Source organism: Leptodactylus fuscus, chromosome 1, assembly GCF_031893055.1.
Source record: "Leptodactylus fuscus isolate aLepFus1 chromosome 1, aLepFus1.hap2, whole genome shotgun sequence".
NCBI classification, from domain to species: domain Eukaryota; kingdom Metazoa; phylum Chordata; class Amphibia; order Anura; family Leptodactylidae; genus Leptodactylus; species Leptodactylus fuscus.
This window is the reverse complement of record NC_134265.1, coordinates 314,519,770-314,650,326: the sequence shown is the minus strand read 5'-3', so window position 1 is coordinate 314,650,326 and position 130,557 is coordinate 314,519,770. Positions and strand designations below refer to the sequence as shown.

General features: G+C 43.5%; 1 protein-coding gene and 24 non-coding genes across 29 annotated transcripts; all 25 read left to right on the top strand.

The window, feature by feature from the left end:
* The first annotated feature begins 9,455 nt into the window (after positions 1-9,455).
* Positions 9,456-67,877, top strand: FAM184B (family with sequence similarity 184 member B). 5 transcript variants are annotated; one of them, XM_075259920.1, is made up of 14 exons: positions 9,456-9,739; positions 39,201-39,653; positions 43,990-44,128; positions 44,215-44,363; positions 46,369-46,560; positions 47,226-47,336; positions 49,796-49,893; positions 51,665-51,743; positions 57,697-57,872; positions 60,576-60,719; positions 61,650-61,764; positions 63,904-64,011; positions 66,111-66,310; positions 67,719-67,877. In XM_075259920.1, exons 1-14 carry the CDS (start codon positions 9,617-9,619, stop codon positions 67,807-67,809), a joined length of 2,178 nt encoding a protein of 725 aa, XP_075116021.1. In that variant the 5' UTR covers positions 9,456-9,616; the 3' UTR covers positions 67,810-67,877. The 5 variants fall into 5 exon arrangements, with proteins under 5 accessions (XP_075116021.1, XP_075115998.1, XP_075116006.1 ...); XM_075259897.1 differs by having other exon boundaries at positions 39,201-39,965; positions 43,990-44,125; XM_075259905.1 differs by having other exon boundaries at positions 39,201-39,965; positions 49,799-49,893.
* Positions 67,878-102,930: 35,053 nt separating this feature from the next.
* TRNAV-CAC (transfer RNA valine (anticodon CAC)) lies at positions 102,931-103,003 on the top strand. Its single transcript has one exon. It is a non-coding gene; the product is annotated as a tRNA-Val (tRNA).
* A 111-nt stretch (positions 103,004-103,114) lies between these two features.
* TRNAV-UAC (transfer RNA valine (anticodon UAC)) lies at positions 103,115-103,187 on the top strand. Its single transcript has one exon. It is a non-coding gene; the product is annotated as a tRNA-Val (tRNA).
* Positions 103,188-103,682: 495 nt separating this feature from the next.
* Positions 103,683-103,755, top strand: TRNAA-UGC (transfer RNA alanine (anticodon UGC)). The gene has a single exon. It is a non-coding gene; the product is annotated as a tRNA-Ala (tRNA).
* Positions 103,756-113,731: 9,976 nt separating this feature from the next.
* TRNAV-GAC (transfer RNA valine (anticodon GAC)) lies at positions 113,732-113,804 on the top strand. The gene has a single exon. It is a non-coding gene; the product is annotated as a tRNA-Val (tRNA).
* A 7,534-nt stretch (positions 113,805-121,338) lies between these two features.
* On the top strand, positions 121,339-121,411 carry TRNAV-CAC (transfer RNA valine (anticodon CAC)). Its single transcript has one exon. It is a non-coding gene; the product is annotated as a tRNA-Val (tRNA).
* A 111-nt stretch (positions 121,412-121,522) lies between these two features.
* TRNAV-UAC (transfer RNA valine (anticodon UAC)) lies at positions 121,523-121,595 on the top strand. Its single transcript has one exon. It is a non-coding gene; the product is annotated as a tRNA-Val (tRNA).
* A 494-nt stretch (positions 121,596-122,089) lies between these two features.
* TRNAV-CAC (transfer RNA valine (anticodon CAC)) lies at positions 122,090-122,162 on the top strand. Its single transcript has one exon. It is a non-coding gene; the product is annotated as a tRNA-Val (tRNA).
* A 494-nt stretch (positions 122,163-122,656) lies between these two features.
* TRNAV-CAC (transfer RNA valine (anticodon CAC)) lies at positions 122,657-122,729 on the top strand. Its single transcript has one exon. It is a non-coding gene; the product is annotated as a tRNA-Val (tRNA).
* Positions 122,730-122,840: 111 nt separating this feature from the next.
* Positions 122,841-122,913, top strand: TRNAV-UAC (transfer RNA valine (anticodon UAC)). The gene has a single exon. It is a non-coding gene; the product is annotated as a tRNA-Val (tRNA).
* An 863-nt stretch (positions 122,914-123,776) lies between these two features.
* Positions 123,777-123,849, top strand: TRNAV-CAC (transfer RNA valine (anticodon CAC)). The gene has a single exon. It is a non-coding gene; the product is annotated as a tRNA-Val (tRNA).
* Positions 123,850-124,144: 295 nt separating this feature from the next.
* On the top strand, positions 124,145-124,217 carry TRNAV-AAC (transfer RNA valine (anticodon AAC)). Its single transcript has one exon. It is a non-coding gene; the product is annotated as a tRNA-Val (tRNA).
* A 125-nt stretch (positions 124,218-124,342) lies between these two features.
* TRNAV-CAC (transfer RNA valine (anticodon CAC)) lies at positions 124,343-124,415 on the top strand. The gene has a single exon. It is a non-coding gene; the product is annotated as a tRNA-Val (tRNA).
* Positions 124,416-124,711: 296 nt separating this feature from the next.
* On the top strand, positions 124,712-124,784 carry TRNAV-AAC (transfer RNA valine (anticodon AAC)). The gene has a single exon. It is a non-coding gene; the product is annotated as a tRNA-Val (tRNA).
* A 125-nt stretch (positions 124,785-124,909) lies between these two features.
* On the top strand, positions 124,910-124,982 carry TRNAV-CAC (transfer RNA valine (anticodon CAC)). Its single transcript has one exon. It is a non-coding gene; the product is annotated as a tRNA-Val (tRNA).
* Positions 124,983-125,094: 112 nt separating this feature from the next.
* Positions 125,095-125,167, top strand: TRNAV-UAC (transfer RNA valine (anticodon UAC)). Its single transcript has one exon. It is a non-coding gene; the product is annotated as a tRNA-Val (tRNA).
* Positions 125,168-125,674: 507 nt separating this feature from the next.
* On the top strand, positions 125,675-125,747 carry TRNAV-CAC (transfer RNA valine (anticodon CAC)). Its single transcript has one exon. It is a non-coding gene; the product is annotated as a tRNA-Val (tRNA).
* A 493-nt stretch (positions 125,748-126,240) lies between these two features.
* Positions 126,241-126,313, top strand: TRNAV-CAC (transfer RNA valine (anticodon CAC)). The gene has a single exon. It is a non-coding gene; the product is annotated as a tRNA-Val (tRNA).
* Positions 126,314-126,807: 494 nt separating this feature from the next.
* Positions 126,808-126,880, top strand: TRNAV-UAC (transfer RNA valine (anticodon UAC)). Its single transcript has one exon. It is a non-coding gene; the product is annotated as a tRNA-Val (tRNA).
* Positions 126,881-128,126: 1,246 nt separating this feature from the next.
* On the top strand, positions 128,127-128,199 carry TRNAV-UAC (transfer RNA valine (anticodon UAC)). The gene has a single exon. It is a non-coding gene; the product is annotated as a tRNA-Val (tRNA).
* A 112-nt stretch (positions 128,200-128,311) lies between these two features.
* TRNAV-AAC (transfer RNA valine (anticodon AAC)) lies at positions 128,312-128,384 on the top strand. The gene has a single exon. It is a non-coding gene; the product is annotated as a tRNA-Val (tRNA).
* Positions 128,385-128,509: 125 nt separating this feature from the next.
* Positions 128,510-128,582, top strand: TRNAV-CAC (transfer RNA valine (anticodon CAC)). The gene has a single exon. It is a non-coding gene; the product is annotated as a tRNA-Val (tRNA).
* A 111-nt stretch (positions 128,583-128,693) lies between these two features.
* On the top strand, positions 128,694-128,766 carry TRNAV-UAC (transfer RNA valine (anticodon UAC)). The gene has a single exon. It is a non-coding gene; the product is annotated as a tRNA-Val (tRNA).
* A 1,044-nt stretch (positions 128,767-129,810) lies between these two features.
* On the top strand, positions 129,811-129,883 carry TRNAE-UUC (transfer RNA glutamic acid (anticodon UUC)). Its single transcript has one exon. It is a non-coding gene; the product is annotated as a tRNA-Glu (tRNA).
* Positions 129,884-130,192: 309 nt separating this feature from the next.
* Positions 130,193-130,265, top strand: TRNAV-CAC (transfer RNA valine (anticodon CAC)). The gene has a single exon. It is a non-coding gene; the product is annotated as a tRNA-Val (tRNA).
* The last annotated feature ends 292 nt before the right edge of the window (positions 130,266-130,557 follow it).

Sequence of the window (130,557 nt, the reverse complement as noted above, 5' to 3'; positions counted from 1 at the left end):
GCGTCTATCACTTGCCGGCTTCCGCCTCTCTATTACAGCGGATGCCAGGCGCCACATTCAGACTATAAGACGCACCCTTCTTTTCCCCCCAAATTTTGGGGAAAAAAAGTGCGTCTTATAGTCCGAAAAATACGGTATACTGTTTGCTAATGTGAATGTAAGACTTTTCCTAAATACATTGCTTCAGCAAAACTGCTTTGTTTGTCCACTATCTTACTTTATTCATTTTTTTGGGACACATCTCTTGACTTATCTGGTCATAAGTCAAGTGATGTATCTGCTGCTCTGAGGGGGGAGGGAGGAGGGGCTAAGTGCACGGAAGCAAGCCTGGAGGGGGGGGGTAGTTTACCCTTTGGGGGGAAGGGGCCGCCAATACAAACCTGGCATCCGCTGTAATAGAGAGGCGGATGCCGGGGAGGGTTAGATGCCAGCACAGATGCCAGCAACATCGCTATGCTTCTGCCCTGCATGAAGCCAGCAGCGGCAGGAGCGATGCTGCTATTCCGGGAGGGGGGGGGGGGCGGGGCGGAGGAGCGGAATAACAGCATCGCTTCTGCCGCTGCTGGCTTCATGCGGGGCAGAAGCATAGCAATGTTGCTGGCATCTGTGCCGGCGTCTGTGCATCTGTGCCGGCGTATACACTCCCCGGCATCCGCCTCTCTATTATAGCGGATGCCGGGTTTGTATTCACATATGCAAAGCCAAGCGGCGAGATGACGCTGTCCCTGCGTGCACGCTCATAGACCAGTCTAGCCTTCACAATGCGAATACAGACCCAACATCCTCTGTAATAGAGAGAGGCGGATGTCGGGTCTGTATTCGCATTGTGAAGGCTAGACTGGTCTATGAGCGTGCACTCAGGGCCAGCGACATCTCGCCACTTGGCTTTGCATATGTGACCCCGCCCACCAATGACGCAACAAAGCCGGAAGACAGAAGATTTTATAGCAACGAAGACTGGTGAGTATGTGACGTGGGACAACCCCTTTAACTTACCAAAGTGATTTTGAGATTGTTTTCTCGTAACACATTGTACTTCATGTTAGTAGTAAATTTTGGTTGATATGTTTTGTGTTTAATTATGAAAAAATAGGAAATTTGGTGGAAATTTTGAAAAATATGCATTTTATAAAGTTTGAAATGATGTGCATTGCATACAGATAGTCAGACCACCAAATGATATCATAAATCTCATGTCCCAGATCTCTGCTTTATGTCACCATCAAACTTTAGTCACCCTTTTATTTTTTACGGACATTATAAGGTTTACAAGTGAAACAGCAATATTTAAAATTTTCAAGAAATTTCCAAAACCCATTTTTTAAGGGACTAATCCAGCTATGAAGGGGTTTTGAAAGACCCTTGTATTAAAAACCCCCATAAATCACCCCATTTTCAAAACTTCACCCCGTAAATAAGCCAAAACAACATTTATCAAGTATTTCGGCCCTAAAAGTGCTTAACAGGAATTAAGACAAAATGGAGGTGAAATTTACACATTTGATTTTATTTTACTAAAATATTACTTAAATATTTTCGTTTAGCCCTGGAATTTGAACATTCACAAGGGGTTAAAGGAGAAAACGCATCCCACAATTTGTTATGCAAGTTCTCCCGACTACCATAGTACCCCACTTGTGGGTGTAAACTAATATATGGATGCACAGTGAGACGAAGAAGGGAAGGCGCGCCAAAGAGCTTTTAGAGGGAAGATCTGGCTGTGATCAGTTTCAGGCACCATGTTGCATTTTCAAAGCCCTTGAGGAGTCAAAACAGTTGAAACCTCTAGAAAGTGACCCCGTTTTGAAAACTGCACGCCATCAAGTGATGTAATGAGCATTAGTAACTCCGAAGTGAATATGTAAGCTGTGCAGAATAAATTGGGCACACCAAATCCCATTCTATTTTCCTACTAGCTCCTATGACACGGATGGGGGAGAGGGGCATTCTGGGGGATCATGTTTGACCACCGGCATCTCAGGGGTTAACACCCGCAATCGGACCCGGTTCTGACCGCGGGTGTTACAGGACAGTGCCAGCCGTATGTTACGGCTAACACCCGCAGGGCATGGTGCGCACACAGTTTGGTGCGCACACAGCGCCGTACTATTACGGCGGATGTTGGGAAGGGGTTAAACGAGGGGGACCAACAATTTTGTCTAAGTGTGTATTTCCCCTGGCAGCAGTTTCCTGGCACTAGTTACTAAAATTAAGTTTACTGTTCATCAAAATCTCCATTTTTTCTGCAGTAATCTTACTACTTCTTACTACCATGTGTGATCAAGGGACTTAGTCCAATTTTCCACATTTAGAACAGGGAAGACATTTTTTTTCCTCATTGGGTGTATTGGCTTCCTCTGGATCAACTTGGTATGGACATGTGCCTTTACCCAACCTTATCTACTATATGTATATAAGGCTAGGTAGACACTAGCACTCAGTCTCCGCTCTGGATTCCGTCCCCAAGCAGACCACCCCTCCCCCCTCCTCTCCTGATTGGAAACCCGAACGCAGATATGAACATCGCATAAATTCTACCTTTTAATGCCTAGTGAGGCTCAAAAATACATGAAAATTGAAACACATGCAGAGAAACAAATTTGGAGAACAGCGGCCTCCAGAGTCAAATCTGCCATAAAAATAAATGTAAACCATCTATAAATGGTATCGATCTTAAATGGAATCTATTAGCCTGATCTTGCTGCCATGCACTGACGCTAAAGTACATTCATTCTGTCACTTATGTGTGAATACAGCTGATGTCTTCTTTCTCAGTATGCACAGTAATAGGGAGAAAGCTGTCAATGAGCCACCATCTCCTGAATCCATCACACTTCTGCCTCACAGTGCTGGTATTGCACTGCAAAATATAAGTTGACAAAACAAAAAAATATTCACATGTAAGTGAGATCAGCGTGTTTGCCACTACTTTATGCTGCCCTCAGAGAGAACAGCATACATAGACTGACAGATTCCCTTTAAGTGCTTTCTCAAAGAATGTAAATGACTTCGTTGGCAGAGTTCTTCCAAGCATTGACAGATTTCCTTTGTTTTGGTACACTGCCAATATCTACTGCATTACTGTCACGGGGGATTTTGCAGAATGAATGGTTGGCATTGCTGACTGACAGTCCACAGAGTTAGACTAATGGGTCATCCTTGGGTTTGTTTTACCCATCAACAACTATTGATCAATGCTATTTTGGTGCAAACACGTTGCAGTCGAAAACTTATTTATGACCACAAAAAGCACAACAAAACTCAGGTTAAGGTTGCTGGAATTAGAGAGATTGTCTTATCTCTCTTATCTCATATGCCCTGTTATGTAGAAACATAGAGGACTGATGGCAGAGTCGAACTGGCCCACCAGGGTACCTGTGAATCCCCTGGTGGCCCCCTTGCCTTTAGGGGACCCTACTGGACCCTCACTGCTTTTTTTTTGATTGGCAGTAGAGTTGCAGTAAGACCCCATTCGCTTACCTCTCCCCGCTCCAGGCCAGGGCCCCCATACGCCGCACATTAAAACATCACAACGTGATATGGGATGCACAGGGCCCAGGCTGCTAAGGGAAGAAGAGAGGCCGCGAGCAGAAGCGGAGAGCAGTAAGTGATGCAGCCAGATTCTCCCTGGTTTTGCAGTATGGTTTTATAATATGCTGAGATTGTCTTATCTCATATGCCCTGTTACGTAGAAACGTAGAGGACTGATGGCATTAAAAAATGCATTGATCCATCAAAGCTGCACATGAAACACCCGTAAGAGCAGTGCTATAAATAGCTGACACAGCAGGCGCAAGAGTCAGAGTGGCGACCACTCCGCAAATCGTCAATAATCCGAGAAGGAAAATGCACTCCACAGATTAAAATCCAAAATAAAGTTGATTTATTCATCCTTTGTTCAATGCAAATGTTTCGCTGTATCAATGAAGGCAATTTCAAGCTTTGCTGGAAACCATGCTGGCAACTAGGAAAAAGTGTAAAGCCATTCTGGCAACTAGGAGTAAGGTTAAAGTCGTGCTGGACCAGCATTTGCAAAGATTCTATGCTGGGGCCAGGGTCGGACTGGCCCACCACGGTACCTGTGAATCCCCTGGTGGGCCCCATGCCTTTAGGGGGCCCTACTGGACCCCAACTGCTTTTTTTTTGATTGGCAGTGGAGGTGCAGTAAAACCCCATTCACTTACCTCTCTCCGCTCCAGGCCAGGGCCCCCGTACACTACACATTACATCATCACAACGTGATATGGGATGCACAGGGCCCAGGCTGCTAAGGGAAGAGAGGAGGCAGAGAGCAGTAAGTGATGCAGCCAGGTTCTCCCCGGTTTTGCAGTATGGTTTTAATAATGTGCTGAAGCATAAAATGCATGATTTGTGGCTCCTTTATGATTATATGGAATTATGGGGGCACTTTACATCCATTAGACACTGCTTTCCGTATACTTTTTCTGTAGAGGAGCACCCCTATAAAATGCCGTTTTTCTGTGCACATTTGTACGGTCAACTCAAAGAAATTTCAATGAAAAAAAATATATATTTGGTGTCAAAAAAGTCACATGTGGTTGAATATGTCCTGGGGCTTGGCACCTGTTGTTTTGCAAAAATAGTTGTGGTAATAAGAAGTGATACCAAGTCCCTATGCCCCATGTGACCATATGGGTATCCTTTACCTTTATTTACATAAACAGCATTATTTCATTTTGATGTTTATCAAATAATAATGATATACGTTAATTATTTAAAATGATTTATCAAATTTATTTATAAAATTTATAATAAATTTATAATTTATAAAAAATTTTGGGGAAATTCACAATGCCCCATATAAATAATACAAGAACTACTTCCCACCCATCTGCCATAAAAAAAGAAGCTTTAAAAAATATAATAAAAAAAATAAAATAAATAAAAGTTCTAAATCACTCCTTTCCATAGAATACATATAAAAGTTGAAAATGAATGTGAAACACCTACACATTAGGTATCCCTGTGTCTGACAGTGCCCGGTCTACTGAATATAGGATCTGCAGTGCTCCTCTTAAGGCGTTAATAGGAGCACTGCAGATACCCTATATTCAGCCAGGCTGAATTCCAAGTGGGGGGAAAAAAAACAGTCCTCAAGCTCAGGGAAGGGGCAGACAGACAACCAAAACACCCCCTCCCCTTCCCCAGTACCCAGCAACTACTGCATCCAAAAACCATTTTAATTTTTGAAAATTTCCAGTAGCTACTACATTCTCCCCCCCCCCCCCAGGATTATAGTCGAGTTAATAAGTTTCCCAGTGTATTGTGGTGAAATTAGGGGTGTCAGCTTATACTCAAGTATATACGGTATATTAAAAAAAGAGTACTACAACAACAGAGAGGTAAAAAAAATTGAATATTAGCATAGAGGAGGACTCCTCCTGATCAGTAGGACCATGATTAGCCTGGGAGGGGCTTGTCCCTCTTCTATCGTAGGGGAAATGGTCAGAGGGATTGTAAGGGTATTGCAAAAAGAACAGTAAAATTCTGTACCAGCAGTGGGTAATGGGGCATCAGGAGAGGTGGATTAATAACTTTAACAGGGTAGACGGAGGAAGCAGATTGGAAGTCCACCAACATGGCAGGGACAAATGATATAAATACTACTGGGCAATCAGATGGCATCTGACAGCGGGAAGCTCATGTTGATGGCCAGATTTCTGCATGTTACCTGGAAGGCCTTCTAGTCTGCTTCCTCATGGTAGATGTTTGGGTAGGGAGGATCACGACAATGCCTTTTTTTCGGGTGGTCTTTGGGGGAGGTCTCAGGAGCAGGTTCAGCTTCTTCAGATGGATCAGTGCCATAGGAGACTGTTGATTCTTTCCCTGGTTATGTTGGAGTGACCACCCATGGTGGTCCCGGCAGCTTGTCAGTGTCCCCCACCAGTTCAAGGAAATTACAGATGGATGATTTTGGAAGGGTGGATTCACTCTCCCTCTTCTGTAGTTCACTCTTTGGGTGAATTCACAATGAGTTGTTGGCAAGAGAATTTTGAGAAAGAATCTGCCTAAAAAATGCTTCCCATTCATTTCAATGAGTGTAAGCAGCTGATTTTTTCAGGTAGAGGGGACAAAAAAGCCACATGACCTATCTTCAGGTGTATTCTCCCTTGAAAAACCTATTGAAATTAATATGGGGTGGAAAAAACACAATGCTTTTTTTAAGTGAATTTTACAGGTATGTGTCAACATACTCTTAGGATGATGGGTTGTTTGCTGGTTGTTCTCCTGCCAAAAGATCTTTAAAAAAATTAAAAATTATTAGCATACAGGAAAACCGTGTAAAAGCAAAACTGTCTTAATTGTACTTACCAATCACAGCGCAACTTACAAAATGTTGTTACGAGAATATACTAAAAAATAAAATAGAAAACATTTTTCTAAAGGATTTTTGTAAACATCAATTGAAATTAGAAATCTGTTTTTGTAACAGTCGTCAAGTAAGCGGCTCACATTATAATATAAACAGATGACTGCAGTTGTATATTTTTTACATGATTGTAACATAATGTGATTGATGCAGCCAAACACAGGGCTCAGTGGCAGCAGCATTCCAAGAAGGGCTAAATCCTTGCGTATTCTTATGTAATTTCTTGAAGAGAACCTTTCATGTCCTCATGCCTATGCAGTTTTATATACAGCAATACTGAATTCAGCGCACTCTCGGCTTTCCTGTTATGTGCCCTGGGGCTGGAGATATTGGTGTCGTTAATTTCAGCAGCGATCTCTCCCCACTATCAGAAGGGCTTTCCTGACAGTCTATCTGGGATGTGAGGAATGCCCCCCCCTCCGACAGTACTCATCCATAGACTTGTACTGGGGGGTTGTTTCTCAGAGCTCAGCATCATCACTGGGCAGTAAGGAACATCTCCTCTGACCATACAGGGCTATGCTAGGGTACTTTCAGGGGGGAGGAAGGCGTTTCTCACATCCCAGATAGCGATGGAACGCCCTTCTGATAGTGGGGAGAGATCGGTGCTGAAATTACCAGCACCGATATCTCCAGGCCTGGAGCACATAACAGGAAAGCCAAATTCAGCGCACTGTCGGCTTTCTAGCAGTATATAAAACTGCATGTAGCTGAGGACATGAAAGGTCCTCTTTAAGCATAGTAAATCATACCTCTTACCCCACCAATGCATCTTTTGGACCCCTCTAATTCAACAGTCCCTTTGTGCTGCAAAAAAAACCCATGTAATTTATGTCTCAGGCAGATATGTAAATGATTACAGGTGTGGTTTGATAAGATCCAGGATCTTGCCATAACAAAGAACAAGGCCAAAGCCCCACATAGAGGGCCGCATTTCAGTAGGTATAATTTGGCATGCGGCGATTTCCAAAAACACGATGGTATTTTTCTGCAATGCGTGGGTGGGACTGTAAAATGCAGCGGTTTTTACCACTACATTCCTAACACTTGGGGCTTCAGACTAAAAGTTCTTTCCCTGATGCCTTTACATAGCATTTCAAAGGCTAAGGTATGTCCTTGCAGAACAAGGAAGGCGCTATCCAGACGTATATAGTCTGTGGGCGGTCCGGAAGTGGTTAAAGGTACTGGCATGAGACCTTGTGCTGAATGGTGAAAAAATAAAAAAAAGTGTGGGCAATATCGATGATGGCAATTATTCTTTATTGAGGAATTATTATGCAGTGCACCCCTTCAATTATAAAACCAGTCTTTATAAATGTATAGTGCAGTTGAATATAATATTATAGTAAATCTTAAAAAAGTAATATTATAGCATATCTTATTAAAGAATAATGTTTCTTTCTCCACTTATCAGGTCTTTTATCCTCCTTCTATGCCTTCACTCTCTGATATCAAACCAATCTGTATCCAGCTTCACACATAGAAATCTATGGAGAGGCAAGGGGGAGAAGAAAGCTGCTGCGGGCTAGTAATTGGTTTATTGCCTCATTCTGTATTGTGGTAGAGCATTATCTTACCATATCTAGTAGAGTCAAAAGAACTCTTAGTTACTAAGTAACATTTTGAAAATGAGTAGTACAAAAGATGTGATATTGACTGAGTAAAGGTTTGTCTATAAGCTGCTGTTCTTTCCCTGACCAAGAAGATCTATAGTATGTTATAATTAGAGATGAGTGAATTTCTCAAAAATTTGATTTGGCAACTTCACTATCTTCATTCTATTCTTACACGAGCGGCTCTGCGCGTGCACAGCAGCCATGGTTTTTCTAACCCTACATAAGTGGCTCTGCACAAGCCCAGCGGCCAACTTTTTCTAGTCCTACATGAGCGTCTTTTCGCATGCCTGGCAGCCATCTTTATTCTTTTCTTACACAAGCTAGGAGGACCAGGACATCGCAGGAGGCATGATGCGACGGCAAAGGTAGGAGTAGTATAGCTGTTCTAAAGGCTATTCTGACGTGCTCTTAGTTTAAAAGGCAATTCGATACCGCGAAGGGTGAGGAAATCTGGATTCAATCCGAATCAAAGATTTCCTGATATTAGGATCAGATTCCACTGTGTCAGCTTCGATTCGCTCATCTCTAGTTACAATGGAGGCCAAAATGAGAACGAATGAGATAGCAGAGGGCGGCTAAAAGGGTTTTCATATACAGAGGTGATGTAGGAACAGATGATTTTATTAATAGATAGGGCAATGTGTTTCCATCTTAGTTACTAGGTGTAGAAGAGCTTAGAAGTTTGTCTTCTTCAGTAGCCTCCTACTCTCCCTCTCCTCTCCATAGACTTCTGTATTAGAAGTAAATTTTCCTGATAAATGGAGAACAAAGTGTTTCTCTAAAAACTATATTACAACGTTTCCTATATTCATGTGTTCTATTTGTTTTTTTAGAAATGTTTTTTATAATTGGAGGTACACTTTAAGGACGTTTTAGCCTTTGGTTGACCTAATAAATTGAGTGTTTCAGTGAATCTGGTGTTTTACAGTCTGCAGTTTTAAATGTGTTTCTGCAGAATGGCTAAAAAATGTTTACAATCACATACTGGAGAGCTGCAGATTTTCACAATATATTGCAACAATAAAATTCCTATGCAATAAAAATTTAAAGAGCTTTTCTGTATATTAAATCACAAATCTTATTGTCCTTCTGGGAAAAAAATAATGTATGTATACAGCCTAAAAACATCATCTTTGTATTGCAAATTATTTACAAAAAAAAAAGCTTAATAATTATGGAAAAAAAGGATACCAAAAATAACCCTAGTGTTGTGTTATTCAATCCATCAAGGGAAGGAGAAAGAGTCTCAGACGCTGATCCTGGTGTTAATATTACATGTGTTTTGGGTGAGGATATTCCTGTGCCTAGCTCAGTACTGGCTTCTGTCTGCTAGTCTCCTGTAATGCATGCTAAAAAGAATTCCCGGCATCTCCCTGTCAGCTTTTAGTCCAATAAGGAAGCCACAGATATACAGCACATGCTGCAGCTTCTCTAGCCTGGCTGCTTTCTGAAGGATCAGGACATCTGCAGTTACAGGAGAAGCTTGCGGGGGCCTTGACTGCCTCTTCTCTGCAGCCACTGTGACTGTATACAAAACCCTCTTCAATGTGTGCGTAGTCCGAAACCCACTTGCTGATCGGTGTTTTTAAAAAGAGGCAAGAACAGAAGAATGGCCTCGGGAAAAAATCAGCATGGCATGTATAATGGATCCAAACAGAGCCCGTTGCTATCACAGGAATACACTCATGAACTGCATGTTAAGATGTGTAAGAAAATCGCTCAACTAACTAAGGTAAGATTACAAGCATCCCATCCGTCATGTCACCTTATGTGACAGGGACCCATTAAATAGACATGAGACAATGATAGAGGGGTACGGTATGCCAGCATGCTCGTATTTCATACTCCTCTTTATCCACTTGTATGTGTGATAAGCGTTACTTGATATGCTTTTCTAATAGACTTGAATACTTCATTTAAGGTCCTTGCGTCTTGAAGAGGTCTAAGACTTCCATCTACGTTTCTTGTTTTTCATATGCTCCTTTATATCAGAGAGGTATGGACATGAGGTACACTGCAAATTAAACTTGTTTTTATCTACATCGGGATGTCATGTATCACATGCAGATTCACATCAACGTAGAAAGGTGTTAAGAGTCCGAATACCTAAATTTCAAATTTTTGGCGTAAAAAAATACTCGGTCCTAATGTATTTTCCATATTTAAAATGGTGCAGTGGCAGTGCAGTAGAATATACAGTAGGTGATAAAAGAATAGGATGCCAAAAGTCATTATATCTAATTTACATTATAGGTGAGTGGAGTATATGGATGTGTGTTAATATACAAATGTCACTATACAGAGATATGATTCATGCAATATTTTTAATACCTGTCAATATGTATCTACAAAGCACAAAATCTCTTACAAAATATTGTAGTTATATTTTATATGTATATTGATATCATTGAGTGTAGGTAAGGCTGACAGCTAGGTTGATAGATTGTCCACAGATGGATTGGTCATGCATCAACTGCTTCAATATCTACACAAGATTTATGTATTTTAGACTGTTCATTTTATATTGAATTGGGCAGTTCTCAATCATATAGGAAAGAAAAGAGATAAAAAGATTGTGTTGTTTTTTTTTTTTTGTTTTTTTTTATAACTATTACACATAGACTTGATGGTCATTGACCTGTTGTAGTTATACCAGGCTTGAGGATACACAATTTCCAAAAAATATGTGAGGTGTAAAACAGAAGTATGGTGACTTGTTCGGAGCTCTGCTAAACACAGGATGGGGCCACACAATAGGTTAGCTGCCATGAATTTGCCAATGGCTAACCTGTTGCAATCTTCAGTATCAGGATTGCGGATTAACTAAATCTCATCCACATGCTGCAAATAAAACCCACTTCCAGTACTGTGGTATGTCCATTATTGTTGCAGGCGATGCCCGTGGATTTCAGCCTTTGTAATAGACTGGTTGAAAGCTGTGAGACCCACGGAGATCCTGCAGGTGACCCACAGCAAAAAACATTGATTTTACATGGATTTGCCTTAGCGGCTTTTGTGGCAGTTCACGGGGCTAAAAACTCGACCGACTCCTCCAGCTCTCCTGGAATAGTCCTTAGGAGACCTGCAAGGCACATCCTAGTTGTTATCATCCTTCCTGAGCCTAATGGAGATTGGAGTGCCTATCATGAATGTGCAGGAACAAGACTCGGGAGACAAGGTTTGCAGAAACAGGGTAACTTGCAGTTTTTACTCAAGATAGAACCAGGTAACACACCATCTAATTTCTGGGGGGTAAATTCTTAGAACCCTACCACTGTAGATTGAGGCTGAGTTGGAAATTGGTGCACCCTTTGGTGCAGACAAGGTTATGGCTCTAAGGCACATATAACACATCCTCAGACTCGTATCTGGTACATTCTTCTTTGTAACATAAGCCAAGCAGGGATAATTCCCATCTCCTGACTACAGGAATCATGCAGGACTGAACTAGCTGGGCTACATCCAGGTTATCTTGGACTTTGGCTCAGTCTCCCCTCACATTTCTCTTGAGAGGACGGAAGATTCCTGATCTCCTCCTACCCAAAACTCTGTAGGTGGGTCATAGCAACTCTCAGCTCCCACTCCACAGTGGTACGACACAGTAAAGGAATAATATCACATTGTATACAGCCAGTAGTGCACACAGGTTATATAAGACACATATCAATGAGAAACTCTTTTGTAATGTAATGTGAGACTGCACTTACAGGAAAAAAGTGACAGAATATCCCTGCAGAAATTCTGTAGTATTTCTGCACTGTGTGGCCTTAGCCTTGGGTGTGTGCTCAGAGTGATCATCAGTAGAGCTTACTCTACATCATCCATTTTGGATATTATAGATGACTGTCACTAGTCACCCAACCCATAAACAGACTTCTCCCTTCTCCTACCTTTACTTCTCCTCTATGTGCATGTTACTGTGACCATAGACTTTGGATAGTGTGTGTTCTCAATAATATTTTTTATTTTCAGAGCACTATTAATTCAATGGTGCTTTACATACAAAACACTAAAATACACAAAAAAAAACCAAGTAAAATGACTAACTTAGTGACAGTGGGTTAGAGGTCTCTGCCCACAAAGGCTTACGATATATGAGGGAAGGAGGACTGTAGGTGAGAGTAGAAGTTGTGATGTGGTGTGTTGGCAGTGGGGTTATTGAATATGGTAGACTTTCCTGAAGAGATGAGTCTTCAGGGTCCTCGTGAAAGTTGTGATTGTGGGGAATTGTCTTATTTGTCATTGGAGTGCATTAAAGGGGTTGTGTGGGAGAAAACTTGGAGGCGGGTGTGTTAAAAGCAGTCAAGAACAGAAGAAAGAAGGAGGGCCTAAGGGGATCGGACATTATGTGTGTGGAGATATTGGAAGATTAGGTCACACATGTATGGAGGGGACAAGTTGTGCATGGTCTTGTATATTAGCATTAGCATTTTAAACTCTGTTTAGCAATATGTAGCCAGTGATATAAGGAGAAGGCAATAAGCTGAAAAAGGGCACCTCTGCCAAAATTGAGTTCGACCAGCCAACATTCATCTATTGAGGGCACTTTTACCACGCCACATATACTCTGATGCTAGAATTTTAATAGCCTTCTGAATGGTGTCCCTTTTTATACTGAAGCTGGTACGGACTTTTACCTGTTCAATGTGTATCTGGTTACTACCGCCCAATGATCAGATATTATCACAAGAGAAGCTTCATTTGGCCAAATGTAGTATTACAGGGCACCTATAGAAGAGCCAAGTCTGCCAGATTGGTATAGAGAGACTGTAAAATGCTGCTTGAGTAATTCTCCCTAGAAATAGACAAATTATTGCTTACATTTCCACTCTAAATTACAGACAGTCTTATTGAAAAAAGATTTCCGCCTACACTCCTGTATTTTCAGGAGCAATATAGCATTTTTTGAGGAGGTGTAGTTTTCCCTTTGAAGGGAAAGAAGTGCTTCTAGTTTACACGGTTTTCCAGGGCAAGTATACAGATGAGCTATCCTTACGATATCACAAATATGAAGATACCATAGACAGACACCCACTGATCAGCTGTTTTCAGCAGCCGATACACAGAGAATAGAGCCTGCGTCTATAGAAAACTGGACTGTAAAACTGCATTGTAAAAACTGAGCTCACAGTTTTTGTATGCCATATTCCTGGCTTGCATTTTTCCAGCTGCTAATCTTAAGCAATAGTTGCCAAAAAATGTAGTGAGAAAAAACACGACAAGAGCTGAGAAAAATGCAGCAAAGAAGCAAAAAAACTGTGTCCAGACTGCAATATGCCAACAAGGTTATGCAAAATGTGAATAAGAAAAAAATATCACTTTTATACTGTAGCAGGACAATGTGTTTCACATAGGAAAAACAGCTAAAACACAGAATGGGAACACATGAGGAGGAATCACAGCAGATTAACCATTACAAACTCCCTGATGGCCATCCTTCTGATCTACAGTCGCAGCATCAGGGGTGAGATTCATACAAATACCATCCGCATGCTGCAATAAAATCCCACAGCGCAAAGTGACCTACCCTGTGGCTCTTACACTCACATCTTGTGAACTATTGCTGTGGGTTTCACCTGCAGCTTTCAAGCTGTGGGAGAACTGCAACGAATTCTGTATGTGACTGCAGCACAAGTCAACCGACCCTTGGCAGTCTTTACTGAGCAGCACAACACACAGCTGAATCTCTCGGATGGAAATTCAACATGAACCTTGGAGAGCCCTTCACAGGGTGAATTGAGAATCGCTTTTCATGGCAATATTAGTAGTGGTCTTTTCCTGAGATGTAGCCTTTTTAAAATAAGTATTCAGACCCCATATAAGGGCTCGTTCACATGGGGCAAGAGGGGGCAGATTTTGGTGCTGAATCCGTCATAATCCGCTCCCTCACAATAGAGGTCTATGTAGACCACTAGCTTAGAAGCGAGCTGCCCTTTCTTCAGGTGGATTCCGCAGCTGATTCATCCCTGGAGAACGCCTCATGGCAGCACCCTCCGCACTAAACCCATTCATTTGTGCCTACTCCAGAGGGGAAGCCGTGACTGTCGGAATCCGCAACAGTCGTGGCAGGCGCATTTTGGCCCTATTGTGACGCAGCTTCCCGCATCACAATTAGGACCAAAATGCGCCGTACTGTGAACTAGCCCTAATAATATTGCACCCCAAATTGTTACTTGTTAAATAAAATAAACAATTTTGCCATTTTTATTTACGCTACTTAGCAAGCGCTATATTGTGTTCATTTTATTGTGTGTTTGTAGCAGTACCAGTGATACCAAATATCTGTTACTTCCTAAGTTTTGTGGCGGTTGTTTAAATTTTTTTTATTAACTTTATTATTAAAATGGGTTTAATGGGATTTAATTTGTTGCCATAATCCAACTTGTTAAGTAACATGTATCAGATAACGTGGGATTACTGACTGAGAGAAATCAAAGAAAGGAACATAATTCCACTCAGATAAAAAGTATAATTTATTGAATGATTAAAAAAAATAATGTATACAGCAATAGCAAAAAAATGCGTAATATGAAAAACATGAACATACATAGACAAGGCCATTTTCTCAAGAACCATGACTTGGAGGTTTTACTCCTGTGGTTGGCCAGTTTTCAGCATTCTTATTGCAGAAGTTGAAAGCCATGCTGAATGAGCAGCAAGACATTCCCTTCCAGTGCACTAGTACTGTATATCACAGTTAGTTTTCAGTGCTGGTTTTGCTTCTGCAGTTGAGGGGGTGTTCAGCCTCTGCAAAATGCACAGCAAGAAATGTACCTGCTGCAGGTCTTTTGGGAATTTGTTTAAGTCTCATTCACTGTACAAGTACTCTACACAGGGGCAACACGGTGGCTCAGTGGTTAGCACTGCAGTCTTGCAGCGCTGGAATCCTGGGTTCGAATACTGCCAGGAACAACATCTGCAAGGAGTTTGTGTGTTCTCCCTGTGTTTGTATGGCTTTCCTCTCATTCTATAAAGACATACTGATAGGAAAATAAATGTATGTTGTGATCCCTATATGGGGCTCACAATCTACATTAAAATAAAGTACTCCATATTGGCGATTCCACCAGCAACTAAACCCACCATGACTTTGTCAAGTGTGTCCCCTTCCTCAAACACGTTTATGTGTTATGTAAGACTTACCCAACGGTCACATGACAGAGTTTTGGTTGTGAATCTGTTGCCAGATTTACCAACCTGAACAGTAGGTCGGGAGAGGGACTTTCAGCAATACAGTTATTTATGCTGCTAGAAACCCCTACCTCACAGCAACATATAGTCTTATACTGATTACAGTACAGGATAGTATGTTGCTGGGAGGCAGGGGCTCCTAGCGGCATAGATAACTGTATTTCTAAAAGTCCCACCCCTGACATACTGTTCAGGCTGGTAAATCTGACCAACACGGACCAAGTTTCATCCATGAAATCCATATTACACCCATAGGTTTGGATTAATCTGCCTTCAATTTTATTGTCATTATGATCTAAAAGGCATATGATTCTTTATACTGTAATTCAGAAGCATAAAAATAGGTGTCCTAGACTTACAGTATGCCCAAAGAGCACACTCCTGGCGCCTGTCTTCATAGTAGAAGCCTAAGACATGTTAGAGTATACATCTGCATTGTCTTTTTTATGTTATGGGGGAATTTATTAAACCTTCTATGCCAGTTTTATAGGCATAGATCTAATCGGGGCACATTCTTGGCACATAGCCCTTTCTTACACCAAAGATGCACCACTTTCCTCTCATCACTTTTTGCAGGGTGCAGCTTGCAGGATGCCTTGGTCCGACAAATTTATTATAACTCATCCCAGAAAACTGAAGTGAGTGATTCATAATTGTAAACCCTACACCAGTTCCTTGCAGGTGTAGATATCAGTTCTGGTGCACAGGAGTGCACTGGATTTTTTAAGAGATTGAAGCCTCTTAATAATTCAGGTTTGCTTCCCACCATTCGGGACTTTGTTAAGACTGGCTTAGGAAATGCCAATCTTAACAAATTCCCCCAGTGTGACTAGAGCCTAGAGCTCAATGTAGGAGCAATGTCAAGACCTGAGCAATTGATATATGCTTTTCTTGAAATCCAATTGTTGCAAAGTGAATTTCAAGTTAGTGAATCTTGTATGAATGTGATGTTCTATTCTCTAGTGTTTCTACTAACATTTGTTCGTCTGTGCTATAATGGAAACCACCCGAGTCCAGAAGAAAATCCTTGCTGATAGGCTGCTTATTTATATTGCAGGACTGTTTCAATGTCACCGGTGCATTCTCTGGAAGCAATCTGTAAAATGCAGACAAATTCCCAAATTATCTACATGCGATATATATAGAATACTAATGTGAAAATTTTATATGTCATTGTATTGAAAATGAACTTGATTGCAAAACACTGTTTTGACAGAACTATAAATTTATCTGTGAAGATGGAACTGCACAGAATGACAAACAGCTGAGTCACAATGAGCAATTATCCCATTATTCCTGCTCAATGGACAGAGCCCCTTCATGTATTTTTTAGATTTTAGATTACTGCTGGATGAGGTATTATAGAAAACAGTTTACCATTATGTATTCTTGTTTTTACAGATCTATATTTACATAGCACCAGGACCCCCCATGGTTCCACTGACCAATAAGGCGTTATAATGGCTTACAGCGTCTTTCCGCTTTGAGCAAAGCTTTTTTGATAGCTGGACTTATCAAAGGAATTCCGTAATCCCCAGATAGGAGACGTAATTTGCACTGGAAATATATGTAAAAGGGGTTGTCCAAGGATGAAACGTTTAGTCAGTTCACAATTATAAATAAAAATTAAGCCTTATTCACATAACAGATACTTATCTTATTTATCCTGTACACAGTCCGAGTAAATCTGCACACTGGAGCTGTACATTGTAGTGGTGATGCCACTGAACTGCAGCTTTGCTCCATTTACATGAATAGGGCCACAGCTTCTTCCAGTCATATACCTTGTATATCAGGGGTAGGCAACCTTAGGTTCTCCAGATGTCGTAAAACTACAACTCCCAACATACATACTTGCTCTGCTATTCTTGGAACTCCTATGGAAGTGAATGGAGCATGTTGGGAGTTGTAGTTTCACAGCAACTGGATTTCTGAAGGTTGCTGACCCCTGTTGTATATGGCTTCCAGCAGCCGAAACAGCTGATAATTGGGACCTGAAAAAAAACGTAATCTTGGTAATGTTGAGCTGTTGTATTCTTAGGCTTCATGCATAAGAATGAGTGTGCCATCCAATGCTCCTTAAAGGGGTGTCCAATGGTTCATTCCATTCTGATGAACATGGAGCAGGTTGTATTCTGCTCTGCCTTATCCAAGCAGAATGGATCAGAAGCCCCATAGAGGTAAGTGTTAGGAGTATTTAGGTTCATTGCTTTCTATTTTTCTTACCTGGGGAGTTTTTGGCTGCGCAGTGTCTGGGGTGGCATCCTGGCGCTGCGGGGTTGTCCTGTCGTGGGTATTGGTGCACACCTTCTGACTTGCACGCGCGCACTGCTGGTAGGCAGCTTTATCTCCTGATTGATTAGTCTGTCCTCCCATTTGCACCTGGGAGGAGTGGTTTCTACTCTGTATTTAAACCCATGCCTCCCATGGTTCTGTGCTGAGTGTCGCTTTTACAGAGCTAGGCCTTAGCAGGAGGAGTAGGTGGTGTTCTGGGATAGAGGAAGTTCCGTGGTTGATTTTTGGGAGGTTTGGGTGAACGAGTTGGTTTGTGTGTTTTCCCTTCTGTGTTCACCAATCCTCCCTCTGTGTATAATTGACTGTGTGAGTGAATTGCCTTATCCTTTGATTTCTACTCAGTTTCCCTGTGTTTGTTTCCTAGTCAATGTGTAGAAAAAAGCGTTCACAGCCCTGTGGTTTTTCTCGTGGTCTTAGTGCGAAAGAATTTTTTTCTTGTGCTACTACAGGTGCACGGATAACCATGGAATCCTGCCGGTGCAGGTGCCAATACAAAATTCAAAGAAATCCAATAGTAATCCAGCAACCAGTTTTGCATTAGATTAAAACATTATGTTTTATTAGTCCATTTAAAAAAAGGGTAATTCCTTTGCTTTGACAGAAAACCAGTGACAATAAATATGAAAAATGACACAGCACTTACATGAAAAAACGTGTTCGGATTACATAGGACAATAGACACACGATGCTTAACCGCCTACGCGTTTCAGGGTCCAAGCCCCTTCCTCATGGCGAAGTGACTTCGCCATGAGGAAGGGGCTTGGACCCTGAAACGCGTAGGCGGTTAAGCATCGTGTGTCTATTGTCCTATGTAATCCGAACACGTTTTTTCATGTAAGTGCTGTGTCATTTTTCATATTTATTGTCACTGGTTTTCTGTCAAAGCAAAGGAATTACCCTTTTTTTAAATGGACTAATAAAACATAATGTTTTAATCTAATGCAAAACTGGTTGCTGGATTACTATTGGATTTTTTTGAATTTTGTTTCCTAGTGTTAGGTTCCTTCCCATACTGGTTTGGGGAAATCCTTTCCCACATTTTTCCTGTGTGCTGCTTGTGTTGTTAGTCAGCGCACACCCTTGTCAGTCCCTGTCAGTAGCAGCTTCACTTGTTCGTTAGGGGTGACCCCCTTTAGTCTCCAGTCCCTAGAGATCTTATAGGGCATTCCTTCTCCCAATTCCCTCTAGGCCTACGTTGTCAGTGAGAGAGGAGCCATCGGGGTCAGGCTTAGCCTGAGTACAGCCGACCCACACCCGTGAGGCAGGGACCGGGATAGCTAGTGGGAGTAGTGCAGGGCGAGATTTCCTACTGCTATTCCTTAGCCCCGTTGCAGCTACCTGGACTGACATAACAGTAAGTACATCATGAAATACATTTGGATGAAACTCACATTCTGATGCAAAATTGGCCCCACCTTGGCTGGCACATTCATTTGTGTCCTTAGGGCCTTGCATTGTCTAGTCTAACTTTACACCTCCTATTAGTTGACTTAGTTTTGGTGCATGTACAGGTCTTAAGTGCCTATAAAATGTCTAAAACCTTTGATAATTTTGATGCAAGGCATGTTAGACAGTCTTTTTTGGTGCAAATTATGCCAGAATTTCTCAATCTCTCCCAATGATCCTTTTTCATCATGCTTCATGACATTATCTACTAGAGGAGAGTCAAAATTCCCCCATACAGATATTCGGCCAGTGTCCCCCATGACTCATTATTTATTTTCAAGAATTTGATGTATGCAGGAGACATGCAGATTTGTGAGTTCTGTACTGCAGTCCTATCTTTACTCCCTACTGCCCCCGCTGTGTTCCCTTGTTTTTCTTCTAATGGAAGACTGTACCCTTATACTATATATAACTGTACTCTTACATTTAACTTTGTGTGTGCTGGAATTATGTTCACCCCACACTATTACACACAGATTTTAATGTGTCATCTGCTTTAATAGTACATTTCCCAAGGCACTGCATCTATAGCTACTCTATGTATTCTGCGTAGTAGAATTAGTGTCCCTGTGTTACCCAGATGTCCGTCCTTTTCGAAATGTGAGGCGTTATATAGAAAGACACAGGAAGGACACTGTCAGTAGAACATAATCTCTTCTCTCCACAAAGCATAATCATAAAACACGTCCCTAATATAACACAGAATTACCTCGTGAAAGCTTTCAGGCACAGGATCTCATATTGATTTTCATTCAGAGCACAAATAATCTACCTTTAAAGTAACAGCAGTATAATATACAGCGCCCTTGCGTTTGGACAGTTTTTGTGACATTGCAGATCCAAAGGGAAGGTCTTTTTTGAAGTTTAATACATTATACAGCAGAGCTCTAGGATGACTCATTCTACAGTGATTTCTATGCAGAAGAACCTAGCTCCAGCTCTTCACTGACTATTAGGAATTCCTTAATGTATTGACCACTACAATTAGCAGAGGTAGTTTGACCTTTCATGACCTTTGTATAATGGAAAATTTGCCTGAAATACTAATGTAACATTTTATCCTAATGGTTATCATGACTACGGTATCTACTGTAAATGGTTATACTAAAGTACTCCCCCCTGATTGGCCCCCCACACCACAATTTCTATGGCATCTGATGGTCTTATCTCTAACCCTGGGTCTGTCTTCTTTGTCTATGCCTTCAACAGAATCAATTTGTCAGGGCTTATGAATAGGCTGACAGCCATTAGACAGCCATTATTTACTGAAACTGCAATCAGATGATCACAAGTCCCCTAGTGGGATATAATAGAAATGTAAAAAAAAGTTTCAAAAAATGTTCAGAAATATTTAAATACATATTTGGTATTGCCATGCCCATTACAATAAAATAAAATAAAAAATTGTGCCCATAACCACCCTTACAATAAAATTTAAAAAATTCCTGAAATAATGATTTTTGGTCATCTCTTTTTCCAAAAAATGTAATAAAAAGTGATATATACCACAATATGGTAAAAAAAAGTACATCTTGTTCCGCCAAAAAGCATGCACTCATCCTGTTCAGTTGTCACAACTTATTTGAGACCAAAATGGGTTTCTATTCTACAAAATTAGTCAAAAATAAAAATAACATAATTTTACTGACTAATAGAATAAAGGTAACATGTTTCTTTTGCTGTACAGTGAAGAGTAAAAAAGTGAAAAAGCAAATAAGTTTTGGACACCCAACATGTCATTGAAAAATGCACTTCAGGCTGGTAAAAACAAGTCCTCATGTGGCTACATGAACTGAAAAAAAATATAGGTTGTAAAATATGACATAAAAAAATTAAAAAAATTGCTGCATCCTTTAGGACAAAACTGGCTTTGGCAATAAGGGGAATGTATAAGCTGGGTAACTATATATCTGGGTGTACCAAGAGTAGAGTTTACAAGGGAAAAGATACCAAATTAACCCTCAGAATGCCTGCCCTGATCCTAGACCCTAGTGGGAAAATAGTCTGGAATTTGCTGTATCCAATCTAGTGCTCTTGCATACTCACACTTTCACCATCTGCTGTACATTCACATCTGCAAAGCTATTGCTTACTACACCAATTTTGTTAAGTTTCATGGAGGTTTTGTTTGCAAAATGGGATCCCTTCCTGGAAAATCCACTTTACTGGCACCTCAGGGGTTCTGCAAAAGTGACACAGCATCCAAAAAAAGTCTATCTATATCTGTGCTCTAAAAGCCAAATAGCACTACTTCCATTCTGCAGTTTATAGCCTCATATATGATATTGTTGTACTCTGGATAATCCACTGAACAATGTCATATGTGAGTTTTTACTGCTTTTTGGCACATAGCAGTTCCTTATGCAGCCAGCACTTTTTTGTACCCAGCTGATCCTGTTTGGTCACTACAGCCTCTACATGCAGTGAGCTGGATCAGAGTGGAGACGCTCTATGTACTGCTTGCTTGCTTGCCTGCTTGCATTCATTTATATTCCAGAAGTGAATACACAACAGATGATGAAACGTGAGATTGAAATTCTTTAGAAATACACAATTTTAGTGCGTGATGTTGTGCCCAACATAGGCACACATGCCAAAAGCTGTTGTACCTGGGATAGTCCCCTTGACAATTTTAGGAGTGTTTGACTCTCTTGATCTTAGGCTGTGATTTTAGAGGGTTAAAGGGAGTCTACCACCAGTTTTTTCCTAAGAAAGTGAACTTCTGATCCATATGCAAATACACTGTTGGTGCACCAGGGGCAGGGAGTTCTGCCCCTCGTCCAGGGCACTCATTATTTTTGCCATCCAGCACTGCCTGCTGACATAAAGTTGCATAGAGAGGCTTCCCTCTGGAGTATTTTCTGATATATTACACACACAACACTGTGCAAAAAAGTTTTAGGCAGGTGTGGAAAACATGCTGTGAAGCAAGATGCTTCAAAAATAGAAGTGCTATTAGTTTGGTTTTTGTCAATTAACACAATTAAGTGAATGAAGAAAAGAGAAATCTAAATCAGCGTTTGGTGCGACCTTTGCCCAAAACCGCATCAATTCTTCTAGATACTTTTACACAATTTTTGAAGGAAATCAACAGGGGGATACCAGACATTTTGGAGAAATCCTTCTGTCTTTTCATGTAATCCCGGACAGACTGGATGACACTGAGATTAGGGTTTCGCCAGGGCTGTATCATCACTTCCAGGACTCCTTGTTGTTTACGTTGAAGATACATCTTAATGACATTGGCTATATGTTTGGGGTTGTTGTCCTGCTGCACAATACATTTGAGATGTCTCTCTGATAGTACTGCATGATGGGTAAGTGTCTATATTTCTCAGCATTGAGGACACAATTTAACCTGTCCAGATCCTTAACTCTATTTGCTGAAATGCAGCCCTATAATTGAACATAGATATATTGGCAACTTAGGCAATGATTAACAGTCAGGGATATACTGGGTTTTGGTGAAAGACTCCTTTAAAATGTGGTTCCTTCTACTAAGTCTTTGACCAAAGGGTGGCATGGTGACTCAGTGGTTAGAATTGCAGCACTGGGGTCCTGGGTTCAAATCCTGCCAAGGACAACATCTTCAATGAGTATGTATGTACTTCCCTCTCTTTGCGTGGGTTTCCTCCCACACTCCAGACATACTGATAGGAGAAAAAAAATAAGCCTTTGGCCAGTCACAAGAATGGAGTAGTGGTTGTGCATGCATTCCTCTTAATCTGTAGAGAACTAATAGAGGTTTCACAACTCAGATCTCAGTGCTATAGACTAAGGCCCCATGTACACAAACAAGAGCGCCATTGGATGTCCCCTGAAGGAGCAGGTCCTATCCTAATCCATTTCATCAGAGCAGAATGGACTGAAAGCTTCTATAGAGGTAAGTACCTAATAGAATGCACTCGGATGTCACTACGAGTGTCTTCATAGTGCATTTGCCTGAAAATTCGGCCCCACATTCTCATTTTGAGTTGGGATCATGTAGATGGATCTAGTAGTTCCTAAACTACTTAATCCCAATGCTTAGTAGCAGGAAGAATAGAATATTCTGCTGTGCCATTCTTTTCTCTAGAAGTCCACACTTAATATATTCATTGTAAGTCAATGTGGTCTGCTGGGATTCATCTATATTTGCTTGCAGTAGTATCAGTCATAGCTCTGTTATTAATGGAAACTATGACTCTATTGTGAACTGAGCCTTACTAGCACCCGTTGAGTGATAATGAATTCATATTCATACTAATTTATACAATTTTAATGTTATTTTCTAAAAATATTTGCAATCTAAATTCCACTTTTTTGGTGTAAATGGATCAGTTAACCATTAAAGGAGGACTATCCGGGGTTTTCTGTAATTAATACTCTGTTTGCTGTGATATCAGTGATTTATCTTACAACGCTCCTGACGCACATTGCCTTATCTGCGGTTATATTCAGCCCTGGAGTATTCATTAACAATAGCAATAAATATGTGACAGTGTATCTGCATGAAATCTTGCTTATAGAAATGAGCTGAGAATAAGAAGTGGCTTGGAGGCAGATTCACTTGTAAGCTTTGTATAATGATGTAAACATGTATTGTAGGCTGTGTAACACCTCTTATTTACTGCGATATGCTTATTATTTTAATGTGTTTGCAGCCATATCATATTCTTACTTGGACAACTGCATTGTAAAGCCAATGATGAACTATTGGGCTTTTCACATAGTCTTATAACATATGTGCATATATAATAAGACTGTGTGAAAAGTGCTATAGGTCATCATTGGCTTCACAATGCGGTTGTCCAAGTAAGGGTGCCTTCACACGATGTAACGTGCAACGTGATCTGGCAGGTATACGGCGTGTGAGAGTTTGCACGCCGTAAAAGCTCCCATTGATTTCAATGGGAGTTAGGATCGTATATGCTGCGTTATTTTGCGGCCGTGATTTTGCGCTGCACGTTACATCGTGTGAATGCACCCTAAGGATGTGATATGGCTGCAAACTGTACTTCTTTATTTATTTTATATAGTTAGTGCGCGCTACTGTCATTCAGCGTGCAGTCACAGTCTATGGAGAATATTTACAATGTGAATGGATTTATCATTCATCGGCAATACAAATTCCAAGTAGTGAGACTTAAAGGGAGTGTGTCACCAGAACAGATAGATAGGTTAGAGTCACTTGAAGAAAGCATGCAAATTATCTCTTTGGAGCAACAAGAGACAGTAATGCCCTCATTGCTCCAAAGAGCTAATCTGCATTTTGACAAAAGAGCTATATCTTGGCGGTGGAGGCAATGATTCATGAGTGAAAAACACTATGTGATTCAGATGACCCTAACGTAACCTATCTATCTGCATGGTTGGATTTTGGTAGCTCAATCCTTCTAACAGATATGTGTACTAATTCCCCCCAAAATTTTATTGCTCCAGTATATTTAAAAGAAAAATATGCCACTTTGTGTATACAACTCCTACACAAACCTGTGTGTTTTCATGGCACAGGTAACAAACACATGTAACAGAACTGTATCTAGAGTATTCATCACCTGCAGCAAAGATTCACTGTGGTGCTCACCCTTACTATTGTATACAATGCACACATACTTTCACACAGGCAATACACACACATACATACAGATTAACCACACATTACACAATCTTACATCAATATAGTTACACATGTTACACATATAGTTCCCTGTCATGCCCAGCAGTGGAGATGGATCAGTTGTGAGTGACGTAGAGTTAACTTTTGGTGACTGTGACTTCACAACCTGTACCAGAATTACTAAGAGGATAGAGCCTCTCAATAATTTAGGGGCTTCTCCTACCAGTGGGGGAATGAATTAACATTGTTTTAGCATTAGTAGTCTTAATAAATTCCTCCCATGAGTATTAAATAGGTACACAGGCCTCAGATAGTAAATGGAAACCACAACCAAGACTTGGCAAGAAGCATCTATGATGTTGGGTTTTTCCTAAGGATATAATGTTGTCCATGAATAGAACTTTTCACCACTTTCAGCAAGTCCAGCTTTTTACTTCATTTAATAGGTGCACCATTCCTGAGCAATTAAGGCTGTTAGTTTTGGTGCCTGATATTTAGTCTCTGTACTGTCAAGAGGGCAGTGTCAGGCAGGAGCAGATAAGGGGTGTGATTCTGAGCTCTGACTGCCTCTGATTGGTACTTTGAATCACACCCCCTGCCTGACACCGCCCTACTAACATTACAGAGCTTAAATTGCACATCAGGCACCAAAACTACCTGTGCTTGTTACTCAGGCACGGTGAAGGTTAGAGAAAAAAAATCCAAATGCGCTGGAATCAATGGAGCGGCACCTATTAACAAATACTAAGAACATAAGTTGGTGGAAATGTTGAAAGGTCCTCTTTAAAGCCATAATAGCTAAAATGTGCGCTCATGTTTGAGCTTGAAGCTGTAAATAATGGAATGGATGGAAGTTAATATGAATAGTACATACAAATTAATCTCTATAGTAAACATGTAGACCTTGCTGTTGAGTATGACATTAGATAAAAGTTGGAAGCAATTTCTTAAGTAGGAATGTTAAGCATGTAATAATAGATGTGGTTACAGAAAGGTGTCTTACATTGGTACGCACAGCATATTGTAAAGATGTATGTTTGTTGATTTATCTTCAGCTGCCACTGTAAAAATGTATTTCTCTGATCTTTTACCCTTTTCTAAGCTATTTCATATGTAAGCGCATATGTAATGGAACGCTGGTTATTACTAAAATATAACGTATAACCCTGAAATCCACTTCATGTGTTAGGAAGAATCTTTTCATAAAGCAATTACTGAAAAAACTGTCTATAACGCTGTCTGTATATTTTATTTATTTTATAGTTAGCTGTATATTTTATGGGGAAATCTAAAAGATCCAAATAAAAGATTTTTTTTTCTTATTTTATCTGTGAATTTCTCCATATTAAACCATTATTACCTACAGTAGGATGTCCATATAGAAGATTTTCCTTGCTGTATTTCTGTATATTAAACCATCAATCATTTAGGGCAGGATGTCCAACTGGTTGCATGTGGTCCATGCATGCCTGACCATAATACAGATGGATACCATGGCAGGTTTGTGGATATAGCTTGAACTACTCATGTTCTACCAAGGCTAAACCAAGGCCATTTTTGCAACCTTTGTATCCTACAGATACATTGTGATCAAAGCAAGAGTAGATCTTTTCAAAAATATGTAAAATAACACAGACCTAAAATTCCGTATGCATTGACTGAATGTGATGTGCTTCTCTTTGAGAGCGTTGAATACCCTCAGGCCTCGATAAGGGCACAGGTCACCATTAATTTAGTACCTAATATCAGTGGCAAAGCTATAGGGGGTTGCCACCGACCCATTCACTACTGTAGCTGAAGCATTGCTAGAAAGCTTCACTGTACAACTAAACTGCTTAAATTTTTCATTTTGTTAAAAGATTGGCTAGAAAGGTCAGGAATAATTCCAATCTGCTACAAATCTGTAATTTAGTTTTAGTTTTTCTTCAGGATCTATAATGTTTCAGCAACCTTTGCATAATTAAATAGTAGAAGCCACTATAAGAACGTTTGTAGTATATGTTATCTGAGAAAAATGCCTCTTTCTCCACTTTATTGGAATTTTTCCTGCTCGTCCCATCCCTGTTAAACTCACTTGAACTCTGAAATCTCTACTGAATAGCAACAGAGGAAGTCGCAGAAGTATTACAATGTCACAGTCTATGGAAATGGCAAAGTGAGGAGTGAGGAGGAGCTGAGTGATAGAGGAGGGAAGCACACAAGTAAATTATTATCCACATTAGTCAGTACTTTTCTGACAGGAAAATGCTATCCCTATTCCATAACTAAAAAAATCAAATAACAGAATGGACAGGTTAATGAAAACCTGAATGTCCCAAGGGGAAAACATAATAATAAAATATAATTTTATAAGTATCTCAAAGTTCTGTCCCTATTATAAAGGTATATTACTTTATCAACGCGTTTCCCCTCTAGGAGAGGATAACAAAGAAGGTAAGTAGCAGAGTGCTGGGTCTGCAGTAAGGTAAATGGATATAGCAGAAGATGAATCTGGAAGGTAGGTGACGATACTTAAGATAGATGCTATTGCTCTTGGACTGTCTAGACGTAACCATTTTATAAGAAACTAATAAAAGTTATATTTTATTATTCTTTTTCTCCTTGGGACACTCAGATTTTCATTAACCTTCTCCTTTCTGTGATTAGATTAGTCTGTACTTTTATATAAGGAGAGCACGTGTTACATGCTCCAAGCATCTAGAACAAATATTAACATCTAATAGTTTTGTAGCAATTTTTTTTTACATTTTTTATTACCTGCCATATCTTAAATATCCCAACAGTACTCTGTCCTTAATCCCTTCACCCAATTGCTTGACATCTACCATCCATCCAAAAAAAACACACCCTACTGTTCCCTTACCTCCCCATAAGATTACCTGGCAGCGGCCACCATGTAACAAATTACATTCTGCACATTCTGACCCCAGATTCTATACAGATTCTGCCTCCTGTTGTTTTCAGTGGGAGGCAGAGATCACAGCAGGATGCTGAAAAAATAAGTGTCTGGCTCGATCTTGCCACGGATGATTTAGCTGCGGTGTCCATTGCTTGAGACTCCCCTCTGATTCATCTAGGTCTAATCAAAGTGCCGCAATGAGATACCAATGCTCTACATCAGCATTCTGCAACGGGGAGCCAGCGGACAAAGAATAAATAGGAATTCCTCTTCATTTTCTGTATTGTACATGGCCCCTTATTGCACATGTTCACACAGGCTTGCAAAACTGCTATTCTATGCTATCAATTTAGATGTTGTTCAGTTTCGGGAAAAAGATGGCTCAGGGGGGTGACCTAAGTTCAATGAACAAATAAATTAATAGACAGTACAGAAATCTTTCCCTACTCCTGTAAATAGGTTTTACCATATCATAGGCAGGTTCTTTGCAGTAGAAGTGGTAAGACTATGGAGCTCACTGCCACAGGATTTGGTGATGGCTGATAACCTGTACAAGTGCAAGTGGGGCCTGGATAACTTTCTTGAAATTAAAAATATCAAAAGTTATGGGAACTAGAAATTTTGGGATGGAATGTTGATTCGGGCACTTAGTCCACTTGCCACGTTTGGATTTGGAAAAAAAATAATTCCACTAAGGGGGCAATTGGCATCAGCTTCATGGTGATTTTTTTTTGCCCTTCTCTGGATCAACTTGGTAATTTTGTAGGTTGGACTGGATGGACTTAGTGTAGTTACTATGTTACTATTTATGTCCAATTGCGGCCCATGTTCAAATTTCCACCGGCCTTTAGCCTCTGTCATAAAATCAATAATAAGCACTCTTGACCACTGCAGACTCTGACTGACCCACCAAAGTATCGGGGAATCCTCCATGCTCCCATGCCTTTAGAGGGCCTTACCGGAACCCCACTACTTTTTTACTTACCTTAAAACTGGTTTGGCAGAACTTGGGAGAAGTAACGCCGCCGACCTGGTTCTGAGACTAATAGATCAAGAAGCCATCGGGTTCCTGCTCTACCACTCCCCAACTTGTAGGCCACAGACTTAGTACCAATACTTACCTGTCTGCTGTGCTCAGCCTCCTGCTGGAACAGGTAGACAGACTGGGACCGGAGTCATGGAAGTAATGATCCAATAGTGTAGTCCATACATAGGACCCTTCACTATTCCCTCCAATACAGTGGCCCCTTCACCGGTCCCCCATACTGTATGGGGACCGGTGATGGAGTCATTATATTGTGTGGGGCAATGATGGGGGCTAATTTTTGAGCCAGACCTGGCTTATTTACTGCAGTAGAGATCTCAGTATCATCCTTCACATTACTACAGGCAAATTATTTGTTTAGTCTTCTAAGGTGAATAAATTCTAACATTTCAATGAATTAATTTTGGTCTTCAAATAAGAAAGACAGAGGAATTCTGGTAAAAACTTTTTAGATTTATTAGTGTTCTGTGTGAAGAAATGAAAAGTATGCCATTTGCAATAAAAATGTCATAAGATAGTCCATTAGCATTTAATGTTAATGGTTAAAAGAATGTCAGGCTGAATGGTCTCCCCTCCCACATTATCACCTCACCAGATCTGGCCCTTTGCAAAATGTTTGGACACTACTAATATGACTATTAAGCAAGTGACAAGGACTGAATCCAGAATTGGTTCTCGAACAAAAGTAAATCTGATAAATCTGATTTGATAGAAACTCGTAAATGTCAGTTCAAGCTACACACTGCGTGAAAAGTAATGGAATAGGGTTTTATATACTCAACAGGAGATCACAAGGGAGTCTATGTTATCTATGTAATAATGAACAGGTGACCTCTCTGAAATACCAAGGATAGAAGGTGCTAAGCATAAAAAAAATATATATTTAGAAAGAACAAGTCCAAAATCAAACTGCAAATAGATTCCTACCCCTCCATACTTAAAGGGGTTGTCCCATCACAAGGATCCTATCTATACTGCTTGTTAATGTGGATGTAAGACTTTTCCTAAATACACTGCTTCAGCAAAACTGCTTTGTTTGGCCACTATCTTACTTTATTCAATTTTTTGTGGCCACAGCCCTGACCTAGCTGCTCCTGAGTCAAATGATGTATCTGCTGCTCTCAGGGGGGAGGGAGGAGGGGCTAAGTGCAGGGAGCGAGCCTGTGTATCTAGCTAATCCTGTGTCTACACCATGTGACCTAGGTCCTGCACTCAGATAGAGGAGCTGCTTTCATTTCTTCTGTTCTCCCAGTTATCAGGTTAGCTAATTCAGTTGTGTTCATTATGGCAGAGACAGGCAGTCTCTGTATGTAACACAGAATGGAGTTGCTGCTGCCTGTACTTCATAGTCCAATATGGGTGGGCGGAGCTACACACAAATTTGGGGGCAGAGCTAAACGGCAGGTTGCCTGTGAAACCCCACCCACAAAATGATGCAAGAAACCAGGAAGAAAGAAGATTTTACAAGAGTGAAGACTGCTGAGTATGTGAGGTGGGAATACCCCTTTAATCTATTTTGCCACATTTTCTTATATGCAATCACATAAGAAACAACCACAGTGGCGATCAAATTGTTGCTGCAGGTTATGTTCGTGAAACAGCTGAATTTGCTAGAGGAAGCTAATGCTATAGATTTTTCCCTGCAGCGATCGCTATAGGAGAAAAGCAGTGTTACATACACCCTATAGTATACACACATAATGGATACATCAAAAATAAAGGGACTACATGTTAGTGACTCTCTACTTTGGATTAGCTGTCGGTTTCTAGGACACTAATTTGTAAGTGACAATTGATAGGACGCTTCCTGTTGTCATAAATGACTGTAGTCACTATCCAAAGTGCATGAGTAGTACATTTCATAGTAAAACATCCTCTACGTATGGAAAGTTCCTTCCTCAATGTCTAAACTTGCAAGGTTCAATATCAAGAGCCAAGTTCTATTTTAAGGCTATGTAGTGTATTAGGAGAGCAGCTGTTACCGGCATTCAGACAGCCCAAATACACAAGTCAGTAACTTCATGTAACAGTATCCCGCAAACAATAACTAGTTATTAAGTTATGACATGTCTGAGACAAACACTCTAGATTCTCCGTTGTGTAAAACATTCTCCTGTCTGCATGTCTGACACTGTATTTTAATAGAGGTACATGATGATGCCTGCATTCCCAAGCATTGGGACCAATTTGATAACCTTATTTCCTCCAAATCTGTGGGCATTTAGGAGTATTGGAGCCATGACACTGGCACCTCTACTTAGGAATGCTGGTAAACACATATACATGCAAGTTCTTTAATTAGTTTTTATGACATTGAGTATTATGCTGCATCAGCCTATATGTTTCATTTGTAGAATCTATATGTTGGGCCGACATAGAATTCATCTTACCATTCAGCAATCCCAAATTTTCTTTATAACTGCAGCCAGGGGCATATGCAGGAATGGGGATTCTGGAGGTGGGGTAACAAGGGCATATTGGGGGGCTTCATATAGTACCCCTACAGTATAACATCCCCTTTATTGTACCCTAAACGGCAAACAAAGTATACTGCCCCTTTTATTGGCCCCCACATAGCATATTTCCCTTTTTATTGGCTATACTGCCCCTTTTATTGGCCCCCACATAGCATATTTCCCTTTTTATTGGCCTCGACATACAATCTATTGGCACTTTCTTTGGCCCCACAGTATATTGCACACTGTATTGCCCCCCCAAGCAGTATATTGCCCCTTTATTGGCCCTAACACAGTATATTACTCCTTTTATTGGCATCAACACAGTGTATTGTCCCCTATACTGACCCCCACACAATTAGGCTGTTACCTGGATTGGATTTTTCAAACAAGTAACAGTCGGTATTTTACTCACCAATTCTCACTCTGTTCCAGGCCTTTCTCCCCTTTGAATCTATCCTGCCACTTTATACTATGTCCAGACACTGAACAATATCAGGACGTGACATCCCAATGTTGTTCAGCATCAGGATATAATGTGCGGCAGATCAAAGCAGAGTCAGCAGGGACAGAGATTTGTGAATAATAATTATTGGCTGTTACATGTTGGAATAGTCCAATAAGTAGTGACCAATTTCACAAGCCCTGCCTCTAAGGCAGTTGTTCGGCCACTGGAATGAGCACTTTCATCACCATTAACGGAAGTGCTCATTGGTTACCAGGCCGCCACTCTCCTAAATCATCACTCAGTTTTAACCATCAAATTACCCCCTTGTGTATACCCCTGACTACAGCCAATTATATCTCTGCACTTCTGCTCTCCATCCTTTTCTGCTTGGAAGAATGTACAGAAAAATAAGGGTAGAACTTGGTGGGAAAGGGGAGGTGTCTCAGAGCAACTAACTCAGGTTTGATAGATGCTAGTGTAATTCAGTAGTTCCCAGGAAGTCGGCCATACAGGGAAGACTCACCTGCTGTCTACACAAGGTGTAGACTGGTAGACAAAATGATGATCACATGACAGCACTGCCTGTAATGGAAGAGTTCTAAATATATAGATGTTGTGAGAAGGTGACAGGCAGAGTGCTGGAGTCCTGGTATATCTACCCTACGTTTCTAATATGTGTGTGGTCCAGGGTGGGTCTTGAAAAGCCCTCAATCCGAGGTGTGGGTCCTGGGCTTGTTACTGTGCCATAAAAGGCTGCAGAGCTTGCCCTTCAGGGCAGATCCTGGAAGCGAGATGAGGTGTCTGGGTCTGTTCTGAAATACAGAGAGTCTGGTGAGACCATACTTTGCTATTTTGTTTGTTCGTGTGGTTAGTAGTAAGCCACATGTATAGTTATTGTTATACTGTTTAGTTAGTGCTCGGACGAGCAGAGTTTTGTTTGACGTTTTGCCTGAAGTTAAGACTGTATTTTATTTTGCTTATCTTGGTGCCTGGAGTGAAGGTTTATTTATTTTGCTGTCTTTCCAAATAAACCTGTTTGCACGAGATATTTTGTCCCTGTCTCTGACTGGTTGGGTCCACAGCATTGCTTCTACTAAGCTACGTTCTCCACAATGTAAATAAGCTGAGATGAAACAAATGACCTGTTCATTCATATAGTGGAATCTATCATTAACTTTGATTAGCCTTCCCTTTTAATGGAATGGGAGGCGAATGCTACTATTGGAAGCGTTAACTTTTGATCTACTATGCTAAATGTTTTTTTTTTTTTTCATTTTTGGATTGAAAAATCTACAAGTATTAGTTATTTTTAAGTTGGGCACTGTTGCTCAGCAGGAATCATAACACACCCCTATTATTTCATGTGCAGGTTGTATATACTGCATGTGCATTATAAGCTGTTAGGGAGCCATTGGCTGGAATGTTTCACATGTTTAAACAGACCACAAATAAAAGACTAGACAAGGCCGCCACTCTCCTAAATCATCACTCAGTTTTAACCATCAAATTACCCCCTTGTGTATACCCCTGACTACAGCCAATTATATCTCTGCACTTCTGCTCTCCATCCTTTTCTGCTTGGAAGAATGTACAGAAAAATAAGGGTAGAACTTGGTGGGAAAGGGGAGGTGTCTCAGAGCAACTAACTCATGTTTGTTAGATGCTAGTGTAATTCAGTAGTTCCCAGGAAGTCGGCCATACAGGGAAGACTCACCTGCTGTCTACACAAGGTGTAGACTGGTAGACAAAATGATGATCACATGACAGCACTGCCTGTAATGGAAGAGTTCTAAATATATAGATGTTGTGAGAAGGTGACAGGCAGAGTGCTGGAGTCCTGGTATATCTACCCTACGTTTCTAATATGTGTGTGGTCCAGGGTGGGTCTTGAAAAGCCCTCAATCCGAGGTGTGGGTCCTGGGCTTGTTACTGTGCCATAAAAGGCTGCAGAGCTTGCCCTTCAGGGCAGATCCTGGAAGCGAGATGAGGTGTCTGGGTCTGTTCTGAAATACAGAGAGTCTGGTGAGACCATACTTTGCTATTTTGTTTGTTCGTGTGGTTAGTAGTAAGCCACATGTATAGTTATTGTTATACTGTTTAGTTAGTGCTCGGACGAGCAGAGTTTTGTTTGACGTTTTGCCTGAAGTTAAGACTGTATTTTATTTTGCTTATCTTGGTGCCTGGAGTGAAGGTTTATTTATTTTGCTGTCTTTCCAAATAAACCTGTTTGCACGAGATATTTTGTCCCTGTCTCTGACTGGTTGGGTCCACAGCATTGCTTCTACTAAGCTACGTTCTCCACAATGTAAATAAGCTGAGATGAAACAAATGACCTGTTCATTCATATAGTGGAATCTATCATTAACTTTGATTAGCCTTCCCTTTTAATGGAATGGGAGGCGAATGCTACTATTGGAAGCGTTAACTTTTGATCTACTATGCTAAATGTTTTTTTTTTTTTTTTCATTTTTGGATTGAAAAATCTACAAGTATTAGTTATTTTTAAGTTGGGCACTGTTGCTCAGCAGGAATCATAACACACCCCTATTATTTCATGTGCAGGTTGTATATACTGCATGTGCATTATAAGCTGTTAGGGAGCCATTGGCTGGAATGTTTCACATGTTTAAACAGACCACAAATAAAAGACTAGACAAGCTGTCTCTCGTGAAATAAATACATGTGCTAACTTTATGCTCAGAATGTACACACTTAAGTTATGTGCCAGTTATATCAGTAAATTTAGAAAGCAAATTGTAATGTTCAGTCCAGTGTACTGGATATGCTATGAGAATTACACCTACTTCATTAAGATATCACAAATTTGTGCAGCCTCAGAGTCCACACAAGCCTCAGTTTTAGTAGGATATAGTCTGTGCTTATAACTGTTTATAGTTTGATCTCTATCTGGAGATCTATTGATTTCTGAACAAAGTCATCTAGCAGCACTGGGGGCAGTCCCCAGCGCTCAAACAGCACTAGGGCCTTCCCCAATGCTGTGAGAGAAATCTCCAGCGCCGCCTCCATCTTCTTCAGGAACGGCCTCTCTGCATGTCTTCTTCTGGAGCTGGGTTCAAACTTCTAGGCTTTGGGCTTCGGGCCGTTCCTGAAGAAGATGGAGGCGGTGCTGGAGATTTCTCTCGCAGCATTGGGGACGCCCCCAGTGCTGTTTGAGTGCTGGGGACCATTTCCAGTTCTGCGAGAAAACTCATTTGAATACTGATGAAAACCGTGATGTCTACCGAACGGCAGCACAGAGAAGACATCTAAAGGTAGGAGAAGAATAGCTTTTCTTATGGCTATTCCTAAGTATGATTGACAAAAAATTTGATTTTAATGGTAGAATCCCTTTAACCACTCCATTCTAGCATGACCACTGTCCACCAAGTTTTCATGTTAAACATATTTTTTAAAAAAAATTTGATGATATTTTAAAGAGTTTTCCATGTCACTATTTATACAGTATTTAAAAAAATAAAAAAAATAAAAATAAAAAAAAGCTGTGCAATTTTGATTCTGGCCATTAAGCCTAATAGTAGATTGACACTTGCCAGTTTTATAGGGGTTCTTTTTGCAGCAGTTACCTAATTTACATTTCAGCCAAGGCAGACAGCATTACAATATAAGATAATACTTCTATAGAGGTTTGTTTTTTTATAATGTTCACTGTGCAGTTTAAATAACTTATTGATTGTATTGCTTGTGTTGTTACATATGAGGCAATATCACATATGTGTAAGGGCTAGTTCACACGTGAGTATAAGGGGAGGTTTTTGACAGCGGATTTCGCGTCCAAAACCTCCCCTTATAATGGTGGTCTATGGAGACCGCCGGGCTTCTGTTCTCCGCTAGCGGCGAGCTGCTGCTAGCGGAGAAAAGAAAGGACATGTCTTTTCTTCAGGCGGAAGCCGCGCAGGCTCAGCCGCGCGGCTTCCGCCCCCGGCAGCTCCCTCCTATGTCGGCTCATTCATTTGAGCCGACAGCAGAGGGCTCGCCGCGTCTCTCTCTGTGTCAAAACCCGCGTGGGCAGTTCACGTGTGAACTAGCCCTAATTCTATTTTTTAACCATTTTACAAGGTAAAACCACTATAAACATATATATTGATGTACATATATGTATATATCTCACAACATTAGTGCATATCCTATACAAATAATCTCTGGCCGCTCACTGAACATCTTGGACCACCGGCATCTGATTCCTCTTCATGCTATGTGTTTGCCAGAGGCCTGTCTTGGCTGTTACAGCAGGAGCGCAGTTGTCAATCACCACTGGGCTCCCTAAGCGATTGTGTGATTATATGGGCACAGCTACAGAGCTCATCTTATTGCCATGATGTAACTGTACATCTTGGTGCTTCACCTATCTTGGCAGATGGATGTACAGTATGTCAAAGTGCAGGGAGATGCTTTAATAAGACTGACAGCGTCTTAGAATAATAAATATCTAACAGCCTATAAACATTGCTTGTTCTAAATACACGGATAGACAGAAGCTAAAAAGAGATGTACATGAGTTTTGATGTAACTAAAGATGTACTGCCTGATAGAAAGCCAACATTAGACAGTCAGTCCAGGGGCACAGAGACAGACCCTACTTAGTCCGGCTGTATATTTCATGAATGTGTCCTTCCCAAAGCAAAGCGTTATGAGAGGCATTCACACAGTCACATAGTCTGACACCAAACCAGGCTAACGAACATCTTATATATAATTATATCACTGACGTAAAGAGTATTTATCGTTTATTGCCCCAAGGGATTAAAAATAAGAATTGAAGCTACTTTGCAAATAGTTTCATAAGATCAGACTACACACATATATTGTTTGTAGTCTGTAACCATGTAGACAAATACATCTGGATTGGAGTTGTATATAAAAAATTGTAGGATATTTTTAAGATTATTATTTGCTTCATTTATTACATGCATTGGAGGAATGAAAAAGCTTCTACTATAGATATTACAGTTAAAAAGATTGTCCAGTTTCAGAAAAAATAAAAAAATAAAAACAAAATTTTCTAGTATACTTCCTGTATGAATGCCTCACATTTTTGTAGTTCTCTGCTTGTTTTTATTCATTGTTTTCTTCCAGTGGATAAAAATCAGTCCATGGTCATGTGATATACAGTCCATGGTCATGTGATGTACAGTCCATGGTCATGTGATGGACACAGGTGCACAGCTCGTTACAGTCACAGCACAGTAATCAGATATCTATCTTGTAATGAGTCATACACTTGTGTGTCCATCACATGACCATGGACTGTATAACACATGACCATGGACTGTACATCACATGACCATGGACTGTATACCACATGAAAATGGACTGTACATCACATGACCATGGACTGTATACCACATGACCATGGACTGTACATCACATGACCATGGACTGTACATCACATGACCATGGACTGTATACCACATGAAAATGGACTGTACATCACATGACCATGGACCGTATATCACATGACCATGGACTGTACATCACATGACCATGGACTGTACATCACATGACCATGGATTGTATATCACATGAAAATGGACTGTACATCACATGACCATGGGCTGTATATCTCATGACCATGGACTAATTTTTATCCACTGGAAGTTAGAAAAGAATGAATGAAAGCAAGCAGATATCTAGAAAGATGCGATGAATTGATACAAGTATATTGGGAAATTATATAACTTTTTATTATACATACAATAACATTTATTTGCTGAAAGTGGACAATCCCACTGGTGTCCATTACGTGATGTCATGTTTTCAGTTTATAATAGAAATAGAACCTAATCACTAGAGCAATTTTTTAAACTATAATATGCACCTTTTAGCAAGAAAAAACTTTGCTAAAAACTTTCTGCATCTGAAATCAGTGGGGTCCATCAGTGCCAGAACCAATGATTGGTTGATACGGCACTTTTCCCTATCAAAAAGCTATGAATGCTCTTTACAGTTCTTTCCTTCCCTGCCCCACACTAATCTGTCAAATCTGTGCAGGGCAGTGGAGAGAATAGTTCTGGACCCTGCCACCATTATCACAGGGGCCAGGAGAAACTACCCATCTCATATACCTGCCCTTTATCCTTAATACAGTACTACAGCAGCAGGGATTATTACCAATCCTGGCAACTGCTGTCGTAATGTATTAATGATAAAGGACAGCGTTCAGGTGGTATTTCTACTGAATACTGTTAGAGTACGCCTCAAAACTGCTTGAGCAGCACGTCCACTCAGAACTCTCCTCCTATCTCTCGTCCAACCTGCTCTTTGGCAGACTACAGTCAGGCTTCAGACCCCGTCACTCCACTGAAACTACCCTAACAAAAGTCAATAATGACCTGCTAACCGCCAAAGCCAAGCGCCATTACTCTGTCCTCCTCCTCCTTGACCTCTCCTCTGCCTTTGACACAGTCAACCACTCTCTCCTGTTAGAAATTCTCTCATCCCTTGGAATCTCAGACCTGGCCCATTCCTGGATCTCCTCATACCTCACCAATCATACATTCAGCGTCTCCCACTTGCACACCACCTCCTCACCGCACCCTCACTCTGTAGGTGTCCCCCAAGGCTCCGTCCTAGGACCCCTCCTGTTCTCCATCTACACCCTTGGCCTGGACCAACTCATAGAATCTCATGAAAGGCTATTCTTCTCCTACCTTTATATGTCTTCTCTGCGCCACCATTCCATAGAAATCCCGGTTTTCGGCGGGATGCAAATGTGTTCTCTTGCAGCACTGGGGATGGGCCCCAGCACTCAAACAGCACTGGGGGTGTCCCCAATGCTGCGAGAGAACTCTCCAGCGCCACCTCCATCTTCTTCAGGAGTGGCCTCTTCACACATCTTCTTCCAGCACTGGGGGGTCCGGTCAGAGCCGACTGCGCATGCCCACAGGCCACAAGAAAATGGCCACATACTTACTGTGTAAGTGGCCATTTTTCTTATGGCCAAGGGCACGCTCATTCGGCTCTGCCCTAGGCCTAGATGTTTGACCCCAGCGCCGGAAGAAGACGCGTGAAGAGGCCATTCCTGAAGAAGATGGAGGCGGCGCTGGAGAGTTCTCTCGCAGCATTGCGAACACCCCCATTGCTGTATGAGCGCTGTGGCCCGCCCCCAGTGCTGTGAGAGAACTCATTTGCATACCGCCAAAAACTGGGATTTCTACGGAATGGCGGCGCAGAGAAGACATCTAAAGGTAGGAGAAGAATAGCCTTTCTTAAGGCTATTCCTACGTCTGACCAACAAAAAATTCGATTTTAATGGTAGAATCCCTTTAAAGAGCATTATATAGTGTAGGGGGACGGTCAGGACCATTATTCTTTGTGGGAGCACCAATGGGGAATTGTTCTGTTGGGGCTTCACTAGTGCCTCCTACACAATAAACTGTTCCTAAATTCCCTCCACACATAATATAATTCACAGTTAGTTCCCCAACACTGTATAGTGCTTATTAGTGCCCCTCCCCATACTGTGTAATGACAGTGGCTCCTATACAGTATAACTTTTCTTATTGCCCCATACACTATAATACTCCTTAGTGCCCCTACAGAGGATAATGACACATAATTGTCCACATACACTATCGTACGTCTTAATGTCCCTACATAGTGTAATGCCATATTAGTGTCAGACATATTAGATAGTCACAGGCCATCCTACCCTATAAGAGTAATGACTTGATAAGTAGAAGAGTAGGATAAAGAGCTGGGATGTCGTATTATGCTGACTGCACAATGATATAATCATGCCACGTTCTAGTTATTAATAAATGGTACAGTTTCTATTCTGTATTCTCTTTCTGTAGGTAATTTATTCTTTAAATCTCAAGATTGATGAATATGAAGTGAATATTCACTCTTTAAAAGAAGCCCATCAAAATGAAATTGACCTCATTTCTAATGAGACTAAAGAAAAGGTTCTCCAATACAAGAACATGCTAGAGGAGGAGAAGAACCTGAAACTTCAGATACAGAATCTTGAGGAGGCTCTGGAGAAAAATAATGTAATAAAAGAACAAAGCTTAGCCGATCTTGCCATGTACAAAATACAGTCAGAAGAGAGGGAATTGAAGACCCAGTGTGAGCAAGCTGAAAGGATTGCTGCCTTGTCCAAGGAAATGCTCTCTATGAAGACTGATTATGAAAACCGTCTGCAGCAACTCACAGAGGAGGCCAATGCTCTAAGAAAGGAACGTGCCTCGTGTGACCAAGAGAAGTCTGTGGAAAAACTAAATGAGAAACTGAAAAAAGAAATCCAGGTACTAGGCAAAGAAATAGAGAACCTAAAAACTCAGAATCGCAAATTAACCGAGGACTATACACATAAGACAAGCAAACTCCACAGCAGCTATGTCAAGGAGAAGGAAAACTTAAGAAAAGCTCTGCAGCAGTCCGTTACGGAGATGATAAAACAGCTGCAGCAGAAGGAGCAGGAGCAGAGGAAGGGTAGTCAGGCTAAGGAAGCTGCTATACAACAGGAACTCCAACAGCTGAAAGATGATCTGGACGCGAAGGAGCTCGAGATACTTGAAGTCAAACAATATTCTCATAAAATGAAAGACATGGTACAGGTAACCGGGAGAGTCTATATTGGTAGTATATAGCTATTGATACAGTTCAACCATCCCCTCTCTGCACTAAGGGGCCACTGTAAGGTAATCTTTTAAAGGGTTAAAAAAAAAAAGCCAGCAACATTGACCCAATAGTAAAATATTTCCATGGTGTACATGTCAGTTTGGAGTTGAGTTAGTTATTTAGTTTGGGAATGGATTTTACCCCAAATCCAGAGCAGATTCCTCTTGGAATCCGCCCTCCGTTGTTTTCAATGGGAGGTAGAGATCGTTGCAGGATGCGGAAAAAGGAAGCATAGACTCAATCTTGCCATGATCTGACACTTATGCCCTAATATAATTCTCTCCTAACACAAAGCAATTTTAAAGTGTTGAGCTACTGTTGCTGTCTACATGAATGCATTGAGTTGTATGTAATTCTGTGAAGTGCAGATATCACTCAGTAGCTAAAATGAATTACAAAATGTCACAATGTAGCCCTGACCTGAAGCAGAAGCAGCTTTTGTAGAAAATCTGTATTCGCTGGAGAGTATGCCGGGAAAGGAACTCTTAGCATTATAGTTATCTATGTCACTAGGAGTCCTTGCCACACAGTGACATACTGTCCAATAATGAGTATAGTACAGGACAGTATGTTGCAGGGACACAGGGACTCCTAGTACCATAGATAACAATACTGCTAGGAGACCCTCTCTTAGTATGATGTTCAGGCCATTAAATCCAATGAACAGACTTAATTTCATGGATGAAACTTGGTCGTGTAAATGCGGGATTACTCTTTTTGTAAAAAAGGTGTTCCTACACAGCCTGACACCATTACCACTAATGTTAATGTGTGCTTATTGATACACTCCGTTAATAAAGCCAATGGTAACATCAATCAATCGCACTACAAAAGTCAGTGTAGCGCTAGGCTAATAGGCCCTAAAACTGTGAGCTATAACACTGGATATAGGACTACCAAAATTATATTACAACCACAAATGGGTACCCTCCAAAATAAAACGTGACTGCTAGGGTAGACAATTAATTAGAGAACCCCATCCTAGGAAAAAAAACTGCTCTGCTGTACTAGTGTGAATAGTGGTGAAGAGAAAGGAATCATATCTCACCACGTTTAACATACTATATCTGAACTGTGCCTTCATTATTTTAGTAGAACCTATTAAAAATTATGTTTTATTTTTGAGGGTACCCATTTGTGCCCTAAAACCGTGAACTGCATAAAAAGTTTATGGATATGCTTTTTAATAAGTTGTGTTTTTGCTGAAGTCTATGGTAAATAAAAAAGTAAGCAGCTATTCTTATATTCACATGTACTATTCCGTTATAGAAAGTGGATTTATAATTGGAGGAACAATAGGAACAAAGCACTGTCAGGTAAAAAAAATGCCTCAAATAAAATCTAGAATTGAATAGGTTTCTATAGACAGCAAACATTCCCCCCCAACATCCATAAAAAGTCTACCAAAAAGATTGCTTATCCAGATTTAGATTGCTCACAAAATTCTAGCTTCATGTGGGTCACTTACACTGGCAAATTCTTATGCACAATATAAAGCACAATATACCTTTTTTTATGGTAGCCATCTGTATTGAAAAGCTTCGAATGCTTTCCTTTCCAGTATAGAATAGGTATAGTGTAACAATGTATACCTGCCTGGTGACTCTGCACCCATTGGTTTTTTAATATGCAGTAATAACACAAAGTAAACTTTCGTTTAAGAAACTCTGACTATGAGCTGTACTGGCTTAAAAAAGGTTCTCGGAAACTTTACTATTGATGGCCTGTCCTTAGGTCATAAGTATCAGATTGGTGGCAGTCCAATTCCCTGGACTCTACACCACACAGCCATTGGACGAGTAGTACGTTGTGTAACGGTGTTGCAGCCCTCAGTTTTCATTGTTCCCTGTGCTTATAAGAGAAAAACAGTCACGTTTTAACACACATAGGGGAACATTGTTAGAGCTTTGGCTCACACAGTGATTTATACCTGCTTGACAGTGTGCAAAGGAACAGTGGCTATAAGAAATAAACTAAGTAGCTGAATGTGCCTGAACAAAAAGCTCTCCTCTTCTTGTGTGTGGCTACAATATGCCAGTGGTCACAAAATAATCATGCATGTGTGGAGGACTAAATAATTCAGGAGACAATGTCTTACCACTTCTTAAAGGATCACCAGAAGCCAGCATATCAGCCGAGGCCCGCAGATTGATGGGTTATGGTTACCTGAATCAAATGGTGTTTTCCCTTGGGAATGGTTGCCTCTGTTGCTGAAATGTTACCCTTTTGCCAGTATCCAAATGAACTCTTTGGAGCGGAGAGGATGTTGATCTTTATCTCTTTGGAGCAATGGCAACGCTGTTATTGCTCCAAAGAGCTAATTTGCATATTGACAAAAACAGTGATATTTCAGCAACAGAGACACCAATTCACAAGTGGGAAACACTGTTTGGTGCAGGTGACCCTAACCTATCTATTTGCATGGATTGATATGTTGGGATTTGGTGACAGACTGCCTTTAAAGTCTATAATATGGAAGAGCAGCTATTACAATACCAGTGGCTGCCTTCTTCTATCTGCCATAAATACAAATGGCAATAAGTAAACTGAATATGTATTTTAGGCTAAGGCTACGTGTAGCGAGCTGCGGCCAAACAGTGCCCCTGAAAAGACTACTGCGGAAACACATCATGGTTTTATACGCAGCACTTTTCACAGATAGTCCACAGAGTCTTCCTTTGTGGACTTTCTTCCCCTTTCATAATTGTATGGAACTGCCAGCATTTCTGTAGGTATAATTGACATGCTGCGATTTACAAAATGCAACGGTTTTTGAATTTGCAGCATTTCCCTGCCAATACTTTTCTTCAATGTTTGGAAGGGATTAGCCATCCACTTTGCAGGTACTGTAATACGCTGAGTTTTTAGCACATGTGGCGTATTCACAATGTGGGGCTCTGACCATAGAGTAACTTTGTGGTGAGCTGCTTATATAATTGCTAGGACTCTATACATTTACCTTTCACAGTTATAAGTGCCGCTGTTCATACTGGATTTTCTCTCTGAGAAGCAGAATGAACGCCTGTGTCCAGCCTAAGGGCCCCTTCACACGGCTGAAACGCGCGCGTTTTTTGCACGTTTTTTTACGCGTGTAAAAATGAAAACGTCGCGTTTACGTGCCGTTTTTAATAGACGGCGCATAAACGCAGCGTTTACACGGTCAAAAGACCCACAGAAAACGCCGCGTTTACACGCCGTCTATTAAAATGTTGCGTAAACACAACGTTTTCATTTTTACACGCGTAAAAAAACGTGCAAAAAACGCGCGCGTTTCAGCTGTGTGAAGGGGCCCTTAGACTACATGCACAGGAACATGTGCAACAGGTCTGTAAGGAAACATCACAGACAGCACATGGATAATACACGGACTTCTGAATGGAAACATAAGAAAAAAAACGGGTCTATCTGCTTGCTATTAAAAGCATGGCTAGCATACTGACCAAGCACTTATTTGTATGTATGGTTCCTAAATGATATCTCTGCTTCTATTAACTAGAATACAGCAGAACCTGTACTGTATTCTACTGCAAGTAGGTGATCTAGGTTCCTACTCTTATACAGAAATTTCCAGTTAAATGTAGTAGGTTTATCATGTAATGGCAACTCCTATAAGGGCATGTGGATGCAATTAAGAAGGATCCCATCTCAGAATGCCCTTCTACGAGCCAAAATGGTGAGTTACTCCTTGAGGCTCACACATTGAGTACTTGATGATACTTTTACTGTAACACCGTATAATGGTATCTAACATTCTCTCCTCTGTGAAAATGGGTATCCGCCACTATGAGAACTGTAATGGATATCTTTATCAGGAAAAAAAATGTATCAAGGGTATAGATTGCTGCAGAGTGAAATTATATCTAATGGTATGTTAAAAAAATGACAACTCCACAGTACATTCGATTAAACTGAAATCATGAAAATGTAATTGTAATGGAATAAGACCTTCATTTTTGTTAGGATTTGGAAACGCAACTGAGACAGAAAGAAGAAGAGCTAGTTGAGTCCAGGAGCATTCAAAGAAATGCAACAGAGGAGCTTTCAGTGGCAAAACAGAGGTTATTACAGCAAGAAAATGAGTTCCAGAAGCAGACAGGTAGTACGTGTTAACCCTTCACACTGCAATCTGTATCTTATGCTGTCTGCAGTGTGATAAAACAATAATGCCTTGTTTTGTTCTGACAGAACAGATGAAGAGTGTCTCATGTGCGCATAAAGCAGCTCTCACTGAACTCGCTGAATTAAAAAGTCAAATAGATCAACAGCAGCAGAAACCAACCCGGAAAACCACTGCCAGCAAGCGAGACAGCGGAGACCTTGTGAATTCTAAGCAGGTATTGTACAAGCAGACAATTGGAAATCTAAGAACTTTCTGCTAAATCATAAAGAACACGATGATGAGGTATCTGCATTTATCAGAGACGGTAGAATATTCTGTAGTATTTAGATGTGAGATTTGCAATAAGTCAGACTCTGTGACATCTATGAGAATTCGGGGAGATTTCCTTTGCTCATCACTATAAGATAAGCTAAAAAATGTAGGTTTGTGATCCCCCTTTTTATAATAAAATTGGGCCAGTAATATATAAAATACATATTAGCTTTACAGGAAGTAATTACTTGGAGAGTAATAAGGCTTAACAGAGTATTACTTGTTTTGGTAAAGCTTTATCACTAATATATACCCCAGTGCCCCAAGGACTCGTTCATTACTTTTGTGAAGGACTGCGGGGGAGGCTACAACACTTGTTCCTCTCTCTCCCCTGCAGCAATTCCGGCTCTGTGACGTCACCAACTCTCCACAGGTTTGCACCACAGCTCCATTAAGTAGAATGGAATTGGTCAAGAGCAATAGCTCCCTCTGCAAAAGAAATAAGCGGGGCTCTGGGGGGCTCCCCTGTACTTCAGTAATAAAGCTTATCCAGCAAGCAATGAACTGGTAAGCATTATTACTCCCTGAATAACCCCTTTAACGTTGCATAATTGCAGATTTATGAATACTATACACTAAAGGTTTACTATATGGATACTGTGTATGTAGATAGACTGTTTCCATATCTTCAGCCAGAGTTCCTTTAGACCTACTTTGTGAAATCGGAAGAACACTTATAGGGGGTCTCTCTCTAAAAGAGTTTTTCAGTTTTTTAAAAAAATGTGGGGCAGGGGTTTGCATACGGCTACTAAATAGCTTATAGTTACTTGTAAAATATATAGAAGAAAAAAGAAAGCTTAAAGCTCACCACTTTCCTTTGGCTTGTCGATTTCAAGTAATCTGGGTGCACGATCCAAACCTCCGACTAAGGCTTGTGTATAGGTACAACTTGTAAAATGTATAGTAAAAACCTAAGCGACACTGAATGTTGGACTTGTTTAGGTAAGTAAAATCTAAATGATGCTCCAGTGTGTCTCCATTTAGGCCCGGTTCACATCTGCGTTTAGTATTCCGTTCGGGGTGTCCGCTTGGGGACCCCCCCAAACAGAAATCTATACGCAATAAAAAGCGGTTAGCTAAGAAACCACATGGACCCCATAGACTATAATGGCGTCCGTGTAGTTTCTGCACAGTGTCCGCACGAATCATGTGGAGAGAAAAGTCCTGCAAGCACCGCTTTTCTCTCTGCATGTTTTGTGCGGAAACCGCACGGACCCCATAATAGCCTATGGGGTCTGTGTGGTTTCTTATCTAACCGCTTTTTAATGCGAACGCAGATGTGAACCAGGCCTTGTACTTGTGTTGTAGAAATCATGAAGAGAACACAGGGGTTTCCATCTGATCCAATACATTTCATCTGATAGACAGCTGAGAAGGAGGAGAGTTAAAGTTTGGCAATTGATATTCTTTGTTTTCTATTACAGATCAGATAGTGGGGGATAGGTTTCCACAAGCAGTCGATTTCCTAGGACCCATATACAAGAAAACTTTCTGTATACAGTTTTACTTCCTTACCTTTCCTCTTGGCTCTCCACATGCTGAGATATATTGCAGGAGATGACAGTCACATGATTTTGTGATACTCATAAAATGTCTATCCTGTATGTGTCTATAGGCAGCCACCCAGTGGAAATGTTGTTCCTTGTTTCAGCATGTTGCAATATTATATTACATTAGTTTCATTCGATAGTGGAGTCCTTTGCCAAATCTGAGCAATGTAAAGTATTTCTCAGTTTTCATTGTAGACTGAGAGATAACAAGATCAAGTGAGTGGAAGAGATTGTAGCATTTTTGTATATTGCATATTTATTATTTTAATCCCCTAGCTGGTGTCCAGTAAGACGGCTTAGTAGAATGAATATCAGGTCCATCTAAACCCCTTACATGTTTCTCTTTTCATGTACTAGTACTCGAGAGAACACCCTGTCCTAAAACAGCACAAAGAGGACATCAGCAAAACAAAACGACAAAAAGAGACAGAGACAAAGCATCTGAAAGAGCAACTTGTGAAAAGTCGAGAAGACTTGGCAAAAATTCATGCCACTGAGATAAAATCCATCCAAACCTCCATGGAGGAAGAGAAGAAGCGACTGCAGAAAGTACTGTAGGATCTTCATTCATGATCTGCATCCAAAGAGAAAAAGAATTGAAGTTCTTTTTTTAAAAAATTATAGATTGACTACTCTTAAAGGGCTTGTCCCACAATTAGTTACTAATTTACTCTTTTACTAGACTCAAGATGTAACAAGTTTCTAATGGAATTGTTTAAAAGAAAATGCTCTGCCTTGATATTGCTGCTACATACTTGTTATGTCGCCCCCTCCTATATATGTTATGTCCCCACCAGACCTGGCAGTAAGAAACTGTTGGCAGCAGGCTACTTACAATTACTATCATTTTAAAACCTATATGACTTTAAATCAGGGGCGTAATTTGAAGGGCTACAGAGGGTGCAGTCCCACTGGGCCCCAGGAGCCTTAGGGGCCCATAAGCACTGGCATCAGTATTGAGATTGCAGCTGATATCTGGCCCATAAGCCAAGGAGACCCCCAGATTACCCGAACCACACTAAGGTGGATTAAACTCCTTAGCACCCATACGCATCACTATCAAGAATTGACTGTAGAGATGAGGTAGGGGGTCCAGACAAAAGATTGCATCGGGGCCCACAAGACTTCAGTTACGCCACCACTTTAAATGTAAAGTATCCTTATATCTTAATACACCTAGGTGCCAACTTTTTTGCATGTTTTATTCATTACAGGATCATGAAATGCACATTGAAGAACTAAAAAAGAAAAAGGAATATGAGATTAAACAGTTGGTAGAAGAAAGAGATGCACTTTATGTTAAACTGCAGGATTCCATATGTAAGGTAAGTCAGTGGCTGTTCATGTATCTGTTTCAGGAGTTGCCGTAGGGTCTGAGATTTGAAGGGCTTTCTAAAACCTTCTAAAAAGAGATCTGAGCACAACATTTGAGCGCACATCCAGAAAATGATAACAGTATAAACTGTATTGCACAAGTACACATTGCCATGGACGCACAAGGGTGATTAAAACCAATTAAGCTCATATAACAACCCCCCTCCTCCATTGCTACCCCATCCTATCACTAGGAAAAAAGAAAACCCAATATTTTAATTAATGAACCTCCAGAGTATATAATGCAACCTCCAAAATATCACCAAAGAGATATAAAATATATAATTCCTCTAGGATACTAGAGAAATACTCAGTGTGTAAAGGTGAACAATCGGAGGGTGTGTGCAAATATGTGGACAAATATTAAAAAAAACAAACATAAATAGGTGGAAAAAAGAGTATAGTTCGGTGTCAGATCAGTATATGAGGTCAAAAATATATAAGCATTATAACCCCTATGAGACAATGTGTAAAGACCTAGAAAAATATAGAATCAAAAAATTAAGAAAGTGACCTAAGAGGTGCAAAAATCGCCAAAGGGAGAAGCAGAGCAATATCAGCAAAGGAGGAATAAGAAGCAAAGGAGCAAGAGACCCCACGAGTTCCACAGGGAATTCATGAAGGGTGACACTATTTCTGGCCATTATATGACATATTTTGCATTCCTAGTGGTTTTTATCAGAGCAAAATGACCTGACACACACAGTAAGGAGAGGAGAATCTGCTCTGAAATTTTCTGCCTCTCACTTAGAAACAGCCCTAGGATTATGCAGGACAAATACAGTACTGTGCAATAGATTTAGGCTTATGTGGAAAACATGCAGCAAAAAAAAAAAAAAAAGAATGCTAACATAGAAGTGTTAATAGTTTTTTTTTGGTTTTTGTCAATGACCAAAATGAAGTGAATGAATAAAAGAGAAATCTAATTCATATTAACATTTGGTGTGACGTTTGCCCTTTGCCTTCCATCAATTCTTTGCGGTAGACTTGTAGACAGTTTTTGAAGGAGCTCTTGCTCCAATCCTTCTGTCTCTTCATGTAATCCTAGGAAGACTGGATGATGATGAGATCAGGGCTCTGTGGGGGCCATATCATCACTTTCAGGACTCCTCCTCCAAAGGTCTAAGGTCACACCAAACATTGTTATGATTTATATTTCTTTTTTGCTCATTTACGTCATCTTGCTAAACGGCAAAAATAAACTAGCAACACATATTTCTTTTAAAATATTCTTACTTTGCAGCATTTTTTCATGCCTGCCTAAACTTTTGCACAGTACTGTATAGAGAAGTACTGACCTGTACTATTATTTAGCTGCTTGCAGTTTGTGTATGTGTTTCTCTGCTTCATTTCTTAGATCTATTGCTCACTTCGCTCTCCATTGACTTCTGTGTAATGTCTGCAGATGGCTATAGATGGAGATAGCAGAGATTTCACAGTGAAAGTCAGCTAAGCATTTGGAAGGGGCAACAGGAAACCAGCCTAATGAACTGCAAATACATTTTGGAAACAAGATTTATTGGAATAAGAAAAATGTGCAAATACTTAAAATTTGTTCTAAAAACCTACTGTGTTTCCCCGAAAATAAGACAGTGTCTTATATTAAATTGTCGTCCTAAATATGTATTATTTTCAGGGGACGTCTTATGACAACCGGCAGTCATGCCACACTTCCTTAGCGGAGTGCCGGCATGACTGCTGGTTGTAGGTAGTGTAGGGGAGGGGGGAAGGTATCCTACTTACCTTTCCCATCTTCATAGCAGCGCTGCTGCTGCTGTTCGTCCCTGCAGCGGCAGTGGTGGGCGGGGATTAGTGAGGCTTTCGGCGGTTGCGCTGGAGAGCCTCACTTCACTGGCATTGCAGCCGGCTGAACACTGTGCGATGTGCTCCGTGTGCACAGTAAAGCCGGATACTGCCTCTTCTGTATGCTGGCTGCTGCCTCTGGGATGAGCTGGGAGAGCTCATCCTACAGCAGCAGGGACAGTGGATACCACAGTAGAGGCAGCAGCCGACTTTCCTGTGCACACGGAGCAAAGAGCACAGTGTTCAGTCGGCTGCAATGATTATTGGGCATGCCTTATTTTTGGGGGTGCCTTATATTAGGCAATTCAACAGAAACCCTCCGCATGTCTTACTTTCTGGGGGGGTGTCCTACTTTCGGGGAAACATGGTATACAGCAGTTCCTGGGCCCTAGTGCCAAATGTGTAAAAGGGGCTCCATGTGCCACATGTAATTTATAATACTGGAGTGATACCTTAGCCCTGGTGTCTTTGGGCACTCTATGTCAATAAGATGTTATTGCCGCCTCTGCACTGTTTAGCTATGTCTATGGTAGAGATTATACTCACTATCATACATTTAATAAGCATTGCCTAGCTTGTATATAATGTTTTCTGTATATGTTTTCAGCAGAATAAAGCAATTCTTCAGCAATGTGAATCTTCCAATAATGGAAGTACAGAAAATGGAAGCTTATCCTCTGATTCGAGAACTAAAGAATGGAAGAGGTAGACCACTTCATATATTTTCTGTCCTTCCAATGGATTCTCTCATCATATCTCTCATGAGTTGCATATTGAAATTAGGTTTGGTTCACATCTGTGTAAATAAATACTAAGCTCAAACATACGTATACCAAAAATATAAATAAATGTATTCATATTTCACAAAAAAACAAAAATGAATCAAGGCGACAATAGTGACTGTAACAACAGTACAACATGGAGGACAAGAGACAAATATAAAATATATAGTGTCCACTCCAATGAATGGAAACACATGAAATATGGATGTAATTGGTTTCCCTGTGGAACATACAGTCAAACCACATAAGGGAAAATCAATATGGGTAAGCATATAACATAGAGCAAGTATAAATTATACCATACAAGTAGGACAGCACATAATAAATAAGCAGCAATTTAATTGAAACACTGCTGTTACACACTATAGTATATGTAAAGTGGCAATTCTATAATAGCAGTAAAAAACAACTCAATGTATGAGCTTACCCATAGTCATGATGTAAATAATGTTGCTGACCCCCTCACATACCCGCAACAAATATCCCGACGCACGTTTCATCTTATCAAGACTTCTCCTGACATATATTTTTTAATATAAAGGTGGTTTTTTTTTTGTTTTTTTTTTAACTTTTTTATTATTTGTTTATTTTTGGGTGTTTTTACTTTGTGTTTTTTCACTTTTTCCCTGTCTCACATGGGAACTTGAAGCTGGGAATTCAGATCCCCTGTGCAATGTCCTGCAATACATAGTATTATATAACATTGCACATTAGTTCCTATGGGAATTATGCATAGCCATCTTGCCCCTGTACCCCGTGGATGCCGTGATCGCTATTGATCACGGCATCTGGGGGAGTAATCTGCCAGAGTAAGAGTTAAATTTTCTGAAAAAGCCATCATGTGTACTTAGATAATAACACTATATCTCAGTAGTCGCCATTTCAAATTGGCAGTTTTTTTCTGAGATTAGCTCCACTGACTTCTATAATGTGCTTGCATACTCAGGAACACAATTTCCCCTTCCCGAGCTCACTTTTCCCTTTCTGGTAATGAACTAACTGAAATACCATGTACGGTACAGTCATCTGTAACTTCATGTGACATGATAAATGGCTGTCTGTCTGCAGGTCATCCCCACATGCACACAGGTAGATATACACAGACACAGCGGTAGCAGGGGATTTAGAAGAAGATGTAGGTAAAGACTGAGCAGCACTGCTCCTAATCTCATGTGTGAGATTCTCTGACAACTTTCATGTCTCATAGTGGTCATGGTTTTTCAGTAAATGCAGAAATGTTGAATAGTTATAGACAGCAGTTTAGAAATCATCGGATTAGTAGGGAAAAGGCATTTTTCTTAAAAAAATATGTAATACAAGATTTATTTGCAAATATAACACTATATGAACATCTACCGGAGCTTCTATGACATCCCATTCTAAATCAATACATATTAAAGGAGTCTTGCTCATTTGATGTATTTAGGGGCAACAAAAGAGTTAACTGTAAAGGAGCTAGAAGTGAGACTCCTAGTGGCAGGAACTTTAGAGAGGTTTTTTCAGGCAAAAAGCAGCAACATTTTTATTTAAACAGCATTAGATGTTGGTCCACAATTAAATGCTCCACAAAACCAGACTAAGTTATCTGAAAAGTTAGGAACCATTTTTGCTATGTTATTTAGTGGTAATAGCATGTTATGTAGATTGTGATTGTGTAAAAACACTGGTTTATGACTTTTTTTTTTTCCTTCCAGATGTGAATGTAATTGTCATTCCTACCAAGCCACATCATCAGAAACATTGACAGTCTCAGAAAATGCATCTGGACAACAGGTAGATTTCTCTTTATGTTTGTCTTCAGGTAGTGACATTATGTAGCTACTGTACAATGTGTGGATGTCTAAGTGGTATTTGTGTTGTTATATTATTATTTCAATCACTATAAGGTAAGCAAATAAAGAAATCTATCAGTCTGAAGAAAGACATATATCTGTTTATGTTCTCTCCTCATAGAATTCTATCTTCTTAGTTTTCACTGATTCTGTGAATGTAAAACAAACCGGGCAAGGGCAAAGAAGTCTCCAATTTATTATCAGAATATATAGCTGAAAGCTATGCCAATCTCCGGCTGTCATAGATTTCAAATCTGGTACATCGGACCTCCTGAGATGTTCCAGAATAATTCTGCCTCATCTTATGCCAACAGAAGAACTGATTAAGAATGGCATAGAAAACGCTAGTTTGGATAAACTCTTACTATGTAAACTAAAACTGAACCCGTACTTCTATAACGATAAATATTCAAAATACAACAGAATTGTGATTTAATTGTTCCAAGCCAAACACTTACTGAAGGTAAAATATATAAAAATAAAATATATAAAATATAGTAATACCATCAAATTCTATATTCATATGCAAAAGTATTAGGCAGATGTTAAAAAATGCTGCAAAGCAAGAATATTTTTTTTTAAATAGAAGGGTTAATAGTTTTTTTTTCAGCATATGCAAAACAAAAAACCTTTAGTTTTAGAAATGTAGTTAGCTTTTAATGGGGATCATCAACATCTCCTTCATTTTGACAGCAAGAATAATGCTGCATGCTGTGCTATTCTGGCCGTCAAAAGTGACTGTAGATCGCGGCTCACAACAGTACTTCAAAAGACAGTATGAAGCACTTTTGAAGCTATATGGGTATTTTAGGCTCTTATTGTATTGTTTAACTTTTATGTATAGTTAGGTACCAAAGGCTAGAAATCAATGGTGGCTTTTCATCACCTGTGAATGAGTAAAATTTCAGTTTTTTTCTGATTGTTGCAGCATCTCTTATAATTTTTTTTTCTAAAGGAGAAAAGGAAAACCGGGACATGGTCAAGGTAATCCTGTGGTTAAGAGGTGACACTGTGTTGCCATGGAGTCCTAGCCCAAAAATGACTTGTTCAGCATGTGACTCAGAATAAGTGCAATGCAAATAATACAGCACAGATAGCTGAAGAACTAATTGACATCCATAAATGGAGTATTTGAAAAGGTTACGAATTCCTGCTGTCACCAGGCCTACTGTGCCTTTCTGTGAACATTATGACATTAAATCATAATTGCCAGTCATATTTCATTTGCAAAGGTATTTACAATATACCCCTGGAACATTTTGTGCTTAAAAGTAGAACAGGTTTCTATAATGATAAATAACAAATTGTATTACAATTCTGACAAATGTCATACCTTTTTTTGCCTTCATCAACCTGTGTACTCATTTCATGTATAACTTCAGAATAACACCATCAGTTAAAAAAATATACCATGCAGAAAACAGAGGTAGACAAAATGAAGTTAATATGAGGTGGAACAGGCCCTTAAAGGGATCCTATCATTAAAACTCAATTTTTTCTCACTAACACGTTGGAATAACCTTAAGAAAGGCTTCTCCTACCTTTAGATGTCTTCTCTGGGCCGCCGTTCGGTATAAATCCTGGTTTTTGTCGGTATTCAAATGAGTTCTCTCGCAGCACTGGGGGCAGGTCTCAGTACTCAAACAGCACTTGGGCCTCCCCAATGCTGCGAGAGAACTCTCCAGCGCCGCCTCCATCTTCTTCAGGAACGTCCTCTTCACTCGTCTTCCTCCAGTCCTGGCTTCAAACTTCTAGGCCTCGGGCCTAGGGCAAAGTCGACTGCTCATGCTCACCGGCCACAAAAAAATGGCCGCTAACAATACTGTGTAAGTGGCATTAACCCCTCTAGCACCTTGGTCAGCTTTGGGCTCCACCATTTTTTCGGGGATAGCCTGCAATAGAACTGCCGGATTTTTGCAATGCATTAGAATTGTAATGCATTTCATTAGTGATCAGAGCCCCTGGGATTCAAGACTCCTAGGGGGTCTAATAAATGCAAATAAATAAATAAATACAGAACACATATAAAAGTACTTATACTGTGAAACACCTACACCCATTCTATAAATTTATAAAAATATTTTTACTGTATGGTATACACCGTAGCAGGAAAAATAGTCAAAAGTGCCAAACTGCCATTTTTTCACTGTTTTGCCTCTGATAAAAATTTGAATAAATAGTGATCAAACCAATAGCAATTCCCTAAAATGGTAGAACTGAAAAGTACACTCAGCCCCACAAAAAAGATGCCCTATACATTCCTGTACACGGAAGTATAAAAAAGTTACAGATGTCAGAATATGGCAACTTTTAGAAAAAAAAAAAAAATTGGCACAGTTTTGGATTTTTGTTAAGGGGTTAAAATGTAAATAAAACTATATAAATTTGGTATCTCGTAATGAAACATAGAATATACATGACATGTCATTTTGACTGCACAGTGAATTCAGTAAAAACGAAGCCTGTAAGAAATCCCCCCCCCCCCCCATTCTGAATTTTTTTCCAGCTTCATTGTACATTGTAAAGAATAATTAATGGTAGCATCATGAAGAACAATTTGTCCTGCAAACATTAAGGGTGCATTCACACTACGGAACGCCAGCGTGTATCAGAGCCGTACACGCCGGCGTTACAGCAGGGCTGCTGGACACTTCCCATTCATTTCTGTGGGAGCCGGCATGCGAGCGCTCCCCATAGAAATGAATGGAAAAAAGCAGTCCATTCATTTCTATGGGGAGCGCTCGCATGCCGGCTCCCATAGAAATGAATAGGAAGTGTCCGGCAGCCCTGCTGTAACGCCGGCGTGTACGGCTCTGATACACGCTGGCGTTCCGTAGTGTGAATGCACCCTAAGACTAGAGATGAGCGAGTACTGTTCGGATCAGCCGATCCGAACAGCACACACGCATTGAAATGAATGGACGTAGCCGACACGCGGGGGGTTAAGCGGAAATACCAGGTGCATCCATTCATTTCAATGCGTGCTGATCCGAACAGTACTCGCTCATCTCTAATTAAGACCTCATATGGCTATGAGAACAGAAAAATAAAAAAAAGTTACGGGCTTTGGAAAGGCGGGAGTCAAAAACAAAAATCGAAAAAAGCACACAGCGGGAAGGGGTTAAGGTGCATTCACATATGCATTCTGCCTCTGTTGTAGTTTCCTACTAGTGTGGTACCTAAAACTAGTAAGGCTTGGTTCACACATCAGTATGCCATCCCTCCGTTTGAATTCAGTTTGAGACTTTAAAATGGACTGATACACATACTGAATGTATACTGACACCTTTTTATGCTGATAGAGGACAGATAAGGGGATTAAAAGAAGCAATTGTAAACCGAATAGAGATAAGGACATTTATTATATCTCCTTATCTCTACTCTGTTTACAATTGCTACTTTTAATCCCCTTATCTCTCCTCTAGGGGATGCACAGCACAGTGTTTGCTATCAGCATAAAAAGGTGTCAGTATACAATCAGTATGTGCATCAGTCCGTTTTTAGTCTCAAACTGAATTCAAACAGATGGACGGATGGCATACTGATGTGTGAACCAAGCATAAGGGAGCTGATTCCAGACTGGAGGCACTCGGCATCCATTTGGTTTCGGGCACTGGCCTAGTTGCTGCAAATAATGTTTTTCCGTCTAGTTCCTGCACAGGTGCTGACTGGCACAACTCATGCAGCAAATATAAGAATGGATTCCACAGACAGTATAGAATCCAATAGATCATCCGTTTCCTTGAATTTTCTGCACCACACTGGAGGGAAATGCAAATAGACTATAAGCAGTTGGTCTCCTACTGATCTGATATTTATCCTCAGCAATGACATTCACACAACCGTGCAGATTAAACTTTACCATTGTCTAACCTACACACAGTGCAGACAGTCACTTTATTTTATTCTATGAACATTAAATAGTTTACTAGCTTATTAGTTTACTAGTATCTGGCACCTGTCAGGGGCTATTGGAGCTTATAGCTGGGATCACATGTACTTGGGAGCCATTGCATTGGCTAGTGATCATGCCAGTCAATGATGGTTCTTGCCAATTGACCTGCAAGGTGATGGCCTATGGATTAACTCCTTGTTACACCATTATGTCATAGACATGGTAGTCAGTGTCAGTGGTTACTGCTTACAAGACCACAATATGAGACCTGCTTCCTGAAATAACAAAGGTCAGTAGTGATCACCACATCTAAAGGGTTTCCAACACATAAGCACTCCAATCGACTCTCGCTAAGGCATGATTGGGAGCTTCAATGCATTTCAGTGGCAGCCTGGAAACTGATTAAGGCTCTGGGATGCTCATTATTAGCCTTAAAGTTCGCCATACCCATTACACTGCCATAGCTCGTCTGAAATGATCTGTAGGTAGTTGGTTGTACAGCCAAGTGTTTTAAACGCGTAAACTACTATGAATTTTTCAACGAGAGTTTGACTACCCTGGGTGCTTGGGAAATTAATAGGTGAAAGTCCTTCAATACTAATGAAAAGCAGAAAACAGGAAATGACGGACACTTTGTGTGTGTTTTAGTAGTACAAGCACATGCCAAAAATATGAAAATCTCCCACAGGTTTTTCAGACTAGCCCATACACTCCTACTCTGCTCTACTCTCATCCACTCCTCACACAACCGTCTACAAGATTTCTCCCGTGCATCCCCCATACTCTGGAACTCCTTACCAAGACACATAAGACTGACCCCCACAATCGCAGGCTTCAAAAAGACCCTGAAGACTCACCTATTCAGGAAGGCCTACAACCTCCAATAACACTACTATCACCACACCACCATCTGTACAGTCTCCCCCTCACCTTCTGTCTCTATCCTTCTTCCCTCATAGATTGTAAGCCCTTGAGAGCAGGACCCTCTATCCCACTGTGCCAGTCGGTAATTGTTAGTATTATATTTGTTTGTATATTTTATATATTGTATGTAAACCCTCAAATGTAAAGCACCATGGAATGAATGGTGCTACCATATATAAATAAACAATAATAATAATAATACTACACAAGAGATGACGGCAGGCCAACGGCAGAAAAAATCCAATAGAACAGATTTCGACCAACTTTAGTTGATGGTTAGCTGTATGGAACCGACTGTAGGTTTATGTACTGCCACTTCTGCAGTCTAAAATCTGTGTATGGCCAGCTTAAAGGGATTCAATCATTAAAATGCATTTTTTTCTTCCTAACACGTAGGAATAGCCTTAAGAAATGCTATTCTTCTCCTACCTTTAGATGTCTCCTCCGCACTGCTGTTTGGTAGAAATCTCGGTTTTCTTGTGTATGCAAATGAGTTATCTCGCTTTAGGAACAAGTTGTTTCCAGTTCTATCAATTAATGATACAGGAAAAAGGAAAAACCCTTTAATAAATTAGATGTTTGTGAAGCGAGTATATTTTTCTAGACAGCAAGTGGAGTTAGATTTACTCACCTAGCTAAAATATAACCCTTTAATTTGGATAAATTAAAAAAAATCCTGATAGAGATATTCTCAGTAAATTCAGTATGTCACATTTACAACAATGCAGAAGTTGTCAATTACTGTATTATTTAGAGATTTTAATTCCAGTGACAACCAGCAAGTGGCGCTCATGAGCAGAAAAAATCCAATAGAACAGATTTTAGTTTATTTAGCCTGATTCAAGTTGGTATTTTTTCTCCTTTCTTCTGCATAACTAATGCAGAATGACAGAACTATATTTAGGTTTGCAATTTTCTTTTTTTTAATAATGTAAAATTTCTATTTTTACTTTTTTTTGTCTACTAAAGATGAGCTCAAAGCTTACAAATGTATTGAAGGCGATGGTATCTTACACTACAGGAGTAAACAAGTTAAATGTATTTAACAGTGTTTATTGATTTTTGTTATCTCTAGGAAGAAAATTCACAGAATCATGTAAAAAAATTAAGTAGTAAATTGGAAAAGTTTGAAAAGGAGATGTCCAGATTGGAACAAGAGAATGCAGTCTTAAGGGGTTCAGTAGAACTTCTTAGCAAGGAGGTCACCATAGCCCAACAAGAGGCTTTGGAACTGAATGAAGAACAAACCAGGTGCAGTGAAAAAAACTGTGAAACTATATACTGTATATATATTCTATCTATCTATCTATCTATCTATCTATCTATCTATCTATCTATCTATTCACTAAAAATCATTCCTAAAATCCCCCATGCCAACTCTAACTGGCATTGCTGAATATACAGACAGATAGTAATTGTATTAAATTATATTAATTTCAAGGGAGATGTAGTCAGATCAGATGCTATACACCATATGGATCCAAATCACCACACACATCAGTGTTTACATCCTCCATCTCTCTCACCAGTGATTGATGGCGACCATATATACACTCACCGGCCACTTTATTAGGTACACCTGTCCAACTGCTCGTTAACACTTAATTTCTAATCAGCCAATCACATGGCGGCAACTCAGTGCATTTAGGCATGTAGACATGGTCAAGACAATCTCCTGCAGTTCAAAAGGAGCATCAGTATGGGGAAGAAAGGTGATTTGAGTGCCTTTGAACGTGGCATGGTTGTTGGTGCCAGAAGGGCTGGTCTGAGTATTTCAGAAACTGCTGATCTACTGGGATTTTCACGCACAACCATCTCTAGGCTTTACAGAGAATGGTCCGAAAAAGAAAAAACATCCAGTGAGCGGCAGTTCTGTGGGCGGAAATGCGTTGTTGATGCCAGAGGTCAGAGGAGAATGGCCAGACTGGTTCGAGCTGATAGAAAGGCAACAGTGACTCAAATAGCCACCCGTTACAACCAAGGTAGCCAGAAGAGCATCTCTGAACGCACAGTACGTCGAACGTTGAGGCAGATGGGCTACAGCAGCAGAAGACCACACCGGGTGCCATTCCTTTCAGCTAAGAACAGGAAACTGAGGCTACAATTTGCACAAGCTCATCGAAATTGGACAATTGAAGATTGGAAAAACGTTGCCTGGTCTGATGAGTCTCGATTTCTGCTGCGACATTCGGATGGTAGGGTCAGAATTTGGCGTCAACAACATGAAAGCATGGATCCATCCTGCCTTGTATCAACGGTTCAGGCTGGTGGTGGTGGTGTCATGGTGTGGGGAATATTTTCTTGGCACTCTTTGGGCCCCTTGGTACCAATTGAGCATCGTTGCAACGCCAAAGCCTACCTGAGTATTGTTGCTGACCATGTCCATCCCTTTATGACCACAATGTACCCAACATCTGATGGCTACTTTCAGCAGGATAATGCGCCATGTCATAAAGCTGGAATCATCTCAGACTGGTTTCTTGAACATGACAATGAGTTCACTGTACTCCAATGGCCTCCACAGTCACCAGATCTCAATCCAATAGAGCATCTTTGGGATGTGGTGAAACAGGAGATTCGCATCATGGATGTGCAGCCGACAAATCTGCAGCAACTGTGTGATGCCATCATGTCAATATGGACCAAAATCTCTGAGGAATGCTTCCAGCACCTTGTTGAATCTATGCCACGAAGAATTGAGGCAGTTCTGAAGGCAAAAGGGGGTCCAACCCGTTACTAGCATGGTGTACCTAATAAAGTGGCCGGTGAGTGTACATGCAGATTATCACTGGTAAGAGGTGGCGGGATGTTCTCTTCTCTCTTTACAATTGATTGTACCAGTGGCTAGTGTTTGGCTAGTGAATTGGACTCTATACTGTGCAGCCACAACACAGTGGTTGTGTTGTGAATTGCAACTTGGCTTATTGTGATGTTATATTGAATTAGTTTCATGAAAAAGTTGATTCTTTACAGAGGTTTCTCAGAATTATTTGTACTTGCTTTGGTGCGGCTTGTCTAGGTGCTATATAGGCTTATTTATTACATGTGCATAGGAACTTTAATTGGTGTCGTGGTCGCCTAAAATTTAAAGGGATTATCTGGGCTGTTTGAAGAAACAGCAGCATTCAGGTAAGTGTCGGAGCATATTCACTGAAAACCAATCACATTGCCGTACATTATACAATGGCTGTGTTTGATATCACAGCTCAGCCTTGTTCACTGGAATAGCTGCGAGTGATGTACTATAAGGCCATGGGACTGATGAGTGTGCTATCATATGGCTTGTAAAGCAGAAGTGCCACTCATGGATCACCCTGAAACAGCTGCTCCATCGGGGTCCTGGGTGTCAGACCCTGTTGATCCTCAGGTAATGACATGTCCTAAGAATAGGTCATCAATTGATAAGCCCAGAAAACACCTTTAAATTTATAAGCGCAACACCAATTACCCATCTATATCCACATGCAATATAAAGTCCTATATAGCGCCTAAAAGCCAAGTAACACCTATCAAATGCAAATAGTGATAGACCAATTGGTATCCAAATTAACAAAATTTTATTGAAGTCTAAAGACACATGAAATGTATTTAAATAGAAACAACAAACTAGTGCAAAGCACCATAAAAGCAGGTGATATTCACAATAATGACACGGATGCAGTAGTAAATATATATATGCATGAGGACAGGAATAAAAAAGTACACCCAGAGAAAAAGGAAATTACAAACCATCCCCATAATGCTTATGCAAGTGCCAACAATACATGTGAGGATCCACAACACTTAATGCTTCATTTGGGATGGGCTGAGCTAAGCTACGAGTGAACATATCTTTAGTTTTTCCTTAGATTATGCCAGTTGGGGTTTGGGGAGTGGGTATGTGTATCAGTCATATATAGTGAATATTTTATCTTTTCTTATTACAATTGTTTCAACATGTTCTGATTTGTAAAGACATCAAGAAGAACTTAAACTGAAGCAGAAAATGGATCTGGAGATTCTAAGACAAAGTCACCAGAAGGAAATCCAAGCCATGGTGTCCAAGTTCAGCAATGCCCAATCTTTTCTTCAGGCGAAGGTTGTTGCATTAGAAGCTGAGTGAGTTTCATAATATCTACATGGCTGTTTTTTTTTTGCCATTTCTGTCTTGTGTGCCCATATTACTTATCTCACCTCCTGGACTTTAACATGTTATGTATGTCCTTCCACCACCATGTGAAACCTGTTCTGTACATTTGCAGAACCTGTCCTGATGGTGCAAGGGATAAGAGACTATTCTGTGCAAAATTTGTAGGTGTGAAAAAATGCATCGAATGAACAAATGAGAAATCTAAACTCCATCAGTATTTGGTGTGACCTTTGCCCTTTGCCTTCCACCAATTCTTCTCAGTACTTGCAGACAGTTTTTGAAGGAACTCGGCAGAGAAGTTGTTCCCGCCATCTTGGAGAATAAGCACAGATCTTCTGTGGATGTAGGCTTGCTCCAATCCTTCTGTCTCCTTATAATCACAGACATATCATCACTTCCAGGACTCCTCCTACAAAGGGCAAAGGTCACACCAAATATTGATGGCACTTAGATTTCACTTTTGTTCATTCACTTCATTTTGTTAGTTGACAAAAATAAATTATTAACACTTCTATTTCTGAAAGAATTCATATTTTGCAATATTTTTTCCCCATACCTGCCTAAAACTTTTGCAAATTACTGTATATGGTATCAAAATCTGCATAACAGTTTGGGGCCGTGAACATCTGAATATTTTTGTAGACCCCATCTCCACAACCAATGAAGCTTCCATTTAAACTGTGCAAGGCCAGTGATGTCCATTTTATTAAATTATATGTGATTGTACAGTATAATTGGGATATATACTAAAATAATATTTTTTAAATTATTTTTTTCCTAAGATGTGCCCTATTTGTTTATTGCGTATATCTATGGACTTTAATAGGTTTGTAGTATACAGTAGTTGGATTAAAACTGAGACCCTGATGACAAGCTGATTCCATTTTTCTTAAATCCAGGCTGAAAGATGTAGAAGATAAGGGAAAGAAACTGCCCCGGCCAGAGGATTTGCATGTCATAAACTGCTTGCAGGATAAACTGACTGATAAAGATCAGATTATTAAACATTTACTGGTAAGTCGACTTTTATTCCAAGATTCCAAGTATGTATTAGACTCTAACATTGCAGATTATCACACTAACTAAAACTCATCTTAGCTTTATTTCTGATGGATTCATTGGGATTTGTACACTAATATAGAAAAGATTTCCATGTGTTTTATATTCACGAGACTTTGGAACATTATCTGAGCTTGTCATTACTTATTTGTTTATTCATGGTTATATGGCGCTAACATATTCCATAGCGCTATACATGGTGATAATGCACATCATTCCTTGTCCATAATTGGACTTAGTCTAATTTCCTTATCACAAACTCACACAAGGGTGAAAAACCTTATTGACCTTATTATTTTATTTTTTTTTTATTGGTATCCTGACGCTGAAGCAAGCCAGGAATAAAAACTTTGCAAGCTATTTCAACCTTAGCAGAGTCTTTGTAACTGGTATTTGGCGATAAAATTTTATTCTGGATAAAATCGAGATTTGTAACTTAAGGCTTCTGTGTCCCAGTGCAAAATCTGTAATGGAGCCCCTACTTACATTGTGCCATTCAGAATAATGGTCTAGTTGTGGCAGAGGGACCACTTAGGGTGCAGGACCCAGTAGCGATTGTTACTGATGTGCCCGTGATCAAATCTATCCTCTTGCATATTGATGCACATCTTATAAAATAGTAACATGTATAAATCTTTTAAAAATCTGTTGTGAAAAATATACCTGCGGATACATTGCAACTGGAAAAGAAATGTGTGATTGACTAAGGGTTTGTTCACACAGAGTTTTTTTTATGTGAATTTTAGACATTATTCTCATTCCCTGTTCTGTAGATCCTACTAATATTATAAGTGTGAAAGTTTGTGTGTTTGGATGTTTGTGAGTTTGGATGTTTGTTCCTCAATCACGCTAAAACGCCTGGACGGATTTGCGTGCAATTTTCCACAAACATAGTTTTCCCTTAGGATTGAGTCACAGGCTACTTTTGGTGCCACTAAACAACATGGCTTCCTAGCAGGAGACTCACAAAAGCAGGACTCCTAGCCCCAGCTATAGACTCACACACACTGCCTGGCATTTCCTGCCTCAACCTGCCTGCACACTCCTTACTGTCACCTCAGGAGTAGCCCTCACTCTACTCACTCACATTTTACATATAGCTTTCCACTATATAACACATTACATTGTCTGTATCACGACATACACAATACAACACATCACATTGTCTGACACAATACAACACATCACATTGTCTGTATCACGACATACACAATACAACACATCACATTATCTGACACAATACAACACATCACATTGTCTGACACAATACAACACATCACATTGTCTGTATCACGACATACACAATACAACACATCACATTGTCTGACACAATACAACACATCACATTGTCTGACACAATACAACACATCACATTGTCTGTATCACGACATACACAATACAACACATCACATTGTCTGTATCACAACATACACAATACAACACATCACATTGTCTGTATCACGACATACACAGTACAACACATCACATTGTCTGTATCACGACATACACAATACAACACATCACATTGTCTGTATCACGACATACACAATACAACACATCACATTGTCTGTATCATGACATACACAATACGACACATCACATTGTCTGTATCACGACATACACAATACAACACATCACATTGTCTGTATCACGACATACACAATACAACACATCACATTGTCTGTATCACTACATACACAATATAACACATCACATCACATTTGCTAGCCCACCAAACTTTTTAAAGCACTTTTACAGTTTCACACGTCTGTGTCCGCCCAATTCTCGAATCACCGCAGACGAAGTCGCGGGTAAAAGCTAGTAGGGAATAAATGTTTTCTATGCGACAACCCACTTTTTTCCTAAAAATTCAACATCTTAATATTTTATTATTTAATATAGAAATTCCATATAAAAATTAAAGCAGTGATTACCATATTCATGTTATTAAAATTTTTATTCTTAAAACCTATGGGAAAGATATAAAGATTGGTGCAAAGAACTGCTTCAGTTTTCTTTCACATGGGTTTTAATGGATCTTCCCCATTTTATATAAATTAATTTCTAAAAATCATGATATCTTTTATTTCATAGGAAATTCAAAACTTTAGTGATGATATGATGCCGATTACTCAAGAAACACATAGAAGTCAGTCATTCTCCTGCAACCCAAATGCTGGAAGCCTAACGCCCACGCTAAAGGTAAGACTCCACTAAGATGACGGCTACAATATACAAGTCGCTTTTCAAAAATGACAAACGTATCAGATGTTAGGCCCCTAGATAGAAGTAAGATAATGTGACATCATTCTAAAAGATAAGGTTAAAAACAAATCTCCGTCTATTGATGTGTCCACCCTTAAGGGGGCTCTTCGAAAAATGTCTAAATCCAGGGGTGGCCTGTGTGATTTTTTGTAAAAGGATAATGGTATAATGGATACTGACAATCTACATTTGCTTTTTTTTAAATTATATATTAGAGATGAGCGAACAGTGAAATGTTCAAAGTTCGATATTCGATTCGAGTAGTCCCTCAAAACTCGACTGTTCGAATGAATAGCGAACCCCATTATAGTCTATGGGGAACAAGTACTCATTTAGGGGGAAACCAATATTCGACTCTGGAGGGTCACCAAGTCCACTATGACTCCTCAGGAAATGATGCCAACACCTCTGGAATGCAACTGGGACAACAGGGGAAGCATGCCTGGTGGTATCTAACACGCCAAAGTCCCTGTATTACCCCAACATCACAGCCTAATAACTACACACTTTCCACACTCAATATAACCTCTATGGAAAGTTCAAAAATACCTGGAAACCTTCTTTCCTCCCCAATAGTATGGACAGAAACACAAATTTTAAGCTAAAGAAACATTAGCATGTGCTCATCACAATCCCTGACTTGATAGCTGCATTAAGCAGGTACCACACTAACCAGGCCCGAGCACCAGGAACAGGTGTTACAATGGCTAGGGGATAATGCTTACAGCTCCTTATCCACCAGCCACTACCTCAAATCCTCTTTCTTGCTAAGAGTCTGGTCCACCTTCCTCCCAACATGCCCAATCTTCCCAGGACAGTCATCCCACATTTCCCCCCTCCCAGGAGATGTTTTCAGGTCCTTTAACTGATCCTCACCCTGTCCAACCACTTCACCAATCCCTCGAGATTCCACACCACTTTGTGTGTCCTGATGCACAAGCTCTGGAGCCTCTGCAATTTCCTAGCAGTTTTGTGGTTGTGGACCAGCAACCTGTCCTCAGTGACACCAGTGCTGGCGTTGCAGTCCAGATCACCAGACAAGTCACCTCCGCCTCTGACACCTTGGGGAGTTCATCCTCATCCTCCCCTTTTCCTGCCACTGCTCCTTTTGCCTGCACCATCATGCGCTTCTTCCCAGCAACTCCCCATCTCCCAGGCCTTTCATCGCAGGCAGAAGTACAGTGCAACCCACCCACATGCCCAAGGCTTCAACGGCCTCATCATAAAACTGCTGGCTGAGGAGGTGTTGCCATCCCGGCTTGTGGAGACCTGCTGGCAACTGCGGCACCTCGCTATGCCGTCCCTTTTTCTCCTGGTGTGCCATCCACGCCTTGCACCAGCACGTGTCCCGTAACATCAGGCGGACCCTAAGTTCCGCACTTTGCACAAAGTTCCACTTGACCACCAAGGCATGGACAAGTACATGCGGACAGGGATGCTACATTTCAATCATGGCACACTGGGTGAATGTAGTTGAGGCTGGGACCGCTTCGCAAACTGTGGCGGCCTGCCTTGTCTACCCGCCCAACATTCCTGGCAGAGCTGTTGTTCTTCTTCTTCTTTTGATTTCATGCCTAGCAGAATCTAAAACCTATCTAGCCCTCAGCAGATGTCTGTCTCTAACTAAGTGCAAGCCACAAATGAATCGGAGATGACGTCGCCTGTTCTTATGAATCAGAGGTACATGTCCTCGGCAGCCAATGGCTTCTTCCTAGTTTTTTTTCAACGCCTCCGTTGTCTTAGTTCCTGTCCCACTTCCCCTGCGCTGTTATTGGTGCAGAAAAAGTGCCAGAGAAGGTGGTAGGGGAATTTTAAGTGCATTTGCCATGCAGTGTTCGTATTGAATGGAACATGGCGAACGGCATGATGTCCGCTCGTACATCTACTCGATAGAATGCTGTTCGCTCATCTCTATATATTATATCTGATACATTTATATTTTTTTATACATCTTCTGGTATCTTTACTTTTCTTTGTAATGCCGCATGAACTGTATAATTTATTTTTGTATTTTATCAAATTGTTCTGTTTTACAGAAGAAGAAAATTGGTGAAACACCAACTCGTGTTATCAGTGTTCCTAATTTAGCAGCTTATGAAAAAAGTCTCAGTAATAATGCTACCACCAAAATCGCAATGAATCCAATGCGAAATTCTCCTAGTTTAGACCACAGTGTCAAGCCTGGATACCCTTTCAGACAACCAGCGCAGCTTCTAGATATCATACGTCCTAACAGGTAATGTCATGCTTCTAGTATCTAGTTGTATGATTTCTTGAAAATCTTGTTTCATTATGCACATTAAAGATAAGGCTCGAATCACACTTGTATTGGAGTCTCCATTCAAGATTCCGCCGCAGAATCTACTTATAGTATAAAACTGTTGGAAACCCGGTGGACTCCATTATAGTTTCCAGGTGTAACAGGTCTCCGTCTTTTGAGTCCCCATGCAGCTCCAAAGGACCGAAACCCAAATGTTAGTGTGAACCTAGTTTAAGTTTCTGATACACATGGCTGTGATATTACTGTATTGACATCAGGCAAAAAAGATACTGTAAAAATAGGCAGGAGCTTGTATTGTGAATCCTTGGGCTGCAACCTGTTTGACACAGACACAGCAGTGATAACAAAAAAAGGACATGGAATATAGCAACAGACACTGGATAGCCTCACAGTCCAGGAGAAGGATATGTGAATTGGCACCCAGAGATTGTAGTAGTATAACTGAGCTGGGTTAGCAACTGTGGAATAACAGAGTTAAGTTCATAACTATTAAGCAGGGACCAGATAAGAAGAGCACTAGGAAGATCAGGAACAGGAAAGGAATAGCAAAGTCAATGTTAGCAAAAACAGGAGTAGTAGAACAGACCTTGACAACTTTCAACTTTTGTAGTAGAAGCCATAAGTTTATTTTAGAAGGAACCAAGAGCATTAAGGCCATAAACAATGACTAGAAGTAGACCTTAAATGGAACCCCCAACCTTGAACTCATCCAGGTGGTACCAGGAGCAACAACTTGGGCAAGCTTTAGATTTGGAGCCAGAAGATGGTAGGAACAGGGGCCAGGAGATAACTGGGGTCCATGAGATACCAGGAGCACCATCCAGAAATATGTCAGAGCCCCAGCACAAAATTAAGGTGACATTAGAGGCAGAACCAAGACCAGGGCACCAGGGAACGGGTTGACAGCAGCCACCAGGACATAGAGGCTGGAATGAGTTAACCATTGCAGTACTGGAATGTAGTCATTATGGCAGGACTGAAACACAATCACTGTAGAGCAATTCAGAAATCATACAAGACATCCACAGGTACAGTTAGAAGTAAAAATACAATTTCTATATATGTTATGCTTAAGAACACCCGGTTTACTGTTGTTTGTATGGAATTAGATCATCCTCTGAACTTTTTGCATTTAAGGAGAACCTGTCATCTCTCCTGACATGTCTGTTTTATTAACAGTATCCATTAGAAGTGTGAGTTATGTTGTTCTGTTATCCCTACTTGACATTTATGACATCTGGGTATTTACCATTACTGATGTTAAAGGGATATGTCCCCCCCCCTCCTCCCCCATTGACACTATTGTATATTGACATTCCTTCATATTTTAAGTATTTATTGACATTCTGTTTGTTATTTTAAGGCGCAATCCCTGCAATGTATCATCGAAGACGGAGACAAAGGATCAAGAGACCAAGCGTCCTGAATGGTTCACTAAGTATTTTTCATTTTGAAAAAAAAAAAGTGCTGCTATAACCCCTGACACTGATATGTTACTAAATTATGTCTGCACTCATCGTAAGCTTTGCTGTAAAGTAAAATTTTATGAATAAAATATTCTTTGAACTTTTCGTTATATAAAAGTGAAATAATTTATTACTGACCAAATAATAAGTGACTTAAAAATAAAGACAAACCACCAATTTACACTGTAAAAAAAATTATTAGCGAAAATTTGTTAGAGTTGGGTCCAAAAGAAACTGATAAATTCAACACTGCTATTTTGGCACACTGGAAGAAATGTAGAACTTCAGTCAACAGAAAATACCTCAACAGAGGCTGCTCATGTGTAGATCACTATGGATGAAAAATGGGTGATTTATTTCATTTCACAGTTGCAATCCAAATGTCTGAAGAAGGTCCATCAGGACCAAAATGTTACAATATATTGTATGGATTGCTATACAGTACAAATGAAATAAAGTACAGTATATACTCGAGTATAAGCCGAATTTTTCAGCCCAGTTTATGTGCTGAAAAAGCCCCCCTCGGCTTATACTCGAGTCAGCAAAAAAAAAAAAAAAAAAAATTTTTTTTTTTTAGGAGGGGGGGGGGGGGTCTATGACCAGCCACAATATTAATGTATAGAATCTCCCATAAAATAGTGCAAAAGAAAAAAAAAAAGTTTAAAAAAAATAAAAGTTCTAAATCATTCCTTTCCCTAGAATACATACAAAAGTAGAAAATCACTGTGTAACACATACACATTAGGTATCCCTGTGTCTGAGAGTGCCCTGTCTACTGAATATAGGGTATCTTTAGTGCTCCTGTTCCATCGGGAAGGGGTTAATAGGAGCACTGCAGTTTCCCTATATTCAGGCAGACTGAATTCCAAGTGGGGGGGGGGGGGGGGGGAAAAACCCAGTCCTCAAGCTCAGGGAAAGGGCAGACAGACAACCAAAACACCCCCTCCCCTTCCCCAGCAACTACTGCACCCAAAAACTCCGACCATTTTAATTTTTGAAATTTTCCAGTAGCTGCTGCATTTCCCCCCCCCCAGGCTTATACTCGAGTCAATAAGTTTTTCCAGTTTTTTGTGGTAAAATTAGGGGGGTCGGCTTATATTCGGGTCGGCTTATACTCGAGTATATACGGTAAATCACCTATTTCATTTTACCTATTACAATTTACTGGAGTGAGTTCCTTCTTCAGCATCCATTACTTTAGAAGTGTCATATTTCCAAAGTACAGAACAAGTGCATGGTATCTGTTTTACACCAATTTCATTTCTCTCCATCCTGTAGATGGCGTTTTATGCAGGAAAATCATAATCAAAGTTATGACAGTAACTATAAACTGCAATGCTGTATCACAAAGGCATATTTGGAAAGTATGTATGCCAAGTGCCGTCAAGGTCTCATATATAGGGTGGGATTTATTCTCCAGCATGGAACTCTCCACGGGCAGTGTCCTTTGGTCACCCACCAGTTGTACTGGGTCCAGGGGGCTTCCCAGGAAAGAGCTGACTCTTCTAATCAGACTGTGAAGTCTATTTCTGTCCCTGGCTGGAATACTATTCCCCCAGCAGGCCACACTGAAGAACATAGCTGAAGCAACCACAGAGTTAAAAAAAGCCCTATGAATTGCCCTCTGGACTCAAAAGATGGTCAGCCTCCTGAGTACGTAGAGCCTGCTGTGACCCTTTCTGTGCAGCGTATCCAGGTGATCTACCCAGTCCACTTACATAGTGTTACTTAGTGTTACATAGTATTTATATTAAAGAAGATCCCACTGAGGCTAAATGGTCTGCTTCAAGGTAAGTTTAATCAAAGGTGAAATACACACTGTCTGGTGTGGATTTATAGACGTTTTCGGCCTTCATCAGACTCTACAAGACATTAACAAAAATTAGAGAAACAAAAAATAGGAAAAAGTGAGTAAGGATTATCTTATCTTATCTCTTATCTTAATACACCACAACATGTGTATATGTACAGTGGTATCATGCAAAGTAATATATACACTTACTAGCTGGTACCCGCGACTTCGTCTGCGGTGATTGTAGAAGGGGGTATATACAGGTGCGGGTAAGGTTTTCGTACTGTGTATAAGGTATGGGATATGAAATGTAACTGTGTATCTTGTTTTTGCTGTAATTCAGAGAATACGTGAGACTTTTGTGTTGGATGTAATTTGTATTTGAGCTGCTATATATACGGTGTTCTGAGAAACTTTACATAGTGACTTTGGGACCGAAGTATTTGAAGTTAACCCTTTCCCGCCGATGGCATTTTTTGATTTTGGTTTTTCGTTTTTGACTCCCCTCCTTCTAAACCCCATAACTTTTTTATTTCTCCGCTCCCAGAGTCATATGAGGTCTTAATTTTTCTGGGACAAATTTTTCTTCATGATGCCACCATTATTTATTCTATATAATGTACTGGGAAGTAGGGAAAAAATTCTGAATGGGGTAGATTTGAAGAAAAAATGCATTTCTGTGACTTTCTTACGGGCTTTGGTTTTACGACGTTCACTGTGCAACCAAATTGACATTTCCCGTGTATTCTGTGTTTCGTTACGATTCCGGGGATACCAAATTTGTATGGTTTTATTTACATTTTGACCCCTTTAAAAAATCCAAAACTATGTTAAAAATTTTTTTTTTTTGAAAAGTCGCCATATTCCGACAGCCGTAACTTTTTTATACGTGCGTGTACGGGGATGTATAGGGTGTCTTTTTTGAGGGACCGGGTGTACTTTGTAGTTGTACCATTTTGGGAAATTTTATTGCTTTGATCACTTTTTATTCAAATTTTTATCAGAATCAAAACAGTGAAAAAACGGCGGTTTGGCACTTTTGACCATTTTTCCCGCTACGGCGTTTACCGAACAGGAAAAATATTTGTATAGATTTGTAGAGCGGGCGATTTCGGATGTGGGGATACCTAACATGTATGTGGTTCACAGTTTTTAACTACTTTTATATGTGTACTAGGGAAAGGGGGGTGATTTGAATTTTTAATCCTTTTTATTTTTTTTTATTTTTTTTTTTACTTTTTTTTTTAAAAAATTTTTTTGCATTTATTAGACCGCCTAGGGGTATTGACATGGGTGGACAGTGTCGCGGATTGTCAGAACGGTGGGGGTCGGCAAACATGGCTGCTCCGGAGCGTTATAGAGAGCCTCCTGGAGTATCGTTAAGGTGAGGGGCAAAGTGGTAAAGTATATGTATATGAGATTGTGTGGGGTTAGGGGCGAGGCTGTAGAGGGCAATATGAATTTTGGGACTTGCTATGGTCCAAAGTGTATGAGATTGCAGAGATGGTGGTGTGAGTTTGGGTTTTGTGGGGGTCCTGGCACAAACGTATGTGCGCTATTGTGACGAAAAGTAGCCTATTGCGCAATCGGATGTATTAACTATGTTTGTGGAAACTTTCAGCCAAATCGGTCAAGCGGGTTTTGCGTGATTGAGGAACAAACATCCGAACATGCAAACATCCAAACACACAAACTTTCACATTTATAATATTAATAGGATGTACAAAATATGTCACATAGTTGACAATACGTTTACAATAAATTACATCAGCAATACAATACTGAGGTGGTCTTTCCTGGTCAGTCATCACTGGCTTGAACAAGCTATATAATACAACATGTTATATAGTATAATATATCATTGTGGTGATCCTTGGTCCTGATTGATGGTTAAGGAGAGTTGAGATTCTATAAGATAGTGCCAGTATCCAATGTCTATGATAAAAGTATGAGTCCATGTTGTGACACACTATCAGTATCTATCCACCCATATATAGTGATACTAAGAAACAATAACACCGAACTGAAAAATAAATGAGTAGTACAGTAGAAATTAGCTAGACTGTTGGAAGACAATTTCAGGTGACTACCTCTTGAAGCTCATTAAAAGAATGCCAAGAGTATGCAAAGCAGTAATCAAAGCAAAATGTGGCTACTTTGAAGATCCTAGAATGTAAGACAGATTTTCAGTTGTTTCACACTTTTTTGTTACGTTTATAATTCCACATGTGTTAATTCATAGTTTTGATGCCTTCAGTGTGAATCTACAATTTTCAAAGTAATGAAAATACAGAAAACTCTTTGAATGAGAAGGTGTGTCCAAACTTTTGGTCTGTACTGTATATATCTTTATAGAGATTATATAGAGAGAGATTGTAAGTTTTGCTAATAATAAGTACTTCCATATACTATATGGGTACGGTGGTTGTATTACTGTATATATATGTAGAGAATCCCAGTAATACGTACTATATATGTAATGGTGTATATCCTATTAATATTATAAATGTGAAAGTTTGTGAGTTTGTGGGTTTGTGTGTTTGGATGTTTGCATGTTCGGATGTTTGTTCCTCAATCACGGAAAAACTGCTCCACCGATTTGGCTGAAATTTTCCATAAACATAGCTAATACACCCGATTAAACAATAGGCTACTTTTCGTCACAATAGCGCACATACGTTTGTGCCAGGACCCCCACAAAACCCAAACTCACACCACCATCTCTGCAATCTCACACACTTTGGACCATAGCAAGCCCCAAAATTCCTATTGCCCTCTGCAGCCTCGCCCCTAACCCCACACAATCTCATATACATATACTTTACCACTTTGCCCCTCACCTTAACGATACTCCAGGAGGCTCTCTTTAACGCTCCAGAGCAGCCATGTTTGCCGACCCCCACCGCTCTGACAAACCGTGACACTGCCCACCCATGTCAATACCCCTAGGCAGTCTAATAAATGCAAAAAAAAAAGTTTAAAAAAAGTAAAAAAAAAAAAAATATAAAAAATATAAAGTATTAAAAATTCAAATCACCCCCCCTTCCCTAGAACACATATAAAAGTAGTTATATACAGTGTAACACATACATGTTAGATATCCCCACGTCCGAAATCGCCCGCTCTACAAAGCTACACAAATATTTTTCCTGTTCAGTAAACGCCGTAGCAGGAAAAATGGTCAAAAGTGCCAAACCGCCATTTTTTCAATGTTTTGGTTCTGATAAAAATTTGAATAAATAGTGATCAAAGCAATAACATTTCCCGAAAATGGTAGAATTACAAAGTACACCTGGTCCCGCAAAAAAAGACGCCCTATACATCCCCGTACACGCACGTATAAAAAAGTTACGGCTGTCGGAATATGACGACTTTTCAAAAAAATAATTTAACACAGTTTTGGATTTTTTTTAAGGGGTCAAAATGTAAATAAAACCATATAAATTTGGTATCCCCGGAATCGTAACGAAACACAGAATACAGGGGACATGTCATTTTGGTTGCACAGTGAACGCCGTAAAACCAAAGCCCGTAAGAAAGTCGCAGAAATGCATTTTTTGTTCAAATCCACCCCATTCTGAATTTTTCCCTGCTTCCCAGTACATTATATAGAATAAATAATGGTGGCATCATAAAGAAAAATTTGTCCCAGGAAAAATTAAGACCTCATATGGCTCTGGGAGAGGAGAAATAAAAAAGTTATGGGGTTTAGAAGGAGGGGAGTCAAAAACGAAAATCAAAAAATGCCATCGGCGGGAAAGGGTTAACTTCAAATACTTCTGTCCCAAAGTCACTATGTAAAGTTTCTCAGAACACCGTATAGCAGCTCAAATACAAATTAACTTCAACACAAAAGTCTCACGTATTCTCTGAATTACAGCAAAAACAAGATACAAAGTTACATTTCATATCCCATACCTTATACACAGTACGAAAAACCTTACCCATGCCTGTCTATACCCACTTCTACAATCACCGCAGACGAAGTCGCGGGTACCAGCTAGTATCTATATAAATGTATATTTATAGATTGTAAATAGTGTTAATATTATTTGTACTACAAAGTACTTGTGTATACTGTATGTCTCAGGTATGTCCCAGATGTCAGGTGCCATCCCTGCTCGCTCCCACAGACACAGCCACTCCACTACAGCATCTTCCCCTTAGTGTAAAGAAGATCATAAAGGCGAGGAGATAGAGAGGGCACTGCTTCACAAAGTGTTTAGAGAGAGAATGTGCCAGGAAGGTTTTTTTTTTACACCCACTAACACATTCACAATTAATGGTACAGTAAGATAGGGTTAGGATAACCATAATCATTCTACAAGATTCATCCAGAGCAAATCAGGAAAGATTCTGATTCACTCCGTTGCCTGAAAAATAAGACCTAACCTAAAAATAAGCCCTAGTCCTTTTTTAAGAGAAAAAAATACTATAAGACTCTGTCTTCGGAGAAACAAGGTACGTGCATACAGAAAGAATGTAAATATTGTCAGTACTAAGTATATCTATATACATGAGGCCCTACACAGATCCTGTATATATTATAGGCCCCAGTGATGTCCTATCCATAATCCTACTAATATTATAAATGTGAAAGTATGTGTGTTTGCATGTTTAGATGTTTGGATGTTTGTTCCTCAATCACACAAAAACCGCTCAACCGATTTGGCTCAAATTTCCAACAAACACAGTTCCTAGGTAGGATTGAACGATAGGCTACTTTTCGTCACAATCGCAGACATACATTTTTTCCAGGACCCCCACAAAACCACAACTTATACCACCAGCTCTGCAATCCCACACACTTTTTAGCATAGCAAGCCACAAGCTCCCTATTGCCCTCTCGGGCCTAGCTCCTAACCCCAGGCAGGGGAGGAGGCCAAGGCTGGGGTTGCGGGGGTGAGAGCAAAGGGGTCGGGGAGGGGGGTTGGAATGGGGACGCAATGACACCTAGACGGGCGAATGGATTTGGCTGAAATTGCGCACATACATACCTTGGGTCCCGGATTGAATGATAGGCTACATGGAATTCCCGTACACCACTGCAATTCACTCCCGTGACCGATGCTTTTCACTTTTGAATTCGCTGAAGGACCTGGGACGCTGTAGGACCTGGGATTAAATCATCCCAGCCCCATCAGCAGCTCACCTGGATGGGTGCCGCTTCTCTATGTGGGCGGAGCTATCGGCTGGCCGGCGTCCACAAGAACATGGCGGCTCTCAGAGGTCCAGAGCGTCCTGAACCAGTGCCCCACCTGTGTGGGCTTACCACAGGACTGCAGTGCTCTGTCGCGGCCGGTCAGGGGGTCGCCTGCGCCACGGTCTGGAACGCCGGTTCAGCCTGCTGTCCTGTGGCAGCTGCGGCCTCTGGATTCTACATGTTCGTCAGGGATTTCACTGATGTCTGCTCAGGGCTATCTACAGTGTCATTCGGCCGCGGGAGAAGGGTTGTGACGACAGGCGAGTTATGGGACTTTGAGAAGGGAGAGGGATGGGGTGTTGGGAGTGAGGAAGTTACCGGTCCAATGGGGGATGCGGGAATGGGGGGGGGGGGCCTGGGCAGATAAACCCAGGGGCCCCTTGAAGGGGGACGGGGACAGGGCCGCCACAGTGCCCACAGATGGAATGGGGGCACATGGCTTTCCGCGGGAGGGGGGCCCTCATAGCCACCTCTGTAACATCGGTGCACGGGGAGCTCGGGGTTTGGTGAAGCCGTGGGCACAGGTTAGTGGGGGGAAAGGTGACACAGGGTCTGGGGGGGAAAGGGGTCACTTGGTAGGTAAGACAGGGAAGGTGGCATGGGGTGGTGGGAAAATGGGGGCACGGGGTAGGTAACACGGGGGCATGGGGTTGGGGGGGAAGGGGACACAGGGCTAGGGGGGAAAAGGGGCACGGGTAGTAGAAAGAAGCAAGCACATGAGGGAGTGGGTAGGAAAAAAGGGGTTTGGCGGGCGCCAGGGGGGAGATGAGGAAAAGGGAGCCGCTGTGGACACAAGGCAAAGGAAGAAGCCTGCACGGCACTACAGGTGGGTCGCGCAGGGGGTCAGGGTTCCGCGGACAAAGTCGCGGGTACTGCTAGTGATGTTATATACACACACTGTACATGATATTTTTGATCCCATCAACCACTTAGTGTCCTTATTACGATGGGTCCTTACACTAACACTTTATATATAGAACAGGAGATAACCTTCTTATGTAGTCACTGTTACAGCGCAGTCTATAAGAACTTGCTCTCTGAGGTCTTGTCTATAGGGGCAATACAGCATTTATTATAGAAGAAAAGTCTTAGTGTAGCGACCCATCTGAATGAGATCGCCATGATGGGGCAGATGGGCTTGCACAATTCATAGAACTGTGCGCTAAGAACCTCACATCTATAACTGAAGTTAGTTTGGAAAGTGATGAATCATTATATTCATCTCCCAGAGTATAGTCAGAGGAGTCTCAGGGGGATTGTGGGTAAAATAACAACCACTAATATTCATCTATCCTTACCACATTTTCTATGGCAAGCGCATTCTGTTCTTCTTTCATTCCTTTGAAGATTGGGAGGTATAATACTGGATTCAACAACCTATCCCAATAAAAGGGAGAACATCTTCAGAACGTACCTGGTGATTGGCCTATAGAGAGATGAGTATATAGAAAAAGTAAGGTGGAGACAACCTTTGTAAGACTTTGAGATCTTGGATTGGAAAGTCTAGTTTGAATGTCCCCTGGACAATCCCTGTAAGGATGGTTGGTGTTTGATCAATTTTTTTTTTTTGTGCAATGTCTTGAAAAGACAATAACGAAATCTGAAATTAAAAAAAAGCTAAAAATAGAGAAACAAGAAGACAAGCAAGTGTATGCCTCATCATGAATTAGGCCCTTCCTACCAGCCTCAATAGCTATGTAAAGAAACTCCCATAAATTGCAATACACCTCTATTGCAGTCTATGGGATTTTTAATCAAATGATGGCAAGTACAACAAAAATTTTTAAAAACCCCCCAAAAAGCTAAAAGTTCTAATCACCTCCCACTTTCACTAGAATACATATACAAGTGAAATATTACTGTGAAACACATACACATTAAGTATCCTTGTGTCCAAAAATGCCTAATCTGCAAATTTATAAAAGTATTTTTCCATAAGGTAAAGGGCGCAGCTGCAAAAACATCAAAAGTGCCAAACCGCCATTTTTTTCACCGTTTATCCATTTTGCCTCTAATAAAAATCGTAATAAAAAGTGATCATAACAATAGAGTCAATAAGTTTTTCCAGTTTTTTGTGGTAAAATTAGGGGGGTCGGCTTATATTCGGGTCGGCTTATACTCGAGTATATACGGTAAATCACCTATTTCATTTTACCTATTACAATTTACTGGAGTGAGTTCCTTCTTCAGCATCCATTACTTTAGAAGTGTCATATTTCCAAAGTACAGAACAAGTGCATGGTATCTGTTTTACACCAATTTCATTTCTCTCCATCCTGTAGATGGCGTTTTATGCAGGAAAATCATAATCAAAGTTATGACAGTAACTATAAACTGCAATGCTGTATCACAAAGGCATATTTGGAAAGTATGTATGCCAAGTGCCGTCAAGGTCTCATATATAGGGTGGGATTTATTCTCCAGCATGGAACTCTCCACGGGCAGTGTCCTTTGGTCACCCACCAGTTGTACTGGGTCCAGGGGGCTTCCCAGGAAAGAGCTGACTCTTCTAATCAGACTGTGAAGTCTATTTCTGTCCCTGGCTGGAATACTATTCCCCCAGCAGGCCACACTGAAGAACATAGCTGAAGCAACCACAGAGTTAAAAAAAGCCCTATGAATTGCCCTCTGGACTCAAAAGATGGTCAGCCTCCTGAGTACGTAGAGCCTGCTGTGACCCTTTCTGTGCAGCGTATCCAGGTGATCTACCCAGTCCACTTACATAGTGTTACTTAGTGTTACATAGTATTTATATTAAAGAAGATCCCACTGAGGCTAAATGGTCTGCTTCAAGGTAAGTTTAATCAAAGGTGAAATACACACTGTCTGGTGTGGATTTATAGACGTTTTCGGCCTTCATCAGACTCTACAAGACATTAACAAAAATTAGAGAAACAAAAAATAGGAAAAAGTGAGTAAGGATTATCTTATCTTATCTCTTATCTTAATACACCACAACATGTGTATATGTACAGTGGTATCATGCAAAGTAATATATACACTTACTAGCTGGTACCCGCGACTTCGTCTGCGGTGATTGTAGAAGGGGGTATATACAGGTGCGGGTAAGGTTTTCGTACTGTGTATAAGGTATGGGATATGAAATGTAACTGTGTATCTTGTTTTTGCTGTAATTCAGAGAATACGTGAGACTTTTGTGTTGGATGTAATTTGTATTTGAGCTGCTATATATACGGTGTTCTGAGAAACTTTACATAGTGACTTTGGGACCGAAGTATTTGAAGTTAACCCTTTCCCGCCGATGGCATTTTTTGATTTTGGTTTTTCGTTTTTGACTCCCCTCCTTCTAAACCCCATAACTTTTTTATTTCTCCGCTCCCAGAGTCATATGAGGTCTTAATTTTTCTGGGACAAATTTTTCTTCATGATGCCACCATTATTTATTCTATATAATGTACTGGGAAGTAGGGAAAAAATTCTGAATGGGGTGGATTTGAAGAAAAAATGCATTTCTGTGACTTTCTTACGGGCTTTGGTTTTACGACGTTCACTGTGCAACCAAATTGACATTTCCCGTGTATTCTGTGTTTCGTTACGATTCCGGGGATACCAAATTTGTATGGTTTTATTTACATTTTGACCCCTTTAAAAAATCCAAAACTATGTTAAAAATTTTTTTTTTTTGAAAAGTCGCCATATTCCGACAGCCGTAACTTTTTTATACGTGCGTGTACGGGGATGTATAGGGTGTCTTTTTTGAGGGACCGGGTGTACTTTGTAGTTGTACCATTTTGGGAAATTTTATTGCTTTGATCACTTTTTATTCAAATTTTTATCAGAATCAAAACAGTGAAAAAACGGCGGTTTGGCACTTTTGACCATTTTTCCCGCTACGGCGTTTACCGAACAGGAAAAATATTTGTATAGATTTGTAGAGCGGGCGATTTCGGATGTGGGGATACCTAACATGTATGTGGTTCACAGTTTTTAACTACTTTTATATGTGTACTAGGGAAAGGGGGGTGATTTGAATTTTTAATCCTTTTTATTTTTTTTTATTTTTTTTTTTACTTTTTTTTTAAAAAAATTTTTTTGCATTTATTAGACCGCCTAGGGGTATTGACATGGGTGGACAGTGTCGCGGATTGTCAGAACGGTGGGGGTCGGCAAACATGGCTGCTCCGGAGCGTTATAGAGAGCCTCCTGGAGTATCGTTAAGGTGAGGGGCAAAGTGGTAAAGTATATGTATATGAGATTGTGTGGGGTTAGGGGCGAGGCTGTAGAGGGCAATATGAATTTTGGGACTTGCTATGGTCCAAAGTGTATGAGATTGCAGAGATGGTGGTGTGAGTTTGGGTTTTGTGGGGGTCCTGGCACAAACGTATGTGCGCTATTGTGACGAAAAGTAGCCTATTGCGCAATCGGATGTATTAACTATGTTTGTGGAAACTTTCAGCCAAATCGGTCAAGCGGGTTTTGCGTGATTGAGGAACAAACATCCGAACATGCAAACATCCAAACACACAAACTTTCACATTTATAATATTAATAGGATGTACAAAATATGTCACATAGTTGACAATACGTTTACAATAAATTACATCAGCAATACAATACTGAGGTGGTCTTTCCTGGTCAGTCATCACTGGCTTGAACAAGCTATATAATACAACATGTTATATAGTATAATATATCATTGTGGTGATCCTTGGTCCTGATTGATGGTTAAGGAGAGTTGAGATTCTATAAGATAGTGCCAGTATCCAATGTCTATGATAAAAGTATGAGTCCATGTTGTGACACACTATCAGTATCTATCCACCCATATATAGTGATACTAAGAAACAATAACACCGAACTGAAAAATAAATGAGTAGTACAGTAGAAATTAGCTAGACTGTTGGAAGACAATTTCAGGTGACTACCTCTTGAAGCTCATTAAAAGAATGCCAAGAGTATGCAAAGCAGTAATCAAAGCAAAATGTGGCTACTTTGAAGATCCTAGAATGTAAGACAGATTTTCAGTTGTTTCACACTTTTTTGTTACGTTTATAATTCCACATGTGTTAATTCATAGTTTTGATGCCTTCAGTGTGAATCTACAATTTTCAAAGTAATGAAAATACAGAAAACTCTTTGAATGAGAAGGTGTGTCCAAACTTTTGGTCTGTACTGTATATATCTTTATAGAGATTATATAGAGAGAGATTGTAAGTTTTGCTAATAATAAGTACTTCCATATACTATATGGGTACGGTGGTTGTATTACTGTATATATATGTAGAGAATCCCAGTAATACGTACTATATATGTAATGGTGTATATCCTATTAATATTATAAATGTGAAAGTTTGTGAGTTTGTGGGTTTGTGTGTTTGGATGTTTGCATGTTCGGATGTTTGTTCCTCAATCACGGAAAAACTGCTCCACCGATTTGGCTGAAATTTTCCATAAACATAGCTAATACACCCGATTAAACAATAGGCTACTTTTCGTCACAATAGCGCACATACGTTTGTGCCAGGACCCCCACAAAACCCAAACTCACACCACCATCTCTGCAATCTCACACACTTTGGACCATAGCAAGCCCCAAAATTCCTATTGCCCTCTGCAGCCTCGCCCCTAACCCCACACAATCTCATATACATATACTTTACCACTTTGCCCCTCACCTTAACGATACTCCAGGAGGCTCTCTTTAACGCTCCAGAGCAGCCATGTTTGCCGACCCCCACCGCTCTGACAAACCGTGACACTGCCCACCCATGTCAATACCCCTAGGCAGTCTAATAAATGCAAAAAAAAAAGTTTAAAAAAAGTAAAAAAAAAAAAATATAAAAAATATAAAGTATTAAAAATTCAAATCACCCCCCCTTCCCTAGAACACATATAAAAGTAGTTATATACAGTGTAACACATACATGTTAGATATCCCCACGTCCGAAATCGCCCGCTCTACAAAGCTACACAAATATTTTTCCTGTTCAGTAAACGCCGTAGCAGGAAAAATGGTCAAAAGTGCCAAACCGCCATTTTTTCAATGTTTTGGTTCTGATAAAAATTTGAATAAATAGTGATCAAAGCAATAACATTTCCCGAAAATGGTAGAATTACAAAGTACACCTGGTCCCGCAAAAAAAGACGCCCTATACATCCCCGTACACGCACGTATAAAAAAGTTACGGCTGTCGGAATATGACGACTTTTCAAAAAAATAATTTAACACAGTTTTGGATTTTTTTTAAGGGGTCAAAATGTAAATAAAACCATATAAATTTGGTATCCCCGGAATCGTAACGAAACACAGAATACAGGGGACATGTCATTTTGGTTGCACAGTGAACGCCGTAAAACCAAAGCCCGTAAGAAAGTCGCAGAAATGCATTTTTTGTTCAAATCCACCCCATTCTGAATTTTTCCCTGCTTCCCAGTACATTATATAGAATAAATAATGGTGGCATCATAAAGAAAAATTTGTCCCAGGAAAAATTAAGACCTCATATGGCTCTGGGAGAGGAGAAATAAAAAAGTTATGGGGTTTAGAAGGAGGGGAGTCAAAAACGAAAATCAAAAAATGCCATCGGCGGGAAAGGGTTAACTTCAAATACTTCTGTCCCAAAGTCACTATGTAAAGTTTCTCAGAACACCGTATAGCAGCTCAAATACAAATTAACTTCAACACAAAAGTCTCACGTATTCTCTGAATTACAGCAAAAACAAGATACAAAGTTACATTTCATATCCCATACCTTATACACAGTACGAAAAACCTTACCCATGCCTGTCTATACCCACTTCTACAATCACCGCAGACGAAGTCGCGGGTACCAGCTAGTATCTATATAAATGTATATTTATAGATTGTAAATAGTGTTAATATTATTTGTACTACAAAGTACTTGTGTATACTGTATGTCTCAGGTATGTCCCAGATGTCAGGTGCCATCCCTGCTCGCTCCCACAGACACAGCCACTCCACTACAGCATCTTCCCCTTAGTGTAAAGAAGATCATAAAGGCGAGGAGATAGAGAGGGCACTGCTTCACAAAGTGTTTAGAGAGAGAATGTGCCAGGAAGGTTTTTTTTTTACACCCACTAACACATTCACAATTAATGGTACAGTAAGATAGGGTTAGGATAACCATAATCATTCTACAAGATTCATCCAGAGCAAATCAGGAAAGATTCTGATTCACTCCGTTGCCTGAAAAATAAGACCTAACCTAAAAATAAGCCCTAGTCCTTTTTTAAGAGAAAAAAATACTATAAGACTCTGTCTTCGGAGAAACAAGGTACGTGCATACAGAAAGAATGTAAATATTGTCAGTACTAAGTATATCTATATACATGAGGCCCTACACAGATCCTGTATATATTATAGGCCCCAGTGATGTCCTATCCATAATCCTACTAATATTATAAATGTGAAAGTATGTGTGTTTGCATGTTTAGATGTTTGGATGTTTGTTCCTCAATCACACAAAAACCGCTCAACCGATTTGGCTCAAATTTCCAACAAACACAGTTCCTAGGTAGGATTGAACGATAGGCTACTTTTCGTCACAATCGCAGACATACATTTTTTCCAGGACCCCCACAAAACCACAACTTATACCACCAGCTCTGCAATCCCACACACTTTTTAGCATAGCAAGCCACAAGCTCCCTATTGCCCTCTCGGGCCTAGCTCCTAACCCCAGGCAGGGGAGGAGGCCAAGGCTGGGGTTGCGGGGGTGAGAGCAAAGGGGTCGGGGAGGGGGGTTGGAATGGGGACGCAATGACACCTAGACGGGCGAATGGATTTGGCTGAAATTGCGCACATACATACCTTGGGTCCCGGATTGAATGATAGGCTACATGGAATTCCCGTACACCACTGCAATTCACTCCCGTGACCGATGCTTTTCACTTTTGAATTCGCTGAAGGACCTGGGACGCTGTAGGACCTGGGATTAAATCATCCCAGCCCCATCAGCAGCTCACCTGGATGGGTGCCGCTTCTCTATGTGGGCGGAGCTATCGGCTGGCCGGCGTCCACAAGAACATGGCGGCTCTCAGAGGTCCAGAGCGTCCTGAACCAGTGCCCCACCTGTGTGGGCTTACCACAGGACTGCAGTGCTCTGTCGCGGCCGGTCAGGGGGTCGCCTGCGCCACGGTCTGGAACGCCGGTTCAGCCTGCTGTCCTGTGGCAGCTGCGGCCTCTGGATTCTACATGTTCGTCAGGGATTTCACTGATGTCTGCTCAGGGCTATCTACAGTGTCATTCGGCCGCGGGAGAAGGGTTGTGACGACAGGCGAGTTATGGGACTTTGAGAAGGGAGAGGGATGGGGTGTTGGGAGTGAGGAAGTTACCGGTCCAATGGGGGATGCGGGAATGGGGGGGGGGCCTGGGCAGATAAACCCAGGGGCCCCTTGAAGGGGGACGGGGACAGGGCCGCCACAGTGCCCACAGATGGAATGGGGGCACATGGCTTTCCGCGGGAGGGGGGCCCTCATAGCCACCTCTGTAACATCGGTGCACGGGGAGCTCGGGGTTTGGTGAAGCCGTGGGCACAGGTTAGTGAGGGGAAAGGTGACACAGGGTCTGGGGGGGAAAGGGGTCACTTGGTAGGTAAGACAGGGAAGGTGGCATGGGGTGGTGGGAAAATGGGGGCACGGGGTAGGTAACACGGGGGCATGGGGTTGGGGGGGAAGGGGACACAGGGCTAGGGGGGAAAAGGGGCACGGGTAGTAGAAAGAAGCAAGCACATGAGGGAGTGGGTAGGAAAAAAGGGGTTTGGCGGGCGCCAGGGGGGAGATGAGGAAAAGGGAGCCGCTGTGGACACAAGGCAAAGGAAGAAGCCTGCACGGCACTACAGGTGGGTCGCGCAGGGGGTCAGGGTTCCGCGGACAAAGTCGCGGGTACTGCTAGTGATGTTATATACACACACTGTACATGATATTTTTGATCCCATCAACCACTTAGTGTCCTTATTACGATGGGTCCTTACACTAACACTTTATATATAGAACAGGAGATAACCTTCTTATGTAGTCACTGTTACAGCGCAGTCTATAAGAACTTGCTCTCTGAGGTCTTGTCTATAGGGGCAATACAGCATTTATTATAGAAGAAAAGTCTTAGTGTAGCGACCCATCTGAATGAGATCGCCATGATGGGGCAGATGGGCTTGCACAATTCATAGAACTGTGCGCTAAGAACCTCACATCTATAACTGAAGTTAGTTTGGAAAGTGATGAATCATTATATTCATCTCCCAGAGTATAGTCAGAGGAGTCTCAGGGGGATTGTGGGTAAAATAACAACCACTAATATTCATCTATCCTTACCACATTTTCTATGGCAAGCGCATTCTGTTCTTCTTTCATTCCTTTGAAGATTGGGAGGTATAATACTGGATTCAACAACCTATCCCAATAAAAGGGAGAACATCTTCAGAACGTACCTGGTGATTGGCCTATAGAGAGATGAGTATATAGAAAAAGTAAGGTGGAGACAACCTTTGTAAGACTTTGAGATCTTGGATTGGAAAGTCTAGTTTGAATGTCCCCTGGACAATCCCTGTAAGGATGGTTGGTGTTTGATCAATTTTTTTTTTTTGTGCAATGTCTTGAAAAGACAATAACGAAATCTGAAATTAAAAAAAAGCTAAAAATAGAGAAACAAGAAGACAAGCAAGTGTATGCCTCATCATGAATTAGGCCCTTCCTACCAGCCTCAATAGCTATGTAAAGAAACTCCCATAAATTGCAATACACCTCTATTGCAGTCTATGGGATTTTTAATCAAATGATGGCAAGTACAACAAAAATTTTTAAAAACCCCCCAAAAAGCTAAAAGTTCTAATCACCTCCCACTTTCACTAGAATACATATACAAGTGAAATATTACTGTGAAACACATACACATTAAGTATCCTTGTGTCCAAAAATGCCTAATCTGCAAATTTATAAAAGTATTTTTCCATAAGGTAAAGGGCGCAGCTGCAAAAACATCAAAAGTGCCAAACCGCCATTTTTTTCACCGTTTATCCATTTTGCCTCTAATAAAAATCGTAATAAAAAGTGATCATAACAATAGAAGTTCCCCAAAATGGTATGACTAAAAAGTGACCCTGCAAAAAAAGACACCCATTGCATCCATGTAAATGGAAATATAAAAGTTATGTGCCGCAACTTTTCAATTATTTTCTGCAAAGTTTTAGATTTTTGTTAAGGGATTAAAATGTAAATAAAACCATATAAATTTGGTACCGCTGGAATCTTATCGAAACATAGAATAAAGGTGACATGTCATTTTGGCTGCAGAGTGAAGCGGAAGCTCGTAATAAAAGTTACACAAATACAATTTTTCTTCAAATCCACCAAATAGCTTCCCAGTCCATAGTACAGAACAATAAGTGGTAGCAACATGAAGAACAATTTGTCCTGCAAACATTAAGCCCTCATATGGCTCTGAGAGCAGAAAAATAAAAAAGGTATGGGGTTTGGAAGGTCAAAAACGAAAATCAAAAAATGTCATCGCCAGGAAGGGGTTATCTTAGTTAGTTAGAGTCAAATACGCTGAGGAGACTACTTTTACTCAGATGATATCAGATTTTAATAGAGATGTTATAGCGACCTAATAAACATTATATTTTATATGTATTAAGTGTTACCGTAGATGGAAAAGAGGGCTCAATTTTGCCTTAGGTAAGTGTTATATAAGTAAAGATTAAGAAATCATGGTTGATAGTCAGTGGCGTAACTAGGAATAACAGCAGGAGCAGAGAGGAGGATCCGCGCTCAGAGGTCATGCAAAAAAGGTCGGAGAGCGATCGTGTAGAGAAGAAAAACTTTATTGTAGTGAACACAGTACAGCACAACGCTTTTCGGGTTAAAAGGAACCCTTTTTCAAGTGCAAAATCACAAATACACGATCTCTCTCCGACCTTTTTTGCACGACCTCTGAGCACGGATCCTCCTCTCTATTCCTGCTGTTATGTCTACTTCCCGGTTCTCCGGTGTCTGCTGAAGGAGCCGCTGCCACTCTCGCCTGTACCACCTATTTTACAACCCAGACCTGACCCATCCTGACAGTGTAATAACACATTTAGTGCGCTCGGTGTCTCTCTGTTTCTCTTTTGCATAACTGGGCCCCGTGGCGAACTTTTGACATGCCCCCCCCCCTTCTGACCGACACCAAAGACCTTGACCGACCAAACCCCACCCCCCGCCGCATTCCTGCTCGCTCTATTATACCCCATAGTGGCCCCTGCACACAGTATTATGCCCCATAATGATCACCCATGAACAATTATTATACTCTGGGGTCTTTTCAGACCCCGGAATATAATAATTGGAGACCCTGAAGGTAACCACTTTTTAATGCATATAGGTTTCCGTTTGAGGCGTTCCCAAACAGATTCCGTGAACGGAAACCTGAGCACAGATGTGAGCCAGGCCTAAGCATCACATTATAAAATACAATTCTAGTATGTATAATGGTAGACATGTATAGAAGCAAATACAGACAGATAGACAGACAGACATTGATATGCTGTATATACTTACTCATATACACCTCTATTCACACACATACAATCATATACTACATACCCCTGCTACCTCTTGTGTCACCCCCTCTACCTCATAGATTGTAAGCTCTTTTGAGCAGGGCCCTCAGTCCTATTGTGTGAAATGACGTTCTTTGTTATGTATGTCCGTCTGTATCCGAACCCTATAAATTGTACAGTGCTGCGGAATATGTTGGCGCTATATAAATAAAATGTATTATTATTATTATTATTACACACCTATCTACACACATACAGGACTCACACAGTATATAAGACACATAATCGTAACACACATACGCATCTATACATATTTTACCCAAAAATATACTTACATTTTGCTGAATGGCTGGGTGCCCAGGATATGGAAGAAACTTCTGTGCAGCTCTACCTGGCAGTGAAGAGAGCAGCTACATCAACTTCTCCTTTCACACTGCGATGCTGAGGAGGGGGAGGGGCGGCACAGGGAGCTGCTGTGTGCAGGAAACTTTACAAGAAGCAATCGGCAGCCCCTGCATCTGAAGATGATTTCTCTGCTGTCGATCTTCTCCTTATGTTAGGCAAAGTATGGGGCCCCTGAGGTGTGTGGGGAGAGGGTGTGGGGACCCTGGGAAACAGGGGTAGTGACTGTCGCCAGGCCCCTAATGGCCCTGTGGCAGCTGCTACCACTGCTACCACGGTAGTTACGCCCAGGGCCGCCGATAGGCCAGTACTACTGGTACTGGTGTCAGGGGCCCGGCCAAATTTAAAAATGGGGGGGGGCCCGGTTTTGGCCCGCCACCGTGTGCCGGCCCCCTGGCGCCCGCAGCAGTCATTGTATGTCTGCTGGTTCAACTCAGATCTGCGTCCAGAGGACGCAGATCTGAGTTGCAGACATACGCGGCTGAAGCAAGGAGCTGACCTGTGTCAGCTCCTCTCTTCGCTGCTGCCGCCGGTCTCGCTGACACATATGCGGCTGAAGCGAGGAGCTGACACAGGCGGCAGCAGCGAAGCGAGGAGCTGACACAGGTCAGCTCCTCGCTTCAGCCGCATATGTGTCAGCGAGACCGGTGGCAGCAGCGAAGAGAGGAGCTGACACAGGTCAGCTCCTCGCTTCAGCCACATATGTGTCAGCGAGACTGGCGGCAGCAGCGAAGAGAGGAGCTGACCTGTGTCAGCTCCTCGCTTCAGCGCTGCCGCCGGCTACCCGGCAGTGTAGACGCGATGTGATGACGTCACATCGCGTCTACAACTGTGCGCCAGTAAGAGGCGCCGAGAGAGCAGCGGGGGAACGAAGGAGAAGGTAAGTGTAATGTGGAAAGTGAAACTGGGGGCAGATGAAGGAGAGGACGGCATGACACTGGGGGCAGAGATGGAGGGACATGACTCTGGGGACAGAGATGGGGGGACATGAATCTGGGGGCAGAGATGGAGAGGACGGCATGACACTGGGGGCAGAGATGGGGGACATGAATCTGGGGCAGAGCTGTGGAGACATGAATCTGGGGGCAGAGATGGAGAGGACGGCATGACACTGGGGGCAGAGATGGGGGGACATGAATCTGGGGGCAGAGATGGAGAGGACATGAATCTGGGGGCAGAGATGGGGGACATGAATCTGGGGGCAGAGCTGTGGAGACATGAATCTGGGGGCAGAGATGGAGAGGACGGCATGACACTGGGGGCAGAGATGGAGGGACATGAATCTGGGGACAGAGATGGGGGGCATGAATCTGGGGGCAGAGATGGAGGGGACATGAATCTGGGGGCAGATATGGGGGGGACATGAATCTGGGGGCAGAGATGGGGGGACATGAATCTGGGGGCAGAGATGGGGGACATGAATCTGGGGGCAGAGATGGGGGACATGAATCTGGGGGCAGAGATGGGGGGACATGAATCTGGGGGCAGAGATGGGGGGACATGAATCTGGGGGCAGAGATGGGGGGACATGAATCTGGGGGCAGAGATGAAGGGACATGAATCTGGGGGCAGAGATGGGGGGACATGAATCTGGGGGCAGAGATGGGGGGACATGAATCTGGGGGCAGAGATGGGGGACATGAATCTGGGGGCAGAGCTGGGGGGACATGAATCTGGGGGAAGAGATGGGGGGACATGAATCTGGGGGCAGAGATGTGAGGACATGAATCTGGGGGCAGAGATGAAGGGACATGAATCTGGGGGCAGATGAAGGGTGTATATGAAGCTGGGGGAGAGACGGAGGGTGACATATAATTTAGGGGTGACTGTAGGAGGATTATACTGTGTGCGGGCACATGAAAAATTAATGAGTTGTCGGAGTCAACATAACAGTGGGTGGGGCTAAATTTCCCGCGGCGCGCAAAGGGCGCCGCACATTTTGTCCCTCTTTTGGTTCTTCAAAAGTTGGGAGATATGGGTACTGGGGGCAATGGAAAGATGTTAGAGGGTGGATGGACGGGGGGGGATTGTTGGGATATCGGGTGTGCGGCACTGCGGAGAGGGAACTGGGGCAATAATATATAATATATAAGTTTTTAGCTGGAGAATAGTAATGATGTAGGCCGCTATGTTACTAGCATAGCAGCCTGTTTGGGGGTGGGACTTTCACTTTAAAGGAGTGTTCACATTGTGTTTTTTGCCTCCCTTGCCGGGATACGTTGGTAACCAGTCACAATCAGCTCCCCACTTATCCCTGCACAGAGAACTGCATGCCTCCCCCTTTTTTTAATGGCCAGTTCTTCGTGCAGGGATAAGTTGACAGCTGATTCTGACTGGTTACCAACGTATCCCGGCAAGGGAGGCCAAAAACGCAATGTGAATAAGCCCTGAGGATTTATTAGGAGGGCTCTTATAGATGGTGTTGGCTCTCTATACGTAGCAGATTTTACCTGCAAATAGAATCTGATTAAGCCCTGTAATGCTGCTAAATAAAGGGAAATGTGATACAGAATTGGTATGATGCAAAATAAGGTAGTTTTAAAATGGCGGGGGGGGGGGGGGCCCAGACACTTAGGCTGTATGGGGCCCCAAAATTCCTGATGGCGGCCCTGGTTACGCCACTGTTGATAGTTCTTAAAGACCCTGTGGAAAATTACGTTACCACATTTGAAGATGAGGATCAATGCACAGAAGCCTGACTTAGGATCACATCACCCTTGGATGCAATATCCTCCTGTAACTGAGATAAGCACTCTAAGTAATCAAAAACGACATCTTCATTCTCAGGAAGTACAAAAACCCTATGGTTACAAATAGCGGCACCAAAACCAGAAGTAGTGTTGTTGTTCTTATTATTAGTACTTGCAGTTGTGGATGGTGTGGCAATAACATGAGAGTTATCTCCTGCGATTTTTCTTTTTTTATTTTACTGCACTACTTATGTCATAGTGTTTGGCAATAATTCTGACAATGTATATTTCATATGTTTTTTTCGTTTTTACGAACCAATCTTTTTCAAGAAAATTTGCAAATATATTGGTTTTGGCTCTAACAGTCTGATTCAGCTTAGATTTGCACTTAAAGGGGCTCTATCATTGGAAAAAGTCATTTATAACTCATCACATCCTTGCACAGACTTTAGAAAGGTTATTCCACAAGAACCTTTAGTATGTAAATTGCCTCAGTAGATTTTGAATAAGTCTGTTTTTATTAATAATACTAATTAGCTTCTCTGTGCACCCTGGAAGTCTTTTCATGCACTGTCTTATGTATATACAGCACAAGGCTGCTGCTAACTCCTCCTCCCTGCTCTCACACACAGACACATAGCACACAGCATAGAGAGGAGAGCTTGCGGACAACTTCCTGTGCACACAGGGGCCACACGGTGGCTCAGTGGTTAGCACTGCAGCCTTGCAGGGCTGGTCCCTGGTGTTCAAATCCCACCAAGGGCAAAAAAAAAAAAAAAAAAAAAAAACATCTGCAAGGAGTTTGTATGTTCTCCCCGTGTTTGCATGGATTTCCATCCCATATTCCAAAAAAGACATAGTGATAGGGAAAAATGTACATTGTGAGCTCTATGTGGGGCTCACAATCTACATTTAAAAAAAACAAAAAACAAAACTTCCTGTGCACTGAGGAGCTAATTAGCATATGCATAAAAACAGACTTATTCAAAATCTACTGAGGCAATTTACATACAAAAGGAAGGTGTGAAATAGCCTTTTTAAAAGCTATGCAAGGATGTGATTAGTTAAAAATTAGAGATGAGTGAACAGCACGCTCACAGCACGATCCCATAGAAATGAATGGAAGCGGCCGGCACGCGGGGGGTTAAGCGGCTGGCTGCCGGCAAAGTCTGCGTGCAAGGTGCTTCCATTCATTTCTATGGGAGCGTGCTGTTTGGATCAGCTGATCCGAACAGTGTTCGCTCATCTCTATTAAAAATGTCTTTTGCCAATGATAGAGCCCCTTTAAAGGACAGATTTTATGAATAAGAACAATGTAAAACACTCTGTGGATAATCAGAGATCAGAGTGCAAAAAGGTATAATAATAGAAATTGCAAATCTGACACTATTGTAAAAAATAAATAGACTCTGCATACAGCAGAAATGTCAACTGGGAAAGTCTGTAGCAGGGCGAATAGCTAATCGTAGATCAAATCAAAAGTGTTGGGGTGGATTTTTCAAACATTGTAGCCTTTAAAAAATGTGTACAGCTGCATATATTCAGATCCCATACAATAATATTAGACCATAGATTGTTACTAGTGAAATAAAATAAGCATTTGCTCCATTTGTTCCATTTTTTGTCTATAAGTAATGTGTTGTGTGTTCAATCCCTGCCTCACCCTCAAACAGATGAACCAGAAGTCACAGAGAATTTAAAAGAGTCGCTAGACGACTAGGAGTCGAAGACTTGCACATCTATGAGTGTGGTGCATTGAATCCTGAAACCACACATAGTGAAACACAGCTAACACAGCATTCACACTAGCACTACTGTCTGCCCTTTGGGTTTCTGCTAAAATCCCCAGAAATACTGCTTAGGGGACGGCTTGCAGGTGGTCAGTTTAAAAACCAATTCATTTGAATGGGTTTTCAAAGCAAACTACTGGTGTGCGTATGCAGCCTCTCTGTGGTGAAACCTGTTTTTTCGCTCGGACATGCAGGAATTTGTGTTCATTCAAAAAAACTGGTTTCATGGCGGAAAGGCTGCATTTGGACTTTGAAACCGGGCAGAAACAAAGCGTCACAGCTTTTGTTTCTGAAATGGGGTCATACGTGCTCTTCAAACTATCGTGCTAGACCTCAGTCCTTTCGCTTGCTTGCAAAAACAGTAGTGTGCATCTCCCGCAAGTATCTGTAGTATAGTGGTTATCACATTTGCCTAACACGCGAAAAGTCTCCGTGCAGAAACATGTAGTCGTGTTTTTTTTCTTGAAATCGGTCCATACCCGGTCTTCAGACCCTGCTGGCAGACCACAGGCTTTTCTTAAAGTCCTTTCGCTCACTTTCAAAAGCAGTAGTACGCATCCACGTCCAGTTTCTGTATTGTAGTGGTTATCGCTATCACTTCACATGTGAGAGATCCCTGGTTCTAAACCGGGCAGAATCAAAGCGCTGCAGCTTTTGTTTCTGAAATCGGGCCGTACGTGCTCTTCAAACCATCATGCTAGACCCCAGTCCTTTTGCTTGCTTGCAAAAGCAGTAGTGTGCATCTCCAGCCAATTTTTGTAGTATAGTGGTTATCACTAGAGATGAGCGAACACCGTTTAATCGAATAGGTATTCGATCGAATATCAGGCAGTTCGAGATATTCGTTCCCAATCAAATACCACGCGGCATACGCAGTAAAAATTCGTATCCCCTCCCACCTTCCCTGGCATGTTTTTTACACCAATAACTGTGCAGGCTTCCGAAAACATGTGACCTCCCACTCAGGGTCGGACTGGCCCGCCGGAGCACCGGGGAATCCCCCGGTGGGCCCCCGAGCCTGACTATTAGTTTTAGATAAATACACTTGTCAGGGGCCCGATCGGGATCCTGACCATGCCAAAATGGGCCCCTGTAGCAATCAGTGCGAGTGTGCGTCTCTGCTCCCTGCACTGTACACAGCCGTCACTAGCAGGAGCTGTGCTGCCCCTCCCCCACACAGATCGGAGTGTGCAGGGGGACGTCTGCCGGCTGCTGTAAATGAAGAGCTTTCACCACAGCCAGACAGGACAGACAGGACACAGCCAAATGTAAGTAAATTTTTTGAGTAAAATATGTATATTTAATGTGTGTATACAGGGCCGGCGTCAGCGCACGGCATAGTCGGGCAAGTGCCGGGGCCCCCAGAGGCTCTGTGGGCCCCCCGGCACTTGCCTGTCACAATTTCAGCTCATCGGCGTCCGTCCGCCGATGAGCTGAAATACATACGCGATGCAGGAGCTGTGAGATCAGCTCCTGCTTTAAAGCTCCGGCCCCGGCTTGCGTGTGTAGGCGCGATGACGTCATCGCATCACGCCTACACACGCAAGCCTGATCTCACAGCTCCTGCATCGCGTATGTGATTGGAGGGAGAGAGAGAGGAGCGTCGGGGGAACGAGGGAAGGTAAGTGATGGAAGGTGAGTGTAAGTGTTTGTTTTGTATTACATATTAAGGTGAAACATAATGAAGGGGGCCCATGAAACTGGGGGGCAAATGAAGGGGAGGGGGGGAACGGCATGACACTGGAGAAGATGAATGGGGTGGGGAGAGAACAGCATGAAACTGGGGACAGAGATGGAGGGGGCCCAAAGAAACTGGGGGGCAAATGAAGGGGAGGGGGGAACAGCATGACACTGGGGAAGATGAAGGGGGGGAGACGGCATGACACTGGGGCAGATGGAGGGGGGAGAACAGCATGACACTGGGGCAGATGGAGGGGGGAGAACAGCATGACACTGGAGAAGATGAATGGGGTGGGGAGAGAACGGCATGAAACTGGGGACAGAGATGGAGGGGGCCCAAAGAAACTGGGGGGCAAATGAAGGGGAGGGGGGAACAGCATGACACTGGGGCAGATGGAGGGGGGAGAACAGCATGACACTGGGGCAGATGGAGGAGGTGGGGAGAGAACGGCATGGAACTGGGGACAGAGATGGAGGGGGCCCAATGAAACTGAGGGGGCAAATGAAGGGGGGGGAACGGCATGACACTGGGGAAGGGGGTGGGGAGAGAACGGCATGAAACTGGGGACAGAGATGGAGGGGGCCCAATGAAACTGAAGGGGCAAATGATGGGGAAGGGGGGAACGGCATGACACTGGGGCAGAGACGGGGGACATTAAACTGTGGGCAGATGAAGGGGGAGAACGTGATGAAACTGGGGACAGAGATGGAGGGGGGACATGAAACTGGGGGCAGAGGAAGGGTGTATATGAAACTGGGGGAGAGATGGAGGGGGGCATATAATTTACGGGTGACTGTAGGAGGATTATACTGTGTGGGAGCACATAATAAATGAATGAGAATGGGTGGAATCAACATAAAAGTGGGTGGAACTAAATTGGGAGGTATGGCGTTGGTGACGCCACACTCCTGCATGACGTCACTCGCTTCATCTGCAACGCACAGTGTCTCGACTCCCCCACCTCCTTTACAAGGGGGCCCACTGAGGCTCTGTCGCCCAAGGGCCCATAAAAACCTGGAGCCGGCCCTGTGTGTATATTTGTGTAAAGTGCTGATATACTTTGTGAATCCTGTATATTTGTAGATAGGTGTGTGTGTGTGTGTGTGTGTGTGTGTGTGTGTGTGTGTGTGTAAATGTATGTTATATGTATTAGGCCTGGTTCACATCTTCCCTTTTCGGGAAGTCCACTGTGGGGAATAATACAGTGTGCAGGGGCCACTATGGGACATAATACTGTATGCAGGGGACACTAATGGAGATAATACTGTGTGCAGGGGCCACTATGGGGAATACTACTGTGTGCAGGGGCCACTGTGGGGGATAATACTGTGTGCAAGGGCCACTATGGGACATAATACTGTATGCAGGGGCCACTATGGGACATAATACTGTGTGCAGGGGCCACTGTGGGACATAATACTGTATGCAGGGGACACTAATGGAGATAATACTGTGTGCAGGGGCCACTATGGGACATAATACTGTGTGCAGGGGCCACTATGGGACATACTGTCTGCAGGGGCCACTATGGGACATAATACTGTGTGCAGGGGCCACTATGGGACATAATACTGTGTGCAGGGGCCACTATGGGACATAATACTGTATGCAGGGGCCACTATGGGGTATAATACTGTGTGCAGGGGCCACTTTGGGACATAATACTGTGTGCAGGGGCCACTGTGGGGTATAATACTGTGTGCAGGGGCCACTATGGGGCATAATACTGTGTGCAGGGGCCACTATGGGGGATAAGTACATTTTTGGGGTAAAATATGTATATTTAATGTGTGTATATTTGTGTAAAGTGTCTGATATACTGTGTGAGTCCTGTATATGGTTTAGGTAGTGCAGTGTTGCACATTGTATGGCGGGTGAGCAGCATGGCTCCTGATATGTTATTACCTTCAACCGCCCTGTCTTGGTATCGCTGGTTTGCAGGGATCCTGATGGTGGGCCCCTAGAAATAATTCCACTGGTGGGCCCTAGACACCCCAGTCCGACACTGCTCCCACTTATAAGAACGGACGCCGGCATATTCACTATTTTTGCGGTCAGAGATAGGGAGAGAGACATAGCTGCTGAGGGCTAGGTAGGGTTTAGCTTCAGATAGGCAGGGGTAAAACCGAAGAACAACAACAGCTCTTCTCAGAGCTATACACTGCAGGGAGAGGAGTCCAGCTTTCAACGGACAGTGGAAAACAGGGATACAGAACAGTTACTTCATGCAATATACGTGACAAACAGCTTTTATTAGGGGTCCCCCCCAAAAAAATTGCAGGAATCCACAGCAGTTACTTCTTGCTATATACGTTACAAACAGCTTTCCTCTGGGGTCCCCCAAAAAAATAGCAGGAATCCACAGCAGGCAGTTCTTGCTATATACGTGAAAAACAACATCTCCAGGGCCAGCAGTTTTTATGTGTAAACTGAATTTTATTGAATTTTCAAAGAAAGAGAAAAATAACAAGGGACAAACGATCAAACAAAGAAAAATACAGGGTATTACAATAACACCAAAAGAAAGCCAACTACGGGCACGTCCAATATTCTGGAAACAACCGAACAGCACCTGAAGTGGGTCAAATAGGACGGACATGCACCAAGAGCAAACAACCCCAGGCAACACAGGAGGCGCATCCACAGACTCAACACGGCCCCGATAGCGGGACCAACAAAACACAGAGCCGAGGAAGGACAATACGCCACACAGACAGGAAACAAAAGGGAAGACAGACAACATCAAGAGACATGGACGTAGAAAGACAAACGACATAAAACAAAGAAAAAGAGTGAAAGAAAAACCCCAAAAAGGGACAAGCAGAAAAGAGTTTAAGGAAACAGTGAAGAGAACTCAGACGAATCCTGAAATATGATCCACGGCCGCCAGAGGGTCTCAAATTTAGAGGAGTCTACAAGGTCCTCCGCGACCAAAGCTTCCATCCTCCTAATTAGTAGGAGTTCATGAAGCCACTCTGACAAGGAGGGGACCACAGTACTGCGCCAATGGCGTGGAATGACTGTTCTAGCAGCTGTAAGAAAGTGGCGTAACAAGTCACCCTTTACTCTAGAAATCTTTCCAGGAATAACGGAGAGGAGGGCCAATTGGGGGGAGGGGGACACAGAACGACCACTGACCTTAGAGTACAGAGAGAAAACAGACGACCAAAACTCCTGAATCTTCGCGCAGTCCCACCAAATATGAAGGAGAGAACCCGCCGCGGATCCACAGCGCCAACAGTCAGCCGACACAGAGGGAAAGATACGGTGCAAAAGGGTCGGACAACGGTACCAGCGAGACAAGATCTTATAATTTTTCTCCTGCGCATTACAGGGCATAGGCAGTTTGTGAGTCAACAAAAAGGAGCGTTCCCAGTCAGCAGCAGATAAACGAGAGCACAGGTCAGAGTCCCAGGCCCTAGTAAATGGAGGGAGTCCCGGGGCAGAGGCCTGAAGAAGGATATCGTATAACAAGGAGAGGACACGGGATGGCGCCACGGGGCGAAGAAACTCTGTCTCCAAGGCAGTCGGGGCAGCGGAGAGAATGGGTTGTAAAGAAAACCGGTGAAGAAACGCAGCGAGCTGGTTATATTCAAGCCAGGAAAGAGTAAGGTCCGGAAAAGATGCCTGTAGTAAACTAAGAGAGGGCAGGGAGGGGGAACCTACAATAGACCCCAATCTGACATCGTCACTAACAGACCAACAAAGAAATCAGCGGGCAGTCCGACCGGGAGGAAACATGTCATTCTGAAATAGGGGAGTCAGACGGCCCGGGACCGCGGCCAGGGAAAGAGAAGAGCGGACAGAATCCCAGGTAGACAGAAAGTGAGAAGAAAGAAGTGAGGCGCGTGGCAGGGCCGGACGAAAATGAGGGGGGATCCACGGGAGAGAGGCGAGATGGGCAGAGAGAAGCGCAGCCTCAATGGAAACCCATTGTTTACCCGAGGCCCGAAAACGCCAATCGAAAAGTCGTAGCAACACCGCCGAGCGATAATACAAAAATGGGTCAGGAAGCCCCGCCCCCCACAAATCTTACGGCGAGTAAGGGTTCGGAATTTAATCCTACTACGAGAGGAGCCCCAGACAAATTTACTGAACATTGATTGGAGGGTTTTAAAAAATCGCCTGGGTACGGGGACCGGAAGGGCCTGAAAGAGGTAAAGAAACCTGGGCACGACGTCCATCTTTAAAGCATTGATACAACCAAACCAAGATAATCCAAGGGACCCATACGCCCGCAAGTCTACAACTGTTCTCTCGAGCAGGGGAAGGTAGTTGAATGTAACCAGGTCAGCAGGATCGGTAGGAATCTGGACACCCAGATATTTAATAGAGCTGGGTTGCCACTTAAAGGGGAAACTGGCGGCCAACTGGAGGACCTCCGACTGTGCAAGGGAAATATTTAGGGCCTCGCTCTTGGAAAGATTAACCTTGAAATTAGAGGCTTTGCTATAGCGCCGGAATTCCTCAAGGATCGCAGGGAAAGAATCATGCGGCTGGGCAACATACAGTAGTAGGTCGTCAGCGTAGAGAGCTAAACATACCTGGGACTGACCCACCGAGAGGCCCGATATATCCGCGCGAGACCGAAGAGCAACCGCCAGATGCTCCATAACAAGGGCATAGAGCAAAGGGGATAAGGGGCAACCCTGTCTCGTACCATTGCGCACGGGGAAGGGAGCGGACAATAAGCCATTAGCACGAACCTGTGCCAATATTCACTTGTTCCAGGGTGGCTCGCAAGAAGCCCCAATGGACGCGGTCGAAAGCCTTCTCAGCATCAATAGATAGGAGACACAAAGGAGTGCCCCTGGAGCGAGCCGCCTCCGTAACCAAAAGAGTCTTACAAATGTTGTCCCTGGCTTCACGGCCCGGGATAAAGCCCACCTGATCGGTTTGGACCAGCCGGGGCATCAGAGGGGACAGGCGATTCGCCAGCAGTTTCGCGTAGAGCTTAATGTCTATGTTGAGAAGGGAGATCAGACGATAACTCGCGCAAATACGGGGATCCTTGCCCGGTTTAGGAAGAACTACTATCGACGCAGAAAGTGACTGGCTCGCAAAAGGGGTGTCCGCATCCAGACTGTTAAACACACGGAGAAGGAGAGGGGCCACTTGGGTCTTGTAGGTTTTAAAGAAGCGAGGGGTAAAGCCATCAGGGCCCGGAGATTTGCCCAGGGGGGTCGACCGAATGGCCTCCATGAGCTCCTCCTCAGTAAAGGTGGAGTCAAGGGCAGACCTATCGGCTGCATCCAAAGTAGGGAGAGCAGTAGAGGCAACATATTCCCTTATCTTAGCCAGAGCAGTCTCCGGGTCCAGGTCGGCATAATGCCCCTTCAAATTATATAAATCGTGGAAAAACTCGTGAAAGACACTCGCTATAGAGGGAGGGTCATGCACCAGCCGAGCCGCACGATCCCGAACGCATGGAACATAGGTCGTCGAGAGACGTGGGTGGAGGCGTCGAGCAAGGGGACGACTGCACTTATCCGCATGCTCATAAAAATGTCGCTTCAACCGATCCCGTTGACGGATAGAAATTCCATCGAGAAAGGAGTGGAGGTCCTCCCGGGCATTAAGGAGTTCATTAAAAGTAGAGGGCGCCAAGGTGCGTTTGTGCTCAGATTCCAAAGAGTGGATGCGAGCCAAACGGGTAACTATCCCAGTCGACCGCTCCTTCTTGAGGCGCGAACCATGTTGAATGAAAACGCCGCGGAGAACGCACTTAAGAGCTTCCCACCGCATCGGGAGAGGAGTCGGGTCCTGAGCGTGATCGGTCTCAAAGTTACGGATAGCATCTGATACCACGGAACAGCACGTCGCGTCCTTAAGAAGACTATCATTTAGACGCCAGTTACGAGATGAGAGGCCCGGAATCGCAAGGGAGAGGAAAACCGGAGCGTGGTCAGACCACAGAACCGAACCAATATGCGCACTCGGAGACCACGACAGAGCGTGATGACTAACCAAGAAATAATCCAAGCGCCCATAAGAACCGTGAGCCGGGGAGTAATACGTGTAATCACGGCCCTGCGGGTGAAGTATACGCCAGACGTCAACCAAACGATGGGAGTAAAGGGAGGACCGAAGTTTACGCAGCTGAATCAGAGCGCAGACCGCCCGAGGGGGAGAAGCATCAGTCGCCGGGTCAAGGACAAAATTAAAGTCGCCCCCTAACAGGACCACCCCATCACTAAAGTCGGCTAATTTACCCAGAAGAGACCTACAGTACGTCATCTGCTGCTGATTGGGGAGATAACATCCTGCAACCGTGACCACAGTGCCACCAGGGCCAGCAGTTTTTAGATGAGCCCGTTGAAGGCTTGGGCATGTAGGTGGCTTGCGCTGTATTTCTGCATGCAATGAAACGCCTGGGAGATGGGGAGTGGCTGGGAAGAAGCGAATGTTGGTGCAGGCCAAAAGAGCGGATGAGGGTGAACTCCCCAATGTGTCAGAGACAGATGTGTAGGTGTCCAGGCTAGTGTAAACAGTGCAAGAGGGAGTGTCGGCAATGCCGGGCGACGATTGTCCTGCGTTTTCTCTCTCCCACTGAGACCAGGGCTTTCCTTCCAAATGACGCCCATGCAAAAGGTGGTAAGGTAGCTCTTTTCAGAGCCCCTATTCAGTTTAGACTTGCAAAGTGTGCAAACCGCACTAAATTTGTCATGTAACTGGTGACTGAGGTCAGTGGCGGTAGTTTGGCCAGGGGGTGCCGCTAGCCTCCTGTGTGACAATTAAATCATCTGCCACTTCGTCATCCTCCTCTTCCTCCATCAATATATGCTGTGAAGCAGACAGGAGTGTGCACTGACTATCTTGCTGGAATGGTTCTGCTACTATGCCTGACTCCTCAGCGTACAATGCATTATCTCTGATGGTGATGAGGGATTCTTGCATCACACACAGGAGCGGGATTGTTAAAATCAGTAATGCGTTGTCAAAGCTGACCCTCTTGGTGGACTCCTCAAAGACACAGAGAGATCTCGCATAAGTCTGGCAACATGGCGAGTTTTGCATGAGTGGCTAGTACATGGAAAATCTTTGGCCTTGCTGCCTCTGGACATGCCTCTAGCCACCTTTTTTCCTGCTTAGCTCACCTCCACATCTACACTGCTTTCCCTGCTATACATCACCCCTGTCTATTTAGGGTCGGTGGCCTCGTCGTCCATCAACTCCTCTTCCAATTGCTTACTCTCCTCTTACTGCAAACAGCACATGACAACAGCATGCCCTGATGGCAACTGTCTCATCATCATCATCATCATCACTGAGGACGGAAAATGCTGGTTGCGGGTCCACAACCACAAAATTGCCAATTGATAGCGGATGTTCCAGTGTTTGGGCATCAGTACACACAAAGTCGTCTGGTAGCTCCTGGGATTCGGGAAGTGGTTCAACAGAGGGAGGGACACTAAAAGGACCTGGAAAGAGATCCTGGGAGGGTGCAAGGGTGGGATGACTCTGTTGGGAAGATTGGGCATGTTGGGAGGAAGGAGGGGCAGACTCTTGGGTATGAACACGACTGCAGGTAGTGGCTGACCGGCTGCTGGAAAAGCAGCTGGAAGCATTATCCGCTAGCCATTGTAACACCTGTTCCTGGTGCTCGGGCCTGGTCTGCGTTGTACCCTGCACCCTGCTTAACGCAGCTGTCATATCAGGAATTGTGATGAGCACATGCTAATTTTTCTTGTCCAGTGGAAAGGATGGGATAGGATTTCACTTAAGTCTGCCAGCCATGGAAACGGTGCAGAAACTGAGGGAGCTGACTTTGATGAATCCTTGGGTTTTGTAGATGGAACTCCATCAAAGGTCTCTGCTGCTCACACACCCTGCTCAACATATGGTATCAAGGGATTCAGCGTGTGGTGACCTCGCATAACAGCTTCAGGCAGATGTAGGCGTTGCTGGAGTGTATTGAGGCTAGCACCAGGAACTGTAGACTTGCCAAAGTGGGAGCACAAGTGCTGCACTTTAACCAGTAGCTTATGTAAATTGGGGTAAGTTGATAGAAACCGTTGCACCAATAATTTGAAAATGTAGCCCATGTGTGGAACGTGTTTGAGTTTGGCAAGCTCCAGATCTGCTACCAGGTTCCGCCCATTATCACATACGCCAACCTGCACCTGGGTCCAGGTGCAGCGGGGCAAAAAACATTGCCATCTCATGCAGTATGGCATCCCTGACCTCAAGGGCACTGTGCTGTCTGTCCCCCAAGCTGATGAGCTTCAGCACGGCTTGCTGACGTCTCCCCACGCTAGTGTTGCAGTGCTTCCAGCTCGTAGCTGGGGTCGATTTAACAGCGGAGGAGGAGGGTGGTGTTTCAACACTCCTGCCAGGAATATTGGGTGGGGAGACAAGGCAGGCCGCCACAGTTTGCGACCCGGTCCTGGCATTAACTACATTGAGCCAGTGTGCTGCGATTGAGATGCAGCATCCCTGGCCGCAAGCACTTGTCCACATGTCGGTGGCCAAGTGGAACTTTGTGAATTTTGTTCCGTTCCAAAGTCTCTGTGTTTAGATCTGGCTTAGTCGCAGCTCCAGAACATGCCTTTGAAGGCAAGGTTTCCTTTAGTGGCTCCATCTCAGCAGGATGATGATGGTGAAGCTTGGTTAAATCTGGTGTCGGGAGGGAAAGTGGATTCTGATCTACATCTAAAGTACTGGAGAATGTTGTTTGGACTATTAACACCTGATCAGAACCCTTTAGAGGTAATGTAGAGTCCGATATTAGAGGACCATTACCGGTAGTATTAGTTGTAGCCAATTCTCCACCTTTGCGGTCCTCTAAATAAAAGTTACCCCCAGGACTTGATTCCAAAATGTTATCAATTTCCCAATCAAAATCAAGGTCAATGTCTGGGTCCTCATTCCAATCCACTACATCAATCCAACACAATGAGAGTGATGGTTCTGGAACCACTGTTTTAGGGGCAAAGAATTTTAAAGGGGCTAACACTCTGCTGGTGCAAGGCTCAACTCACGCAAAAGGCAAAAAGCTCTGCTGGTGCAAGGCTGAACTAAGTTAAAGGGCCTAAAACTCTGCTGGTAAGAGGCTGAAGTCACCTAAAGGGCCTCAATCTCTGATGGTAGCTCAGCTTAAGGGCCTGTAACTTAATTTTGAAAGGCTCACGTTAAGGGGAAGGTCTTACCACAACACACACACACCACACTCAGACTCTCTGACAGTTCAGGGTGGGTATTGTTGGATTTCCCATTACCTATTCAATTTGTGGTTGCCATGGGCAACGTGATTTAAAGGGGTGCTTGTTAATGTTTCTTTAGCTTAAATTTGAGTTTGTGTCCATCAATTTGGGGAAGAAAGAAGGTTTCCAGGTATTTTCCCACTTTGATAGAGGTTTTTTTGAGTGTGGAAAGTGTGTAGTTGATAGGCTGTCATGGTGGGATAAAACTGTGACTTGGGCTTGTTAGATGCCCCCAGACATGCTTCCCCTGCTGTCCCAGTTGCATTGCAGAGGTGTTGTCATCATTTCCTGAGGTGTCATAGTGGACTTGGTGACCCTCATGAGTCAAATGGTGGATTCCCCTGAAACGAAGCATTTTTCCCCATAGACTATAATAGGGTTGGATATTCGATCGGATAGTCGAATACTGAGCGAAAATTATTTACATTCATTATTTATATTACAGTTTCTGTAGTGTAGTGGTTATCACGTTCGCCTAACACGCGAATGGTTCCCGTTTCGAAATCGGGCAGAAACATGTACTTGCGGTTTCTGTTCTTGAAATCGGTCCATACCTGGTCTTCAGACCCTGCTGGCAGACCTCAGTCTTTTCTTAAAGTCCTGTTGCTTGCTTGCAAAACCAGTAGTGTGCATCTTGTGTCAGTTTCTGTACTGTAGTGGTTATCACGTTCCCCTCGCATGTGAAAGGTCCACTGTTCGAAACCGGGCAGACATATATACTTGTGGTTTCTATTTTTGAAATCGGTCTTCAGACCCTGCTGGCAGACCGCAGTCTTTAATTAAAGTCCTTTCGCTTGCTTGCAAAAGCAGTAGTGTGCATCTCGTGCCAGTTTCTGTAGTGTAGTGGTTATCACGTTCGCCTCACACGCGAAAAGTCCCCGGTTCGAAACCGGGCAGAAACAAAGCATTGCAGCTTTTGTTTCTGAAATCGGCCATACGTGCTCTTCAAATCATCGTTCTAGACCCCAGTCCTTTCACTTGCTTGCAAAAGCAGTAGTGTGCATGTTGTGCCAGTTTCTGTAGTGTAGTGGTTATCACGTTCGCCTTACACGCGAAAGGTCCCTGGTTCGAAACTGGGCAGAAGCAAAGCGTAGCAGCTTTTTTTTTCGGAAATCGGGCCATACGTGCTCTTCAAACTCTTGTGCTAGACCCCAGTCCTTTCGCTTGCTTGCAAAAGCAGCAATGTGTATCTCGTGCCAGTTTCTGTAGTGTAGTGGTTATCACGATCGCCTAACACAGGAAAGGTCCCCGGTTCGAAACCGGGCAGAAACATGCACTTGCGGTTTCCTTTCTTGAAATCGGTCCATACCCGGTCTTCAGACCCTGCTGGCAGACCACAGTCTTTTCTTCAAGTCCTTTCGCTTGCTTGCAAAAGCAGTAGTATGCATTTCGTGCCAGTTTCTGTAGTGTAGTGGATATCACGTTCGCCTCACATGCGAAAGGTCCCCGGTTTGAAACCGGGCAGAAACAAAGCATTGCAGCTTTTATTTCTGAAATCGGCCATACGTGCTCTTCAAATCATCGTTCTAGACCCCAGTCCTTTCACTTGCTTGCAAAAGCAGTAGTGTGCATGTCGTGCCAGTTTCTGTAGTGTAGTGGTTATCACGTTCGCCTTGCATGCGAAAGGTCCCTGGTTCGAAACCAGGCAGAAGCAAAGCGTAGCAGCTTTTTTTTCGGAAATCGGGCCATACGTGCTCTTCAAACTCTTGTGCTAGACCCCAGTCCTTTCGCTTGCTTGCAAAAGCAGCAGTGTGTATCTCATGCCAGTTTCTGTAGTGTAGTGGTTATCACTAGAGGTGAACGAACACTAAAATGTTCGAGGTTTGAAATTCGAATCGAACAGCCGCTCACTGTTCGTGTGTGCGAACGGGTTTCGAACCCCATTATAGTCTATGGGGAACATATACTCGTTAAGGGGGAAACCCAAATCCGTGTCTGGAGGGTCACAAAGTCCACTATGACACCACAGGAAATGATGCCAACACCTCTGGAATGACACTGGGACAGCAGAGGAAGCATGTCTGGGGGCATCTAACACACCAAACTAACACCAACTACACACTTTACACACTCAATACCACCTCTCTGACAGTAGGAAAACACCTTGAAACATGTGTATTTGGCACTTGCAGTGAGGAGAGCTTGTCACCAGCAGTGAATTTGGCCCTTGTAGTAAGTTGAGGTTGGCACCAACATTTGTTTTGAAAATCAGGGTGGATTGAGTCTCTAACCAGCAGAGTTGGGGCAAATTCATGGTGGAGGGAGCCTCTAAAAACCCCAGTTTGGACCAATTCATGGTGGAGGGAGCCTCTAAAAACCCCAGTTTGGACCAATTCATGGTGGAGGGAGCCTCTAAAAACCCCAGTTTGGACCAATTCATGGTGGAGGGAGCCTCTAAAAACCCCAGTTTGGACCAATTCATGGTGGAGGGAGCCTCTAACCAGCCCAGTTTGGACCAATTCATGGTGGAGGGAGCCTCTAACCAGCCCAGTTTGGACCAATTCATGGTGGAGGAAGCCTCTAAAAACCCCAGTTTGGACCAATTCATGGTGGAGGGAGCCTCTAACCAGCCCAGTTTGGACCAATTCATGGTGGAGGAAGCCTTTAAAAACCCCAGTTTGGACCAATTCATGGTGGAGGGAGCCTCTAACCAGCCCAGTTTGGACCAATTCATGGTGGAGGGAGCCTCTAAAACCCCCAGTTTGGACCAATTCATGGTGGAGGGAGCCTCTAAACAGCCCAGTTTGGACCAAATCATGGTGGAGGGAGCCTCTAAAACCCCCAGTTTGGACCAATTCATGGTGGAGGGAGCCTCTAACCAGCCCAGTTTAGGCAAATTCATGGTGGAGGGAGCCTCTAACCAGCCCAGTTTGGACCAATTCATGGTGGAGGGAGCCTCTAAAAACCCCAGTTTGGACCAATTCATGGTGGAGGGAGCCTCTAACCAGCCCAGTTTGGACCAATTCATGGTGGAGGGAGCCTCTAAAAACCCCAGTTTGGACCAATTCATGGTGGAGGGAGCCTCTAAACAGCCCAGTTTGGACCAATTCATGGTGGAGGGAGCCTCTAACCAGCCCAGTTTGGGCAAATTCATGGTGGAGGGAGCCTCTAAACAGCCCAGTTTGGACCAATTCATGGTGGAGGGAGCCTCTAAACAGCCCAGTTTGGACCAAATCATGGTGGAGGGAGCCTCTAAAACCCCCAGTTTGGACCAATTCATGGTGGAGGGAGCCTCTAACCAGCCCAGTTTAGGCAAATTCATGGTGGAGGGAGCCTCTAACCAGCCCAGTTTGGACCAATTCATGGTGGAGGGAGCCTCTAAAAACCCCAGTTTGGACCAATTCATGGTGGAGGGAGCCTCTAACCAGCCCAGTTTGGACCAATTCATGGTGGAGGGAGCCTCTAACCAGCCCAGTTTGGACCAATTCATGGTGGAGGGAGCCTCTAACCAGCCCAGTTTGGACCAATTCATGGTGGAGGAAGCCTCTAAAAACCCCAGTTTGGACCAATTCATGGTGGAGGGAGCCTCTAACCAGCCCAGTTTGGACCAATTCATGGTGGAGGAAGCCTTTAAAAACCCCAGTTTGGACCAATTCATGGTGGAGGGAGCCTCTAAACAGCCTAGTTTGGGCAAATTCATGGTGGAGGGAGCCTCTAACCAGCCCAGTTTGGACCAATTCATGGTGGAGGGAGCCTCTAAAAACCCCAGTTTGGACCAATTCATGGTGGAGGGAGCCTCTAAAAACCCCAGTTTGGACCAATTCATGGTGGAGGGAGCCTCTAACCAGCCCAGTTTGGACCAATTCATGGTGGAGGGAGCCTCTAAAAACCCCAGTTTGGACCAATTCATGGTGGAGGGAGCCTCTAAAAAACCCAGTTTGGACCAATTCATGGTGGAGGGAGCCTCTAAAAACCCCAGTTTGGACCAATTCATGGTGGAGGGAGCCTCTAACCAGCCCAGTTTGGGCAAATTCATGGTGGAGGGAGCCTCTAAAAAACCCAGTTTGGACCAATTCATGGATTAGGGAGCCTCTAAAAACCCCAGTTTGGGCAAATTCATGGTGGAGGGAGCCTCTAACCAGCCCAGGTTGGGCAAATTCATGGTGGAGGGCGCCTCTAACCAGCCCAGTTTGGACCAATTCATGGTGGAGGGAGCCTCTAACCAGCCCAGTTTGGACCAATTCATGGTGGAGGGAGCCTCTAAAAACCCCAGTTTGGACCAATTCATGGTGGAGGGAGCCTCTAAAAACCCCAGTTTGGACCAATTCATGGTGGAGAGAGCCTCTAACCAGCCCAGTTTGGACCAATTCATGGTGGAGGGAGCCTCTAAAAACCCCAGTTTGGACCAATTCATGGTGGAGGGAGCCTCTAAAAAACCCAGTTTGGACCAATTCATGGTGGAGGGAGCCTCTAAAAACCCCAGTTTGGACCAAATCATGGTGGAGGGAGCCTCTAACCAGCCCAGTTTAGGCAAATTCATGGTGGAGGGAGCCTCTAAACAGCCCAGTTTGGACCAATTCATGGTGGAGGGAGCCTCTAACCAGCCCAGTTTGGGCAAATTCATGGTGGAGGGAGCCTCTAAACAGCCCAGTTTGGACCAATTCATGGTGGAGGGAGCCTCTAAAACCCCCAGTTTGGACCAATTTATGGTGGAGGGAGCCTCTAAACAGCCCAGTTTGGACCAATTCATGGTGGAGGGAGCCTCTAACCAGCCCAGTTTGGACCAATTCATGGTGGAGGGAGCCTCTAACCAGCCCAGTTTGGACCAATTCATGGTGGAGGGAGCCTCTAACCAGCCCAGTTTGGGCAAATTCATGGTGGAGGGAGCCTCTAACCAGCCCAGTTTGGACCAATTCATGGTGGAGGGAGCCTCTAAAACCCCCAGTTTGGACCAATTCATGGTGGAGGGAGCCTCTAACCAGCCCAGTTTGGGCAAATTCATGGTGGAGGGAGCCTCTAACCAGCCCAGTTTGGACCAATTCATGGTGGAGGGAGCCTCTAAAAACCCCAGTTTGGACCAATTCATGGTGGAGGGAGCCTCTAACCAGCCCAGTTTGGACCAATTCATGGTGGAGGGAGCCTCTAACCAGCCCAGTTTGGACCAATTCATGGTGGAGGGAGCCTCTAAAAACCCCAGTTTGGACCAATTCATGGTGGAGGGAGCCTCTAACCAGCCCAGTTTGGACCAATTCATGGTGGAGGGAGCCTCTAAAAACCCCAGTTTGGACCAATTCATGGTGGAGGGAGCCTCTAACCAGCCCAGTTTGGGCAAATTCATGGTGGAGGGAGGCTCTAAAAACCCCAGTTTGGACCAATTCAAGGTGGAGGGAGCCTCTAAAAACCCCAGTTTGGACCAATTCATGGTGGAGGGAGCCTCTAAAAACCCCAGTTTGGACCAATTCATGGTGGAGGGAGCCTCTAACCAGCCCAGTTTGGACCAATTCATGGTGGAGGGAGCCTCTAAAAACCCCAGTTTGGACCAATTCATGGTGGAGGGAGCCTCTAAAAAACCCAGTTTGGACCAATTCATGGTGGAGGGAGCCTCTAAAAACCCCAGTTTGGACCAATTCATGGTGGAGGGAGCCTCTAACCAGCCCAGTTTGGGCAAATTCATGGTGGAGGGAGCCTCTAACCAGCCCAGTTTGGACCAATTCATGGTGGAGGGAGCCTCTAACCAGCCCAGTTTGGACCAATTAATGGTGGAGGGAGCCTCTAACCAGCCCAGTTTGGACCAATTCATGGTGGAGGGAGCCTCTAACCAGCCCAGTTTGGGCAAATTCATGGTGGAGGGAGCCTCTAACCAGCCCAGTTTGGACCAATTCATGGTGGAGGGAGCCTCTAAAACCCCCAGTTTGGACCAATTCATGGTGGAGGGAGCCTCTAACCAGCCCAGTTTGGGCAAATTCATGGTGGAGGGAGCCTCTAACCAGCCCAGTTTGGACCAATTCATGGTGGAGGGAGCCTCTAAAAACCCCAGTTTGGACCAATTCATGGTGGAGGGAGCCTCTAACCAGCCCAGTTTGGACCAATTCATGGTGGAGGGAGCCTCCAACCAGCCCAGTTTGGACCAATTCATGGTGGAGGGAGCCTCTAAAAACCCCAGTTTGGACCAATTCATGGTGGAGGGAGCCTCTAACCAGCCCAGTTTGGGCAAATTCATGGTGGAGGGAGCCTCTAAAAACCCCAGTTTGGACCAATTCAAGGTGGAGGGAGCCTCTAAAAACCCCAGTTTGGACCAATTCATGGTGGAGGGAGCCTCTAAAACCCCCAGTTTGGACCAATTCATGGTGGAGGGAGCCTCTAAACAGCCCAGTTTGGACCAATTCATGGTGGAGGGAGCCTCTAAAAACCCCAGTTTGGACCAATTCATGGTGGAGGGAGCCTCTAAACAGCCCAGTTTGGGCAAATTCATGGTGGAAGAAGCCTCTAACCAGCCCAGTTTGGGCAAATTCATGGTGGAGGGAGCCTCTAACCAGCCCAGTTTGGACCAATTCATGGTGGAGGGAGCCTCTAAAAACCCCAGTTTGGACCAATTCATGGTGGAGGGAGCCTCTAAAAACCACAGTTTGGACCAATTCATGGTGGAGGGAGCCTCTAACCAGCAGAGTTGTGGGAAATCAGGGTGGAGGGAGCCTAGTATTAGCAGAATTGTGCAACGCTTATGGTGGATGAGTATGAGGATGCGGAGGAATTGGAGAGGTTGAGTACAGACATGGAGTTTCATGTTGGGGTGCTTTACACAGGTGGGCACAAAAATGAAGGCTCTATCCAGTGGTGGTTCATTTTTATCAAAGTGAGCCGGTCGGCACTCTCAGCTGACAGACGGGTGCGCTTGTCAGTGATGATGCCACCGGCTGCACTGAACACCCTCTCAGATAGGACGCTGGCGGCAGGACAGGACAGCACCTCCAAGGCATATAGGGCAAGTTCAAGCCACAGGTCCAACTTCGACACCCAATACGTGTAGGGCGCAGAGGGGTCGGAGAGGACAGGGCTGTGGTCGGAAAGGTATTCCCGCAACATGCGCCTATACTTCTCACGCCTGGTGACACTAGGACCCTCCGTGGCGGCACTTTGGCGAGGGGGTGCCATCAAGGTGTCCCAGACCTTAGACAGTGTGCCCCTCGTTTGTGTGGACCGGTGAGAACTTGGTCGCCTACTGGAGGAACTGCCCTCCCTGCCGCCAACGTCACATGCTGGAAACATCTCCATCATATTCTGCACCAATTGCTTGTGGCAAGCATTGATGCGATTGGCCCTCCCCTCTACCGGAATAAAAGAGGAGATGTTGTTTTTATACCGGGGGTCAAGGATAGCAAAGATCCAGTACTGGTTGTCCTCCATGATTTTGACAATACGCTTGTCGGTTGTAAAGCACCCCAACATGAACTCAGCCATGTCTGCCACAGTGTTAGTTGGCATGACTCCTCTGGCCCCACCGGAAAGTTCAATCTCCATTTCCTCCTCATCCTCCATGTCTACCCATCCGCGCTGCAACAATGGGACGATTCGAAGTTGCCCGGAAGCCTCCTGTATCACCATCACATCATCGGACAACTCTTCTTCCTCCTCCCCCTCCTCCTCCTCCTCCATTAAACGCGATGAAGCGGACAGATGTGTGGACCTACTCTCCAGCTGTGACGGATCGGATGCTATCCCTGACTCCTCTGTGTGATCTGAGTTATCCCTGATGTCAATCAGGGATTCTCTCAGAACACACAAGAGCGGGATTGTAAGGCTCACCATCGCATCCTCAGAGCTCACCCTCCTTGTGGACTCCTCAAACACCCGTAGGATGTCACAAAGGTCTCTCATCCATGGCCACTCATGGATGAGAAACTGAGGCAGCTGACTTTGTGGCACCCTAGGGTTTTGTAGCTGGTATTCCATCAAAGGTCTCTGCTGTTCAACCACTCTATTCAACATCTGAAACGTTGAGTTCCAGCGTGTGGGGACGTCGCACAAAAGCCGGTGTTGTGGCACATGCAGGCGTTGCTGGAGAGATTTTAAGCTAGCAGCGGCTACTGTCGACTTGCGAAAGTGGGCGCACATGCGCCGCACTTTCACCAGTAGCTCTGGAACATTGGGGTAGCTCTTTAGGAAACGTTGCACCACTAGGTTGAAGACGTGGGCCAGGCATGGAACATGTTGGAGTCCGGCAAGCTCCAGAGCTGCTACCAGGTTCCGGCCGTTATCACAAACGACCATGCCTGGGCCCAGGTGCAGCGGCTCAAACCATATTGCCGTCTCATCGAGGAGGGCATCCCTCACCTCGGAGGCAGTGTGCTGTCTGTCCCCCAAGCTGATCAGCTTCAGCACGGCCTGCTGACGTCTACCAACGCCAGTGCTGCAACGTTTCCAACTCGTAGCTGGGGTCAATCTAACAGCGGAGGAGGAGGCGGTGGCGGAGGAGGAGGCGGTGGAGGAGGAGGAGGAGGGGGGTGTTCTTCTCGTGTCCCTGCCAGGAATGTTAGGCGGGGAGACGAGGTACACCGGGCCAGTTTGGGAAGCAGTCCCAGCCTCAACTACATTCACCCAGTGTGCCGTCAGTGAAATGTAGCGTCCCTGTCCGCATGCACTTGTCCACGCGTCGGTGGTCAAGTGGACCTTTGTGCAAAGCGCGGAACTAAGGGCCCGCCTGATGTTGAGTGACACGTGCTGGTGCAAGGCGGGGACGGCACACCGGGAGAAGTAGTGACGGCTAGGGACGGCATAGCGAGGTGCCGCAGTTGCCATCAGGTCCAGGAAGGCGGGAGTTTCAACAAGCCGGAACGCCAACATCTCCTGGGCCAGCAGTTTAGCGATGTTGGCGTTCAAGGCTTGCGCGTGTGGGTGGTTAGCAGTGTATTTCTGCCGCCGCTCCAATGTCTGAGAGATGGTGGGTTGTTGTAAAGAAGCGCCTGATGGTGCCTTTGATGGTGCAGGAGAAGGAGATAAGACAGGAACAGGGGAGGATGAGGAAGAAGTCAACAAAGTGGCGGAGGCAGATGAAGTGGTGTCCTGGCTCGTCCTCTGGAGTGCATCGCCAGCACAGTCAGCAGTGGCAGTGGCAGAGGCAGAGGCAGTGGCAGAGGCAGTGGCAGTGGCGTGAACGGCAGGCGGCCTTTGTCCTGCCGTTGCTGCCTGCCACTGATTCCAGTGCTTGGATTCCAAATGACGGCGCATTGAAGTGGTGGACAGGTTGCTCTTCTCAGAGCCCCTAATCAATTTCGAGAGGCAAATTGTGCAGACAACACTATATCTGTCCTCGGCGCATTCCTTGAAAAAACTCCACACCTTCGAGAAATGTGCCCTCGAGGTGGGAGTTTTTCGGGGCTGGGTACGAACTGGAACATCTTGGGAGATTCTGGGTGTGGCCTGGCTTCGCCTAAGCTGCTGACCTCTGCCTCTGCCTCTAGCTACCCTTTTTGGTGCTGCACCTGCCTCAACATCCACACTACTTTCCCCGCTTGACATCCCCCCTGTCCAGGTCGGGTCAGTGTCCTCATCATCCACCACTTCCTCTTCCAACTCCTGTCTCATCTCCTCCTCCCGCACAATGCGCAGGTCAACTGGATGCCCTGACGGCAACTGCGTCACATCATCGTCGATGAGGGTGGGTTGCTGGTCATCCACCACCAAATCGAACGGAGATGGAGGAGACTCTAGTGTTTGAGCATCTGGACACAGATGCTCCTCTGTTAGGTTCGTGGAATCGTGACGTGGAGGGGCAGGTTGAGGGACAATGAAAGGAGCGGAGAACAGCTCTGGGGAGCAGGGACAGTTGGGGTTATTGTTCTGTGAAGCTTGGGAATTTTGGGAGGAAGGAGGACAAGACTGTTGGGTAATAGGAGGAGAGGAGGCAGAGTCTGACTGGCTGCTGGAAAATGTGCTGTAAGCGTTCTCCGACAGCCATTGCAAGACCTGTTCCTGGTTCTCGGGCCTACTAAGGTTTGTACCCTGCAGTTTAGTTAATGTGGCAAGCAACCCTGGCACTGTGGAGTGGCGCAATGCTTGCTGCCCCACAGGAGTAGGTACGGGACACCCTGTGGCTTCACTGCTACCTTGCTCCCCAGAACCATTCCCCCGACCTCGCCCACGGCCTCGTCCACGTCCCTTTCCGGGAGCCTTGCGCATTTTGAATTCCCAGTCAGAAACTGGCACTATATGGCAGTAGCAAGAAATGAGGGTATTTGTAACCCCAATATATTCTTTGAATTCCCAGTCAGACAATGGCACTATATACCAGTAGCAAAAATTGTGGGTGCACGTTACCCCAATATATTCTTTGAATTACCAGTCAGAAACTGGCACTATATGGCAGTAGCAAGAAATGAGGGTATTTGTAACCCCAATATATTCTTTGAATTCCCAGTCAGACAATGGCACTATATACCAGTAGCAAAAATTGTGGGTGCACGTTACCCCAATATATTCTTTGAATTACCAGTCAGAAACTGGCACTATATGGCAGTAGCAAGAAATGAGGGTATTTGTAACCCCAATATATTCTTTGAATTCCCAGTCAGACAATGGCACTATATACCAGTAGCAAAAATTGTGGGTGCACGTTACCCCAATATATTCTTTGAATTACCAGTCAGAAACTGGCACTATATGGCAGTAGCAAGAAATGAGGGTATTTGTAACCCCAATATATTCTTTGAATTCCCAGTCAGACAATGGCACTATATACCAGTAGCAAAAATTGTGGGTGCACGTTACCCCAATATATTCTTTGAATTACCAGTCAGAAACTGGCACTATATGGCAGTAGCAAGAAATGAGGGTATTTGTAACCCCAATATATTCTTTGAATTCACAGTCAGACAATGGCACTATATGGCAGTAGCAAAAATAGTGGGTGTATATAGCCCCAATCCTATTGCTAGGGGACTTGCAGGGTATTTCTGAGGTGAAGGTGGGGGGGGGGCACACCGTTGGAACGGGGATTTGGGGTGTATATATGGGGTATACGGGAATACACTGTCAGTGTATTCCATTCAGGATCCTGGGAAAGCTGGGTTGCGGCGATTGAGCCCGTCAGTGCCACGTTACACTGACAAGCTTCTCCCTGGAATTTAGCTCTTACAAGAGCTGTTGGTTGTCTTCTCCTTCCTATCCTAGCCTGTCCCTGCCTACCCAGAATCTAAGCCCTAGCTAACTGGACGGAAACCTCCGTCCCTGGTGAATTGCAAGCTCAGAATGACGCGAAGCTGGGCGTCGCTGTTCTTTTAAATTAGAGGTCACATGTTTTCGGCAGCCAATGGGTTTTGCCTACTTTTTTCAACGTCACCGGTGTCATAGTTCCTGTCCCACCTACCCTGTGCTGTTATTGGAGCAAAAAAGGCACCAGGAAAGGTGGGAGGGGAATCGAGTAATGGCGCACTTTACCACGCGGTGTTCGATTCGATTCGAACATGCCGAACAGCCTAATATCCGATCGAACATGAGTTCGATAGAACACTGTTCGCTCATCTCTAGTTATCACGTTCGCCTTACACGCGAAAGGTCCCTGGTTCGAAACCGGGCAGAAGCAAAGGGTAGCAGCTTTTTTTTCGGAAATCGGGCCATACGTGCTCTTCAAACTCTTGTGCTAGACCCCAGTCCTTTCGCTTGCTTGCAAAAGCAGCAGTGTGCATCGCGTGCCAGTTTATGTAGTGTAGTGGTTATCACGTTCGCCTGACACGTGAAAGGTCCCCGGTTCGAAACCGGGCAGAAACATGTACTTGCGGTTTCTTTTCTTGAAATCGGTCCATACCCGGTCTTCAGACCCTGCTGGCAGACCACAGTCTTTTCTTCAAGTCCTTTCGCTTGCTTGCAAAAGCAGTAGTGTGCATCTCGTGCCAGTTTCTGTAGTGTAGTGGTTATCACGTTCGCCTCACACGCGAAAGGTCCCCGATTCGAAACCGGGCAGAAACAAGGCATTGCAGCTTTTGTTTCTGAAATCGGCCATACGTCCTCTTCAAATCATCGTTCTAGACCCCAGTCCATTCACTTGCTTGCAAAAGCAGTAGCGTGCATGTCGTGCCAGTTTCTGTAGTGTAGTGGTTATAACATTCGCCTTACACGCGAAAGGTTCCTGGTTCGAAACCGGGCAGAAGCAAAGTGTAGCAGCTATTTTTTCGCAAATCGGGCCATACATGCTCTTCAAACTCTTGTGCTAGACCCCAGTCCTTTCGCTTGCTTGCAAAAGCAGCAGTGTGTATCTCGTGCCAGTTTCTGTAGTGTAGTGGTTATCACGTTCGCCTAACACGCGAAAGGTCCCTGGGCAGAAACATGTATTTTTTTTTTGAATCAACATTTATTTGGTTTTTTACATGACATTTGTAAAAGAACAAAACAGAAAATATCAGGATATCATCAATCCAATATCATCTCTGCCAATTACATGAAAGGACAAATATCCAAAAGAAAGATAGACATAGGCATAATAAATGGTTAATAAACCACAAACATCAACAATGTTTCAACTTGTGAATATTGAGATACAAGGCGTCCAAACACTATCTGTGTCAATCTGCAGACTTACGTCCAATAAGGGGACTATTATCGAGCCTAGGCGAAGGAGGGAGTCAGGGGTCAAGAGAAGTAGTAGAAAAGGGGATGGGAAGGAAGAGGAAGAGGGGAGAGGGCAAAACAGAGTAGTAGAGACAACAACAACAAAAAAAAAAGGGACAAGAAGGGAAAATAAGATATACCACAATCATAAAAGAAGAGAGAAGAGAGAGTAGTAAGATAAGAGAGCATAATCAGAATCCTGAAGTATTAGAGCGGATAAACAACTGTATCCTAGGAGGATTGCTATCAATCTATTGTCCCAACCCAAGTCTCTCTAATGTTTATGAAGAATCCAGGGAGTCCAGGTCTTTACGTATCGGTCATGAGAACGAGTGGACCAGCACATCAGTTCATCAAAACGCTTCACCTGATTGATCTTATCTATCCACAACGAAAGAGGGGGAGCAGTAGTATTTAGCCAGTATAGAGGTATGAGCGATTTCGCGATCGTCAGCAGGTGAGTAACCAACCTATCTTTACCAGGTTGATAGTCTCCAGAAGGCAAGAAAAGGAAGACCGTTTCGGGTGTAAGTCGAAAATATGGGTAGCTGACAGCACGGATTGTGTCTTGTATCTTATCCCAATAATCTCGGATGAGCGGGCAGCTCCACCATATATGTAAATAAGAGCCTTCATCAGACTGGCACCTCCAACAACGATCAGAGTCTTGTAGGCCCTTTCTGTGTAGCCAAACCGGGGTTCTGTACCACCGAGAGACCAATTTATAAGTACTTTCCTGTAGCCTGATGCATGGAGAAAAGCCATGTGAGTGTGATAAAACAGTATCCACCTCCTCTTCGGTAAGGGTACATTGCAGTTCCTTCTCCCACTCTATAACAAATGGAGGTTTGTAGTGTCTATGTGGATCCACAAATCGGGTGAGACAGTGTGATATTTTCCTCAACATCTTCGTTTGTGAGAGAAGAAATTTCTCAAAGTCCGTCAAGGTCGTGCGAAGCAAGAACTGATGTTGCAATTTAGAAAATGCCACTTGAAGATGTTGCTTGTGTAAAAATTTGAAGTGTTCGTCCGGTACTAAGGCGCAAATATCTTCCACCGACATCACACCTGAAGAAGTAACAACGTCTTTGAGTGAAAGGCCGTGGAGTCTGTGCCACATGTCCCTATAGGCTTCTGGATGTATGCCAAGTAGGTAGGGCAGCAAGTTCAAGGGCAGAACTGGAGAGGGAGGCAGAAGCAACCTATCCATCAGATCTGACCACAAAACATTCACGTCTGGTAACAGCGAGCAAATAGTTGCCCTCTGGGATTTGATCACACTAGGAAACCATAGGTCTACAGCAAGTGGGGTCTCCAAGCCCTGTTGCAGCAACGACGTCGGGGTCAAGGACGTGAGCGGGAATGCCAGATCAGCCCACCAATTCAGTCGAATAGATGTGTGATATTTCCGCAAGTCCGGTAAGCCTATTCCACCTTGTCGTTTACGTTTAGTCAGTTGTTGCCACGAGATCCTAGGCGTTCTGTGTCGCCATATAAAACCAGTGAGGAGACGTCGGACAGACTGAAAGAACGCCTCTGGAAGGGCAATAGGGAGCATCGCCATTCTGTAAATGAGCTTAGGAAGAAGATAAGTTTTCACTAAATTCTTCCTGCCGAACCACGACAGGGGGAGGTCTTCATAACCGGTAAGAGAGCACTTTAGTTCCTCTATCAAAGGTGGAAAATTTGCGGCATATAGGTCTTCTAACCTTGGTGTCAAATAGATTCCCAGGTATTTGAGTGGTGTTCTGGACCACTGGAAGGGGGTAGAACTCTTCAGTGCTGATACCACATTAGACGGGAGCGTTATATTTAAAACTTCCGACTTTGAAAAGTTTGCCCTATAACCTGACAAACAGCCGTACGTCTGTAGAACATTCATAAGTGCAGGTAAGCCTTCAATAGGGTTCGAGACAACAAACAGCACGTCGTCAGCATACGCTGTTGATTGAAACAGCTGACCATTTACGTGGACACCAGAGATAGAGTCGTTCTGCCGTACCGCCTGTAGGAGCGACTCCAATACTAGTACAAAGAGCGTGGGGGAGAGTGGGCAACCCTGACGGGTTCCATTGGTAATTGGGAAGCTACTCGAGAGCGTGCCATTAATCCTCAATTTTGCCATAGGTTGTGCGTACAAAGACAGGATCGCTTGAATAAACCGTTCTGGAATAGCAAATCTGCGTAGCGACTCCACCATAAAGTCCCACGCGACCCTGTCGAATGCCTTCTCAGCATCTACGCTGAGAAGGGCCAACGGGATTCCTCTAAGGCGTACAAGTTGGATTAGCGGAAGTAACTTAGCAGTATTGTGTCTGCCCTCTCTCCCAAGTATGAAACCAGACTGTTCTTCGTTAATTAAGAGGGGGACCAGTGGTTGTATCCGTTTTGCTAATATTTTGGCCCATAGCTTGATGTCCAAATTTATAAGCGAAATCGGTCGGTAATTGCCGCAATTGGTATGATCTCTACCGTCCTTCGGAATAAGCGCAATATGTGCTTCCTGCACCTGTCGTGGCAAGGTGGCACCGCCCATCAGGGAGTTACATAGAAGCGACAACTGAGGGAGCAAGGTCTTAGCAAATTTCTTATAATATACTAGCGGGAGGCCATCAGGGCCAGGACTTTTACCTGTAGGGACACTACGTATCACATCCTCTACTTCTTCTAGGGATATCGGCTGAGACAGTGCCGCGGTGTCAGTAGGTGGGAGAGAAGGCAGCGACAACGAGTCAAGAAAGTCACGTATCATCGAAGGTCTAGCGGTGTCAGAGACAGAGGCGGTGTGCAAATTATACAGAGTTTTGTAGTATGAGACAAATTCCGCTGCTATGGCTTTAGTGGAGTCATGTGTTTTCCCATCTTTACCTTTAATAACCGCTATAAAAGATTTCTGTCTCTCTTTTTGGACAAGGCGGGTCATCAGTTTCCCCCCTTTGTTGCCATGGGCGTACAAGAGTTTCCTGAAATGCATATGGTGTTTCGCAGCCCGCACGTTTAGTAAGTCTAACAGCTAGTTTCGCAGCAGGCCGAGTTCAGCTAGGCAAGAAGTCAAAAGAGATTGTTTATGTCGTCGTTCTAATAAAGAGATGCGGTTTAGCAAATCATCTAAGTCTTTCTGTCTCTGTTTTTTAACCTTTGATGCAAGAGCAAGGAGTACCCCCCTTATGAAGGCCTTGTGTGCTTCCCATACAATCGGATAGCTCACTTCTGGTGTGGAGTTCAAGGCAAAATATTCTTCTAGACTACTGGAGAGAAATTTGACATTGTCCTCAGAGTTGAGTAACGTTTCGTTCAAACGCCATGTCCAATCCGGTTTCGGCATTCGTTGAAGAACAATCTGGACATGGACTGGAGCGTGGTCAGAAATTGTGGAAGAGCCTATATAAGATTTTATAGCATGCGATATCAGACAGTCTGAAACAAAAATATAGTCCAGTCTATGGTAAGTGTTATTAGGAATGGAAAAAAAGGTATAGTCCTTTACCGTAGGATGGTGGATTCTCCATATGTCCAATAAACGTAAGTACTGGAAAGAGGTCAGTAGTCTGCGAATTGCACGTTGCAAGATCTGTTGGCGGGAGGAAGAGGAAGAGTCCAAAGCATGGTTTAGAACCACATTTAGATCACCTCCTAACACTATCGCGCCCTCTGCAAACGTCTGTAAGGTTTGTAAAGCTGCCAGAAGCCAAGCTATTTGACCGCTATTAGGAGCGTAAAAGTTAGCGAGAGTGACTTTTTACAATGCAATAGTGCCCTTGAGAAGCAACATCCTGCCCTCTGAGTCCATATAATGTCCAGTGCAGACAAAAGGTACATCACGGTGAAGCAATATCGATACTCCCTTAGAGGCCGATGTGGGATGTGGGTTATGAAAACACTGAGTATACTGGGTTTTAGGAAACTTCGGAATATTTGCTCCCTTAAAATGTGTCTCCTGCAAAAATATCAGTCCGGCTTTAGCTTTGCGAAGAAATAGCTGAACATGTCTTCTTTTTTGTGGAGAATTGAGCCCTTTCACATTGTAGGAGACGCAATTCATTTCCGCCATCTTCGGTCAGACTGTGTTATGAGAAGATAAGGGAAAGAAAAAGGAAAGATAGGAGTGGGGGGGGGAGGTAGGGCAACAACAAAAGATAACAAGAGGCGACAAAGCGGACAAACAGAAAGAAGAGGGAAGAAAACGGGGAAAAGCGGAGTAGTGTGCCTCAACTCACTTACACAAAACCAAAGAGAAGCACAGTCACTCTACCCCTTTCGGAGAAAATCTGAGCCCAGACAACAGTAGTGTATCAGGACAACTGGGGTGAAAAAAAAAAAATGAACCAGATCGGAACGGGAATGCGTACCGCCAAAAGATAAAATATATTGAAACCATAGTCCGTAACCATATTGCGAGAAATTGCGAAAAGAGATAAGAAGTGAGGAGAGAACAGGTACCCCAAACCATTATAACTCTCAAGGCAAAGGCAGGTGAGCCCTAGACATAAAATAAACAACCGCTCCAAGAGAGAACTCAAGTCATTGCTACTGAAGCAAAGCATTCCGCAATTTACAGTAAACATTACCGCGTGAGTATCCAAAAGCTCCAACTCACACTCTCCAAGGAACAGGTCAGATAGATCAAATTACAGGAGGTAGGAAATGGTAGGGGGAGACAATTGCGTAAGAAGGGAGGTCAATTGAAGAGGAGCAACGTCACATGCCCTAAGACCAGTACGCAAGCTACATAATCACATAATAGTCATGAAGCTAGTGAGCAAAAGACTAACTACGTATCACTCCGGGATTACCGTGAAACATGCATGCAGCCATAGAGAATGTTCTCATATAAAACATTGTCCAAAAGAAGAGGTCAGGACTGTAGCACCCGGGAAGGGGGGGGGGGGGTCTAGAACGAAAGGTGGGAGGAAAGGGAATATTAGAGGAAAGTTGGGAATATTCTGGGTAATGAGAATTGGGTGTCAAGAGAGGAGCAAAAACGAGAGGTGAGGAAAAGCGCAGAAAGATATAAGGAGAGGAGGCATGAGATTGAGATAGGAGTAGACAAAGGTAAGAGCAAAGAAGAGCTGAGAGTGGATAGAAGAGAAAGGAAAGGAAGAGCATAGCTAAGAAGAGGGGAGGGGGGGAAGGCAGGAGGGGGATAGGGGTAGAGAAAGAACAGGGAGGGAAGGGAGTGGAAATAATAGAAGAGTATGTGAAAGGGAAAGGGTGAGAATACAGAAGATTAAGGGAGAAAGAAAAGAGGGAACAATAAGCCGGAGACAAAGAGAGTAGGAAGAGGAAGAAAGGGAAAAAGAAATGCGTCCAACCTGAGCTCAAGGAGTCTTGTGTGAAGAAACCATGTGCAATCCTGGAGGGAGAGAGTCCTTCAGTCCTTCACTGGCGTAGAACAGGTAGAAAAGGCCCCAGGGTGACGAATCAGGGCTTTCTTCGCTTTTGGAGTGCCTAAGCGGCGCACATGTCGAAGCGAGTCTTGTGGATACGGAAGCATAGCAGGCACAGGGATAGAATCTTCTTGTACCGGTAGCCATGAAGGAATAGCAATAGGGGGGATATCTAGTATTTCCCATAACTGATCCAAATCCTGTGGGGAGTGCACTGCATAACGTTTACCCCCTTTCATTATAGAGAGTCCAAAAGGGAATAGCCAAGCATAACGTATTCCCATCGACTTCAATTGATCCAGTAGTGGCTTGAGAACTCGTCGCTTTTGTAGCGTGGATGGTGCTAAGTCTTGATATAGCCTTATAGTATGCCCCTCGTAAGATAAATCAGACGTGTCTCTGGCCGCCGTTAGCAATTGGGTTGTGTGAGCCGAGGACAGCAAAGCACAGACTACATCTCGCGGAGGCTCTTCAGGACTTGGCTTAGGCCTCACGGCCCTATGCACTCTCTCCACTGCCATCCCAGCAGCCGCCTCAGCTCCTAACAGCAAGGTAAAGATGTCCGCGGAAATGCTCGGAAGCTGTTCCGGCAGGTAAATTTCGGGCAATCCTCGTATGCGGAGGTTTCGTCTGCGATTCCTATTCTCTAGGTCTTCTAAAGTTAGGTAAGTATTATTCAGGTGTGCCGTGTGCATATCTAGGCGTTCCGTCACACAGGATGTAGTCTGCACCAGCTCATTATGGCCTCCCTCCACTGCATCTACTCGCTGGGTAATACGATCAAAATCCGCACGGAGAGCGGCTAATTCTGCAGTCATCGGGGCTAAAGCTTGGGTAAGTATACGTTTTAAATAACCCTTAGATATGGGTGCAGTGTCCTCCTCGTTAGCAGATTCCTCCCCACCTGAGTCTGCAATCTAGTCTTCCCGCCTCCTCATCTCCTCGGGCGCCATTTTCCTCTGTCTAGCCGGGGAGCTCGTTGCTTGTTTCTTCAAGAATTTCTGGAGTCCTTGTTGGGAATGCGAACCCTTCTGGTCCGGGGGATCCCTGGACCTCTCCCCACCGACTTTGACCATGTTTCAGCGTCTGTAGGCTAGAGTAACAGCGGTTTAGCGGATCCCTGAGACGGAGCTCCGGAGCTAAGCTGCCATCTCACAACTCGGTCAGGCCACGCCCCGCAGAAACATGTATTGCGGTTTCTTTTTTTGAAATCGGTCCATACCCGGTCTTCAGACCCTGCTGACAGACCACAGTCTTTTCTTCAAGTCCTTTCGCTTGCTTGCAAAAGCAGTAGTGTGCATCTCGTGCCAGTTTCTGTAGTGTAGTGGTTATCACGTTCGCCTCACACGCGAAAGTTCCCCGGTTCGAAACCGGGCAGAAACAAAGCATTGCAGTTTTTGTTTCTGAAATCGGCCATACGTGCTCTTCAAATCATCGTTCTAGACCCCAGTCCTTTCACTTGTTTGCAAAAGCAGTAGTGTGCATGTCGTGCCCGTTTCTGTAGTGTAGTGGTTATCACATTCGCCTTACATGCGAAAGGTCCCTGGTTCGAAACCGGGCAGAAGCAAAGCGTAGCAGCTTTTTTTTCAGAAATCGGTCCATACGTGCTCTTCAAACTCTTGTACTAGACCCCAGTCCTTTCGCTTGCTTGCAAAAGCAGCAGTGTGTATCTCGTGCCAGTTTCTGTAGTGTAGTGATTATCATGTTCGCTTAACACGTGAAAGTTCCCCGGTTCGAAACCGGGCAGAAACAAAGCATTGCAGTTTTTGTTTCTGAAATCGGCCATACGTGCTCTTCAAATCATCGTTCTAGACCCCAGTCCTTTCGCTTGCTTGCAAAAGCAGCAGTGTGTAGCTTGTGCCAGTTTCTGTAGTGTACTGGTTATCACGTTCGCCTAACACGCGAAAGGTCCCCGGTTCGAAACCGGGCAGAAACATGTACTTGCGGTTTCTTTTCTTGAAATTGGTCCATACCCGGTCTTCAGACCCTGCTGGCAGACAACAGTCTTTTCTTCAAGTCCTTTCGCTTGCTTGCAAAAGCAGTAGTGTGCATCTCATGCCAGTTTCTGTAGTGTAGTGGTTATCACGTTCGCCTCACACGCGAAAGGTCCCCGGTTCGAAACCGGGCAGAAACAAAGCTTTGCAGCTTTTGTTTCTTAAATCGGCCATACGTGCTCTTCAAAGCATCGTTCTAGACCCCAGTCCTTTCACTTGCTTGCAAAAGCAGTAGTGTGCATGTCGTGCCAGTTTCTGTAGTGTAGTGGTTATCACGTTCGCCTTACACGCGAAAGTTTTCTGTTTCGAAACCCGGCAGAAGCAAAGCGTAGCAGCTTTTTTTTCGGAAATCGGGCCATACGTGCTCTTCAAACTCTTGTGCTAGACCCCAGTCCTTTCGCTTGCTTGCAAAAGCAGCAGTGTGTATCTCGTGCCAGTTTCTGTAGTGTAGTGGTTATCACGTTCGCCTAACACGCGAAAGGCCACCGGTTCAAAGCCGGGCAGAAACATGTACTTGCGGTTTTTTTTCTTGAAATCAATCCATACCCGGTCTTCAGACCCTGTTGGCAGACCACAGTCTTTTCTTCAAGTCCTTTCGCTTGCTTGCAAAAGCAGTAGTGTGCATCTCGTGCCAGTTTCTGTAGTGTAGTGGTTATCACGTTCGCCTCACACGCGAAAGGTCCCCGGTTCGAAACCGGGCAGAAACAAAGCATTGCAGCTTTTGTTTCTGAAATCGGCCATACGTGCTCTTCAAATCATCGTTCTAGACCCCAGTCCTTTCACTTGCTTGCAAAAGCAGTAGTGTGTATGTCGTGCCAGTTTCTGTAGTGTAGTGGTTATCACGTTCGCCTTACACGCGAAAGGCCCCCGGTTCGAAGCCGGGCAGAAGCAAAGCTTAGCAGCTTTTTTTTTCGGAAATCGGGCCATACGTGCTCTTCAAACTCTTGTGCTAGACCCCAGTCCTTTCGCTTGCTTGCAAAAGCAGCAGTGTGTATCTCGTGCCAGTTTCTGTAGTGTAGTGGTTATCACGTTCGCATAACACGCGAAAGGTCCCCGGTTCGAAACCGGGCAGAAACATGTACTTGCGGTTTCTTTTCTTGAAATCGGTCCATACCCGGTCTTCAGACCCTGCTGGCAGACCACAATCTTTTCTTCAAGTCCTTTCGCTTGCTTGCAAAAGCAGTAGTTTACATCTCGTCCCAGTTTCTGTAGTGTAGTGGTTATCACGTTCGCCTCACACGAGAAAGGTCCCCGGTTCGAAAACGGGCAGAAACAAAGCATTGCAGCATTTGTTTCTAAAATCGGCCATACGTGCTCTTCAAATCATCGTTCTAGACCCCAGTCCTTTCACTTGCTTGCAAAAGCAGTAGTATGCATGTCGTGAGAGTTTCTGTAGTGTAGTGGTTATCACGTTTGCCTTACATGCGAAAGGTCCCTGGCTCGAAACCGGGCAGAAGCAAAGCGTAGCAGCTTTTTTTCGGAAATCAGGCCATACGTGCTCTTCAAACTCTTGTGCTAGACCCCAGTCCTTTCGCTTGCTTGCAAAAGCAGCAGTGTGTATCTCGTTCCAGTTTCTGTAGTGTAGTGGTTATCACGTTCGCCTCACATGCGAAAGGTCCCCTGTTCGAAACCGGGCAGAAACAAAGCATTGCAGCTTTTTTTTCTGAAATCGGCCATACGTGCTCTGCAAATCATCGTTCTAGACCCCAGTCCTTTCACTTGCTTGCAAAAGCAGTAGTGTGCATGGAGTGCCAGTTTCTGTAGTGTAGTGGTTATCACGTTCGCCTCACACGCTAAAGGTCCCCGGTTCGAAACCGGGCAGAAACAAAGCATTTCAGCCTTTGTTTCTGAAATCGGCCATACGTGCTCTTCAAATCATCGTTCTAGACCCCAGTCCTTTCACTTGCTTGCAAAAGCAGTAGTGTGCATGTCGTGCCAGTTTCTGGAGTGTAGCGGTTATCACGTTCGCCTTTCACGCGAAAGGTCCCTGGTTCGAAAACGGGCAGAAGCAAAGCGTAGCAGCTTTTTTTTGGAAATCGGGCCATACGTGCTCTTCAAACTCGTGTGCTAGACCCCAGTCCTTTCGCTTGCTTGCAAAAGCAGCAGTATGTATCTCGTACCAGTTTCTGTAATGTAGTGGTTATCATGTTCGCCTAACACGCGAATGGTCCCCGGTTCGAAACCGGGCAGAAACATGTATTTGCGGTTTCTTTTCTTGAAATCGGTCCATACCCGGTCTTCAGACCCTGCTGGCAGGCCACAGTCTTTTCTTCAAGTCCTTTCTCTTGCTTGCAAAAGCAGTAGTGTGCATCTCGTGCCAGTTTCTGTAGTGTAGTGGGTATCACGTTCGCCTCACACGCGAAAAGTCCCCGGTTCGAAACCGGGCAGAAACAAAGCATTGCTGCTTTTGTTTCTGAAATCGGCCATACGTGATCTTCAAATCATCGTTCTAGACCCAAGTCCTTTCACTTGCTTGCAAAAGCAGTAGTATGCATGTCGTGAGAGTTTCTGTAGTGTAGTGGTTATCACGTTCGCCTTACACGCGAAAGGTCCCTGACTCGAAACCGGGCAGAAGCAAAGCGTAGCAGCTTTTTTTTCGGAAATCGGGCCATACGTGCTCTTCAAACTCTTGTGCTAGACCCCAGTCCTTTCGCTTGCTTGCAAAAGCAGCAGTGTGTATCTCGTGCCAGTTTCTGTAGTGTAGTGGTTATCACGTTCGCCTAACACGCGAAAGGTCCCCGGTTCGAAACCGGGCAGAAACATGTACTTGCGATTTCTTTTCTTGAAATCGGTCCATACCCGGTCTTCAGACCCTGCTGGCAGACCACAGTCTTTTCTTCAAGTCCTTTCGCTTGCTTGCAAAAGCAGTAGTGTGCATCTCGTGCCAGTTTCTGTAGTGTAGTGGTTTTCACGTTCGCCTCACACGCGAAAGGTCCCCGGTTCGAAACCGGGCAGAAACAAAGCATTGCAGCTTTTTTTTACTGAAATCGGCCATACGTGCTCTTCAAATCATCGTTCTAGACCCCAGTCCTTTCACTTGCTTGCAAAAGCAGTAGTGTGCATGTCGTGCCAGTTTCTGTAGTGTAGTGGTTATCACGTTCGCCTTACACGCGAAAGGTCCCTGGTTCGAAACCGGGCAGAAGCAAAGCGTAGCAGCTTTTCTTCGGAAAACGGGCCATACGTGCTCTTCAAACTCTTGTGCTAGACCCCAGTCCTTTCGCTTGCTTGCAAAAGCAGCAGTGTATATCTCGTTCCAGTTTCTGTAGTGTGGTGGTTATCACGTTCGCCTCACACGCGAAAGGTCCCCTGTTCGAAACCGGGCAGAAACATGTACTTGTGGATTCTTTTCTTGAAATCGGTCCATACCCGGTCTTCAGACCCTGCTGGCAGGCCACAGTCTTTTCTTCAAGTCCTTTCTCTTGCTTGCAAAAGCAGTAGTGTGCATCTCGTGCCAGTTTCTGTAGTGTAGTGGTTATCACGTTCGCCTCACACGCGAAAGGTCCCCTGTTCGAAACCGGGCAGAAACATGTACTTGTGGATTCTTTTCTTGAAATCGGTCCATACCCGGTCTTCAGACCCTGCTGGCAGACCACAGTCTTTTCTTCAAGTCCTTTCGCTTGCTTTCAAAAGCAGTAGTGTGCATCTCGTGCCAGTTTCTGTAGTGTAGTGGTTATCACGTTCGCCTCACACGCGAAAGGTCCCCGGTTCGAAACCGGGCAGAAACAAAGCATTGCAGCTTTTTTCACTGAAATCGGCCATACGTGCTCTTCAAATCATCGTTCTAGACCCCAGTCCTTTCACTTGCTTGCAAAAGCAGTAGTGTGCATGTCGTGCCAGTTTCTGTATTGCAGCGGTTATCACGTTCGCCTTACACGCGAAAGGTTCCTGGTTCGAAACCGGGCAGAAGCAAAGCGTAGCAGCTTTTTTTCGGAAATCGGGCCATACGTGCTCTTCAAACTCTTGTGCTAGACCCCAGGCCTTTCGCTTGCTTGCAAAAGCAGCAGTGTGTATCACGTTCCAGTTTCTGTAGTGTACTGGTTATCACGTTCGCCTAACACGCGAAAGGTCCCCGGTTCGAAACCGGGCAGAAACATGTACTTGCGGTTTCTTTTCTTGAAATTGGTCCATACCCGGTCTTCAGACCCTGCTGGCAGACCACAGTCTTTTCTTCAAGTCCTTTCGCTTGCTTGCAAAAGCAGTAGTGTACATCTCATGCCAGCTTCTGTAGTGTAGTGGTTATCACGTTCGCCTCACACGCGAAAGGTCCCCGGTTCGAAACCGGGCAGAAACAAAGCTTTGCAGCTTTTGTTTCTTAAATCGGCCATACGTGCTCTTCAAAGCATCGTTCTAGACCCCAGTCCTTTCACTTGCTTGCAAAAGCAGTAGTGTGCATGTCGTGCCCGTTTCTGTAGTGTAGTGGTTATCACGTTCGCCTTACACGTCAAAGTTTCCTGGTTCGAAACCCGGCAGAAGCAAAGCGTAGCAGCGTTTTTTTCGGAAATCGGGCCATACGTGCTCTTCAAACTCTTGTGCTAGACCCCAGTCCTTTTGCTTGCTTGCAAAAGCAGCAGTGTGTATCTCGTGCCAGTTTCTGTAGTGTAGTGGTTATCACGTTCGCCTAACACGCGAAAGGCCACCGGTTCGAAGCCGGGCAGAAACATGTACTTGCGGTTTTTTTTCTTGAAATCGGTCCATACCTGGTCTTCAGACCCTGTTGGCAGACCACAGTCTTTTCTTCAAGTCCTTTCGCTTGCTTGCAAAAGCAGTAGTGTGCGTGTCGTGCCAGTTTCTGTAGTGTAGTGGTTATCACGTTCGCCTTACACGCGGAAGGCTCCTGGTTCGAAACCGGGCAGAAGCAAAGCTTAGCAGCTTTTTTTTCGGAAATCGGGCCATACGTGCTCTTCAAACTCTTGTGCTAGACCCCAGTCCTTTCGCTTGCTTGCAAAAGCAGCAGTGTGTATCTCGTGCCAGTTTCTGTAGTGTAGTGGTTATCACGTTCGCCTAACACGCGAAATGTCTCCGGTTCGAAACCGGGCAGAAACATGTACTTGCGGTTTCTTTTCTTGAAATCGGTCCATACCCGGTCTTTAGACCATGCTGGCAGACCACAGTCTTTTCTTCAAGTCCTTTCGCTTGTTTGCAAAAGCAGTAGTGTACATCTCGTCCCAGTTTCTGTAGTGTAGTGGTTATCACGTTCGCCTCACACGAGAAAGGTCCCCGGTTCGAAACCGGGCAGAAACAAAGCATTGCAGCTTTTGTTTCTGAAATCGGCCATACGTGCTCTTCAAATCATCGTTCTAGACCCCAGTCCTTTCACTTGCTTGCAAAAGCAGTAGTATGCATGTCGTGAGAGTTTCTGTAGTGTAGTGGTTATCACGTTCGCCTTACACGCGAAAGGTTCCTGGCTCGAAACCGGGCAGAAGCAAAGCGTAGCAGCTTTTTTTTCGGAAATCGGGCCATACGTGCTCTTCAAACTCTTGTGCTAGACCCCAGTCCTTTCGCTTGCTTGCAAAAGCAGCAGTGTGTATCTCGTGCCAGTTTCTGTAGTGTAGTGGTTATCACGGTCGCCTAACACGCGAAAGGTCCCCGGTTCGAAACCGGGCAGAAACAAAGCTTTGCAGCTTTTGTTTCTTAAATCGGCCATACGTGCTCTTCAAAGCATCGTTCTAGACCCCAGTCCTTTCACTTGCTTGCAAAAGCAGTAGTGTGCATGTCGTGCCCGTTTCTGTAGTGTAGTGGTTATCACGTTCGCCTTACACGTCAAAGTTTCCTGGTTCGAAACCCGGCAGAAGCAAAGCGTAGCAGCGTTTTTTTCGGAAATCGGGCCATACGTGCTCTTCAAACTCTTGTGCTAGACCCCAGTCCTTTTGCTTGCTTGCAAAAGCAGCAATGTGTATCTCGTGCCAGTTTCTGTAGTGTAGTGGTTATCACGTTCGCCTAACACGCGAAAGGCCACCGGTTCGAAGCCGGGCAGAAACATGTACTTGCGGTTTTTTTTCTTGAAATCGGTCCATACCTGGTCTTCAGACCCTGTTGGCAGACCACAGTCTTTTCTTCAAGTCCTTTCGCTTGCTTGCAAAAGCAGTAGTGTGCGTGTCGTGCCAGTTTCTGTAGTGTAGTGGTTATCACGTTCGCCTTACACGCGAAAGGCTCCTGGTTCGAAACCGGGCAGAAGCAAAGCTTAGCAGCTTTTTTTTCGGAAATCGGGCCATACGTGCTCTTCAAACTCTTGTGCTAGACCCCAGTCCTTTCGCTTGCTTGCAAAAGCAGCAGTGTGTATCTCGTGCCAGTTTCTGTAGTGTAGTGGTTATCACGTTCGCCTAACACGCGAAAGGTCTCCGGTTCGAAACCGGGCAGAAACATGTACTTGCGGTTTCTTTTCTTGAAATCGGTCCATACCCGGTCTTTAGACCATGCTGGCAGACCACAGTCTTTTCTTCAAGTCCTTTCGCTTGTTTGCAAAAGCAGTAGTGTACATCTCGTCCCAGTTTCTGTAGTGTAGTGGTTATCATGTTCGCCTCACACGCGAAAGGTCCCCGGTTCGAAACCGGGCAGAAACAAAGCATTGCAGCTTTTGTTTCTGAAATCGGCCATACGTGCTCTTCAAATCATCGTTCTAGACCCCAGTCCTTTCACTTGCTTGCAAAAGCAGTAGTGTGCATGTCGTGCCAGTTTCTGTAGTGTAGTGGTTATCACGTTCGCCTTACACGCGAAAGGTCCCTGGTTCGAAACCGGGCAGAAGCAAAGCGTAGCAGCTTTTTTTCGGAAATCGGGCCATACGTGCTCTTCAAACTCTTGTGCTAGACCCCAGTCCTTTCGCTTGCTTGCAAAAGCAGCAGTGTGTATCTCGTTCCAGTTTCTGTAGTGTAGTGGTTATCACGTTCGCCTCACACGCGAAAGGTCCCCTGTTCGAAACCGGGCAGAAACATGTACTTGTGGATTCTTTTCTTGAAATCGGTCCATACCCGGTCTTCAGACCGTGCTGGCAGACCACAGTCTTTTCTTCAAGTCTTTTCGCTTGCTTGCAAAAGCAGTAGTGTGCATCTCGTGCCAGTTTCTGTAGTGTAGTGGTTATCACGTTGGCCTCACACGCGAAAGGTCCCCGGTTCGAAACCAGGCAGAAACAAAGCATTGCAGCTTTTTTCACTGAAATCGGCCATACGTGCTCTTCAAATCATCGTTCTAGACCCCAGTCCTTTCACTTGCTTGCAAAAGCAGTAGTGTGCATGGCGTGCCAGTTTCTGTATTGCAGCGGTTATCACGTTCGCCTTACACGCGAAAGGTCCCTGGTTCGAAACCGGGCAGAAGCAAAGCGTAGCAGCTTTTTTTCGGAAATCGGGCCATACGTGCTCTTCAAACTCTTGTGCTAGACCCCAGTCCTTTCGCTTGCTTGCAAAGCAGCAGTGTGTATCTCGTTCCAGTTTCTGTAGTGTAGTGGTTATCACGTTCGCCTCACACGCGAAAGGTCCCCTGTTCGAAACCGGGCAGAAACAAAGCATTGCAGCTTTTGTTTCTGAAATCGGCCATACGTGCTCTGCATATCGTCGTTCTAGACCCCAGTCCTTTCACTTGCTTGCAAAAGCAGTAGTGTGCATGGAGTGCCAGTTTCTGTAGTGTAGTGGTTATCACGTTCGCCTCACACGCTAAAAGTCCCCGGTTCGAAACCGGGCAGAAACAAAGCATTTCAGCTTTTGTTTCTGAAATCGGCCATACGTGCTCTTCAAATCATCTTTCTAGACCCCAGTCCTTTCACTTGCTTGCAAAAGCAGTAGTGTGCATGTCGTGCCAGTTTCTGTAGTGTAGCGGTTATCACGTTCGCCTTTCACGCGAAAGGTCCCTGGTTTGAAAACGGGCAGAAGCAAAGCGTAGCAGCTTTTTTTCGGAAATCGGGCCATACGTGCTCTTCAAACTCGTGTGCTAGAACCCAGTCCTTTCGCTTGCTTGCAAAAGCAGCAGTAGGTATCTCGTACCAGTTTCTGTAGTGAAGTGGTTATCATGTTCGCCTAACACGCGAATGGTCCCCGGTTCGAAACCGAGTAGAAACATGTACTTGCGGTTTCTTTTCTTGAAATCGGTCCATACCCGGTCTTCAGACCCTGCTGGCAGACCACAGTCTTTTCTTCATGTCCTTTCGCTTGCTTGCAAAAGCAGTAGTGTGCATCTCGTGCCAGTTTCTGTAGTGTAGTGGGTATCACGTTCGCCTCACACGCGAAAGGTCCCCGGTTCGAAACCGGGCAGAAACAAAGCATTGCTGCTTTTGTTTCTGAAATCGGCCATACGTGCTCTTCAAATCATCGTTCTAGACCCCAGTCCTTTCACTTGCTTGCAAAAGCAGTAGTGTGCATGTCGTGTGAGATTCTGTAGTGTAGTGGTTGTCACGTTCGCCTTACACGCGAAAGGTTCCTGGTTCGAAACCGGGCAGAAGCAAAGCGTAGCAGCTTTTTCTCGGAAATCGGGCCATACGTGCTCTTCAAACTCTTGTGCTAGACCCCAGTCCTTTCACTTGCTTGCAAAAGCAGCAGTGTGTATCCCGTG

Bases quoted from the DNA above. Each gene is read 5' to 3' on its own strand.
- FAM184B (XM_075259887.1), top strand. From the start codon at position 9,617: ATGGCCTCGGGAAAAAATCAGCATGGCATGTATAATGGATCCAAACAG. The intron at 9,740-39,200 runs GTAAGATTACAA...CTCTTTCTGTAG, and splicing joins AAATCGCTCAACTAACTAAG to GTAATTTATTCTTTAAATCT. The intron at 44,129-44,214 runs GTACGTGTTAAC...TTGTTCTGACAG, and splicing joins GTTCCAGAAGCAGACAGGTA to AACAGATGAAGAGTGTCTCA.